At 44.5% G+C, this 144,179-nt stretch overlaps 3 protein-coding genes across 4 annotated transcripts; 2 read left to right on the plus strand and 1 right to left on the minus strand.

Moving 5' to 3' along the window:
- The first annotated feature begins 6,156 nt into the window (after window positions 1–6,156).
- Window positions 6,157–15,805, plus strand: FGF19 (fibroblast growth factor 19). The gene is made up of 3 exons (XM_084828017.1): window positions 6,157–6,529; window positions 7,501–7,604; window positions 13,542–15,805. The coding sequence occupies exons 1-3, from the start codon at window positions 6,295–6,297 to the stop codon at window positions 13,872–13,874; spliced, it is 672 nt and encodes a 223-aa protein (XP_084684143.1). The 5' UTR covers window positions 6,157–6,294; the 3' UTR covers window positions 13,875–15,805.
- A 6,010-nt stretch (window positions 15,806–21,815) lies between these two features.
- LTO1 (LTO1 maturation factor of ABCE1) lies at window positions 21,816–37,857 on the plus strand. Its single transcript, XM_084852087.1, has 5 exons — window positions 21,816–21,997; window positions 27,871–27,976; window positions 28,321–28,391; window positions 35,031–35,148; window positions 35,340–37,857. Exons 1-5 carry the CDS (start codon window positions 21,939–21,941, stop codon window positions 35,406–35,408), a joined length of 423 nt encoding a protein of 140 aa, XP_084708213.1. The 5' UTR covers window positions 21,816–21,938; the 3' UTR covers window positions 35,409–37,857.
- Window positions 37,858–53,894: 16,037 nt separating this feature from the next.
- On the minus strand, window positions 53,895–80,547 carry CCND1 (cyclin D1). 2 transcript variants are annotated; one of them, XM_084852062.1, is made up of 5 exons: window positions 80,194–80,547; window positions 78,415–78,630; window positions 77,311–77,470; window positions 70,607–70,755; window positions 53,895–54,927 (listed from the first exon to the last, which is right to left on the minus strand). In XM_084852062.1, the coding sequence occupies exons 1-5, from the start codon at window positions 80,389–80,391 to the stop codon at window positions 54,772–54,774; spliced, it is 879 nt and encodes a 292-aa protein (XP_084708188.1). In that variant the 5' UTR covers window positions 80,392–80,547; the 3' UTR covers window positions 53,895–54,771. The 2 variants fall into 2 exon arrangements, with proteins under 2 accessions (XP_084708188.1, XP_084708199.1); XM_084852073.1 differs by lacking the exon at window positions 53,895–54,927 and adding an exon at window positions 62,712–62,872.
- Window positions 80,548–144,179: the final 63,632 nt, after the last annotated feature.

Below are 144,179 nucleotides of genomic sequence, written 5' to 3' on the forward strand. Positions count from 1 at the left end.
TAGTAAAGAAGCCATTTAAAGAACCTTTAGTGAAATGACCTTCAGCCAAAAATCTAAGCACTATGAATGTTGACAGTGATTATAAGCAGGGTACAATGATTTTGTGCACCTGGAAAAAGACAGCATTCACCAAGGTTTTTCCCACCCGCTTCCAAAAGGGATGCTATATAAGCAACACAATTCCTGCCTCTAATAATATTTATTTTCAACCTATTGGTCACATCTTTAGCTTAATAAAGATTTGTAGTTCAATCTATGCATGGTTTACTGAGAAGTAAGTCCCACTGTGTTCAGTGGACTTTACTCCCCAGGTAAGGGTGCATTGAATGGCAGCCTAATGCCAAATCTGGGATGCTTGGAATGTAGTGTGTGAGGAAAGGTCTGGTGATGAGGAGAAGGAGAAGGAGAAGAAAGAATCGCAGTACAGGAAATAACATGACAGTAATCACTTATACTAATGTCAGTTGTCATTTAACCTTTATATTCAGTGGTACCTGGTTCACACCTTTTTAACCAAACATAGAGAAAACTGTAAAATGTAAAGTGTATAAAGCAATTTATTTGACCTACAAGGCAATAACCGCAATTAACCTTTTTTGGGAAAGCTAGAAAATCTCTCTCTCTCTCTCTCTCTTTATCTCCAGAAACAAGTTGGGTAAACTCCATCCAGGGTCATGAATCCCTAGTTTAACCTAAAAGAGCACATGTAAGCCAAAGTAAACTTACAAACAGAAATCAGTTTTCAAACACTGAAAGCAAACAATCTGGGAATGGATGGAACACAGAACAGGACAGAATGGCTGTTTTCTTCAGAACTAGAGGTCAAGTTCCATATGACACATAGATCATTCCCATGGTAGTTAATGGGATTGACCTGTTCGTAGTTGTGGGCAGGATTGCAGCAATAGATTATATCTATTTTAATTTAGTGGCAGTTCCTATGAGGACATATGTTCAAGCAGAACACTTGGCGGGTACATGGACTTCAAGTGTGGTATGAGTCTGTAGAGGGGTTCACAGCCAAACAAGAAGGATCTATGCTGGGGAGAGTCAGCGACAGCAGCCAGCATCTTAGGCAGCATCCAAGCAAGACCTGCCCATCCTGGCACCTGCCCTGGGGCCCCCTTTTACAGTGCTTGAATAAGTGTCAGCAGTGGAGGCTGGTGGCTCTGATTTCAGTGGGCCTCTAAATCCATTCTGGGTTTCAGTCAGAACTAGCCAGAACTCTAAAGGAGCTATCCAAGGTGCTGAACCTGTTTGGGGGATAGGATTCAGCACTCTACTGAGTGTCAGGCAGCTTGGAGCTGCTATTTTACATTTCCCACAATGTCCCAGTGATGATACGTCACAGACACTCTGAGTAATGACATGGCGGTCCTGAGCCACCCAGAGCTCACTGACAGTGGCCTAGTGGAGCCAGCGCTTGAAGGGTCAAAGCACCAGGCCTTTTAGATTAGCAGAGATGATGATGTTATCTAGCTCCCTCCCTCCCCCTCAACTACCCTGTTCCCCCTAAGCTTGGCTGCAATGGCTTTTCCCAGGAAAAAAATGTATTGTCCTGAGCTATCCCTGTTGTAATGCAAAGTATTTGGGGATGGCATGGTCTTGAATGGGCAATGATTCAAGCTAAACCCATTAGCTTTACAAAAGACCTGCTCCTGGTGGAGATGAAACTGCTGGAACTGGTTTGTTGACATGGATCAATAGAGCTGCCTGCATTTTTTGCTTCTCCTTGGGGCGTGGCTGTGAGGGCTGTCACGATGAGTACCTGCCCTTTACACCACTGCACCACTACTCACAGAAGTGCTGTTACTGCCTGTCACCACCAGGTAAGCCCACTGATATAGTAGGGCCCCCTCATAGCTGGAGCAAGCTATGGTGCTGGGAAAAGAATAGATTTTTGCACAAAATATTTAATTCACAAACAGGTAATTCAGCTATCTCAAACCTAGTAGCAGTAGGAACAAAAGCAGGCTGAGATTCAAAGTGCAGCTTAGATTCATGCCAGGGATTGCACTAACCCAGGGGACCTTTGTTTTAACTTTGAACAGCTGCTGCCCATAATATAGGACAAAGTTTTTAAAATCTCCTTAGTGTAAAGAGCAGTTTACCATGGGATATAGCAAAGGTGGAGTGGAGGCTACTTGAGAGAAATGTCTTTTTAATAATAACAACAACAACCCCTTTAGGTTCATGGAACTTGTTTGAAACTTGGCCAGTGTCTTTATATTGTTGGATAATGACTCTGCAAGATGGTCACAAGGTCATTTAAATAATAATGGTGATTATGATGGTGATGACATGACAGAGCAGGATAGCTATTCTGTAAGTTAAGTTTTCTATAAGTGAGAGAGATCCAAAACAAGAACTGGGTTCTTGAAGCCTTTCACAGTTAGAAGTGATTTTTATTGTTACGATTTCACAATCAGTTTATAAGAGATCAACCTACAATAAAGAAGGGTAAAACAAGTGGAGAATCTGCTGAGTTTTAGCTGATTTTTTAAAAATGGCATTTCTTCGTTTTATGCAAGCATTTTTTGCAAAGGACCTGGAAAATACATTTACATTTATGGTGTACATCCTTTCCCCCAGGATATGTTGCTTTGAAGAGCATTATATCTACTTTAGGAATGAACAATCTGTGCTCAAGAAAATCATGCATGGCTGTGTGAAATTTGGATCAATGAAGCCTCTCTTTATAAGCACCTGAAAGTAAAGGGAAATTGTCCCAGTGATTTCCAAAGCTGGTGACTAGGAGACTGTCACTATCCTTCTATTTAATCAGAGGAGCTTCTGATCAGTCCCAAGAATTGTAGGTCTCTTAGGGATTTATTCACTACCAGCAGTGTAGTGATTGTGTAAAAGATCTGTCAGTGCCTTTTCATCATTTGTGCTTTCAATTAGTTTTCGAATTTTATTGATTTTTTTTTTTAAAAGATCTTTCTAATAGTCAGGACGGACTATTACTTTAAGCATTCTTAGAATTTGGAATAAGTTTCTTCATTTAATAAATCCATGTTGGGATCTGTGCAGGTTGTATTAGGAATCAAGATTGGTCAGTGGCACAAGATCGCCAGTACAAAAGCAGACATTAAATACTCTCCCTCTTCTTCCAGACGTTGATAAGAAGGATACCAAAATGTGGTAAGGACATCACCACATGATGTTACCAAGTTCATAATTACCTGGTCTGGAATACGAATTTGTTCAGTTCATAATGCCTGGAAGTGTCATTTCCCTGAGAAGTTCTTCACCAGCTTGGAGTATAAAATTGTGCTCATTGACAGTCAGCATTAAGGACGACCAGGGCTTTTTGGTGCATGCAGTTCTTTAATGTTAGCCTCATAATCTTGATAAAACTCTTGTTGAAACTTTTGTTGATTGTTGTGAAACTATGTGAATGACAAAATCAGCTGCTTTGTTGGAACACATGCAGAAATTCTTTCTCTAATGTCCCTTACTCTCAATGAAACTCTCATTGAAACTCTTCATAAATCACTGTAAAAACCTATGAGCAGACCATTCAACCAAGCAAGCCTTTATTTGGCACTTGTCTTTTCTACTGGGTCAGTTCTTTTGATTGCTTCTTGCTTGCTCCTCACCCAACCCCAGGAAGATCTAAAATCCTTTTTTTTCCTGGTGTGTTGTTTTGGGAAATGCTGAATACTACAATTCCCAGGGGGCAATATGTTAAGGTGAATGTGTGCTGCACAGCACTATATAGCAATCATGCAGAAACAATGATAGCGCCCCCAGCTTCCAAGGGACCAGGTTCATCCTAAGCTTTTCTACTCAAAAGTAAAAGGTAACCATTATAAGCTAACATCACACTTTTGAACTAACATTGCTTTCTGTGCAATCTGTGACAGAGAGTGTGAGAGAGACTTAAGGTTTAAAGCTCTATCTAGTGGCCAAACAAAGAACTAGCTAGAACTGAGATAACTAAGGAATGTGTGCATGACTCTATTCACTGGATGGGTTCCTATAATTCCCTGTGTTGATACAAAATAAATTATCTCCTTTTCCATAGAAGGTTCTAATTTCAGACCTTTGCCAGGAAAAGCCAAAGGATGTCCATATTGTTTTAACAATTCTCTAAGGAAGCACTTTTTTCCATCTTGGGAACACTTACACATCATTTTGCCTACATAAAGGTTAATAATCTTCCTAGAGAAAGTATGTACACAACCATCTAGGAAGGGCAGCATTTTATCTTGCTACAAGTATTCTAATTTTACCAGGCAGTATTCGTAATGAAACCAACATACATACTATACTTTGCGTGTGATGTAAAGGTACATGTGTTTTTTCAGATGCAGAGATAGCTAGGAAAATGTTCCAATCAGCCCTCAGACAATATATGAACTGGATAGTTTTCATTTAAGGAGAAGCGGTATAGAATGCAATCCTATGCATGATTGGTCAGAAATAAGTCCGACTACATTCAATGGGATTTACTTCTAAGCAAGCATGGATAGGATTGCAGTTTTAAGAACTTATTGACAATTTTCAAACTTTTTTTTAACATGTCAGAAAGGACAATTGTTCAAAAGATTCTTTGAAGTGAGGATGTGAAGCCATGTATTGAAATGATTGGAGCAGACCTTTATGTAAGGAAATCATAAGAACGGGTGGGCAGGGAAACAGGCTGCCTTTGGCTCCAGTCTCGGTATGTATGTACCTGGAAGCAAGTTCCAGTGAAACCGAGAGAGCCCTAGTGAATTAGCAGACTGAACGCTGAGTGATAGGCAACTTGTGAAATCTCTCCTTGCAACACAACCCGAATATATAACTACGGGAGAAAGCTAGCCGGTGCTTCCTCCTCCTTTCTGACAGCCTGCCTTGGGGGTGAGGGGAAATGGGTTGAAGTGCTAATTTAACAGAAGATGGCTAAAGATGGCTATTTGCGTTGGAGTGCCACCCAGAGGTTCAATATGTAACTTTTACCGACCTGTTTTAAGACCGGCACATTGCACATCAGTGTGCATGCTTGTACCATAGAAGTGTGTGTGTGCACACACACAGAATTAATATAGATATATGGAGCTGGATAATATAAAGTTGGATGTGTATAAATTATTAGTGTTTGCTGTTTCCTTCATTTCCACTCAGCATCAGAGGAAACACAGGGTAGAATCCAACGAAAGTCCTACTTAGAGTAGACCCATTGAAAGAAATGGAACTTGAGTTCGTCATGACTAACTTATGTCCCATTCATTTAAATGGGTCTACTCCAAGTAGGACTTTCGTTGGCTTCTACCCATTAACCTTTTTGTCTGGTGGGGCTGTAGATGTTACCCCGGCTTTCTTCCTGTGTATTCCGGGAGGTGTCGTATCAGCAAATGTGCTTGGATACCTCGTGGAACAAAGGCAATGAGTTTGTGTGTGTTTGGTCGTGTTTTCCCGGGTCATAACTAGTAAATCTATTCAGATTTAGACTTTCTTCAGTTCGTCTCCCCCCCCCCAGCCCCCCAGTTGTGTGGAATATAATGAATAACCGGACTGGCTCCGGCAATTTCGAAAGACGTCAGCGCGAAAAGGAAGCTCCGTGCTGTGTGTAGCGCAAGTGGAGATGTCAAAATCTAACATAACCTTTCCCACAACAGTTTAATTTTGGGGTGCGTGCGTGCGTGTCTGTGTCGGTGCGTGTGTGTATTGGGGGGGTCATTTTTGGAAAGACAAAGAACGAGAGGGAGTTCGGTTCCACCCCCCACCCCCCCACCCCCAGAGAGGAAAAAAAAGAATTAGGAGTTCCACGAGTCCCTCTGCTCCCTTCGTCGGGTTGCCTCACTTCTCTTTATCGATCGATTTACACACAGCGCCTGGGCCTGCTCTTTATTTACACCTCCGGGCGCCAACGGGGTGGGGGAAGGGAGAGACGGCGCTCCTGCTTCACCGCCCGATGGCCCGAGGCAGTCCGAGAAACCCACCTCGCCCCCGCTGGAGCTCAGGGCCGACCTCGCCCCTTCCCCAACGCGAGCCCCCCTCGCGATCCAGCGTGGGGGAGCCTCGCGCCCGCAGGGGCGTCCCGCGGGCAATGATGTAATCCCAGCCTTGCTGCGGAGCGGTGTCTATATCGGAATTGGAATTAGCCTTATCGATCGGGCCGATCGCCGAGTCCTATAAAAGGCGGGCGATCGCCTTGGCGCTTCCTACAAGCCTTCCCGGAGCAGCCGGCTTCCCCAGCCCGTCGCCTCTCCCGCGCTCTCCCCCGTGGGGACGCCCGCGCCCCGGCCTTCGCGCGCCCCTTTGGAAGGAAGACCTCCGCGGGCGACCGCCTCCCTCCCGGCGAAGATGTGGCGGCAGCCGTGCCCAGCGCGCGGGCCCCTGGCTCTGGTGGGCCTTTGCTTCGCCGTGGCCGCCAGAGCCCTGCCTCTCGCCGATGCGGGACCCCACGTCAACTACGGCTGGGGGGAGCCGATCCGGCTCAGGCACCTCTACACCACCGGCCGGCACGGGCTGTTCAGCTGTTTCCTGAGGATCCACAGCGACGGCCGAGTGGACGGCACCAGCACCCAGGACCTGCACAGTAAGTACCGGAGCCTCCGAGGCGAAGAAGCCTCGTGCACCTGCGCTCGCCCGGGCCGGCTACGGATATCCCAGCCGAGTCTGCGCCCCCGTTTGGCTTCCGATCAGTGGAGGCTGGTGGCTCCGATTTCCGCGGGGCTGTGCATCCATTCTGGGTTTCAGACAGAACCAGCCAGAACTCCGGAGGAGCTATCCAAGGTGCTGAACCCATCGGATAGCTCCTTTAGAGTTCTGGCTGGTTCTGACTGAAACCCAGAATGGATGCACAGCCCCGCCGAAATCGGAGCCACCAGCCTCCACTGGTCTGCGTCCCCGCTTTGGTTCCCGATCCTGAAGCTTATACAGTGCTGCAGCGAAGGCCGGACCTCGGGGGCCAAAGCCCAGGGGCCCCCAACGAGGCGGGGATGGGAGGGCAAACGACACCAGAGAGCGGCAGGTGATGAGGGCAGCAGGGCAGAAGAGCAAACTCCATTTCATTCCCGTAGTCATGATGGTCCTACGAATTAAGCGAGTTTAAAATGCAAAGCTGCACATGCTCAGAGTATATAATTTTTAAATCAGGGTTTGAAAACAGTTTTGTTGTTCTTACATATCAGGAACGCAGAAGCAATTTGAAAGCATGGAATGGCAGCTGGGATGCGGGGGGGGGGGGAGAAATGCTCTGTGCTTCACACCTGAAGCGATACACATGGCTGTCCAAAGGAGGGGCCCATAATACCACTGAGTCCAGGGTCTAAAATTGCCTAGCTGCACCCCTGAGCTTATAGTTCGGGGTGCGCTTTTTGTTGTTGACACGTGTGTGCGACTCCGCATGTACACGGTATCACTGAGAGGGGCTCCCCCGTTGACCATCTGGGTAAGCAAGGTGCGGGTGCGCGGGTGGGGGACGATTTCCCAGAAGACCCCCTTTCCCCGTCGCCTCCCCGCCCCCGCGGACGGTCTGCTAACGCTGCGTGTTGTTTCGCTGCGCAGGTTTGCTGGAGATCAGAGCTGTGTCCCTTCGCACGGTGGCGATCAAGGGCGTGCGCAGCTCTCGGTACCTCTGCATGGAAGAGGAAGGGAGGCTGCACGGGCTTGTAAGTTACAGCCGGGGGGCCGCGCTGGGAAATCGACCTGGACAGGCTCAGAGCCGCCTCCCCGCAACCCTCCCCCCAGCTCTCCCGGGAAATGTTGTGCATGAGTTCCCCATAACCGCGTGCGGCGATTTTTTTGCTCCCGGGCCAGACAAAACAATAGCAGCCTGTCGACTTTGTTTTATTCGCACTCACCAGAGCAGTCTAAACACGTCGCACCACGATCCTAAACGTGTTTGAAAAGATGTCCTTAATTTTTTTTACATGCTTTAGGATCGGGGTTATTAGGGTATGCGTGCTGTGAGCTGGTTTATTATTGTTGCTGTTATTATTTCTTTTTAAACAGTTTTTAATACATAGTTCCATTCCCAATATTATTCTCAGCAGTAAATAATTGCTTATATTGCCTCATTTACATACCCTTTTCCTCTTTTACAATGTTAAGAACATAAGAAAACCCATGCCAGATTAGACCAAGTCCATCTAGTCCAGCATTCTGTTCACATAGTAGCCAACCAGCTGCCCACAGAAAACCCACAAGAAGGACATGAGTGAAACAGCACCCTCCCACCCATGTTCCCCAGCAACTGGTGTACATAGGAATACTACCTCTGATACTGGAGGTAGGATAGAGCCATCAGGACTAGTAGCCATTGATCGCCTTATCCTCCAGGAATTTGTTGAATCCCCTTTTAAAGCCATCCAAGTTATGTTCCTAATAGAGCATAGGGTTACACCTTGGCCTATACTTTATTATTCCAAAATGTAACAAAAATAGACCACTTTTCTCTAAATCTTTTATTTTCCTCTCTACTCTTTTCTAATGCTAATAAACATTTGTGGTGCTGTGAGCTGGTTTTATTCAGCAACAGATTTTTTTTCTTTAAAATAATAGTAATCCAACAATGATGTAATTTTGGGAATGCTAGACACACTGGTAGCAATGTTCAGGGAAAAGGGAATAGTCCACTCTCAGTCGCTAATTATTTACAAGAATAAGACAGTGATGTAATAAAATAACTTTAAGCTGAACAAAAGAGGGAATAATGGGAAAGTTTGATCTTTGTCACTACACACAGGAATGGTTTTTTGTTTTAATGAAGTGAATAGAGACAGAACCGGCAACATTCCAGAATTTTGACTACCAAGATTTACTACTAGTTTAGATTTCTTTTCCCACCTATTTCAAGGGGCTACAGGCTGGAGAGTTGTTCCTTATCTCATTCTGTCCTCACAGCTACCCTTGAGGTGAGGCTGAGAGATAATGACATACCCAAGGCCACCCAGTAAAGCTTGCTGGCTAAACAGGGATTTGAGGCGATCTCCTGCGTTCTCCATGTCCAAATGCAACGGTGTAGCCAGTGCATCATGCAATAACATTAAAGAAGGAGTCTGTACATTGGGAACTTTACTACATCATGTTTGTTCATGCTGGCCCTGTTTTCTTAGAATTTAAATCCTATTTTTAATTAGTATCATAAACGTGAATGCACAACCCCTCCCACTGAGGTATGATTGTCCCTTGTCTGACACTAGAAAAAGGAACTTTCTGTGTTCGAGTAGAATATATGTAAAATGAATGAGCATGATTCAGTCGAAGTAAAGCACTCTTTATTTCTGGTGATTTCAATGGGACAGTTTGAGCGTGGGCTTAAATTTCTCCTATTGACATCAACTGGCTGGAATATGTCCAGTGTATACTGCACGGAGCTATAACTAATATTAGCACATTATCTTCTTCCTCTTCAGGTCAGGTATTCTGCAGAAGATTGCTCCTCTGAAGAGGAAATACATCTGGGCAACTACCTTTATGTATAGAGCTAAGAGTGGGGCTGCTGTTTGTTTAAGTGGTGTTAAAGTGAGGCAAAAATCCAAAGGAAATTATGACCTTCCATTTGTTTCTTAACTAAGTGCACCTGTGGTGAACTTAGAGTTTGATGATGCCTGTAGTTCCCACACTGTCGATTCTATAGACACTGTGCTAAAAGGAGATTCTTCCAAGCTCTTCTGCACAGCCCATTTGCATTCACGCAGGGTTTTTATCAATGGTGGGGTCACCCTTTCAGTACTTAGACCAGAGCAGCTTTCCCCAACCTGGTGTCCCCCGGATATGCTGGACAGAAACTCCCATCGTTGCCAGCCAGCATGGCCAGTGGTCCATTGTAGTCCACACATCTGGAGGGTACCAGGTCATGGAAGGCCTGGACTAGAGCATAAGCTAAGAACAGAGTACACAGTCATGAAAATCAATGGCAGATTTGACATTAACATTACTGGGGTATCAATTGCACCCCCCAAAACCTAACAATGCAATCTTATACATGTCTACTCAGAAGAAAGTCCCACTTAGTTCAGTGGGTCTTAACACCCAGTAAATGGGTATGAGATTGCAGCCCTAATCAGTTCAATGTATCTAACCACTAAGCTCCACAGAACCCTCATCCCCTCTTCAGTTTTAAAAACCCAGAGGAGCTCTATGGAGGACAAAGTATGCTTCTTAATCCTTTACACTGGTGTAGAAGTAAGATGCTTAAATATGTGAGAATGTGTGTTCAGCATTGTAGCCTATACATTTCCCCTTAATTGCATTTTTCGGTCTGGTAAATCAGACTAGAATTTTTGAAAATGCCATTTCAAACCGAAGACTGCATGACATTTGAAGAGGTACCTTTAGTTACAAATGACCACCATTTCAATGCATAATTCTCAAAAGGCACAATCCTATGCATGTTTAGACAGGAAAAAGTCCTACAACTCCAAGCATTCCCCAGCCAGCTGCATAGGACTGTGCCCAAATACACATACCTTATTTCAGCCTTCCTCCATCTGGTGTCCTCCAGATGTTTTGGATTACAACTCCCACCATCCCTAATGGTTGGCCATGCTGGCTGGAGCTGATGGGAGTTATTGTCCAAAACATCTGGAGGGCACCAGATTGGGGATACCTTATACATGGATACCCCCTTCCTTTCTTAACTCTCTATGCACCAAAGCCCTTTCTCAACAGTAATGGCAGATTTAAGCAGTGGATTTTAAATCAGATCTAATTCAAGCTGCTGCCTGTAAATGGTGAAGGTGCAGCTGTAAACTGCCTCTTGCTTAAAAGTACAGTTAACATAATTTCCCAAACTATAACTAATCTTGCATATATGTCACTGCATTGTATCATTTAGACTTCAGTCCTATGCACTTGGGAGTAAGCCCTGTTGAATGTACTGGGACTTCCTTCTGTGTGAACATGCGTGGGGATTGCATTGTTAGTTGAGACAAAGAAATTGTTGTTGCCACTAAATATAGTCAATTAAGTTCTGAATTGTGAACCTGTAATATTTATTCTAATCAGTTAACTAATCACAGAAGACAGCTAAGAGCACAATCCTATCCATGTTTAGAAAGAAAAGAAATACTACAACTCCTGACAACATGGCTGGTTGGGGAATGCTAGAAGTTGTTGGGCTTTTTTCTGTCTCAACATGCTTAGGATTGCACATTAAAGGTGCAATCCTATGCAGGTTTAGACAGGAAAAAAAGCTCCTACAGTTCCCACCATGCCCCAGCCAGCATGCCTGACTGGGTCATGCTAGGAGTTGTCGGACTTTTTTTCTGTCTAAACCTGCATAGGATTGCACCCTTAGTAACTTACATGGGAGCACCTTCCCATTTCAAGACCTTTTGGTAATCTAGAACACAAGCAAAACATTTTCCTATATGCCTGACAGCTCAATCCACTTCTAAAATATTATGCTATTGGGAAACCTATTTGGTCTCACTGAGGGAATTCTGTTCTAGAACATTGTCATCAACATTTTACATGGGTAGGGGGAAAGTATGGCTTAGGTGCTTGATAGTTAAAGGGTTCACAAAAGAACACAATTTTTCTTATCACTGAAGCCCTATACGCAATCAGCAATACTTTGCTGACCAAGAGTTCAGTCACCTCTAATAACTGAACCAGAATAACCCCAGAGTTTTTAAGAAAAACAACAGTGACATAAAGGGCCTGGAACATCCTCAAATTCTTGGTATGTAAGTCTTTTCTGAATTAGCAAACATACCTTTGGTTTCTGTACTCAGAAATATATAAAATGTGTTATGCTATACAACATTATAGGTCAAATATTTTTTCATTATGGAAAAAATAATGAGTAAGACTTGTCCTTATTTTGTCAAAATCAATAAGAAATTCTCAATGGAGTGAGCATATTGAACTTATAGTTCATGTCTACTGAGAAATCAAAACAATGCTAACAAAATTACAGGAACTATGTTGACCTTATTTTAAACGATTCATCATTTAAAATTTTAAATACTGAGGGTTCCCCTCGATCAGCCTTCCCCAACACGGTGCTCTCCAGATGACTTGGACTACAGTGATCATCATCCCTAGTCAGCATGGGTGTGTTGGCTAGGGAAGATAGGGACTGTAGTCCAACACATATGGCAGGTGCCAAGTTGGCGAAGGCTGTTTTAGATCATCCTGGAGGGGGCACTGTGAGACAGGTCATGTACTACTTGGAAAAACTTTGCTGGATGCGACTGTGCAGATGCAAAGTCATGGTGAAGAAAGTTTGAAGCAGCATCCCATGGAGTAGGCCTTAAAATGGAGTTTAGCCCATGTCCAGCAGAACTGGTCTTGAATCTTTCTCCACTTGTGTTCTAGCTTTCTTCTCTGCTACTTCATTGCCCTAGAACATAGGGACCCCATGCAATCTATGGTGCCATGCTGCTGCTGAACCAAGAACCCGAGAAGACATAACTGGGTTAGGCTGTCTATCTTGTTCAATTGGGTCTTGGAAAAAGAAGCACTCCCATCCAGAAGCAAGTCCTGCATGACAGCTGTTTTACCATCCCACAATCCCTTTTACCAGGAATCTTTCTCTGTTGTTTGTCCTAAGCAGTTTTTGGTAGTCTTCAGTATCCTCATGAACTTGAGCAGCCTTTAGCTCAGGCCCACACTGAGCTGTGATGGTTCTGCTCTATTTTTATGTACATAGGGAAAACCAGGCTTCCCAGCCAGAGGGAAACTGCAATGGGCAATCAGGATTTAAAAAATGGATCTTGCTTTCCAAGCAGTTAGAATCAGAGAAATCACACTGAATCTTACTGCATAAATATGCCAAAGTAGAATCACATCCATTAATAACTTACTAGCAAACATGCCTATTGTCCATACTTGAGTTATGGATGCTTTTTGCTAGCATCTCCCTGTGCTGCTTTGTATTCACGTAACTCTATGGGGAAAAGGATTCCAATTTATCTCACCCCTGAATACAAGATTTATCTCACAACTGAATAGACGGTTCTATATAGGGCAGGAGTGCAGAACCTCTTTCTGCCCAGGGGGTGAATTCAATTTCAGAGAAGCTCTCATGGACTGCCTTCCAGTGGTGGGTGGGACCAAACCCCCCCCCATATTTTTAAGCTTAAAGCTCTTTGTGCCAAGAACTAAGCTAAAGAAGAGGCATTTCAAGGCATTTTGAGACCATTTCCTGGCATTTCATGCCAAGAACTAAGCTCATGCCAAGAACTAAGTTCTAAGTTCTAAGCTCGTGCCACGAACTCAGTTCTTTTGTGCCAAGAACTAAGTTCTAGGAGAGGCATTTCTTGGCATTTGAAGAGGTGCTTCTTGGCATTTCATGAGAAGAACTAAGCTCTAGGAGAGGCATTTCAACCTTTTAGAATGAAGAAAAATCTGCACAAAAGCTGGGAAATCATCAAATGATCTGTGGCTGGGGGAAAGGGGGTGGGCCAAGGGAAGGGGCATAGCCTTCCGGGGAACCCCAGTGGGCCAAATTGGGAGGGGTAGATTTGGCTTCCAGGTTTGAGGGTCTGCACCCCTGATGTAGGTCACTTGGATAAACGATGTTGCATCATATGCCAGCTTAAGAGACAAAATTATACAGAACACATACGTAATAACTCTTACTTCTTTCTGTTCAGGTCAGCTATTCTATGGAGGATTGTTCCTTTGAAGAAGAGATGCGTCCTGATGGCTACAACACCTACAAGTCAAAGAAATACGGAATCATGGTGTCATTAAGCAATGCCAGACAAAGGCAACAATACAAAGGGAAAGACTTCCTTCCATTGTCCCATTTCTTGCCTATGATCAACACTGTCGCAATGGAGCCTACAGGTTTTGAGGAACATGGTGACACCAGACACCCTGTTGCATCATCTGATATTTTCAGTTCACCTCCAGAAACTGACAGCATGGATCCCTTTGGCATCACTTCAGAAGTATCAGTGCAAAGTCCTAGCTTTGGGAAATAACTAGTGCTCCCTCCCAACACACACACACTGCCAGTAGGCTAGGATAGAATTTCTAGCAATAATATTCAAGACATGGAGACTTGTTTAGATGTGGTACTGCCTTTGTTAAGCAAACACCAATATGAGTTCCAAGAAAGATGGACACATTGCCTACACAGTATTTAGAAAAATTCCCTCTAAGAGATACTGTTTAATTCAGGAATTATAAAAATGCAAAATGTGCAAGTATTGCTTCTGCCTTGGAGAATGTTTGGAGGGATAAGATCACAAATGTTTGATTTTACTGCTTCATTACTTCTTTGTCACTTCTGAGTGCTGATGACAAATACACCAAATGCTGTTCATTCAAAGGAGTGCGATAACTTCTTCTCTTCAGGGTTAGAAATAAAACAGGAGCATCTAAACAAACAACCCACTAACACATTATGAAAACACTTACAGTGCAATCATATCCTATGAGTTCAATGGGACTTCATTTCAGGTAAGCACATACAGGATTGCAGCCTTTCCATATTACAGATTTGTCTCTTTTTTTCATAAACTTCAGCTGCTGGTCTTTGGAAGATTAAGCTGCAATCCTATACCCACTTACCTGGAACTTGCTTCTGAGCAGACATGTATAAAATTGCATTGTCAGCTATTGAAAAACAATTTCTAATCCTCGGTTGCCTGATACAGACAGAAGGTAATGTCAGTGAATGGGAGAAACTAGGATCATAGAACAGTAGGGTTGGAAGGGGCCTACAAGGCCACTGAGTCCAACCCCCTGCTCAATGCAACTCTATTTTTAGTAAGTCATTGGTTGAAGCCAATGTTAGTTGCAGTTAGAGTGGGCCCATTGAAATGAATGGGACAAGTTAAACTAACATTGGATACAACCCAATGCCTGTTGTCAAAGGAGTTTACTAACTTTCAAGTTACACAGAGTTCTTCAGGCAAAACAGCTACAAGTATTTGACATACTAAACTGTTGGAAAAACAGAAACAGTTAGGCTTCTCTCTATCTGGAGTCACTAAAAATAGATGAATAGGTAACTAATTCTGCTTTCTCTATAGAGGAACAATAACTAGATGTTTACCTTGCCTGATGAAGAATTCTGTGCAGCTACAAACTCACATGCTCCTTTAGCAAAACTAATTGGTCAAAGAAAACCTGTCATCTTACTTATTTTATATCATGTATATATAGGCCAGGTGATGCTGTTGATTTGGAAGACCATTGTTAAAGATGTATGCTGATAATTTGGCTGGAGCCAAGGCAAACTACTTTTGTCAGTGCAGTGAAAATTAGTAGTGCGCTAATATAGTCTAATCCTGCCTTTTAACTCTAAGAGATGCTTTGGAGAGAGCCCAGGTTGTTTTAAATTCTTAGTGTGCAATCCTATGCATGTTTAGACAGAAAAAATATAGTTTTCTCTGTCTAAACATGCATAGGATTGTGCCCTTACTTTAATGCAATGGGATTATACATTATTGTGAGTAATGTGTCATGGAAATTTTGTATATAACAGGTTTTTTTTCCAATGAGTGAATAACTGCTTTTCCATGAATTTGTGGAAAACTGAAAGAAAAGAAAAAAGACTTTGGGACATCATTCTTTTTCGAAGGTTCCTGTATATAGTGGTATGGGTCTGTACAGAAAACTAAAGGAAAACATTATTATTTTCTTGACCTAGCACTTCATTTTCAACACAGTATTTATAATTAATTTATTAAACACACACCTCTGTTTATTTTGTTACTGTATTTATACTTAAATTTCTATTTATGTACTCAAATGTTGTCTTTTTTCCTTTTTTAAAAACAGGCTGGACAAATGTAGTGAAGTTTTGTAATCTTGTTAATGGTGAGGAGGAAAATGAACCTTTGAAATGTGTGTGAAATCTGTAGATCTAGTGTGTAAACATTTTTAATAAAAATAAAATATCAGAACATGGTTGTCTCTTGTCTGGAACTGTCTCTATTCACCTTACTTTGAATGACAATATCATGCAGTACCCAAACGCTTCATATGTGGCACCAGGAAAAGCAGGTGTTTGCAACCTGTATACATGATGCAAATTAATCAAATGTACATACATTTCCTTATTTTGCTTCTGGTAATCATGAGGAGGAGCTAAAGAACTATGCTGCATGCTGAAACCATACCCCTGGGTTTCTGCAATCGTATTCCCCCTACCCAGTTTCTCAGATTTCTCTGCTGAATTTTGCCTGGAGAGTTTTGAGGCTATCGTCGGACCCTTTAGTGGCTGGGTATGTGTTTCTTTACAAACAAAAACTGAGAGTCTTAGAATGATAAACACATTCCAATTTGAGGAGGTAAAAAACAAATCTCTATTTTTCTGTAAAGTTACCTGACACAGTAGCTCAAGGTCAGGTTCCATTGACTTCACTGAGACTTCCTTCCCAGGCAGGGGAGTGCAGAGGAAATGCAGGTCCAGATTAATATGATACTAAATCAAGCTGGTAGGTGTAGCTCGCCATCACGTGAATGCACACGTCAAAGGAAGGCAGGAGCATCCACAATGGATCAGCCACTTGTGCAATTCAGTAGCAGGGGAAAGCTCTTCCTGGTCTTAAGAAATCCTGCCCCAGAAGGGAGGTTTCTTCCTGTCCTTGAAGCAGATGAAGTCCTTAACTTCCGTAAAGGCTACAAGATAATGCACAAGATGGGCTTGTCTGTTCCTGTGCCCCAACATATATAATTTAAGAAGGCCTTCCCCAACTTGGTGCCCTCTAGATGTTTGGACTACAACTTCCATAATTCCTGACCATTGGCCATACTGGCTCAGACTGATGGGATCTGTAGTACAAAACATCTGGAGGGCACTGGGTTGAGGAAGCCCGATCTAAGTCGTAGATTATTTCTTTTCTTTAATCAAAGGGTGTATTGCCTTGAACAAAACATCTGACTCTGTTTAACTGCCTCCTTTTTCTCAGAAAAGGAGATTCTTCTTCATATAACCACATTAAAATTTGATTTAAATACAAAGCAGTGGATGAGATTCAGTTACTGCTTTGCCCTGCAAGGATGGCACATATCTTGGTAGTGCAAATATCTGTGTATACTGCAGTTGCTAAAGCAAGGACGAGACTGGGCTATCCAGCTGCAAAAATAATGGCTGCATTTCCTTTGCCTAAGTTCCATGGAAATAAGAGAGACTTACTTCTTGAAATGTTTTTCACTATATGGTTTTAAAGTGTGACCTGCAACAAAATGATGCAATGTATACTCCCCTCCTACTGTATCTTGGTCACCCTATTCTTTTTTTGTTTTGTTTTTATTGTATTTCTGCAAATCCGGGGTTTTCGAGCATGTTGACAACTCCCTCTTTGTTTCTCAGTGGCCCTGTTTTGGCGACAGTCCTATTGGCACTCTTCACCTGAGTTCATTATTAGTGGGAGTGAAAAGTGTTTAAATATACAAACTGTAAAAATTATTCTTTTCTGCCACTATTGCAGCAGCACAGTCTCATCCAGCAGAGTTGTTTTGAAACACCTGCAACCTGCTGTGATGAGTTTGCAAAACACTCTGCTGATACAATTGCTTGCATCTGCTCCGACTTGGACTCTGCATTGAAAGCAGGTTCTAAAGTGGTGACTGGAGCAGCCGTGTGCCCAGTTTTGATGGATGGATATAATCTTTTTCAGCCTGAGGATGGATCTCAGCTGCTTGGAGGGGTAAGGCCAATCACTGTTTGTTGGAGCCTTGTCCATCCTGGTTACTAAAGGTTGTCAAAGGGGAACTGGCCAGTGGGGTGAGGTGAAGGTTGTAAATGCTTCTTTATGGGAGGAACGTGTGCCGATCCCTTTAAAAGAAGCTGTTGTAAGACCACTGTTGGAAAAGCCATCACTGGATCCCATTACCTTAGAACAGGAGTGGGCAGGAGGTAGGTCTACAGATGTGTCAGACTTCAACTCCCAGAAGCCCCTGCCAGCATGGCGAATGATCAGGAATGCTGGAAGCTGGAGTCTCAAACATCTGGAGATCTACTTTCTGGCTATTCCTGCCCTTGATCATATATGGACAGCTGATGGGCCACAGAACTCCAGGGTGCCCTGTCTACTTTTCTAACAACCACCCAGCTGATCAACCCCAACTGAACAGAGCCCCTATCAGTGGCAGAAAAACAGCCATCTCAGAGTTGGAGTTGCTGGGGTTGGGAGAGGTGAAATAATTGTCCATAGCTTGGCAGGCTGCACCAGAAGCGGCCAAGGAGCATGTGCAGCTCATAGGATGTGCACCTTTGCATTAAAAAAGCTTTAAATGGTTTGCCGCCAGGTTATCTGAAAGATTGCTTCCTCCCGTATTCCCATAGCTTAAGATCTGCTCTGAAGGACCTGCTATATGTCCCACCCCCAAAAGAGGCTAGATTGGTGGGAACATGGGACAGAACCTTTTCTGGGGCAGCACCTCAGCTGTGGAACTTCTTCCCTAGGGGGGTTAGATTGGCTTTTTGGTTGTTTAGTTTAAAGTGGGCCATTAAAACCTCCCCACCCCCACCCAGATTTTGAATGATTTCACCATTAAGATTTCAAAGAGACAATGCCAGGATCTTGCATTTCTTGCTGCAAGTGTTTGTATTCAAGTAGCGAAATGCAAGAGCATTCCCCTAACCCGCACGTTACTCTTTGCTTAGTGCCACCCATGAAAGTTGCAAATTAGTTCAGTTTCACCATAAACAATGCGGTTAAGAAGCTGTTTACAGAAGGAAAATCTGACAGATAACTTTGGACTGATTGCTCTGTTGTTTCAGCAGGTGAGATTAGATGTATGTCTGAACACTGCACTTGAATGGCCATGTCTGGGTCACACAGTCCTTCAAAAGCAGTTGAAATACTAACACAGAATCTTTGTAAAAAAATTAAGAAGCCAGAAAAAAAGCGTTCACCCATTTAGCCTCACAATACTGTTAACCCATCGCCCTCAAAGACAACCAAACTATTCTGTAGAATTGGAACACTTTACCAGCCTGATAAATTTTAAAATCAGCTTACTCCCCACAGCTAGTCTATGCTAGAATAGTATGGGAAAAAGTGAGATTCAAGCCTGCATTTCAAAATGCCTGTTTTTGCCTTCTCATTTTGTGCCACCATTTTCAAAAGTGCAGCTAAATGCATGAGTGCTGAGTATTGTTTGAGCCAAGAGTGCTGCAGAAATTTTACTGGCACAGATTCTGAACAGATTACACATGTTCTAAAAAGGGGTGGTGGTGGTGAATGACTGACTCTTTCCTGGATGTCATGCATGGTCTCTTCTGAACATGAAGTCTAAGAGCCCTTGTTTCTCTCTCAAGCGCATCTGAGAGCTCCAAAGGGACCCAGAGGTGGAATGTTGATTGGGAAGAATGACCTTTGGACAAGAGAGAAATGATCCAGGGAGCTGGAATTAGTCCAGGCCTCAGCCCACAAGCAGGAAACCTGGGGACAGCTTCAAGTGTTTCAGGTGTGGTGTGGTGGCTGGGAAAAGCGGCTTCCAGCCGATCTACACCTATAACTTTTCTATGCAGCATTCCCATGCACCGCAAGCAACGCTCATAGTAAACACCATACTCCTTGGACTGCAGTGGAGGGGAACCAAATGTTGTTAGATTCCGACTCTCATCAGTCCCAGCTAGCTTGACCAAATGGTCAGGGATGATGGGAACTGTAATCCAACAACATCTGGGGGGCACATATCCCCCACCCGTTTTAGAGGAAAATATAAAGAGCTACCACTCGATTAAGTCAGGACATTTGACAATGCTTGAATTGCTGTGGGGGAAAAGGTTGGTTGATCCTTAATGAAGCCCTCTAACTCTCCTCAGTTTTAGCTAAATCATGCCAGGCCTGTGCATCCTTCTAAAACTATCACAGTTAATGGAGCCGGGCTGCTTTGGCCCTCAGGTAATCTGAGCACAGCCACTGCCCATCTAGCCTATGACTAGTTTATTCAACTGGCTGTACCCTGCAATTTGCTTGCTAGTCCAGTTGATTGCCTCACACACTGCCCCACACACAGAGATTTCTTTTCTTTTTGGCAGTAACCACTTGCTATTTACCATGTTGGGAAAAAAGAAACAAACAAGTGTTCTGTCTTATAGAAGATTTTCTGATTCTTTCCCCAGTTGCTTTCCCTCAGAGCCATGCTTATGTGATTATTTGCATACTTTTTCACAGGATGGAAAAAAATATTCGCATCCGTCTGTGGGCAGATGACAGAACAAACGGCACTTGACAATCCGCGAAACACAGACCGAGTGAATTTTACACAGTCTGTACATCCCTAATTCTTTGTGGGATTAAGATTGGATCCTTTACTCATGTTCCCCCCCCCCGGGGGGGTTCTTTTTCTGCCTTTCTATATATTCCATTACACAAGCACTAGGTGGCACTGTGGTATAGCAGAATTGCGCAAATTCTCCAGGGTTTCATGCCGCCTTTCACAGAAATACTAGACTTTCCTCATTAGAAAAAACAAGCTGCTATACTGGTTGCAAAGCACGGGAGAGGCCCTGAAGGATGATGATGTCATGTAAAGCACCCTCAAACTGTTATGACTGAAGAATCACGAGTGCACAATAAATGCCTCATGTAGAAAGGCTCATTATTATTTATATTGCCTAATCATTGCACATTGGCAGTTCATCAAGTCCCATAAGAAAAATAAAATACAATTAAAAAAAGAGAGGCCTTTGTTTGGAGGAGCTTGCAACATTTTAAAATAAACTTGCCTGAATATTAAGACCATGCTCTGAGGCTCTTTGTCAAGTCCCCCAGTCATCCATCAGACATAAAGCAGGTAGTGACAGGAGAAAGGGCCTTTGTGGTACCCTGTCTTTGAAATCCACCCCACTCCCTAAGGAGGCTTCCCTGGTACTGTCCCATTTTTTTTCCTCTCCAGCACCAAGTGGACACTTTTTAAAATTTGCCCAGGCTTTTTAGATCTATCAATTTTTATGCTTTTCAGCACTAGAATTTTATCTGCCCTACTGCTTTATCATGTTGCTTTATACTGTAGTTGATCAACTTTTAATCCTCTGTACATAAATTTTAGGCTGCTTGATGTTTGTACTAATTTTGCTAGCTACTTTTATATTGCAGTTTTAAAAAAAATGTTTTTGTTTTAATTTGTTCTGTTGTAAATCTAACTTTTTGTAAGCTGTCCAGGGAACCTGTTGGAAGGGAGGGGAGAAAAAAGAAAGAGATGGATAGTATTTTAATCCAATGTAAGCTACTCAGGAACAAACAAGCAGGGGGGATTATGATAGGGAGAAGTGAGGAAAGAGCCGAGGGTTTAAAAGAAGAAAGGTGACTGATTGCAAATATATTCACAAGTTCTGACTTCTAAGCTTTAGTTTCAGGAGGGGTTGGGGAGAAAGGGGGCTAAGTCGATGCCACACATCATCATGCAGCTCCTGAAAAACGTGCCAGATGGTTCTCAGTGAAATCAAGCAGGAGAATTAAAATATTTTTATTTATTTAGGGCACAATCTTATGCAGGTTTAGACAGAAAAAACTCCTACAAAAAGTCCTGTAGGACTTTTTTTTCTGTCTAACCCTGCATAGGATCGCACCCTTTATGTATGTATTTATTTCTATACGCCCCAATAACAGATAAAAACACAGATCTATGTCTCAAGAGGAGTTTGGAAACTTCTAAAAGCAGAAAACTCGTCCTGATATAAGCGTCACGTGTGAAAACCCCCGAGGCTGATTGTGAAAAGCAGGCCCTCATCACGAGCCACGTCCACAGGTGTACCGCTCCGCCCCGCGCAAGAGCCGCCCGAGGCCCCCTTCAGCGCCGCCGAGGCGCTCGGCCGGGTTTTCTTCTGCAAAGCAAACTGGCCCCCTCTAGCGGCTTAACCGGGAATAAATGAAACGCAGCGGCAGCGCCGGGGAGGCGGCCCATACCGTGACGAGTCCGGCTCTGACGTCACGAAGAGACGCCGGCTCCCCTTTGGAGCATGCGCGACGAGGCCTCTCGAGGTGGGCCCTCCCGGTTGCCGTCCGCCGTCATGCAGAGCTCGGGATGACTGTGTGGTCAGGCGCAGTAGCCGCTCGGGACTTGGGGAGGCAGGAGTTATGGAGAGCGGTGCGTGCGCGTCGGACGCCTTCGATGCCATAGTCATGGCGGAGACGAGGTACGGCTTGATCGGGGTCTCGGGTCTGCCTTGGCCCTTCGCGTCCCCGGCGAACCCCTCTGCCCCACCCCCTTCCATTCTGTACCGGGAGGAGATGGGAAAGAAGAAGCGGGAAGGCGTGTCCCTGTCCCTGCGTAGGGCACTGTATGGTAGACCAGCCTTCCCCGATCCGGGGCTCCGTCCAGATGTTTGGACTACAGCTCTCAGCATCCCTGACCGTTGGCCGTGCTGGTTGAGGCTGATCGGGCTGGTCGTCCAAAACATCTGGAGGGCACCAGTTTGGGGAGGGCTGTGATAGGTGAAAATCCAGGTGTCCTGGGTGTCATTTAACTCGTTTTATTACAGATTGCCTCTGCTTTAGAGTATTAACTTTAGGAAGCGGGAGGAATTTGGGATACAGTTTATTGTTACCATCATCAACAACTTCATCACGCTACATGTGTTAATTAGCTCACCCACTATCAGGATGTTTGTGTTATCATCAGCAAGTGTTTTGAGAATGGCCGCTATTAATAACATGATTGTCTCTATCTCTCCTTTCTGTGTTTCATTCCCTCCACTCTCGTTGTTCATAAGCCTCCCCCCGCTACTGTGTGTGTATATAGTTGTAACTCAAGATGACAGTTCATGCATCTGGTGACTAGTCTGTGAAAGCTTGTGCCTGTAATAAACTTGTTAGCCTTCAAAGTGCCACAGCTACCCCTCTGTTGTGAAGGCAGTGCTCTACTTTAACGTTGGAGATCTGCGTTCAAACTATGATTTCTGCTCTTCCCTCTTGCCCCACCTCACCAAGGATCTCTGACTGAGTTTACTACCTGCATGTCAAAAATTTAACTTGCTTCCCCCACCTCAGCACAGAGATGCAATGATACGGGAATGTTTCATATGTTGAATTTCTGCCTTTCATTCAGTTGTTAAAGGGATGAGAGTGCAGAGAAAAGGATGCTTGGGTGAGGGAGAAAAAGAGTTGACAACCCAAGTTCAGACTCAGGCTAAGCCATTAACTTCTGGGTGGCCTTAGAAGTTTGTTTTCTATTCTCCGGTCTGTAAAATGGGAACAAGAGTGACCTGCCTCACAAGGATAGTAGAATATTGTGTAATTGATGACATCTTGTTTCTTTCCTGTTCAGTGTTCCTTTTACTTCCCACTGTCCCTGATAATACCAACTTTATAAAATGTATGTCCAGATGGACTTGTTATAACATTAAGAGAAAATTGGGTCTTTCATCTCCCAGCAAGATTTCCTAAACATTTTGTGCAGCTCTGACGGATAGAATCATCAGAGTTGGAACTCTGATGATTCTATCATCAACTCCGAAGCTCACCTGGACTAACCCCCTGGCTAATGCTGGAAATCCTCTATGACTGTCACAAGCTATGGTTAAAAAACAACTAGAGAAAGTTGACGAGAGAGGTAGTTAGGTGCATAGGTCAAGGAGAAAAGGAGAACAAAGTGTTAATAATCTGTGTGTGTTTTTTAGTACTGGTCCTTGTTACATCTGTATTTATTGGCTATCATGTTGCTTCCTCAAGCTGAATGTTCATATTTCATGTATGCCTTCACTTGTGCCACTGAGTTTAAAAAGTAAGCGTTCAGTTGCTGTTAGTCAAACCAGTGTAAGGGTTTTGTCATGTAATAAAGAATTATAAGGACTCTGACATGAAAAGAGGAAGATTTATAAACCAGTTGTCTATTCTGGTAAAGCTGTTATGTGACTATTTAAATGTTAATCTGTATTTTATAGCAAGCAGAAATGAACTCTGAGAGCAAAATTGTGTAATCACATTTCTCCTGAATGTGCTGCTTCTGTAGTACCAGCCAAATGTTATGGTTTGTAACATTGGACTGTCACTGCTCTTGATATAACTGGGCACTTAAGTATTGATGTAGTAAGCCCTAATGCTGGAAATATTGATGTCTGTTATTCCAGTGGCCCTTTCTAACTGTTCTTCTTTTTAATTTTGTTGTTGTTACAAACAGTTTTACCAAGTTGCCATGTTTCATAGAAGGCAGGCATTAAGTATTGACTTGTTGCAGTGTTTTGCCTGAAGAGGCAGGTGCAGAAGGGATAAGCTCTCTCAGTTGCTATAAGGATTGAAATGACCATTGGTCATGTCCAGCCCAAGAGGGCTTTTTCTCTAGGGCAGCCTTTGCCAACCTGGTGCTCTTCAGAGGTGTTGGACTGCAACTGCCATCATGCCATTATGCCATCAATGGCCATGCTGGCTGAGGATGATGGGAGCTGTAGTCCAACCCATCCAGAGGGCACTAGGTTGGGGGAAGGATGCTCTAGAAAAGTATTTTCACCCAACTTGGGGGGGACACCACTGGAGAGCAGTGCTCTCCACCCCCAGTTTGGACAGCCATTCCAGGAGGATGGCATGGCCCACGGAAGTGAAAGATGCCCAGAGTTCCAGGGGCATCACCAGGGTCTGATTCCCCCGTCTCTCTCCTTGCAGAGGTCATTCCACAGGGCAACCACAGCTGTTTTTGTGCCAAAGCCAGGCCTAAACCTGGACTGAGAGAGATCCAGAAGATCAGTTTCATTGGAGAGTGCCTCGGGTTGACAAGCAACTGCATGCATGAGCACCTTGCCCATGAAGGTGGTGTTAGCCACTGTCTTGTAGTTGTTAAAACCTTCTGGAGCCATATAAGAGGGTTTTTTTTTTCAGGAGTGATTGTTGTACTGTCTCCTTTAAGTAGGCTGGGACAACCCCCTCTCTTAAGGAGGAATTGGCTACTTCCTGATCCCAGCCAGTCATCCCCTCCCTGCTAGATGTAATAAGCTTTGAGGGGCAAGGGCTGAGCATGCATGTGGTTGGTTGGACTTGACTAACTACCAGAGTTATCACAGCAATTCACTGTGTTAACCAGTGGTTGGATACACTGATTGGAGTGTGTGTTCATTTATTGCTCTGCATTGTAAAATACGCCATCTACTGTAGCCTGTTGCTTTGTTTGGCCCCAGTTTGTAAACTTTCTCTCCTAGTATGTGTGTGTATGTTTATATGCATATACATATAGATATACACACCAACACATACACATATCAAAGACTTAAAGAGTGCTTATCAATGGGAACTTCTCAAACTGGGGGGAGGTAACAAGTGGAGACCGTAGGGCTCAGTCCTGGGCCCACGGCCCTTCAACATTTGTATTAATGCCTTGGATGAGGAGGTGCAGGGAATGCTTATCAGATCTGCAGATGACATAAAATTGGGTGGGATAGCTAATACCCTGGAAGACATAAACAAAATTCAAAGAGATTTTGATAGGTTGGAGCGCTGGGCAGAAAACAACAGAATGAAATTTAACAGGGATAAATGCCAAGTTCTGCACCTAGGAAAAAGAAACCAAATGCACAGATACAAGATGGGGGATACTTGACACAACAAGACTACAAGCGAGAAGGATCTTGGAATTGTTGTTGATCACGAGCTGAATATGAGCCAACAATGTGATGAGGCTGCAAAAAAGGCAAATACTATTTTGGGCTGCATTAATAGAAGCATAGCTTCCAAATCCTGGGACGTACTAGTTCCCCTCTACTCAGTACTGGTTAGGCCTCATCTGGAGTACTGTGTCCAGTTGTGGGCACCACACTTTAAGAAGGATGCGGACAAACTGGAGAGGGTTCAGAGGAGGGCAGCGAAGATGCTCAGGGGACTGGAAACAAAGCCCCATGAGGAGAGACTGAAAGAACTGGGCATGTTTAGCCTTGAGAAGACTGAGGGGAGGTAGGATAGCGCTGTTCAAGTACTTGAAAGGTTGTCACAGAGAGGAAGGCCAGGATCTCTTCTCGGTTATCCCAGAGTGCAGGACATAGAATAATGGGCTCAAGTTACAGGAAGCCAGATTCCATCTGAACATCAGGAAACTTCCTGACTGTTAGAGCAATGCGACAATGGAACGAATTACCTAGGGAGGTGGTAGGCTCCCCCACGCTGGTGCCATTCAAGACGAAGTTGGACAGCCACTTGTCAGGGATGCTTTGACTCGGATTCCTGCATTGACCAGGGGGTTGGATTTGATGGTCTTGTAGGCCCCTTCCAACCCTACTATTCTGTGATTCTATATACACACATGCAACATGTAGCTTAGCTAGTGGAATGTAATTTGCATTCGCACTAGTGCCAAATCGCACATTGCCTAATAGGTTGTATCCAATGTTAGTCCTACTTAGAGTAGCCAGATGGAATGGACTTAATGGAATAGACTTGAATTAAACTAACATTACATACAACTAGGGATGGACGAAAGTCACTTACCTTTCCTCGAAGCTTTTCGCGGTGGGGGGGAGGCGCTTCGCTGCTCCCCCCACGAAGTTCAGGCCGGGGGGGGAGGCTTCCCGCCTCGCCCGGCCAAAATTCAGGCCGGGGGGGAGGCTTCCCGCCTCACCCGGCCGAAATTCAGGCCTGGGAGGAGGCGCCTCGCCCGGCCGCGAACCAAAAAGTTTTTTTTAAAAAAAAACGCCCCCGTGATAGGCTACGTGACGATTAATGTAGCCTATCACGGCTAGATCTGCAAAGTCAGCCGTGATAGGCTACGTTAATCGTCACGTAGCCTATCACGGGTGACTTAAAAAAAAAAAGCGCGTACGCAAATGGCGGCCCCCATAGGGAGCCGCCATTCGCGTTCCTTATTTGGTCGCTGTAGTCTACGTAAATCTTTACGTAGACTACAGCGACCAAATAAGGAATGGGAATGGCGGCTCCCTATGGGGGCCGCCATTATCCATACGCACTTTTTTTTTTAAAGTCACCTGTGATAGGCGACGTGACGATTTACGTAGCCTATCACGGCTGACTTTGCAAATCTAGCCGTGATAGGCTACGTTAATCGTCACGTAGCCTATCACGGGGGCGTTTGTTTTTTTTCTTCTTTTCTTGGAATGGCGGCGGCGGCAGCCGGTCGAAAGACCGGCTGCCGCTCCCGCCCCGGACGAACACCCGCCGAACCGCCGGCTGGACCCACCGCCGGGAGGGACATTCACCAAAGGTAAGTCCCGTCCCGGGGGGGGATGCGGAGAATTTCTCCCCGAAACTTGTTCGGGGGGCCGAACACATTGGCGCTCGGCCTCCTGAAGTTTCGGGGAGAAATTCTCTGCTAACCCTACATACAACCCAATATGTGAACTTTTACAGAGTCAGTTTAGCTTCGCTAACATGAGTAGAATCCTAGTCAGTCAAGTTTATTATATGGCTGAAGCCATCACAATATTATATATTCATACAAATTAAACAAATACAAACCAAGTGCACATATCAGTAATGCAAGTATTCTGGTCTGTAGTGACCATACTAATTTGTCACCCTTGCAGCTCACCAAATTTAGATCTGTAAAACCTTTTCCAGCTGTGGCACCTTCTGCAGCTATTTTTGCAACCTGAAGTGTCATGTATCTATCATTACATTTTTTAAAATCAAGCTTTTATGAGATACAAATCACACGATGGGCATACTATCTCATCAAATCTTGATTTTTAAAAATGTATTTTTTAAAGAGAATCCTATTCCCAGGAAGAAGCTGTTGGAGAAGGACCTGACAGCTTCCTCCTGGGGTATTTATTCAACCACAGTCTTTATAACATAATTGTGGCAGAAGTTCGACCATCTCTGTGCCACATGGGCAAGCTCTTTCAGAGTATAGGTAATTGTTAAAAGTGTCCCCACTTCACCATGGGTTTGAAATTGAATGAAATCCTGCAAAGAGTGAAGCTGCTTAACCCACTTTGAAGCTGCTTGGAACTCAGTGGGCCTTCCTTTGAAGTTAACATCTGTAGGATTGAGGAGTTAGCCTCCCAAGGTGCAAGAGCACCCTTTTGTGCACTTGACTAACATAGTGCATCTTTCCAAATCTGTCTTTTTACAGATTTCATGGTGAAGGCTATCAAGAAGGTTATGCTGAAGGAATTGATGCTGGTGTCATTGAAGGAAGGCAATATGGATTGCAACAGGGTGCCAGGATTGGCTTAGAAGTACGTGTTAAAATTAAAATCGGCTTTCTCATCAAAAGGAGTGACATGACAATTTATATGTTGAGACCTAAGCGGATATTAATCCATAAATTGAATTTCACTGCTTCTGCAATTGTGTAACTGGACATAACATTCTGTGCAAATATTATATTGCCAAAACAATCTAATTATTTAAACAGGTTTAATTAGATTGAGTTAAGCTTCTGAGGCTGTGAGTTTAAGTAAGCTTATGTGTCTGGTTCCTTAGGTGTTCTTTAAATTCGTCATTTAAATTCTCCAAGGAGAAATAATCCTATTGGCATCAAAGGAACAAAGCATTAAATGATCTATTTTCAAATTTATAGATTGGATCATACCTTGGCTTTGCAGTGACATGGCAGAGGCTGCTTCATAAAGGGTCAGATGAAAAACACAGGTAGGTTTTAAAAAGAAAGCCAGTGTTTACCTAATGGGTTGGATCCAGACTTTGCCTCCCGTTGATGGAAGTCTCCTCATCCATTGAAGGAATCCCACTCGTGGAATGGGGGAGGAGTTGATTTTTGTTGTCCCCCCCCCTCCCCTTACAACCTCCTATGCTCCCTGATAACTTGCTCCAGGGTTGGGAGGCACTCCAGAACAGTGGGGAAAGTGGTGCTGGGAACTGCAGAGGGAAGGAGAAATTGGCAAAAATTGCTTCCTCTCTTCCCCTTTCCACCAATGGGAGCGTTCTGAGCAGAACACAACTCAGGATGCTCCTGTTGGAGGAAGGAAACACTGGATACAACCCATTGTCTGACTTTTCATGGGTTTGTTCCAGTTTGTTTCCTAGAACTGGGGTGTTTTTCTTTGGATCAAAAAGGTCAAAGTTCTACAGTGAGGCAGAGAAGATAAAGAGGGAGACAGTATCAGCATGAGATAGGCAGTAAAGTGGGCAGGGCAGTGGTGGAGAGGGTGACAGCATTGCTTGTCAACACATAATGCATTATCATTTAAAGCCCAAAGGTGATCAGCCCAGCAGATGTGCCAGCTCAATATCATAAATCATGCCATTTTGTTAGTGTTCCAGCAACATGACACATATAGTGGCATTCAGAAACATGATTTAGAATCCTTGAGCTTCCTGAGCATTTAGGAATGCTCAAGCATTGCATTCAGCCACTTACATGAGAAGCTTTCTGAAACGTCTATAGATGGCTTTACCTTCTTAAACAAGAGGGTCCAAGTTAAGCTGTGTCTCTCTCTCTTTTCCTCCCCCACCCTGCTTTGTATCCTATGCCTTCATGCTGTTTTTGCTGAACCACTACAGCACGTATTGAGTGCTTTGGAAAAGCCTGCCAGTGAATATCATATGAATGCCGTTTCCGTTTCTTCTTCGGATAGAGAGGTGATTATAAATTGGCAGAAATCCACTGCTAGGCACTGAAAGATGAGGTAATGTGTGGAAGAATATCGGTGCTTTTTCATAGACGAACATTTCTGGGCTCATTGCCTGGCAGATGGATACCTCTGTTCTCTCAAGTGCCAAATTTCTAAATAGGGGTATTTACTTGTAAGTTGCAATTGCATAGCCTCCTCTTGCTAGCTAGTGCTCTGGACCCCCCCCCCCCCAATAAAAATACATTGCAGTCCTCTGACTTCAGGTATAGTAATGGACATTTATGTTGTCCAATGTAAAGCATACATGATCTAAGCTACATAAAAACAAAGATGTGCTAGTCCATGAGAGAAGAATGAATCCAAAATCTCCAGTTGGACAATGCCGTTATTAGGATCAACCACAATGTCACAAACGATTGTGCAGGTTTTCGAGTTCTCCAGGCCTCTTTCTCAGGCTAGGTGGTTAAAAAATAGGGAATGGGAGAAGAACATAAATGTTTTTAAAAATAGGCCAGATGTCATAGCCATGAGGTCTGATTAAAGCTGTGTCTGTTAGGAGATGTAGGCTGCAATCCTGTATCCACTTACCCCAGAGTAAGCTCCATTCAATTCATTGGGGCCTACTTCTGAGTAGACATGCATTGTTGTTGTTGTTCAGTCGTGCCCGACTCTTCATGACCCCATGGACCATAGCACGCCAGGCCTTCCTGTCCTCCGCTCTCTCCTGGAGTGTGCTCAAGTTCATATTCATTGCATCGGTGATGGTATCTAGCCATCTCATCCTCTGCCGTCCCCTTCTCCTTTTGCCTTCAATCTTTCCCAGCATCAGGGTCTTTTCCAGAGTGTTTTCCCTTCGCATTACGTGGCCAAAATATTTGAGCTTCAGCTTCAGTATCTGTCCTTCCAATGAGCAGTCAGGGTTGATTTCCTTTAGGATGGACTGATTTGACGTCCTTGCAGTCCAGGGGACTCGTAAGAGTCTTCTCCAGCACCACAGTTCGAAAGCATCAATTCTTCGGCGCTCAGCCTTCCTTATAGTCCAGCTGTCACAGCCATACGTTGCTACTGGGAAAACCATAGCTTTGATTAGACGGACCTTTGTCGGCAAGGTGATGTCTCTGCTTCTTACTATGCTGTCTAGGTTTGCCATAGCTTTCCTCCCAAGGAGCAAGCGTCTTTTAATTTCATGGCTACAGTCACTGTCTGCGGTGATCTTGGAGCCCAAGAAAATAAAATCTGTCACTGCTTCCATTTCTTCCCCTTCTGTATGCCAGGAAGTGATGGGGCCAGATGCCATGATCTTAGTTTTTTTTATGTTGAGTTTCAAACCAACTTCTGCACTCTCCATTTTCCCCCTCAACAAGAGGCTCTTTAGATCCTCTTCGCTTTCTGCCATTAGGGTGGTATCGTCTGCGTATCTGAGGTTGTTGATAATTCTCCCAGCAATCTTAATTCTGACCTGTGATTCATCCAACCCGGAGTTTCTCATGATGTACTCTGCATAGAAGTTCAATAAGCAGGGCGACAATATGCAGCCTTATCGTACTCCTTTCCCAATGTTGAACCAATTGGTTGTTCCATGTCCGGTTCTTACTGTTGCTTCTTGACCCTCATACAGGTTTCTCAGGAGACAGGTAAGGTGGTCTGGTACTCCCATCTCTTTAAGAATTTGCCACAGTTTGTTGTGATCCACACAATCAAAGGCTTTAGCATAGTCAATGAAGCAGAAATAGATGTTTTTCTGGAATTCTCTTGCTTTCTCCATGATCCAGCAAATGTTGGCGATTTGATCTCTAGTTCCTCTGCCTCTTCGAAACCCAGCTTGTACTTCTGGTAGTTCTCGGTTCACATGCTGCTGAAGCCTAGCTTGTAGGATTTTGAGCATCACCTTGCTGGCATGTGAAATGAGCGCAATTGTATGGTAGTTTGAACACTCTTTGGCATTGCCCTTCTTTGGAATTGGAATGTAAACTGACCTTTTCCAGTCTTGTGGCCATTGCTGAGTGTTCCAAATTTGTTGGCATATTGAGTGCAGCACTTTAACAGCATCATCTTTTAGGATTTTAAATAGCTCAGCTGGAATACTGTCATCTCTGCTAGCTTTGTTGTTAATAATGCTTCCTAAGGCCCACTTGACTTCACTCTCTAGGATGTCCAGCTCAAGTTCAGTGACCGCACTATCATGGCTATCAGGGACATTAAGATCATTCCTGTATAGTTCTTCTGTGTATTCTTTCCATCTCTTCTTAATCTCATCTGCTTCTGTTAGGTCCCTGCCTTCTTTGTCCTTTATCATGCCCCTGTTTGTACAAAACGTTCCCTTGAGATCTCAGATTTTCTTGAAGAGATCTCTAGTCTTTCCCATTCTTTTGTTTTCTTTGATTTCTTTGCATTGTTCATTTAAGAAGGCCTTCTTGTGTCTCCTTGCTATTCTCTGGAACTCTGCATTCAGTTGGATATATCTTCCCCTTTCTCCCTTGCTTTTCGCTTCCCTTCTTTCGTGAGCTACTTGTAAAGCCTCATCAGACAGCCACTTTGCTTTCTTGCATTTCTTTTTCTTTGGGATGGATTTCGTTGCTGCCTCCTGAACAATGTTACGGACCTCCGTCCATAGTTCCTCAGGCACTCTGTCTATCAGGTCTAATCCCTTAAATCTATTCCTCACCTCCACTGTATATTCATAAGGGATATGATTTAGGTCATACCTGAATGGTGTAGTGGTTTTCCCTACGTTCCTCAATTGAAGCCGAAATTTTGCAAGAAGCAGCTCATGATCTGAGCCACAGTCAGCTCCAGGTCTTGTTTTTGCTGACTGTATAGAGCTTCTCCATCTTTGACTGCAAAGGACATAATCTGATTTCGATATTGACCACCTGGTGATGTCCATGTGTAGAGTCGCCTCTTGTGCTGTTGGAAAAGCGTGTTTGCTATGATCAGCGTGTTCTCTTGGCAAAACTCTATTAGCCTTTGTCCTGCTTCATTTTGTACCAAGGCCATGCTTGCCTGTTATCCCGGTGATTTCTTGACTTCCTACTTTAGCATTCCAATCCCCTATGATGAAGAAGACATCTATTTTTGGCGTTAGTTCTAGAAGGTGTTGTAGGTCTTGATAGAACCGATCAACCTCAGCTTCTTCGGCCTCAGTGGTTGGGGCATGGACTTGAATTATTGTGATGTTGAATGGTTTGGATTCGTACTGAGATCATTCTATTGTTTTTGAGATTGTACCCCAGTACTGCTTTTCCCACCCTTTTGTTGACTATGAATGCTGCTCCATTTCTTCTAAGGGATCCTTGCCCACAGTAGTAGATATAATGGTCACCTGAATTAAATTCGCCCATGCTTGTCCATTTTAGTTCGCTGATTCCCAAGATGTCGATGTTCAATCTTGCCATCTCATGTTTGACCACCTCCAGCTTACCTTGATTCATTGATCTTACATTCCAGGTTCCTAAACAGTATTGTTCTTTACAGCATCAGACTTTCTTTTCACCACCAGACACATCCACGGCTGAGTGTCCTTTCGGCTTTGGCCCAGCCGCTTCACTCTTTCTGGCACTACTTGGAAATTCCCTCTGCTCTTCCCCAGTAGTATATTGGACACCTTCCGACCTGAGGGGCTCATCTTCCGGCATCATAGCTTTTAGCCTTGTGATACGTTCCATGGGGTTTTCTTGGCAAGAATACTGGAGTGGGTTGCCATTTCCTTCTCCAGTGGACCACATTTTGTCAGAACTCTCCGCCATGACCTGTCCGTCTTGGGTGGCCCTGCACGTGCTATTAATAAAGATATGATGTTGAAAATTTCTGGTTTCAGGAGTATTTTTAATTTTCTATGAAACTGGTGTTTTGGAGCTAGTGTAGCTCCATATTCAGGTAGAGCAGGAATGGGCAACTTGTGGCTTCCTAGACAGTTTGCCTACAATTTCCATCATCCTTCACCATTGGCTCTGCTGGCTTGGGCTGATGGGAGTTGTAGGCCAAAACATCTGGAGGGCCATAAGTTGCCCACCCTGAGGTAGAGAATGTGAATCTGGAGCATCTTCATTCAAATTCCATTTGTTCACGGAGTTACTCAAGCATCTTTATTAGTTACAGTCTGTTATTCTCTGTTCCCTTATATTTAAAGTGGGAAATTTCTAGGGCTGCCAATCGATTTAAGCAATCTTAGTTGATTATAACCAGAGGTTTAATTAATCAGTTGATTAAATATGCAAACTTTTGCTTGGGTTGGATCCAGAGGTGCCCTTCCACGAGTGGAAGACCTACTCCGTGTGCAGAAGGGCTTTTTCTGGCTTAGCACAAGATCTGTATGTGCAAAAATCCAGACGTCTGCTTCTCTTTGTGGAAGGCATTACACCATCTCTTGTACAATGTCACACAATGCCTTCGCTGACTCTTGCAGAACGGTTCATGGAACAGTGCCAGCGCCAACATTTCTTCAATTTATGGATACACCCCCTTGTGTTTAAACCAAGACTTATCCAAATCATCTACTATTAGTACTACTAAATAACCACCCAGCAGTGACCAGCCATATGCTTCTGAGAAACCCACATGTTTCTTTCCCCTGCCTATCACTGTGCAAGAGCCTGCTTGAGCAAAGTGGAGACATGAAAGATGCTGTCAGCCTCATGACAAGGAGACAGCAGCACTCAAAAGATAACTGTGTTCTCATGCACAAAACTACCCAAGGCTGCAAGCACCACATCTACCTCCTCTGCCCAGATACTGACATTTTCATCCCCCCTGCCCCCGCAAGAGCAAGCCCTACCCCCAATCTCTGCCAAATCATGACTCTGTCACTGTATCGGAAGAAGAAATGGAAACTGCACCCATGTAGTATTTCTTGGCAGTCATTTCTAAAAGACTCTGAACCGCATGTTTCGGTTCAAGTCATTGCAAGGGCTTCCCATTTCCTGGTGGGAGGGATGCTTGGAGGAAGGAGTGGATGGATGGATGGGGATGCTTGGGGGATGGAGTGGATGGAGGGGCTTCTCCTTGAGAAGCCTCTCTCTCTAGGACAGTGACAGACACCTGGCCTAGGCAAGGAGAGTCCACTAAAACAAGCCTGTGGAGAGCTGTGAGGGCTTCCTTGAAAGTTGGTCTGGAGAATGGTGTAGCAATCGTACCTGGTTATTTGGCCCAGATATTTTAATTACACCGTTTTTAAAGGATTAGTCAGGTGGATTAATCAACTAATGTGACAATCCCAGAAATCTATCTATTAGGGGTATTCAAAAATTCGTGGAAATCTGGCTATTCAGAGTAGCAGATTTTATGACAGATCATTCCAATATGTTCCTCATGTGGCAAGGCTGCATCTCATGCTGCTGTAAGAATGCCCTGCTTTCTTTGTTGTAATCTCTCAGGGAACGCAGTGGCAACCCGGGTGTCATTATCCTTTACATTTGTTATTAATGCTAAATGGTTAAGGGTTCCCATGTGGCAATAAGTTGGGCTAAAATTGTGGAGGTGGTGATGATAATGAGGATGATTTGTTAGTGCAAGTAGTCTTAGTTTTGTGAGCTGTCTCCCATGTTGGGATGATTCTGAAATTATATTACAAGGGGACTGGGCGGCCAAAGCCTGTATTTCAGAACTTCAAAAATGCATCCTGAATATTCAGTGGGTCATTCTGCTAATTACTGATTTAAATCAATGTGTTATTTTGTGTGTGTGTGTGTGTGTATTTCAGGAAAAAGATAAAAGTACTAGAGTCTTTAATAGAGATGATTCAGAAATTTCCTCGTGAGGATCCAATCTACGACAAACTTCAAGAAGACCTGGAGAACATCAGAGGACGATTTAAACAGGTCTGTAACCAATTTTAATGCTGGAACAAAAAGTGTATTCATTGTGTACTGTTCAAATGGAATAATGGTGTAATTGTAACGTCAGATAGCTAAGGAACAGATGAGGTTGATGTATATACATAGTGTAAACGTAATACAATAGTATAAACGTAATACAAATCAACATTTGTAATTTCTCTTTTTCTTTTTAGGTGTGTTCATTGCTGCATATTCCATCTGATTCTAGACTTGGTTCTGAGGGATCTGCACTTACATTCTGAAAGCAACATGAGCAAAGAAGAAAGCTTCAATAGGACCTGAACAGTCTTGGGAGGACAAACTGTGGCTGAAAGAGGTGTTCTTTTCCCCCCCACCCCCAGACATGAAAGCTAACATTTCTATAGAGATAAAGGCAATACATTAGTTTTATGTTACTTGAATGTTATGCTACTCTTAGTTCAGTTTGCACATTCTGGGTTGTATCCAATGTTAGTCCTACGTACCTAGAATAGACCCATTGAAATGAAGGAACTTAAGACTAACTTAAATCTTGTTAATTTCATTGGGTCTGTTCTGAATAGGACTAATATTGGATACAACCATCTGGTTTAAGAAGGCAGTGACTCCATGGAGATTCCTGTTAATTAAATTACTGTTCAATTAAATGTTCAATACCAATTAAATGTTGGAAATAATCTTAGATTATTTCCAAGATTATTTAGAAATAAATATAAGCCATTATAATTTATATTATATTAATTTATCAGTGTCATTTCTGTTAAGTAGGCAAAGTGATTTAAGAAGTTTTGGGGCAGTTTTTGTAAATGAAGATTTCATTCATCAAATTGACATTATTTTGGAAATAGATGACAAGTTGTATTTCACTATATTAGTGCAACAAACACAGTAAACTGTATAACACAGATGTTATCCATGTATATATTTGTGTTTTTCACACCTGTAGTGTAGTCTCTCAGATGACACATAACTAAACTGAGGTATGTTTTATCTGTGAACAGCATTTTCATGTAGCTGTCTGACCTCTAGGCTCTCATAAAATTCCTAGTTCCAAGTCAACAGCTTTCCTTTTAATAATATATCATCATCATTATCCTTAATGTTGTTGTTGTTGTTGTTATTGTTGTTAAACAACCTACATATCTTTGGTACTGAGATGGGGAAGTGACTTAGCTTGGCTGTAATACTTTTTCTGAAAATCTAATTTTTAGAAATAAAGTGACACAAGAGGGGATCTGTACAGAAATTTCCTAGGCAATGATGGTAATTAGCTTTGGGAGATGTGTTTCCCAGAGCCAGTCTGCACCCCCCACACGCACCAGTTTAAAGCAGCCCTGGGGAACTTGTGGGCCCTCAGAAGCTGTTGGACTCCAATTAGCCCCAGCTTGGCTGCCCAGTGCTGAGGGATGATGGGAGTAGTAGTAGGGAGTAGTAGTTCATCTCCATGTGGAGGGCCGCAGGTTCCACAGCCCTGGTTGAAAGGATCTTTGGGGGAGGGAAATGAATCTGGCTTGGAATCAACCTCCCTCTCTCCACCGCCGCCCTGCCCCTAGTTAAGGGGAAGCAAGTGGCAAGCTTAATTCACAGCTCTGGCTAGGCCAGGTGAGTTCTGTCTCTGCATGCTGCTCTTGGCTGCCAACAGTACAAGGCAACATGAAGGCAGCACACACGTGTAGTTCAAGGAGTGGATCTGAAGCTTTCTTGAAAGCCAGCATTTTCCAGCATCCCTTGAGGTTCCCACTCCCCGTCAAGTCCCACCCCTGCCTTTCTACCCATATTTGTTCCTGGTAGGTCTCCACTCATTGTACTCCCTTCACTCCCTCCATTAGTTAAATTCCAGGTGCTTGTTTCCTTTGGCTTTGCTGCTCTGTGCAGAACATTGTGTTATAACTGGTTCATTCTGCTTGGGTATGATCCTTGGTCCCGCACAACTCTGAAGCTCAAGTAACGTTCCCAAATGAAGGGGGAGGCTGGGTGGGGAACTGAGCGGGTCACAGCAAACTTCCCAGACTGTCCTGCTGTGCTGCCTTTGTGGGAAACAGGATCCCTACTGGATCTCCCTGTGCACAGCTCAGCTATTGCCACACCAGCAAGATTATTATACTCCTTGTGTTTAGACCAGTCTTCCCCAACCTGGTGCTTTTCAGATGTTCTGGATATGAACTCCCATCAGCCCAGTCAGCATGGCCAAGGGTCAAGAATTTTGGGAGTTGTCCAAAATATCTGGAGGGCATCAGGTTTGGGGAGGCTGGTTTAGACCGTTGGAGAGATCCAAGGGAGAAAGAGCTGGTGCAGGGCCCCCTGGTGGGAAAAGAAATTATATCAACTAGAAATGGATATAAAATTGTTTTTGTGTTCCTCTGGAAATTCGAAAAGGTTTTTTAACATCGTTTTTTAAAAGACAGAACCCACTCGCACACTGCTTGGTGAAAATGCTTGTGCGACCCAGAAAACTGAAATCACCTTTCCTTATAGTGCCCTATTTTATTTTGTATTAACTCATGTTTTTATAGCTCGATTGTATTGTGAAATTGGGGACGATACAGTGACATCCAGTTTGCCTTTAATTTCAGTGAGATGCAGTTTATTGCCGACATAGCATTATTCTCTTCCCCCGTATACTTGTTTTGGGTTGCTGAGTATTCTTCCTTCAGGTTTCCCAAGTTCCATTGTAGATGTTCAGTTGTAAGCATTACTAAAGCTTCATCCATGACTACACCTCTTAGTAATATCTGTTACGGTGATCATGAAACTTGAACGTAGTACTACGCAAGATGATCCCATCCACAGCCTGCTTTGTATTGTGTCTGACATTGTAGCTGTCATTTCTGGATATCTTGTCCATTGTGCTAAAAGCATTACTTTTATTCTAATTGACTGCTATGGCAATCCAGTCCATTATCTAAACTGATAACACACATGAGAATTATTTTAATCTATTTCTTTATTCATTTTTTACTGTTGGAAAAGGGGGGGAAAAGCTAAAAAATGTGGGAATACAATGAAAAAAAAAATCTGGAGTAAGGGCAGGAAGAAGCCTTAGCTATGCACCCAGTTTACTGAAACTTAGAAAAGCAGTTTAGAAATGGTATTGCCAATCCACAATTGAAAGCTTGAATCCAGACCTGCACAAGCAGAAGTGCAGCTCCCCCTGCCCCATCCATGCCATTCCAGAGGTCCTCCTGTCCTTCCAAAGAGGGTTTTTGGGTGGCACAGGGAGGATGAGACAGAAAAGCATTGTTGTGTGAGCAGCCTTCCACTCAGGTATGTCTGGATCCAAGCTTGTGTGTAATCAAAGGGAACAAGCCATTTATGCCCTGTGACTTGCTTTTGGGCCTTCTAAAACTGGGATGGGCAGAAAGTAGATCTCCAGATGTTTAGGACTTCAACTCCCATTAGCCCCTGCCGTGATGGCCAATGTCAGGAATGCTGGGAGTTGTGAAGTCTAAAACAGCTGGAGATCTACTTTCTGCCCGGCCTGTTCTAAAATATAACTGACAGTTGCCTTAGGACTGGTGAGCTGAAGGGCAGCACACTCCAGCTTGATCGGACAGGAGACCAAGAGGCTGTGCCTCCTGCCCCCAGGGAGACCATCATGGCAAGGGGGAGACCAGCCTGGCCCCAGCCATCAGCCAGAGAAGGAGCTGCTACTCCAGTGCATGCTGTTCTCTTCCCCCTCTCCGTTCCTTTTCCCTTTTGTATTGTGCCTATTAGATTGTGAGCCTGTGCGAAGGGACTGTCCTATCTTTCAATATAGGTATAGCCCTTAGACATGTTTTAGGCGCATTAGAAGGGTCAAAGAATAAAGAATAACGTGCTTCATTGAAATACCTTGAATTCTTAAAATTAGAATCACACACTCAAATAAACTGCTGTCTGGTATCATAAAGGAACCTTAACACTGAACTGTTCCTAAATAGTATTATAGGTCATGGGTGGGTTTTTTAAATAATTGGGTGATTTCAGTGACTTCTCTGCCTACTTGTCAAATATCTTCTGTATTGCCTTGAATAGGGGAAGAGAGACAGTAGGCTGGAACTCAAAAGTGGGAGAGCCTGGAAGGGATCATATGATGTCTCCTGGCAATCCACCCACTCCCTGTAGGCACACCTTACTCCGAGAGAAATATTATATGAGGAGGTGGAGGAGGAAGGAGATAAGTTTAAAATCAGTATTTTGGTTGATGTAGAATTAATAAATGCATTCTATTTATTGTATGGTATCCAACTATGTCTGACTGCCGGTAGAATGGCAGCCCCCCGTGCACCGCTCCAAATCTGCTCTGAAGGGTTGGATCTGCTCTGAAGGGTTGGGAGGACCCTCTGGAGTAGATTTTGAGGGGCTGCAGGGGGGAAGAGAGGAAGGGGAACTCCCATTGCAGGTAGAAGTGTGTTCACATAATGTTGGATGTAACCCAATCATTTGGGCTTTGCCTTTGAAGAATTTATATAGGTCAGTGGTAGAGCACCTACTTTGCATGCAGAGGGTTCCCGGTTCAATCTCAGGTAGGGCTGGACAAATTCCTGCCTGAAACCCTGGAGAGCCGCTACCAGTCAGTGTCGACAACACAGGGCTAGATGGAGCAATGGTCTGAATCAGTGTAAGGCAACTTTCTGTGTTCCTTAGTTACTAGTCAAGTTACATGAGATCACCAAACCTATGCTTCTAAAGTTAGCTTACATTGTTAAGAACCAATGCCTCTTTATGTAAAATCCCAAACAAGAAAACTTTGCTGCATTCATTTCAGTCCAGCTGTATAGTGCCTACTTTTGGAGGAATTGAGGTAAATTAGCACCCAGATCTTATAGACCAGCTTAGAAAAGGCATTGATTCCTTTATATGGGATTTGATTTACACAGAAGAGATTAGATTAATCTCAATTTGCAAAGTTTTTTGAAACCTAAGATCCATAAACTCTTTTATGTCTACACCTATTGTTCTCGGTGCTACCAAATTAAATATACACCATGCCAAGTGTGGAATGTCTTTTTCCAGGCGGCAGCTTTTAAGGTAAAGATTTCATTATATCAAAGACTCTACACTTAGAAGTAACACAACCCAGGCTATTAAAATGTATATGAAAATGTCTCCCTTGTATAAGAACTTACACTGATGTTTGACACAGACAAAAGTGACCCTTGTGCTTTGATCGTAGGTAGCGTATGCTGTCTTTTATGTTTTCCAGTCTACAATCCATTCTGCCAATTAGCTATTTTGATTACTAGAAAAAATGTTAGAGCAGAATTTCTTGAAGTTTAGAAGTGCCTTTTGTTTTTAAAGAAAGGTGGTAATTAATGGCACTAGGGTTTGTTGTTGGTTTGACTACCAGTATAACACCATGTGATCTTTACTTATATTGATGTTACTCAATTCAGTCAGTAAATAGTGAGACCAAATTTCACAAAAATATCTATCCATAGAAACATGGAAATATATGGAACAAAATGAAATGGAGTGTGGCATGAGTAACTTTTCAGTGTCGCAGGTTAAGTAACTTCAGTGTTTAGTGTGAAAATTTAATTGGAGAGGTTGATATTTGAGCTCAGTGCAATTTTCCTCAAATGCATCTTGTTTGTTCACTTGGTCTGAAAATGAAGTCCTAAAAAGTACAATGTATTTATTTGTTACCATTTCTATCAGAGGTGGGGAATCTTTTTCAGTCCGAGGGCTGCATTTACTCATAGATAACATTCAGGAAGCCACATATCAATGGTGGGCATGGTCAAAGCACCATTCTCCTATCTGCCCTGCCCTGCCCTGCCCCGCCCCGCCCCGCCCTGCCCCGCCCTTCTTTTGAACTCTCTCACCCTCTTTCTTGGGGATGCAGAGCTCGATAGAGGCCTCAGGATAGTTGACAACATACCCCCCCAATACAATTAAAGTCCAGTATATTTTTAAATATGCCCCTGCCCTACTAAAATCACAGAAAAAGGATGGGTCAGGGGGGTGGACAAGGCATGGATATCAACAGTGGTGTGGTAAATTTTGAAGTGCAGGTGCTCAGCAAGATAGTCCCCATAGCTACATCCTCAAGGAGAGGCCAAAACTGTAGGCAGCCATGTTGATCCATATCAACAACATATCATAGCAGTTTTCATCTTCATCAGGAGCAGGTCTTCTGTACAGCTAATGGGTCTTAATTCCCATTCAAGACCAAGCCACCCCTAAATACTGTGCATTGCCACAGGAAACAATATATTGTTGCTGGGGATATCCATCCTCCCCTCCTCCAGCTACTGTGAGGATTGCAGCTAAGCTTGGACAATGGGGAAATCGGAGGGGTGCTGGCAGAGGACGTCGGCATCCCTGCAAGTAAGGACGTGTGAGTGCTGCATCTCTGTGAGCCCTGGCTGCACTACACCACTGGATATCAACCAAATTAGTCACATTGTGCATTGATTTTTACAGGCCCCAAGAGCAAGGAAAAGGTCTGAACTCAACCCAGGATCCTGAAGTGTTCATTGGAACATAATAGCCGTTACCAGAGCTTCTGGGGAGGGGGCAGCCTCTGGGGGATAGACTAAGATGAAGCAGGTGAGGAAATATTCTACCTCCCAAATTGCTCACTAACTGTGCAGTCCTGTGCATGATTTCTCAGAAGTAAGTCCTACTGTGTTCAGTAGGGCTTACTCCCAGGTAACTGTTGCTTGGATTGTTAGTGAACAATTGGATGGGTCTTGTTAAGGCCTGCTCTCTGTGCTCTAACAAAATAACAAATACACCCTATAGTTGTCCAGGCAGGCAACAAGGAAGTCTTTATTTTATTTTATTAGCAAAAGGAAGTAAAAATAAGGACATGGACTTTTATGTGGGAGTAGACTATTGCTACGTGAGAAGGTAAGTCAACATTCCACAAAATTCTAGCACCTAGAACCTCTTGTTCAAGGTTCTTTCCCAGTAAGGTGGGAGGCTAACAGATTCCCTGATGTCATGGGGAAAGTGGGGTTGCACGCAAACATCCAAATATTTATTTGCAAGTACTCTGAAAAAACATGTGGCCATTTTCCTGTTTGAAAGGGAAGGAAAGGAGACTTTCTGGCTACTCCATATTATATGGCCTTTCAGCTGCTTGTTACTAGAAAATGGTTTCAAGTTATATCATACATATTCTGAATTGTTCTAACTCAGCCTTCCTCAACCCACCACCATCCAGCTGTGTTAGACTATAACTCCCATAATGCCCCAGCAAGGAGTTGTAGTCCAACCCAGCCAGAGGGTTCCAGTTTGGGGAAGGCTGATATAACTCAACAAAAGTAAATTTCTAATTTCAGTAGAAGTCCATCAAGGATCCATCACTAAAGGCAGGTTCAGACAATCCCCATTCAGGTATTCAAAGATCGTGGGGGAGGGGGCTGCCATGGATCTACCGATGTAAAGGAATGGAACTTCTCCAGGCAAGGGGAAATCTGGATTGACCCAGGAATCCTCTTCATACCTAGAAGCTCTATATTATCTGTAAGTGCAGAGGGGCCCTTCTCATGCATGCCAAATGTGCAGACAGCAAGAGCCTGGATGGGGGCAGGGGAATGCTGCCTGGTGCAGCCTCGCTCCCCCCTTGGATATGTGAAAGGTGTCCATGTGAACACCCCTTAACTTGACTCCATTCATCATACACTGAATACAACAATTGAATAAATGCCCCACATAATTTGCCAGTTTCAGATAATGCCCAGTGAGCAGGACTGTGAGAACAGAAACACCTGAAGATAATACAGATAATAATTTGGAGAAAATATGAGAGATGCAGAAATGGTTTAAAGCAGGCTTCCCCAACCTGGTGCCCTCCAGTATTTTGGATTTCAACTCTCATGAGCCTTAGCCAGCATGGTCAATAATGAAGAATGCTGGGAGTCGTAATCCAAAACATCCAGAGGGCACCGGATTGAAGAAGGCTGGCTTGACTAGAGATAATTATCTGACATGTTATATGATAGGCAGCATATGCTTCAGTTCTGAAAGCTATATAGGGTAAGGGTATAGCCCATTATGTCATGTGTGTCGAAAGGTTCTGCAACCAGGAAGAAAGATGTATTAAATCAGCAATAGTAAGTACCAGGTGGCCCAGAAGTAGGTATACAGTTGTTTAGAATGTTGATGGGATGGGGAGAGAATGTGTGAGTAGAAGATGTGTGGGTGGAGTCAGAATGACAGTTGGGAAGAGGGAGTGACAGGGAGTGACAGTTAAATCAGTTAAGTGTAGACAGTAATAAAATAATGATAATGTAATAAAATGCAAATAAACCATACTGTATACCTACTTTTGGGCCACTCTGTATAATACTATGTTCCTGTAGGCCATGTGAACCCAATACTGGAAGTAGAAAATTGAGAAGGAATTATTGCTTCAGTCCAAATGCAATGGCAATAGATAACATTTTGGATGGTTTGGGCACTTCGCTAGAAAGGGTGATGACCACATGAAAGAGAATAAAAAGGAAGGTAGAGGATTAATAAAATGAAACGGCTGGGCAAAGAGATCTGATTGTTAGCAAAATAACAAAGCTGGTTAAGAGAAGGAGTTTTGTTGAGACTAGGAAATCTCTGGTGCAAACTCATTAGATGGCCCTAGGTTAGCCCCTATTTTATCAACTCACTCACTCTCTCTCTGTCTCTGTCTCTCTCTCTCACGCATGCACGCACGCACGCATGCACGCACGCCCCTACCTTGCCTCAGTACACAATATTGCATGTCAGGGAAAGCAGTCTTATCCATTGTAAGCTCAACCACCTCTGTGAAGTGTTGCTAAGGAACTCTTCATAAATTACAACTTCCTGTTTAGAAAAGTCCTATGAACTACAAGCTATGAAGTTATGGTGAGTACACAAACCGTGCTACAGGTCATCAACTGACTACTTGGTGTATCTGAGGTGGTGGTGAGGAAGCCACTCTGCACTTGATTTATTTAATTGATTAGATGCCTCATAAATACATTTCTTAAAGCCCTCATAAATAAAAATTCTCTAGGCATCATACAAAACATAATAACATAAAAATACCTCCCAAATCCTAATAAAAATGACTAACAATATAAAACCAATAAATATGCTAACACAGCATAAAATATGATACAGATACTAAAATAATCAAGCAGGGGGGGAAAAACCCATATCACATTCTCTGGCTGCCGCCCTTCATCAGAATGAGGGGGAACCTGGAGAAGGCCTTCCATGTATGACCTTATGGTATGGGTAGGTACATTTGGGAGGAGGTTTCAAAGGAAATCGTAAAGTATGAAGTAGCCCACAATATTTCGTTGCCAGAAATCCCAGTTGTAGATACACTATAGCTCTATGCAAGTGTTTGGCTGCTCACGTGTAGGGCAAAAGTGGGGAGCGGGACATGTAGGTATAAGCTCCACCCTCAACATCCCCACATGCCTGGCTGCCAGTTAGACGTTCATGAGCTGAGCTCCCGAGATTGAAAACCCTGATAAAGCAGGGTGGTTGTTTTTACTTTGCTTTCCCTTTACAGCGTTTCTTGAACTTCCCCAAACCTGTTCTGTCATGCTTCAGGTGTCCTAAATGTAAAGCATGTTTGAATGCATTTTGGGAACAGCATCTGGATCTTTCGCCTTGAAAAGGCAGAAAACTTCATTTTCAGCCGAAAAGAATGAGGTATAGTAGTAGTGTTTCACATGGGACTCAATGATTTAATAGCAGAGAGTGAAAGAAGGGTGAAATCAGGGTTATGTGACACACGTGTTAATTCTTTGATATGGAATATGAAATACCAAAGGTGAGATAGCAGTTTCAAATGGGCCTGCCTATTTTTAGGAACATCACTGGGGAAAAGATTGGATGATGCCTAGACTACCTGCTCATCTAGGGTTTGAACAAAATGGGGAACGGTCACGTTTGTTGTTGCTTCGTTAGGTTTAGGAGCATAAACAACTGATTCTTTAAAGAAAGCATTTGTTTATGCTGCTAAGCATAATGAACAGCAACAACTAACATGGCCATTCCCCATTTTGTTCAAACCCTAGATGAGCAGGTTGTCTAGTCTTCAGAGTTTAAGGACTCTGAAGGTATAATTGAAGTTTCTAATCTTGGGGCCCCTCGGAATCCAGGGACTAATCAATATTGCTTGGAATCTTTCTTGAATGTAGGATCTGGGAGTCAGCAGCTCTTTAATTTTTTTGGTTGGTGCTATTGTTCCAACAGCAAAGCTTTACTGCTATTGTCCAGTGTTTGTCCAGCTCACGTTTACTGGACTGTGGGAACGGATTAGGGTTTCATGGCTCCCCCCACCCTTCTTGCACAAACTCTTGATCAAAGACATTCCTTGGATGACAAAACACTGTATACTGTGTCACACAGTCCTGACCAGACTGCTCGAACAGCAGTTTAAAAACACATGCCTACATTGTTCTCCAACTGGCTTTTTTTTTTTCTTTTCCCCCTTCAAATTTAGGTACAGACACATTTTTTAAAGCCCCAATTTACCATTTGTATAAGCAAATGCAGCCACATATACAATTTGATCATGGTAAACAGTTGCTAGAGAGTTTCCCCACTCTCTACTTAAAAGTAATGGAAGGGTGCCTTTTCCTATGGCTAATGCAGTGGAGGATAGACATTAATAGAAAAATAGCTACAACAGGATTTCCAATATGTATGCTCTATCTGCAAGATAAAAAATGCAAATTTATCTACCTGTCTCAATACGTAAGATTTTAAACGGGTCAGATTTATTGAAAAGTGTGGCTGAGCTTGTATGATCTATTTTCACAGGGACATTTTTAATACATGGTGACATTTCCTCTTCATTCTTGCATGGTCACTTTTTCCTATAAAGTAAACTCCATGTGGGAAAATAAAGCTATAATTGTATAAAACTCATTTATGTATTTCTTTATTATTTGCTTATGCATCATGAAGATTTATACTTTATACCCTGTCTTTGTTCTAAGGGGTTGTATCCAATGTTAGTCCTACTTAGAGTAGACCCATTGAAATGAATGGAGTTTAAGTCCAACTAACATTGGATACAACCCATTGGATATAAAAGTAGCAATAATACAACAGTAATAAACAAGCGAGTTTTTATTTCTGACTCCTGAATAAATGGATTCCTCTTACTTTTTGGAACTGAACGGGATACTCTGGACCAGCCTGAGAGAAGGGTGAAATCAGGATTATGCAGCACACCTGTGACTTCTTTGATACTGACTACTAAATACCAATGATGAGATACCAATTTAATTTCAAACCAGTTTTGTTTACCTAAATCAAGTATAAAATATCAGTTCTGAATATAAATGATCAAACTGCAGTTCCAAGAGCTGAATATCAACTAGATTCCATCACATTCCGAACAGCAACAGTGTAATAGCGAATTTTCAGAAATGGTCATTCAAGCAAAGTCTAAAAAGCTCTCCTGTTGGCCCAGGCCCAGGCAAGCAGCTGCCAATGGCCCAGCATGGCCCATCCTGCACTGTCACCACCTCCAATTCCTCCATCTGTGGCACTGCCTCCCCCCGCCACCCCTGCACACTTTTATAGGGTGGAGAAGCAGGAGGGTGAGAGGGAGGCTCTAGTACCACTAGTTAGCCATGGTCCACTATGATCAGGCTAGAAATGAGGGAAAGGATGATGTTGAGACTGCTTGTACTAAGTGTGTTGCTTACAGTGCTGTGACAGCAGCAGAGGAAGAAGAAAGAGCAGGGTAAAAATGTCATTAATAACCTATTTATTTATGTTTGTGAATGAATGAATGAATGAATGGATGGATGGATGGATGGATGGATGGATGAATGCTAAAATACATATCAAAAGTTAATAAAATAGACAGTCAAAACAGGAGCCAGCCAAAAAGGTGCAACACAGCAATAAAAGCCATACCTTAGTAGTGACAGTGGTGAATTGTGAAACACTCTGTAAAGTCATATAATCAGCAGTAGTGGCAGCAATACTGGGGGATTCCTGAGCAAGTAAAAGAGTGAGATGGAAAAATGGAGAGATCCCTGAGTGGACTTGATACTGTAACTGGGATATCCACCAAAGTGGAAGTGACTGGCTCCCTCAGAGAAACCAAGACAGTGGCCATCAGGGTCTCATTGGGAGGAGCTCAACAGAGGCTGATGGCTGGGATCTGCCCAGCCAAAATGGAAGAGGATCATGTCAACCATAGCAATGACAGTAATTGCTGTGGCATGGGTCATATGTGTGGCAAGGAGATCTGGCAAGCTTTCATGGTGCCATGGACTTTTGTGGAGCTCTCATGGCTGAGGCATATCCTAATGTCTACCTCGGTGCTCATTCCAGTAGGTATGACCATACCATCTCAAAGCGGAGAATTGAGGACCATTCTGTTGATTGAAACTGCCCTCTTAATCATGCCAATACCTAGAAGGCACTTAACCATTGTCCAAACCTGAATGGTGCCTGTGGCAAACATCACTGTTGTGCTGATATGGTCAGAATGGCCTGCCTGGAGAATCAGGAATATGAGACCAAGAAAAAGGGTTGGCACTTTCCATTTCTCCTTCCAAAAAGGCTGAAACTCTCCTCATACCTAAATCTCTTCAGTGAAGAAAATAAGTTTTCAGGATGGCCAATATGTGGTAAAGCCTGTCTAGAACAGGGTCTCCCTTCATTCCCAACACCAGTAGACACAATTGTGGAATAGCTGTCAGGCCTAAGGAGATAATTGAGGTGGAAGTGTCATAGACAAAGAAGGCAGTTTCTTACAATGGGAGGCCTGGAAACAGACACTGTACTGGTCAAAGGGGGTGGCAGATACACAATATCAGAGGAATGATACAAACTAGCATGGTAATTCTTTTTCTACGTCCATTTCAGTTCCTCTTTGGGTGCTTGTTCTTTAGACCTTTGCTCCTTGGAGGGAACCTTAGCGTGTTCAGCTCAAAAGCACTGGTCACAGTGAGATCTGTCAGTATTGATACGGATGTCAGTTCTGTGGCTGGTGGAGCAGACTCTGGTAGGGGAGAAGCGCAGTACCTCAATGCAGCTCCATCCATCTTGGGATTGGTGGTACCAAAACTGAACAGATGTTAGCACTCACAACAGAGGGTGTCAAGAGCTAAATGCTGCTGCCACCCCATTTAGATCCAACTGTGGCTTCAACCCTGCCACCAGCAAGGCTTTTTCTCACAATGTAACCTGGGAGAGGGATTCCTCAGGGTCACTGGTAAACATCGTGCAGTGGGAACAAGACCCAAGGCAATGTTGCTCAGCCAGATAGAGCAGGCATTAATTGTGGCCATCTAATAGTGGGTATCTTGCTCCTGCAACTGTGCCACTTCTTAAAGGAAAGCTGTTGTGCCACAGCTGTATGGCGAAGTCTAAAGAAACTAACTGCCCAAATGAAAAATGCCAGCAGAGAATGAGGGGAGAAAGGGGAGAATAGAATGAAAGAGAAAAGTGTTCCCTAAGCTAACCAAACAAACAAACAAACCCACTAAGTTATTGTGGAAAAGCTCACTGAGAAATATCTCCATGCTGCTCTCATGGTGGTCAGAAGAAGAGTGAATGAGAAAGTGCTTACTCCATCTCTTGAGGCACGTACAGGTACAAGTAGCTTGAAAGACCTCCCTCAAGGATGGGTTAGGAGCCCCAGTTCCCCGGCTAGTATGTTCTGAGGTTTGTTATCTCTAGGTGCAGAATCCTTGTATGGGGCTGCACAAAGATATAAGTATACTTCTTACTTCATGAATTATGGCGGTGTGAAGTAGGATGAACATATACCATAGATTTATGCTTACCAGAAGTAAGTTGGCAAAGAAATTCATAGTAATAAAAGCAACAACAAAGGCAATCTTGACCAAGTCTAGTCCTTTCGTTTTCCTGATATGATGGAGCATGCCACTAGCAGACAAAGTGTTGGCTAATTGATTGACTTCAGGCAGAAGAATTGAGAGTTAAGAATATGTTAACTGGTTTATTAGTCCAGTTGCAAAGTAAAGGAGGGTAGTTACGTGCTTGAGAAATCAGATTCCAGAAACCATCACAATTGCGCTCTCAACCTTTCAGACCTGCCCACTACTGGCTTAGATTATGGCTTCTGCTTTGGCTTGGGATATGGGGGCAACAGTTAGTCTTGGCTGGCATATTAGCCAGTAGTGAAGGAGATGACTAAGGTTGACGGGATGAGGAGAAGGTCTCAAAGAACCAGTCAGTGAAGCTTTATGGGCAGAGTATTGCCAAATATTAAATAGTAGCTTGCTGGAAGACTTAGGGTGCACTCCTATGGCCACTAGGCAGAGGCTAGACAGCCATAGGATTTTTTGGTTTTCGGGAAACAACCTTGGAGCCAGAACTCTTGAGGTCGGTTCCTAGAAAACTGCCTCCCCTCCCCCTCCCCTGCTGCCTCATAGGCAGAGCGGTTCATCCCTGGCTCAGCGCTCAGAAGAGCAACGGGGAGCGGGTGATTAGGTGTTCCTGGGGGCAGGGAGGGATGGGGATGGCAGAACCACCAGCACGATGCTTCCTATGCACCATCCGGCCTCCCCCCCAACTCTGAGCCACTCCCACTAGACAGCCCAAATCAGCTGTCTAGCTGCAAATGCAGGGTGGCCAGAGCACAGAGGAGAAGATCCCCTCTGCGCTCCTCCTACCCTGCATTGGATAGTCGCTCGCCTCCAAGTTTGGAAGCGGCCAACTATCCCCATAGGATTGTGCCCCAAGATGGACTAAGAATGACTGTGGAGAACATGTGGAACAAGGTTTCAGCACCAGCGTATAACATGAACAGAACCCTTTTCCACCTCAAATATTACTTCATTTAATAGATACAATTTTTCTCAGGCCTTGATCAGATGGTAGTGTTAGCTGCCTGGCTAACCTTTTAAGGTTTCTAGATCATAAGGACATCTACTTATTTCATATCTGTGAATTACTGCTTCTTACCTAAGTTTAAGATCACACTTGCCAGAATATATTCATATTTAGCTACATGAAAAGCCAGTGTCTGGATACCTTGACAAATGGAATCTATTAAAAATGTTTACTGTGGTGTTCCGTACAGTATTGAATGTATGACAGCTTTCTAACCTTCCCAGAGGGGGAAGGAAACGGATCCAATCACTACTGCTGTCTCAGCTTTCCCAGCCTACCCACCACTGCACCAACCACTGTTTTTCATTTGGGCATCGGTCAGGAGAGAGCTGAGCAGGAAAGTGCTTGCTTTGTACCTTGGACTATGCTCAAGAGACACCTAGCTCCTTGACTTCAGTTCTAGAAAGCTATGAACCTGTGCAGCTAGAAGCCAAATGAGGACCTGCAAAGAAACCACACAGAACTCACTTCTTGTATGTGTGGTTTCAAATGCCTTACCATTCAGTTCTGCTGGGTTTGGACAAGGGAGACTTAAGTTCAAATCCCTGCTCAGCCTTTATGTTCACTGGGTGGCCATGGTCCAAGTACAACCTGCCAAGGTTTTTTTTTTGTAGCTGGGGGTGGGGAAGCATCAGGAGTTGGTATTATTGGGCACCTGCTGAGGCCCACGCACACTGCTACATCTCCTGGACACTTGTCCTTGCTGTTACTGCTTGTTGTCCTGCCTTCTTTGTGCATTCACGAAGTAGCAAGTGTTGAGATGGAGTCACATATCCCACGTCCCTTCTGCTCTTCCTCTGAGTAGTTGGGTGGATTGGGCCCAGAAGAGCAACTGACTGGGCAGCAGTAACAGTGGGGAGAAGGATGTGGGCCTACTCAGAAAAGGTATCTCATGTAACACACCCCCCCCCCCCGGAGCCAACACTGGGCTAATGTGGTATTAGGATATATTGTAAGTCTCAAAACCAAGCACGAGAGAATATTTTAAAAATAGCAGATGAAAGCCATAACTTGAGAAATACCCCTAGCACACAGAAGTGATTTCTTCTTTGACTTACAATAGTGATTTGACTTACAGTGATTTGACCATCACTTTACAACCTTGGCTCTTGCTTATTGTTCCATCACCACTTGCTTGATCCTATAATTGGAAAAGAAACCTGAAGGCACATGCAGTTCAAGGGTGGCCATCTCTTTCTTAAGTGCTCTTATACGGTATTTTTCAAGCTGAGCTCCTTTGTATTCCCATTGAGTGATGTCTGCTGCATGCAATGGGGGGGGGGGATGTAACTCGGTGATAGGAGACCATGCTCTGCGCACAAGCCCTAGGTTCAATCCCTGGCAACTCCAGAGGGCAGAAAGACTCCTCTTTGAAACCCTGGAGTGCGGCTACCCATCAGGGTCTACAATTCTGACCTAGGTAGACCAGTAATCTGACTCTAAGGCACCTTCCTATGTTCCTAAATATGATGAAAGACAACTTGCATAAATATACTTATTCCGGAATCCTCCTAGAAATAAGGGACAATCACTTAAAGCATTGCAGGATGCCAAACTTGTGGCTCACTGACCTCTTAAGTTTGAACAAAAACAACGCAGAATACAAGCACTGGGTTTGACAAATTTATTTCTAGACTTTTAGGGGAGGTCATTTTTTTTCCTTTTCATTTGCTGGAAACTTATCTGTTACAGGTCTGTTGGTGACAATGTGCATTTCAGACCAGTGATGCCAATTGCTTTGCTTTCTATAGGTCGTTATAACAATGTGACAAATAAAGCATCTCTGTTGGCACGTGAACCCGCTTATCAGCATTTGGCCTTTTAAAATTTGCAGTACACACTGCCGCTGCTCAGTGAAACACATAATATAACCAACAACCACTAACTCAATAATCTTGTTTGGTTCAGAGACACAGAGATGCCACAAACAGAAATGTCTATGAGGTAAGCAGTAAGAAATGTTCCTGAAATTTGGACAGAATGTCTCCGGTCCTCCTGGGTCATGCGACTGCTAGTAGCATTACGAGGCGGTTGTCTTTTTCATTTCAATAAGCTTAGGTAGGATCTTAACTGCATTTGCCCTCAAAATGAAGTTTCTAATTCTGTTTTGGTTTAGCAGCATACAGGCAACTAGATTATTCTTCACCGTACAACTCTGTTAGCTGGCTTACTTACGAGATTTACAGGTTGTTGTGTTTTTTGTTTTTTTAAATTAGCATTATGCTATAATTAACATCATCAACAAAAACCCTAATATATCATAACAGATTAAACACACAAAATACTTAAAATTCCAGAAGATAACCTATCATACCACATGATGATTCCCCATTGATGGAAAACATCAAAGGGCATATAAGAGTTATATTATAATGCACCTTTCATATATCAAATGTGGCTAATAACACAGCTTAAAACTACTATGATAATAAACCCCAGATCAGAAAAAGAAATCCACTTTATAAAAACACATAACAAAAGAACCTGACATTACTCCATCTTCTGAAATGTCTGCTGTTTTAAAATGAGCACAAACTAGTTGCAAATCGCGAGACCCATTCAGAATAATGTCCAATGCATTTCAGCTTGCAGTAGAACTATGAGGCATTGTGAACAAACATTAAAACCTGATCTAAACACGGTTAACTGAAGTATGAGGTATTGTGAAACAGGAACCTTTTTTTGGAATAGAGCAGTAAATCACATTAAGTAAAATTGATCACATAAAAAAAATCTACCAAAAAATGTTGTCAATAATATAATTTTCTATGAGAAAATTTAAAACCTATAACATGGCAGTAAATGACATTGTATAAACAAAAAAATGACCACAAAATAGCAGCAAAACACAATGGCAAAGATACAGAAAAGCAATGTTAATTTTTTTCATTTCATGCTGGGAATTTATCCATAGCAGCTCAATAAAAAAATGGGAGCATCCACTCCTTTTTTTTTTTCCTTTTTAAAACTTTTTTTTTTTTTACAATCAACACCTTAGCGGCAGTGTCTCACATACATTTTGCCATCACATTCTCCTCAAGCATCAACTTCAACAGCTATGTCCACGTCCCTTCAGCTACTTTCTACAATAATAATAAAAAAGATACATAGCCAAGATGTGCAAATTTTCTATTTGTAGCTAAATTTTTAAAAAAGGTGGGGGGGAATACACTGGATTAAGAACTTTTTTTTTCAAGTACACCAATTCTACACGTTTTAACTATGGTGCTTTCTCATGGTTAATGTTACTTTGAAAATATCTGGGCCAAATATAGTACTATCTTGAAATGTCCTCGTTTCTTAGTAAGACTGCGACATCAAGGGCAGAAAGATCTTTTTTGTTTTCTCAAAATCAAAGGGGGTGATTTATTTTACAAATTATACTGGCCTTCTGAACATCCTCTGCAATAAATATTCTTTTTAGCCTTAACTATAAATTATATATTTTAGTGTTTAAAAGCCTTCAGTTGTACAATATCTAGAGACAATTCTCAAAATGTGTGTCTTATAGGTAAACCTTTCAGGCCCCTAAATTTATATTTTAAAAAAATGAATTGGCACCAAAAGATTTCTAAACATCTTTTCTACTGAAAAGGTTTGGAAGATATCCTGGCAATTTTGTGAATGCAATTTCTCTGACTGGAACACAACCTTCAGAAAAAACCCACACCTTTCCTCAACACCATAGTTAAATGCACTTGCCTTGCAATTCCAAGTTTGCATACAAGCACTTTATATATATATTTATATATTTATATATATAATTTCCAAACCATTCCATTTGAAGAAAAAAAAATTCCCACACACAAAAAAGGAAGTATTTCCTATACCTAATGAACTGAAAGTGCTTTGAAATGGAATGGTTTTAAAACAATAAAAACGATAAGTTGTGGAATCAACCTGGACATAATTAGGCTGTGTATCTTTTAGGTAAAAACTAGCATGTTTTTTTTGTATACACAGGTAACTACAAAAATAGGAAGGTTACAAAAATATATTATGTCACTATTGCAATTTCTCTTTATCGGTGGAACTGGTATGTTGGGCCTTTCCCTGGCCATGCTACGCTGGAACACTAGAAACCTTCGGCACAGGCAATCCACAGGCACAGAAGATTAACATATAATAATGCTGTATGCTAACATATACTAACGTAAAGGTTACATTAACCATTTATAAGGTGAAGAGGATAAAAACCTAAGGGGATAAAATAAACATTTACAGATGACTTATAAAGTGACTAAATGCATAAGCAAGCAAGATACAGAAAAGCCTAGAACTGCATTAAAGCTATGCTTTTTAAAGGAAAACAACAACACACACCCAAAATACGTATCATCTATCTAAAAAATAACACTCTCTTCTACTTTAGAAACGGTTGGCTTTTTTAATATGAAAGAATCAAATCTAATACCTCCCCTGGAGACATTTTGTGTGTGTGCGCGTGTATGTTTGTGTGTGTGTGAATGCCTATTCTTACAACATACAGACAAAAACACTTTAATATATAAAAAATCTAGTTGATTATTATTGTATAAAATCTTCTATTTTTCGTAGCGCGAACCCCTGGAGATCATGCAAATACTATTTTTTTTCTTTTTAAGACACTGGGCGAGATTGGAGGTGGGGGGGGGGGGTCTGTTAAAAAGTCACAAAGGGAAGGAAGGAATAGCGAAGAAAAGAATGAATGACATTTTCCCTTCTGGTATAAAAAAGTCCTGGAGAAAAGGTTTCTTGAGGGGAGACAATCCTGATTCCAATTCCTTCTCAGATGCCCTTTCGTTGTTTGCTGGTACTTGTACCAAGCAGAACCAGTTGCTGAAGTTCTCCTTAAATATTCACATCTCTAACATCAGTGGGTGTGCAGGAAAGATCAGCTTCATCTTCAACAGTCTTTGTTTCTGAAGATATGTTGTGTTGCTGTGCCTGGCGTAGACTAGATTCGAGGAGGGATTCAATCTGTTCTTGGCAGGCTCGTAAACAATCCTGAGGAAGTTTAAGAAAAGGGAAAAATCTCTTTAGAAAATAGAGAGAGAGAGAGAGAGAGAGGGAAGGAGGGAGAGAAGGAGGGAGGTGTGGCCAAATACCATATCCTTAGAAAGTAACAGGCAAACTACAAGTCACGTGACTAATGTTCACCACTGAATTGCCCAACCTAAATGCCCAATTCATGTTCTAGAGGTGTAGATATGAATTCATGGAGTGCAGGAAGCAGGATCACACCTTCTGGACTTGCCCCCAACCTCAATGTTTTCATGGCAAGCTGTAAACAGCACTTACATACACACAATTCAATGCGCAACTGGGCATCCTGCATCAACTTTCCCATGCCCCCATCGTCTGAAGTTTAATTGTCATTTATGGATCTTATTGGTTTCTATGATTTTTATGCTGATTTTATCTTGTACAGTGCCGGGGAATCTTTTTTGGCTGGAAGAGCAGGGAAACGACACTGTAAATGAATGAATGAATGAATGAATGAATGAATGACGGAATGCGGGGTATTTGATCATGCACAGAGGCCCTCCACACATATAACTTCTAGGTATTTGTTGAATTGGCACAAGACAGAAGGGGTAAGCATGCATTGCAAACAAATAACATCACAAACAACCGTAGGCGGCATGTGCTACCATTCTCAGCAGAAAAGCCAGCGAGTGAGCAAATGCCAGAAATGTCTTCTTCTAGTCATATAATCAGTGGAGGCTGGTGGCTCCAATGTCAGTGGGCCAGGGCATCCTCTCCAGATTTCAGTCAAAACCAGTGAGAAATCTAAAGGAGCTACCCACGGTGCTTTGCTTGGAGAACTCCTTTGGAATTCTCACTGGTTCTGACTGAAACCTGGTGCGAATTCAGCGCCCCACTGGCATCAGAACCATCAGCCTCCACTGTGTATAGCACTTAAACATCGGAAATATTAACCAGTGAAGTTACCATTGGTTCATAAATAATAATGTGCAAGCTGAGAGCAGTCAATTTGACCTCTTTCATGACCATTCATTTCTGTGTAACACTTTTGAGAAGCAAAAGAAAACGGGTTGGATCCAGACTCAATCATACTGGATCCAACTCATTATCTGTAAATGACTTATCTTGAGCACAGGTAGAGCAGAGGAGGGGAACATGTTGCAGGTCATTACATCCCCTCCATAATGGCTAGAGCAAGTTGCAGCTTCACCATCAAATGTTCTGAAGGTTCTATGTTTAGTCTTCCTTTTTTCCTGATTAAGATCCTCCTACACATGCAAGGGCTGCACCATTCACTTGAGTGGAAGGGGCAGTTCCTTTGCAAATTTGCAACTGTCCCATCTTTGAATGGACAAGGAAGCCCATTCATGTGTGTCTTCCATACGCAAGTCACAGCACTGTAGTGTATGTGTGGGCAGACTTCAGGCTTCCTTGATCTACTTCGTTGTTGTTGTTGTTTTCCTGGGATCCTAAAATCTACCAAACGGAGCCAGGTACAAAGTAGTGGCTGGGAGATGGGTGGAGCCAGATGCAAAATGGTGGCTCAGGAGGTGGAGTCAGTTACTTACTGCACCCCATGAGACATACTCTGGGATGACTTTCGTATACAGTTACAAATCTACACGCAAGTAAATACAGTTCACAGATATACTAACAGCAGGGGGTTGGACTCGATGGTCTTATATGCCCCTTCCAACCCTACTATTCTATGATCCTAATTTAGAAGGAGGGAAAAACTCCTTTGTTGCTATCGTTAAATAATTCAGTGTCAGAACCCTACCAATAGATCCTGATCTATCTTCTACCCACATCTGCTATAGAGCATAACTACCAGGCAATAAGGAAGTTATTCTAAGCAAGGGACCAAACACTGAGTCCCAGTCCATATCTGCTTCATAAGCCCTAAAGGCTTACTCCAGATGGAGGCTAAATCAGGTGAAAGTGTCCCAAATTAAAAACCTAACATGGCACCAAAGACTCCTGCCCAGAACTTTCTTTAGTTTCCAGTTCAGCAGCTATTACATAGACCATTTTCATATATACAATGAAGACTGGAAATGTATAGATTTTATAAAGTGTTCCTATTTAATCCCTATTATTCTACAAAGCAGCACAATCAATTGATTTCTCATTGCAGGAAAACTTTAAGAATCACGGAAATGTGGAAGTCCAAAGCTGACAGGGCCAAGCTATGCTTTTGAACATAGGCGGCATTAATACAGCCAGCCAAACTGTAGCCTCATTCTGAAAATGTAGCAGACTTTAGGACCTTTGAAAATCCTTGAAGATTAAACAATAAGCAAAAAGAAGAAAGAGCCCGGCATCTTAACATCTATTGTGGCATGAACGTTTGGTGCCACGGGTCTCCTTGTTTCAGCTGCAGACTACCATGGTGACTCTTCTGGAGCAGACATGCCAACTAGGAATTAAAAATGGAAAGAGACCTGAGAGATCATCAGCACATGTATCGGTGTGACACCTTTGTCTGTGCCAAGCGTGCAGCCATTGTGGCAATAGCTGCCTTAAATAGGCAAAACAAACAATCCCACCACAGTTTCATGAAATTCCTCAGGCTCACTGTTTACTCCTGCCTTTCTAACAAACATCGTAAAAGCTTTTCTCAACATGTTTAACTCTGTGCATTAGGAACTTCCTTTTGGGATTGCCTTCTCTGATTTAACCTATGACATGGGCTAGCCCTTGCGGTGAACCCAGTCTTCCATGATAAATTGCCGTCAAAAGTGTTAGGATGTGCATGACTGAGAATGAATGTTGTTTTCCTGAGATGGTGACCTGCCTGCTGTTTTCTTTATTTTCCTGTTTCAATTCTGCTTTCATTCAGAGGCTTCTTGTGTGATCTACCAGCTTTTCACTGATTCCACGGCCACAAGAACCTTCTCTACCACACGGCATTTGGGTGTGTGTGTGTGTGTGTGTGAGATGTAAAATAAGATGAAAAACCCAAGCAAACAATTCTCTGCAAGACTCTTCTGAGAGAGAGGGAGGTTAATCCTACCTCTAAGCAGATCAGACCATCAGTTACAGCTCACTGAAAACAAATAACCTTTGACCTTTACCGGTTTAAACTCTAGTGTAATATTTCCTCTTGACAGAGCCACAGTATTTGAAATGGCAAAAAGATGTCCTAGAGTCATTATGCCGTAGGCGCCCTACATACCACAGGCCGTTCCCAAGAAAGACACTAATATGGTGCCTCCATGGCATGAAATGCCTTCTCTGATCCCACACATTCTTCTTTAGAAGTTCCCAGAAAGGATTTGTCTCAAAAAGAAATGTAAAAACTCGGTTTTCGTAAAGGTTTTTTCAAAACTTTTCACTGTCGGAATGTTGGAAAAATTTTGAGATTGCCTCAACCATAACTATACAGTATAGTCAACAATTCTGTATCAAAAGAAATAGGTTCATATTTTCCCACATCGCTCAATTGCTTGCTATCCGTGTGTGAAATATTATCACCTGAAGTCATCTGCTGGGATTCTGTATGCTGAAGTGCAGACTTGGCTTCACACATAACATTTGAGAAGGAAATCTACACGTATAATTAACAACTGAGGTGGTGTTCTCAAGCCTAAAGACAGTGTCACCACCCTAAGTAATGTAACAGGGCTTCCAAAGTCCGCAACTTTTAGCTGTCCCCAAAGGCTGGGGTCTTTTACCTCAACTCATGGTGCGAAACTCAGCACCATGTCAGGGAGAACCCTCTGCCCCTTTCCGGCTTCAAGCCTGGTAGGAAGAATAGAACTCATTTCTGTTGCACTTCACAAGAACAATCCTGACTACCCCCTGAGCTTGGAAGAGGGTAGGGGGATCATCCTGGGAGGCACGCTGTGCTCCTGAGGTGCTTGGGGTGACTCACAAACAGAGTGTGATGCAGACAAGCTCCAATCCTCCTTTCAAGCTTGGAGCTGCAGGGAGGAGAGAAGATCGCACACGCGCACACACCCTGTACTTCCGAAGCATGACACAACTACTGGAATGATTACTACTTTTTCTTCTTCGGTTCCAAAGCTTGAGAGGAGGGTCGGGGACTGTCCTTGCCATGTTGCACCTCCAAGGTGCTAAGAGCACCTCTGAAGCACGCTGTGGGGTTGCTTCTCCCACCAACCCCTTCCCAGCTCCAAGGTGGGTGTTGGAAGGCTGGAGCTCGTTGTTTTTGCCAGGGGGGTAATGGTCACTCACCGTGATGAGTGGAACTGTAGCAAAGGAGCTGTAAAAACAAAGAAACCTGCGTACTTGCATGGCTTTAGGGATTGTGACAAATGTGTTCAGTGTCAAGATTTTAAATATAGGAAGCCATTTGCTCTAAGCAGGGGCCCACAAATGTTGGCTGCTCTTGGAGCCAGGCATTGATTTCAAGTACTACAACTGTGAAACCCACTGGAAGAAGCAGAGAGCCGCTCTGTTCTGGACTCTCGAACAAGCGCAATACTGGGCAACTCTTCCTTGCTGCTTCTGACTTTCTCCAATGCCCAGGGCCAGCCCAAAACATTTTGCTGCCTGAGCCAAAGGACAAGATGGTGCCTCCTTCCATTCCACATACAGATGCCGACTGGACTGGCACTTAAACCTTACTTCCAATACTGGCAACTGGATATGGTCAAACCATCGCACCAGGGTAGGGTCCTCCATTACAGAGCACACACAGCTTTGTCCTCCAAGAGTGGAATGGCTGCCACTGCTGCCCACTCCCCAGCATCTGCCCCCTGAGGCAGTTGCCTCACTCTGCCTAATGATAGGGCTGGCCCTGCCAATGCTTATCGCGATGTGATAGAAATTGTCACTTGAGCCCTATGCAGGTGTTCAAAGCTTCAAATGATTAGGATCATGTGAGGAGGAGGAGTGACAGGCTAGTTGTCCCCATCCCCTCTTGCATGTTCACCTTCCACACGGTGAAGGATAAAGGTCTGCAGTAGGGACCCAGTTGTACTCTTGTAGGCTCTCCGCACAATTTAGAACCTATTATCCCATTATTGATTGATTGACTGATTTATCATTCAAATTTATATACCTCTTTCCATAAAGCTATCAAAGTGGTGAACATAAATACAATGACATAAAAACAATACATGCCTGCCTGGACCCTAAGATCATCCTCAGGGGTCCTTCTCCAGGAGCCCCCACCAAAGGAAGCAAGGTGGGTGGCTACCAGGAGGACGGCCTTTTCTGCTATGGCCCTCCGGCAGTGGAATGAGCTCCCTAGAGATTTCCCTGGTGCCTACGTTGTTCTCCTTCCGGCACCATGTGAAGACCTTTTTATTCTCCCAGTATTTTAGCTTCTTAATCTTTTAGCTCTGGTGTTTTAAATCTGTATTTTAAATCTCAGCATTGCTGCTAGGTTTTATTCTGGTCATATTGTTGTTTTAAGCTTTTATGTTTTATATTGTTTTATGTTATACTCTGTGGTTTTAATTTTCGTGAACCGCTCAGAGAGCTTTGGCTATTGGGTGGTATAGAAATGAAATAAATCAATGTTTTTAAAAATAAAATAAATAAATATAACAATAAAAACAGCACTCTACAAATTAATCAGGAATAAAACCGCATACTCTACTGTGTGCTACAAACCATAACTGTTGGGTCACACATCAGAGAACATCAGAACTGTGGGGAGCTGTCTAATATCAATTGGTGAAAGGTTCCAGAGGGTGGGTGCCACAACACTAAATGCTCTACTGCAAATGTTCCTGAGGTGAACCTCAGGAGCATGTGGCACCCTCAGAAGTTGGGCTGAGGCAGTCCCTGAGGAAACCTGGTCCCAAGTTGTCAGGGCTTTATACGTTAACAAAACCATTAACTTGGCTGAGGAGCTGATTGACAGCCTGTGTGGTTCTTTCAGCAAGGGTGTAACTTGCTGCTGGAAGGAGGCCCCGGTTAGCAGCTTCGTTGCTGCATCTGGTGCCAGCCACAGCTCCTGGACCAAGCCCAAAGGTAGCCCCACATACAGAGCATTACAATAATCCAGTCTTGAGGTTGCTTGTACCACTGTGGCTAAGCTATCACAGTCCTGGAATGGCTACTGAAGCCACCTGAGCCTCAAGTAACGAGGATGAATCCAGGGGTGCCCCCAAACTAAGCACCTGTTGCTTCAGAGGCAGTGTAACCCCATCCCAAACAGGCACTTGACCTATTTCTCAGGCCTGTGACCCACCCGCCCACAGTGCTTCCATCTTGCCAGGATTCAAGGTCAGTGCATTGGCCCTTATCCACTTCAGGACAGGGAGGACTGAATAGGGTGCTGGTCACTTGACGACGAAGTGCACCAGACCCTGAGCAGAACCAAAATGCATGCCGTGTATCACTTTCTCCCAAGTCTGAAGGCTTTGCATGCCAGGGAACCTGGAGGGTGGTGGTAGCAGCATCACATGTCTAGCATATAAAGTGAGCGCCCCCCCCCCCCCCCGGTGCTCTGTGATGCACAGCAAAACCAAGGAATTGGGTGTGGAGGGGGATCTCTCACTTTGTGCTGAGTCTCAGTGGAGAAACAGGTGACTGTTGACAGAATGTATGACTGGCAGTGGTGATTTGATCATGTCATCTGTGGAATTCTGTCCCTGAGAAATTATGTATATATTTGATTGTTTTGAGCAAGGGGTGTATCGGGAGGGCCCTAGCTCAGTGGTACAGCACATACTTGGCATGCAGAAGGCCTCAGGTTCAATCCCCAGCATCTCCAGGTAGGGCTAGGAAAAACTGCTGCCTGAAACCCTGGAGAGCTGCTGTCGGTCAGTGCCGACAATACTAGGCTAGATGGTCCAATCGTCTGACTCCATATAAGGTGCCTTCCTAAGTTCCTATGTACTAGTATTGAAAGCATTAAGTGAAATCATTGGTATAGTCAATCAACGTTTACATTAAATGAAGCAAGTGGCATATATTCTGTGACAGGCAATTCCATTTTGAAAACAGAGTATTTTGCTATTAAAGGATATTGGGTGGGAGCATAACTTAGCCTTTCCTGAATGAAGGGCTCCTTCTGTCCATGGAAGGCTTTTGACCTAGCAGAGGATCCCACTGGTGGAAGGGGGGTGGGGAAGATGAGGAAATTCTCAATGATTCCCCACTCTCCCCCTGTTCCAGTGAGTCCCCTCCACAGCAGATTTTCAGGGGGCGCAAGGATCTACAGGAGAAATCGGCAAATATTGCTTCACTCTTGCTGGCAGAATGTGGTGAAGTCTGGATTCAAGTCATTATCTTTGTGAAATACCCCAGAAGAACCTAAGAGCCATGCTGGATCAGGCCAAGGGTCCATCTAGTCCAGCATTCTGTTCACAGAGTGGCCAACCAGCTGCCCACAGGAAACTCACAAGCATGACGTGAGTGCAACAGCACCCTCCTGCCCATGTTCCCCAGCAACTGCTGTAGATAGGCATCTGCCTCAGATCCTGGAGGGAGCATATAGCCATCAGGACTAGTAGCCATTGATAGCCTTCTCCTCCAGGAATTTGTCTAGCCCCCTTTTAAAGCCATCCAAATTGGTGGCCATCACGTCTTGTGATAGCGAACTCCATAGTTTAACTATGCACTGTGTGAAGACGTAGTTCCTTTTATATGTCCTGAAATCTCCCACCAATCAGCTTCATGGGATGACGCAGGTTTTTCTGTTATGAGAGAGGGAGAAAAATGTCTCCCTAACCACATTCTCCACACTGTACATCATTTTGTTCACCTCTTGCCTTTCCTCCAAGCTAAACAACCCCAGCTGTTGCAACCTTTCCTCACAGGAGCACCACTGACTAATTTCTGTATTTATAAGATGCCTATAAAACACATATACACGCAAACTCTCTAGAATATTACTTTAATCAATTCAAAGCTGCTAAAAAGTATTTCATTTGGCAAGTTTAGGTTTGTATAACTTTTGTAGGTCAGTAATGATGAGGATTTTGAATTCAGCATGCATTTTTGCTTCAACAAATTCGGTCAGGCATTAAAGTGAACAGACCTGGAATGACAAAGACAACCTGTTGTCAAAATTCAAATGAGCTAAGCCTGTGTGAGTGGGGGTGTTGCGAGGAGAGAAGTGGGATCATACCCTGCTCTCATCCTACTACTGGGCTCAGTGGATGTCCACATGTTGGATATAGCATCTGCATAAGGCACACAGTCTCATGCATAATGGCCCAAATTGTACAGTAGTTAACTGCATTTCATGTGGGTTAACAATGCATGGTTTATGATTAGGTCCCGGATTCTCAGTACCTATGCAAATATTGGTATTTGATTATGGTATGAGGTACGGACGTATGGTGAGTCCAATGGCAGACAGCACAATCTTGCGCCCCGTACTGCACAGAGGCTCAAAAGGCCTTGTTCAAACTAGCCCTGAGAGTTGGGAGCAAATCAGTGTGTTGGCGTTACTAATATGAACAAATACGTTTTGTTGTAACTAAAACAATGATCCGGCTGAAACTCGGTTGATTTTGGGCTTGGGTAGCAAAGGAAAATAACAGAGACACAACTTAGGAACCTTTTGGTATTTATTGCCTGATTCACTGTGGATTACAGACAAGATACCCTTCGCATGAGGAGGCACGAGGAACACTGTCCAAAGTATTAACAGATAACATGGAACCCCAATCAAACGTACTAATGTTCTGGCCTTGAAATGAATGTCAGGCAAAATTCAATCTGTTCAGATGATGGGGTCAGGAACAAAATGGATGGAAGACAGTCCAAGAGTGCTAACTGTGGTTCTCTGACTGCCAATTACCACTGATCAAAAACAAACTGGGAAATTGGATTCCAACATAAACATGAACCATAAAGGAATTTCAATCAGGTGATACTGATTTTAGCATTTACTTTCTCAGGGTAAAAGGTACAAGTTAAATCATAAAAACCTCAAATCCTCTTGGTCATCTATTTCAGCCAAGAATTGTAAACATGTTTTGAAATGTTCCAATGAAATGAAAAAAAAGAGCCCTGCAGTTTTTAAACTCTAAAGTTCTTATGCAGGCTTTCAAGACTGCAACTGTATGACACATCACTAAAAGCCATGTACTTGCAGAAGGTAGACAGGAAGTTCGATGTTAAAAGCAGGGCCTGTGGCAGTGGTCAGCACTCTAGGGCACTTACCAATGGCCCATGATTTCAGGAGGGCCCACTTCCAGCTCCTGCCCGGCCTATGCCTATCTGGAAACAACGGTGTAAGAGAAAGCCTTTGAAGAGGGGCTTAGGATCTTAGCGGGAGAAGTCCCCTCCTCCAGGAAGTGTAAGGTGATATGGTGCTCTTATGGCATCATCTGTGGGGCCTGGGAAACTACCAGCTGTCCCCAATGCCCGCAAGGACCCAGAAAGTGTTTGCTAGTAACGTGTGGCAAGCTGTCAGGTGGTTCACAGATGCCTGGCAAGCGATGTCTCACTCCTCCACCGAGCTGCTGTTTTGCAGAAAATGGCAGCTCGGACTTTTCCGTAAAGGCCAATTTTACATAAACAGCAGCCGTAGATAGGCCCATTTATGCAACATTACAGGCGTAAATGGTCTATTCACATTGCACTTGTAATGTTGCACAAATGGGCCTCTTTATGGCCATTTACTTAAAATCCGCCTTTACAGAAAAGGCCAAACCACCATTTTGCGCAGAACCGTGGCTTGGTGGAGTAGCAGGGACCGCTGCGCTTGCCCGACTCAGCACGCGCCAAGTCAGGCAAGTGCAGGGCTCTGCAGACTGGCGTCCGGGGGCCCGAGCTGACGAGAAATCATCGGATGCCTGTGACATCCCGAAGGAGGCGCAGCTCCAGCAGCTGAAAAACAGCACCAATCCAAGTGGGGAGAAAAATGGAGGAGGAGACAAAGACTAGGCAAAGGCAAGGAGTGCAGAGGGGCACAACTGTGTGCATGCTGGGGCACAGCTCTTTCTTCTCAGAGAGTGAAACCCCGGGGGAGGTTGGCAGGACAGAAGTGCATGCAAATGCAGCCATCAAGCATTCCAATCTAATCGAATCTATCAAATGCCACTGAGAAAGGGAAGGGGGACACACAAGGTATTAGAAGGACAGAGTGACCCATCTCTTCTGGAGAGATCATCTTCTGGTTCACATTGAGAAACTACTTTTAAGTACCAGAGGACAGAAGTGAGGTCTGCCCAAAGAAACCAATGGAGCAATCCAAGATTTTAATGTAGCTATGACTGGTTTCCTGTCCTGTCTGCCTCTGCCTCCAACCACCTTGAAAAGGTAGCAGAATAGAAAGGTGTTCCTACTCTTTCTTATTAAGTGTGAAATATCTTAAATTTTTTGAGGCTTACTACTCATTAGCCCTACCAAGGCAAATGCAGTTCATTATTCCCATATTGCAGGTTGTAAAGTGGGGAAAGAATATTGCAGGTTGGGGGGGAGAGTGGTTTACAACAACACTGCAGTGTTGTCCAGCAGTATTCTCCTATTGCAGGATGGGGGTTGGGTCGATGCCGAGAGAATCGCTTACGTCAGAGATGGGCAGAAGCTAGTTCTCCAGATTTTCTGGCCTTCAGCTCTCATAAGCCCCTGCCTGCATGGCCAATGATCAGGAATGCTGTTAGTTGAAGTCCAAAACATCTGGAGATCTATCTCCTGCTCACCCCTGGCTCACAGGACCCTGCAGTGTTAAGGACTATCTCTATGTTACAGGTTGACTAAGGGAGAAACAGATTTACAGTACTGAAATGTGGTTCATTGTTATAGGGTTGGAGTGGATGTGCTGGGACAATACAGACCACTGCTAATATTGGAGGTCGGAAGCAGGGCTGATGCTGGCTTTTATTCCCAGCCTCAAATCTGCCATACAAGACACCCCTTACGTGGCAGCACAGGTCAATCTACTTAACTTGCCCCCTCAGTCCTCCTGCCCGGCCAAATCCAGTGCTTAGCTGCATGTCAAAGGCTCATCCTTCATTAGCTTGCATGTAGACAGGTTGTGCTTTTCGAAACAAAGCAAAACGATTGTTTTCCAAGCCAAGACAGACCCAAGCGAGCACTGACTCTCATCTTTGCTGCTACTCTGTTCTTTTCTTTTTTCTAGTACTGGGGTGATGGTGGTGGTGGCGGCGGCAAGGATACCTGCTGCCCAGTCACAGATAACAGTAACATTTTGGATTTCTCTATTGATTTCTATTATTCTGGAGGACTTTTTAAAAGTCTATTGAAACTGAAATTTTAAGGTGTGTGTGTTTCTACCCTTTGTATATCTATGTGGGATAGAAGGAGATGACATAAAAAGAGAAGCAGAGTTGGGGTAGGGGGAGAAAAAAGCACACAAGATTGTCAACAGGGAGGGAAAACGAAAGCCAAGGCTAGAAAGCAGAAAGGAGGTGAGCACAGGGAAAAGGAAGCATTTATTTTATTTTTCATTTATTACATTTGTATACTGCCCAACAGCCGAAGCTCTCTGGGCAGTTTACAAAGATTAAAACCTTATAAATGCATTATAAAAACCATTTGCATACAAACATATAAACAGACTGCACATACAGAGACACACATATATCTAAAACAATTTAGAACCATCAACAGTAAGAAAAATCCTGATTAAAACCTCATCATATGCTGCCAAATGCTGAGAGAAGAGGAAGGTCTTAACCTGGCGCTGAAAAGATAACAATGTTGGCGTCAGGCGGAATTCACAATTGGGGGGCCACCACCAAGAAGCCCCTCTCCCTTGTTGCTGCCTTCCGAGCCTCCCTCGGAAAAGGCACCTAGAGGAGGGCCTTAGGTGATGGACATAGTATACCAGTAGGTTCATGCCAGGAGAGGCGCTCTATCAGGTATTACAGTCCTGGACCTTCTAAGGCTTTATAGGTCAAAACCAGCACCTTGAATCATGCTCAGAAACATACAGGCAGCCAGTGCAACTGGGTCCAAATCAGTGTTATATGTTTGGACCTTTTTGTCCCTGTTATCAATCTGGCCGCTGCATTTTGCATGAGCTGCAGCTTCAAAACCGTCTTCAAGGCAGCCCCATGTAGAGTGCATTGTAGTAATCTAACTTGGAGGCTACCAGAGCATATGTATCTGAAGCCAGGTTATCCCTGTCCAGATGGGGGAGTAGCTGGGCCACCAACCGAAGTTGGTAGAAGGCACTCCATGCTGCTGAGACCATCTGAACCTCAAATGACAAAGATGGCTCTGAGAGAACCCACAAGCGACAAACCTGCACCTTCAAGGGGAGTGCAACCCCATCCAGAACAGGTTGACCACTTCCATCCTGTCAGAAGAACAATCTACTAACAGCATCTTGGTCGTGACTGGATTGAGTTTCAGTTTATTAGCCCTCATCCAGTCCATTATCACAGCTAGGCACTGACCTAGCACCTCCACATAGCACTTCGTATCCAGTCCAATGTAGAGCAAACTTTTTAGTTCATATTTATGAAATTGCAAATACTATGGGTTGTATTCAATGTTGGTCATACTTAGAGAAGGCTTATTGAAATGAATGGGAATTAAGCTAGACTAACATTGGATACAACCCATTGTAAACATTAGCACAAATCGGTGACTTGGAAAAATACTTCAAATTCAACTTGTCACTTCTTATCTACCCAGATCCGTGCAGGGCAATCCCATGCAACTCTATGCAGACGTCCCACTATGCTTAATGTGGGGCTTGCTTCCTACACAATCCGTTGTGTTTGGGATTGCAGCCTCAGTGGTCACATCTCGTCACCCAAAAGATATAAACACTATTGATGTAAGTATGGGAGGTTCAGGGGACATCATCAAAGGAGGGGCCTCTAAAACCTGGAGCCGGCCCTGATGTCAAGAGATTCAGCACTCATGAGAACTCAAAATCTAACCCCAGGGCAGATGTTTTGGACTACAAGTCCCATTGCCTCCAGATAGCATGGCCAGTGGTAAGGGATTGTGGGAATTGCAGTCCAAAACTTCTGGAGGGCACCAGGTTGCCTACTCTTGATCTAGCCTAATAAAAATCACAAGAAAAGCAAAAAATAAACCAGCAAAAAATGCTTAAAGCAAAATAACAATGATTGTTAAATTATTTAGGGTGCAATCCTACACATGTTTAGACAGAAAAAAGTCCTACAACTCCCAGTATAACTGAGTTGCACAGCACTCTACAGCCGGGGTGTTGAACGGGCCACATCTGGCCCACTGGAAGGGGGGGCCAAATCCAGCTCTCTGGAGCTCCCCATATGGCTACACCCCATGATCGTTTGGTGGTTTCCCCAAATTTGAGCAGTTTTTCCTATTCTAAAAGGCTGAAATGCCTCTCTTAAGGTTCACTTACTGTCAGGAAGAGCTTGAAGCTAAAATATGTAACTATTTTTGTTATTCTGGCGCTGCCCCTTGCCTTGAGCCTCACCCACCACTGGAATGTGGCCCCCGAGAGCGTCTCCAAAATGGAAATTGGCTCTCGGGCTGAAAGAGGTTCCCCACCCTTGCTCTAGAGAAAGGTTAAAATAGGTCTTCTGTGAGCAGCAGAACCCTCTGCAGACAGAAGGGTGCCTTTGGATCCAACCCTTTGTTTTCACCCCCCTTCTCCTTGAAAAAGAGCTCTGTCCTTGACCAGCTCACCTACGAATGCAGTGTTCCAGCTGGATCAGAGGCCTGACATGCGACAGAATCCCATTCAGTCTTATGGCTCAGAAATGCTTAAATATAATTTCCTTTTAAAATCAGATATTCACTATCAGCGCAAGATAGCAGGTCATCTAGTTGCTACCAAGTCCCCGAGTCAAATGCCTTGCACTGGACAGAGGTCAAGAAACGGAATAGTTCAGAGAGACAGACTTACTGCTAGAATATCTGAATCACCTGCCTTCTCTGTGGCAGGACCCAGATTATGGAACTGTCTCCCTACGGAGGCTAGACTGGTCCCTCCTGTGTTTAATTTTAGGCAGGTTGTTAACACTTTTTTTGTTCTGCTTGGCTTTTGAGTTACTGTAAACATTTTATTTCTGCTATCTGTTTTTCTCCTGTTTTTAATTTTCCTTTGTGGGATGTTCTGAAGTGCGTACATAATTTTAAAGTTCAAACCTGCAGCCACCTTGGGGACCCTTCTCTGGGTGACTCAGGAGTCATTTTATAAGGGCGCCATCCTACTCAGATAGTTGGCAGCCTCAGAGGCTGGCAAGTATCCAATGCAAGGCAGGAGTAGAGCGTTGGCTCCACGCTCCAGCCACCCTGCATTTCTGCTAGACGGGCAATTTTGCCTGTCTAGCAGCAGCACCTTGGCTGCGGCGGCCATAGGAAAGGGCATAATGCAGCTGGGTTGCTTAGCCAAGCTAGAGGTGGTGGGCAAGAGTGGTAAAAAAAACCTCAGCTACTCTACATGTCAGTACTGCTCCTGCAAAGGCATTTGAGTTACAGGGAGGGAGAGGGCAAAAGAGAAGGGAAGCAAATAACCCATGGATTGAAAAAACAAACCACGGCTTGTTCAATCCTCTGCCAGACAAACCGTGGTTAGGGCAACAAACTATGGGTTAAATAAACCATGGGTTAGCATTATGTGTGAACCAGATCACTGCCTCAAGCTGGCTTGGCTAGAATCTCGCTTTTGCTATGCAGACCGGTGATGGACCTAAGCTCAGGCAGAGTTTCTGAGATATGCTGCTTGCTCTAACTGAGCACATCTGATCCTGAAAAAAAGACTGCCCTTAAGTGTTTCACACTATAATATTGTGAAGTATCAAAACACAACCGAATGAACCCATGCATAATGCAACAGTGAGGCAAGCATCAGCCATCAAAATACCACAATATTCCATTCATTATGAAGTCTCGGGAAGTTTAGACACCTAAATGTGCTTGCTTACAACGCCTGCTTCTGCACTCTTATATTTTGCATATTTATGGACGTATGAAACGAAGGCTTTAGCCCTGCCTCAAAGATTCAGTTGCAAGCCACAGGGCTGACTTTATTTGACTCATTGTTGGCACTGGGAGACCTCACAAGAACCTTTTTCAAGCATCTATTTATTGGGTTTTCACATTGTTCCAACACAAAGCTAAACTCTGCCCCAACTTCACACACCATTAGGACATGGATCATTGAATTTAGGTTTCCCTTGTAGGAGCTCTTCCTGCCCATTCATTCATGAAAGGTTTATTGCTCACTAGTTACTGAGGAGCATCTCCAGGAAGCTGCTGGCGAAAAAGAAAAAAGGAGAACCCTATGAGGACCTACTACCTTTTACAAAATCATAGGACAATCTGTTTTTTTTAAGGAGGGGCATGGGGAAGGAAGGAATTCCATATTATCTACTGTGCAGCTCTACCATGTAGTAAACTAACTGGATAATTAGAAGGCCCTTAAGAATGTCTTTTTCACACCGCTTAGCATCAAAAAGAGCCAAAAATAAAGATAAAGATACCATTAAGTCTGTTTATTGCAATCACTGCTTTGTTGACTTATTTTAAAGGGTTCTCTTCTCCAGTTTAAATTACCTATAAACCAAATCAATATATCCTTGACTTAAGAGCTTCCCCTTTCTTTTCTTGACACTTCTTCACCAGAAAGCTCAGAACATGTAGTCACTTTCAGCCCATGTAATATGGGAGTGTGACTTCCGGTTACTAATGTACAGGATCGCATTTGGAGAAGACAAGGTGCCGTACCCAAAACAACATGAGGAGCCCACAAACAGAAGAGATGCCACGTTGAGACACACAGGTATATTATGCTACTAAATTTAAGTCACAGCAAAAAAAGTTTAGTTGGGGATCAAGAGTCACTTACCGGGTCACATTTGATAACTTTTGATAGGAAATGTGTGAGGCATTGATAAGAGAGAAAAGTGTTAGTGTTTCCAAGGTGAAGGCCTTGCACAGCGGCGACCACACTACCAGCGGCAATCATTGAAGGTGGGTTTGAAATAAACTTAACATCTGTGGGAAAAGAAATAAAGACAGAGGCGTGAGCTTGCTCATACAAAGCATGCCATTCTTAACAGATACAAACAAAGGAGGCTCACCCAATGTAAAAAAGAAAGTAAGTATGGATTGGGTGGACACATGACAACTCAAAGGCGCAGCGCAAGACAGTGTAAACACTCCAGAGCAGTCTTCCCAAATTTGGTGCCTCCCAGGTGTGTTGGACTGAAACACCCATCGTGCCTCACCACTGGTTATGCTGCGTAGGGCTGATGGGCGTTGCAGTCCAACACGTCTGAAGAGTACCAGCTTGGGGACGCCTGTTCGAGAGCATCTCCCGGAACATTTTGTTCTGGAAAATAGCCCTATTCCTGTGAACAGTCTTATATAAGCCAACCTACTCATGTAGATAAGATTCCCTCGCATGAAGTGTTTTCATCAATGAGGTATGCAGGTAGGTAGATCGGGGCCTTTATGGCACAGGCCATGCCCTTATTGCACCAAACACTGGAGCAGTCCCTCTGAAAGCTGACCATGACCTCGCATTCTACTGAGCTCATGATGGTTCAATCTCTGGCGGCTGAAAGGAAGTGTCATTTATCATCTGCTGATGAAGGGTTTGCTGGTGCAACCAAGCATAGAATCCTCGTGTCAACCCAGTCCAGACTGGGCATTTTAGAGTTTTCTGATTTTCCTCTCTGTTCAAGCATGACAACCTTGCATTAAGCTCTACGCAAAACAGCTTCTAACACACCAATTGTACATTTACACAGAAGTAAATACTACCAAGTTCAATGGGATTTATTCTGAACTAAGTGGGCATGGGATTGCAGCCCAAGACATCAGGCCTCAGCCTGCTCTTCGGGACGTATTCCCCATTTGAGGATACTTCTGCCAATACATTCTTGGGCAAACCATCTTACCACTCTTCCTAAAGTTGGAATATCAATCTCACAGACCAGGGGTGGGCAACCTGTGGCCCTCCAGATGTTCTGGCCTACTACTCCCACCATGCCTCACCATTGGCCATGCTAGCTAGGGCGGATGGGACTTGCAGGCCAAAACATCTGGAGGGCCACCAGCCCTCCACCCACGTACACAACAATAGCCGATATCCTCAAGCTGGCGGAGAGACTAGATTTCAGTGAACATTTCCTCTCGTAAACGCTTCGCTTTGACCTTTTCTCTTATCAGTAGCTGCCTTCCATCCGGGCAACAGGGATTTCATGTCAATGTAGCAGGACTGAGCAAAGCAGGTCCCAAGGATTGGCAGACAATCAGTGGCATTCTGATGTGATACCACACTGACAAGGGCCTGGGCCCACATCCAGGTTGCATTGCTGTAGGTCTTGCTACAAAGCCATGACTGCTTGGCCTCTAACTGCCATCAAGAATGTTACTCCTTTTTACAACAACAACAAAAGTAATCATTTACATGTTTAGGCTAAGACGCCTTCTTCTGAGCAGGCATGTTTGATTCATGCCTACATTTGACCATGACCAGGGATTAAGAAAGTGGAAGCACAGCTCAATATCTAATTGTTAGGATGAAAGCCAAAAATGCCAGCCTATGTATATCAACTCAGGAAACGCTCCCACCAGCCTGTAACCAATCAATCTTCCCACCTATGATCCCCAGACCATCCACAGAATCTTGATTATTATGCCAACAGGCCACCATCGAACACACTGTTTGTAAATTAAATGTTTTAATTGAGACCGAAAGCTGCTCTGAGCACCGTAATTAGGCTGAAGAGATGGCTAGAAATAACACTAATAACTAATAGTCACAAAACCCATAACGCAAAAGCATTTTATCAACAAAATCGCATCAAGACTATGTAAAACTCCTGCCCTTGTTCAGCATAGTGAATGAAATTTAACGTCACATGAATGGACTTCTGGTCATGCAAGAGGACGTGCCCCTCCTTCCCTCCCCAGTCTGCTGGGGGGGGGGAGGGGAGAGACCACTGGAGCAGATTTTGAGGGCATGGGAGGGGGAATCACTTTCTCCCCATTCTGCTGATGGAAGCTATTCCATCAGTTGGAGGGGTTAACTGGACACCACCCAGTATTCCAAGTTCACATTTTACAATAAGGCAATATGCCTTATGAAAATGGGGCAACTCTTTGGGAAGAGGAGGCAATTCACAAATCAGTAGTATTTGCAGACTACTGCAGTGGAGAACTACACATAGCAAAGCGCCCAATCGAATTTTAAACCATCTCCTAAGACAGCCTTCCCCACTCTATTGACCCTCCAGATGTTTTGGACTACAGCTCCCAGAATTCTGGGCCATTGGCCATGCTGGGTGGCGCTGATGGGAGTTGAAGCCCAAAATATCTGGAGGGCACCAAACTGTGTAAGGCTGTGGAGGGCACCAAACTGTGCCCTAAGATATGGTCTCTGTATATTGATATTTAACTACTATACCATGCCTGAGGTGACCTTTCTACCAATTCTAGTTTTATAAAAGCCTGTCATATTTTCTGGAAGTATGAGTGTGTGTGTGTGTGTGTGTGTACGCATCTGTGTGTGTGTATGTGTGTGTATATCTATATTAAGTATATATTAAGTTCCAGTCATTTCCAATACCACCATTTTTCCCCCCAAACTGATCAAACAAGTTATTGCTGTGCAGCTTCCAAACCATTTTGAAAAACTTTCTGCATCAAAACATTTCACTTTTAGTCCACTCAGATTTTACTCTCCCAGTCATGGAGACTTAGCTTTTGTGTTTTTCAACTTAGAATGAAATGTCGTAGGTTTATTATTTTTTTAAGGAGGGGGGGGGGAGAGAGGTCCAAAATGGACAGGATTCATGAGATCGCTCAAAGAGCAGCAAGTTTGGGAATCTAGAAAGCACTTCCTTTTAAAGGGGCAATAAACAAGAACATGAATTCCTAGTCACACCCCTCTTTCTTTCCAAGGTGGAAAAGTGATAATGAAGTTTAAATGACCAGTTTGTGTCTGTCCCCAGAACCACTCTAGACAGGCCGCATGGACAGACTTTTTTGTTGCAACACAACAAGGAATTATTTGTGGCAGAGAAGAGACCACTAATTTCAGCATATTAATCAGGGGGCCCCTCTCGGCTGTAATTGGATGCCCCCAAGTGAAGAGTGTGGCATCATTGTCAGCCTCCATCGCCTCATCTTGTGCTATTGAGCGCTCAGGAACAAGGGGGGTTCGGTGAGATGAATTAGACCTGACACAGCTACAATGGGGAAGGGGCCCCCTCAATTGAAGCACACATCCCCAGAAGCCTATCTGAGACTTCATCCAAAAAGAATAAACAACTTCAGTGTTGTTAAAAAGAGAGGGAGGGAAGGGGGGGGGAAGAGGAGAGAGAAGAATGCCAACCACCCTGAAGGGAGGACAAAGCAGGCATCTAGGCGCTGTAGCACTTTAAAAAAAATTCCTGACAAGGCAAGTCACCCCTTTTCCTTTTTAAATGGAGCAGCCAGCAATCCCATCCGTCTGGAGAGCTGGGGGCTATGAATGAAAATCTTTTCATTGAGGCAAATCAAAACTCTGAACATAAATCACCGGCTTGCAAGATGCAACAGGTTCCAACCGGTCACATACCTTGAGACTTCCAATTTTAGAAAGGCTCCGAGAATGGGAGAATTGTGGCAAACTCAGTTTCAAAGGAAGGGCTTTTTTTCTCCCGGGGGGGGGGGGGGGGAGATCAGGCAAGAAAGAGAAGCAATCCTCCCAAAGGGGACCCGATTATGTTTGACAACCAGGGGGACGCAACAAAATTCTACAGAATCTCCACAGACTGGTCCCTATTTATTGTTTTGCTTCTGGAGAGCAGGGGCCTTTCCTTAGCAGTAGCCTCAATTTGGATCAATGGAGCTCACTTCATTTGTGTGATTCCCTCTCTTCCTTCGTCTCAAGCCTCCCACAATACAAAAGGAGTCCTTGGTGAAAACATATTCAAAACAAACAAACAAAAAAATTACAAAGCAAATCTAGTTGGGTTAGGGCAGACAGCTGAAGGATGAGCACAAAATAATTTCTTTTATCATCACCTTTGCTTGTAATCTTCTATCTAGAAAAAAACCTACACTGACAGAAATCTTCAAACTCCTCACCCCCCCACCCCCCCCGCCTTCACCTGGTCTTTTCTCCCTTCCATTATTTGAACTTTAGGGCACAATCCTATGCATCTGTCTAAACATGCATAAGGTTGTGCCCTTAGAGTGCATTGCATTGTCTTCCAAGAGGTCTTTCCCTTATTTCACACGTAACCTAGCTACTGCTCCAAACAGTTGCCAATAGCCGAACACACCTTTATGTCACTGGGCTTTGGAGGAAACCTCATCAGCTACAGATAAGAGTTTGTCATTCAGACAGGCAGAACTTGGCAAATTAGAATGGCGCCAGACAGAAATAGGAAAGCCAAACCAAGCTATGGCAGAACCATGCACACCCTGTACTTTTTCCATGATCTCTCTCTAAGCATCGTCAATCAACTCCTTTTTTTAAAAAAATGGCTTTTAAGGATACATTCACCAACCTAAACCTTTATTACGCACTGCTGACTTAGGCAAACTGCCCACTGACTTCGCCAGGGTTCGGGGCTCCCTTGTTGACCTCCACACTTCCTTTAAGCCCGCGTTAAAACATTTCTGGACAAGGTTTGTATTCACCCATTCATTTTCCAGTTCTACGTATGGGCATTTAGAACAAATGGTTTAAGATAGGCCTCTAAATGTGCCCTTCTAAAAAGAAACATAACAACACAGAGCAGATCAAAGTACTTGACTCTTTGCAAGCCTCCAACCTTTGAACTATTCTTGTTTTCATAATTGTGGAACTGTTTATGCCAGCCCGACAACCCAGGTTAAACATCCCACTATCCCAAAGAGGAGGCTGGATGGGCGTAAGTAAAAAAGTACAACAACAACAACAACAAGAAAGGCTATTCAACTAACACTATCGCTAGAAACTAGACTTGTCCCACCATTGGGGCTTGTAGCCTGTTGTAAGCCCTTTCAAGTTTCTAAAATGGTTGGTTCTGTTAGTTAAAAACTATTTCAAAAATGTCCTAACGATTTTAAAGGGCTTGGCAAGAAACGTGCTTTCCAGAAAACCCTAACCCATCTACCATCCTACAGTTAGGCTTGGGATGAAAGGCAAGCTCGAAAGGTGCCAATATTTACGTATTTTTCTGTGGCTACCTCTCTAAAGCAGACCTTGCAGTAGGAGGGCCTCTTTAAAATGAATATGGGGAAAAAATCAAATAAAAATCTGCTTGTTACTTTCCTTGGAGCCTTCCAACAAATTCATTCTCAGGTGTGTGACATCACCAACTCTGCCGAGCGCAACCTTAGGCATCAACTTAATCCTGGGATTTTAAACACAATTCAGATTTCCAAGCTTAGAGACATTGATTTAAACGGAGTTCTCCCATGCTCATCTAGGCTCATTCCCTCAGATGGGTCATATTCCATAAAAATCAATACACACAGATCTTGGTATGCCAGGTTTTTTTAAAAGCACCACCTAAAATCCCTGAGAGTCAGCACTGCAGGCTTCTGTTCAAAGGAACATGTGCCGGGCTTCCTCGTTCTTCGGCCATTCCAGAGTTTTTCTGGCCACACTGGAGAAAGCTACATTTGCTCTACCTCTGGATTGTTTCTATTTGGCCTGCCACTCTCCTCAAAAAAGAAAAGAAAAAAAGCAACAGCCGGGTCTACCTGAATGTCAGGGTTGCAATGCTGCATTTCTGACCCCACACTCCTTGCCTGTTGTTTAAGGATTTGGGGAGTGGGGGAGGAAGCACAGGCAATCAAGGAAATGAAACGGCAAGGGAAGTATGGGGGGGGGGGCTTGGGAGTGCAGGCATGCGTGCGCACACATACAGAGATTGCCCTTGAAACCCAAAACCAGGCCTCTCTGCAAAATCCTGGCGCTTAGTCAGTGTCTGAAGCTCCTCCCGAGGCTTGAAGTGCACATGGCTTCAGCAGAGCACGTGGTCAAGTTGGGTGCGGACAGCCGAAACGCAGCTCTTTGCCAGAGAACTTTAGCTGTGCACACGTCCGTATTCCTCCTCCATGTTTCTTTCTCCACAATTCTGCCAGCAACTCTTTTAAGGATGGGGAAGGAGCAGGAAGGGGGGCAAAGTTCAAATCCTCCAGGGAAAGCAGACAGAAATACTTCACCCTAAAGACTTTAACAACCACAACCAGGCTTTAAAAGGCCTTCTGGCTCAGGGGCTCCTTGGCAGACTCCTGAGCATTTGACGCTTTACAAAAGACGACCATTTTAAATCGAGCTATGAACAAGGCGTTAGGTTGCCGCATTCTATGAAGCATTTATTTCAACCTTGAAGCCAACGGGAAAAGCTTCTTTCTGGCAAAACTCACCTTTGGCAAATAATCCAGGTTCTGGAAACACGTCAGCGCTTAGCGCGAGCATGAGTGCCACTGAAATTTTAGCACCTGATTTACAGGGTGCCCGCTATGGGATTCTGGGCAAGCGGGTAAGGGAAGAGGGTGTGTTTGCAGGGGCACACAGACACACAACACGCCTTTGTGAGGGTGCAAGGCTCATCATACCTGTAGCACATAAAGCCACAAAAGTCTGGGCGTGTTTACGGATGATCTGCTTGCTGTCCTCAGCCACAGGCATTTTACTTAGAAAATGTTCAATAAAATCATGAGGGGTCATGGCCGCCAGGTTCCATTTCAGCTTATTCACCAGAAGCAGTTCCATTTGCTATATCAGGGGGGGAAAGAGGAGGAAAAAAATGTGGTTATGAAGTTCCCTTTCATATACAGCTGAAAATACAGCATGTGTTTGTGGACTAGCTACCCTAGCGTGGTATCCTATGGGAAAGCTTGGTTTTCGGCGCTATGCTTTGTGCGACAGAAACGGTACTCTTGCCAACACAGCAGCAGCCATAATGCCACCAGAGAAGAACAGAAGCAGGCGGGAAAGGCGCCTTTCCACATGAAAATTACATAATTCGGTTCCCTCCAACCCCCCTTTTCCTCAGCGCCATCATCACCCAGCTGCTCTAAACCGAAGTGTTCCATTAACCAGTCACACAGCTTGCGTTTCTAACTCCACAAGAGGGCGCCAGCCACCCATTTTCCTCCCCCCATCTTGTTACTGTATTTCTCCTCCTTGTGAGTTAATACGGATTTAACATATTAGGGAATTTTCATTCAATTAATCTACTGCACAATGTGGGCTGCAGCTTCCTGGGGGTGGACTAATACCCCAATGTTAAATGCATTTACTTACTCCCCAGCACCACCAAAGAAAGTGTGCCTACGACTGCAGCTGAACAGTCTGATCCTGGGGCAAGATTTACTTGAAAATGGATCCTATCCAGGTCAATGGGACTTACTCCCAAGTAGTGTGCAGACTGCACCCTAGCTTTCTCATTCAGAAACAGCAAGAACTGGGGTGATCTTTAAACCACTGCCTACATATCCAATTAAATATCCTCTTCTTAACGTTCAGACAGCCTAGACTGAAGCTTGCATAGATAATGTAAGGAATAATTCAAATGGTAAAACCATACAGAGGTATCAACCTAAAATGCGAACAGTGGGGGGTAGATAGATGTTGAAGAGATCGTAAGAACGGAATCTATTTTTTTTCTTTATGCGATTCGTTGTTTTGTTTCCCCATATGATAAAAGATGAAATTACCAGTAATTCATTGGGTCTAATGGAGTTATCAGTGTAAATACACAGTTTTTCTGCAGTTAGGGGAATTGTTTCCTTCATTTTTGAAGCCACGAACATACAGGTAGCTCCCAGCAGTTGCAAGCGGCTTTTCTTGAGGGGTTCAAAAGAGAGATATCGGTCCAAATAATTCATAGCCAAAGGGAAAACTTCTTCTTCACATTTCTGCTCCTCACAAACCTGCAAAGGAAAAAGAAAGGAAGGAGATAGGGAGAGGGAGAAATGAGCACTTAACTCTTGGAATCAAGGTGTTCTCTTTGGCTTCTAGCAACAAACTAGTTTTCAGAGAAATCAATCAAATTAAATGAATTTCCTTTTCTAAAAGAACAACAGCGGTATGTGTGGAAGAAATGAAAGAGAAAGTCGCAAGTGAGGAAAATGTGGCGTTCAAAAACGTGGTCGGCGTTTGGAAGAAAAAGGAGGAAAACGGGGGTTTTTAGCCCCCCCCAGATTTATCGACAGGCACCCAAAGGAACAAATGGGGTTTCAAAATGTGGGGGGGGGAGATGGCCCCGGTGCCCCCTATTGGTTTCAACTAGCTTGGGTGCTGCCGATCCCCCCACCCCCCTTTGCTCGAGACACAAAGGTGGCGTCGAGAGGCAGCTGCAAGCTTTTTCCCCAGACGTCATCTTTTCAAAAAATATTTAAAAATATTTAAAAAATCACCAGCCGCACCAAAAGGGCCTGAAAACACCCCCCTGGCGGTCCTTTACTGATCCTCCTCGGAATGGGGCACGGGGGCTGTTCCAGCGGGACACCCCGAAGTCAAACTCCTGCGCCCCCCATTCCTCTTCTCTCTCCCCCTAGAGAAGCTATGTGCGACATTCGCCAGCGCCGGGGCTTTCAAAAATTAATTAAAAATAGACCGCAGCCACGCAGGGCTTTGGAAAGGGGATGAAAATGTAGCCCAGACTCCTCTGCTTTTGCCGAGACCCCCCTGAAGCGGCTCTCGCAGGCGGAACCCGAAAGCCACACTGGTTTTTGCCGGGCGACCTTGCCGACAAGTTCCTGCAGCAGAAGCATGTCTTCCAGGGGCGGGGGGGGGGGGACCAGAGGCTCCCTCTCCCTCTCTGCTCGGAACAAAGAAAAGTTTCAAGCTGCAACTCCCCAAGGTTTGCAAGCCAAGTGCCCGATCCTTCTGCCCGGTGGCTCCCCGGAGACCCCCACTTTCCCCCGCTCCCTCCGGCGGGCTTCTCCCACTCTAATTATTAATAAACACTCGGCCTTTGCAATAAAAGAACAAAGATGGCGCATAATACTGGCACGGGGCGCACTTGCATACGTGTCCATGGATATTAATTTAAAATAAAATCCCAATCACACTCATGGCAAGCTGGAGGGGCTGCCTAAGAACCCGGAGGGGGCATTCTGGGGCTCGTGGGATCGAGTGATCCCCGCCTTAGGATCCCGCAGAGGCAAAAGGAAGGGGGGACGCCTCTGGAAACTTCCTAAACTTACTTTGGGACCCCCCACTCTCTGCCCGGATTCATGCTAGGTGCTCCGAAGCCCCCCGATTCTTTTATGACAGCGGGCGCTCTGCGTTCTCGCCTACCTAGCCAAAGCCTCTAAAGGAAAAAGAGGGGGAAAGGCATGGAGGGGATCTCTCCTTCGCAATATGTTTTAGGGTGCAGGAAACGAGGGGGGGAGAAAGAGAGCGAGACACACACGGCGGGCACAGGAATGGCTTTATTTCTGGGAAGCCCAAGCTTTTGCACAACCCCCCCGCAGAGCGCGGTCACCAACCTCCAACATCCAAGTGGCCACTATTTTCCTCATATATGGTAAGATCTCCTTCTGCACGCACTTGAAGTAGGACACCGAGGGCGAGCAGGTCTCCTCCGCCTTCAGCATAGTCTGCAGGACCCTGTCATTGAGGAGGTTGGCGTCTTGATAGGCTCTCCGGATGGTCTCCACTTCACAGCAGAGCAGCTGATGTTCCATGTCTGCCGCCGCCGCCGCCGCCGCCGCTCCTTCTCCTGCAGGCAGCTTCGCTCAAAGGACTGAGTCAGTCCTCCGGCTTCTCTTCCCCCTCCAAGGAGTCCCTTAGATGCTAGGCTCGCCGCTGCTGCCGCCGCCGCCGCCGCCGCCGCTGCTACTGCCGCTACAGCCCTCTGGAGGCTGCAAAACTTTCTAACTTCCAACAAAACTCTCCTGTATTGAGTCCCCGTGACGTGACTGTTGTTAAGCAGAGATCAAACGCGGAGAGAGAGAATGCGAAAGAGAGAGAGAGGGAGAGAAGCCAAAAGCAGGGGGCAGAGCCCTAAAGCCATCCCATAGGCTCCAAGTCCTTCCCCTTTGCTTAGCTGAGACAGAAGCAGAGCTTTTAATGCAAATGCAAATGAGGAACGAGAGCTCGCTCGCTTTCTTTCTCTCTCTCCCCCCCTCCCACCTTTCCACCCCCTTTTCGGGGGAAGGCGAGAGAGAGGTGGTGGGGGAAGCCCAAATTGTCTTTCCACTGGATCAGGCAGAATTTTTTTTTTTTTTTTTTTTAATGGAGGGCTCCGGGAGCCGAATGATGAATGAGACTAGGCCACACACAGACACGTTGCGGGCAGAACGGGCTGGGAGACGGGTTGCGAGTTCGGGTTTTTCGAAGGAAAAGGGCACCATCGCCACGGTTTTCACCGATCATCGTCCACATTGGCCATTAATTTTCTAGGAAACCACCATCATCGTCATTATTACTAGCTTTTTTCGTTTCTTTTTTAGCTTAGAGGGCAGCCTCCCCAATTTCAGGAGACGTTCGACACTTGCCTGGGAGTAGGCCCCATTGAATTGAATGGGACTTACTCCTGAGTAGGCAGGTACAGCGTCGCACTTTACTGCCACCGAGTCTCTCAGCTTCCTGTCGATTAAGACTGGGTGATACAATAAATAGATACTCGCCTCATGTGTCTCTTCCCCCTTTTCTTTTTAAATTTAAAAGTCGTGCAGCCTGTCCCTAAGCGCATTATATGGCAAGCCCACTCCGCCCCCCCCCGCCACCTTTCGCGATTTCAAGGGGGCGTTTTAGTGTCATGGAAACGCTCCGGGGTGTTATTCTGCAATCCGCAGGAATATACAGATCACTCCTGCTAAGTGTGCAGTGTTACGTATGTCCGTCTTAATTGTTTTTGCTCGGTTGGAAGTAGGCTTCTCGAAACTGATGGGTCCATGAGTTTGGGATGGGGGGGGGGAGCCACTGACCCGACAGATCTAGCAGTAGATCACATGCCAACCACGCGGTGAAAGGCCAAGCATGGCTTAAGCAAGATGGTGGCCACCGTGTCCTCCGGAAACCCAAAGGAGGAACGTGACGCGGACTCCTATTTCCCCCTGAACATTCTTTGGAAAGGATTCAGGTACCATTCCTAAATCGAGGGAAACGATCCCATGCATTTCAGGACGAGGATCTGTTTTTACTTCTACCATGAATTACACGCATGCATTTAAAAAACACACACGTGGGAAGTAGGGGTGGATCTGCAAGCTGTTTGTGGAACAGGGTTAGCTCCTCGCCTTTGAATTGAGCACACCCGTCACCCCATTTTTTAAAGAAACAAACTCGTAAACCTGTTTTCTTTAACCCCCAGGCATGTCTACTACTAGTCCATGGGCATTAAAGGTTTGGACCTTTTAAATTATATCCTTTTTTGACTGATTGCTTTATCTATTGGAGGCACAACTGTGCCTCCAATTATATGTGTGTGTGTGTGTATTCACTGGCAAAACCTATCACCTTTTCCTCACAAGGGAGAGAAATTTAGGGGCTCAGTGACCATTTTTGGTACCGACAACTTGCAGTCCTATACCCTCTTACCTGGGAGAATTACCAATGAACTCAATGGGACTTACTTCTGAGTAGACGGAAAGGAGTGCACTGTAAAGACCACAAACGCTTCTCAGTATGGGTGAACACTTCTCTTAACCAAACTTGTCTAAAACAAAACTGGCCGCCTAGTTTTCATTTAAATTCATGAATAGTCAACTCCAATCTGGTTTGTATTTAGGGGGCCGTGCTGCTGCTTTCTTTACACTGTCTCTCCCCACCCTGGGTACGGAAGCCGATCCTATACAAGCTTTGTTGGAGGAAAATGTCAACGGGGCTCACCCCTAAAGTAAGAGGACGTTAAGATACAAGCTGAAGGAAATAATGGGGGGATACAGTTGAGGATTTTGACAGCTCAATCCTATGTTTACTTGAAAGTAAGCCCCATTGTATTTAGAGCTTACTCCCACGTAAAGGCGTAGGATGGTAGCCAGAGCCTCCTGCGCATGCTCATAGTTCTCTCGTGTCTACACACACGTTCAGACATATATATCTGTCTGTATATATCAAGAAGTTGCAATTACTTCCTGTGCAGTTTCTCTGTCTCCAGGGCGCCTTCTAATTGAAGTGCGGCCTCGCATTATGGAACGTTAAGTAAACTCCCCGCAAATTCCAGGCACTCCTTGATATGCAAACTTAAAGGATATGCTTTTGCATAATAATTCCTGACCCTCCAAGCCTTTTTGGAATGACCTCCCCCCACCCTTCCCTCTTCATGTACTAAAGCATTAACATTAGAGGAAAAAAGCGTCTCTCTGCCCTCGTTTCAGGAGGAGTTCTTGGTCCGATTGTCTGTGGCTCAGAATTTATTTCTTAATTTGCTTTTAGTAAATAAAACTCGATCAATGGCCAGCTGCAGGCACTTTCCCTCTCGCAAACAATATTTGCTTTGTAAAGTCGGTTCCCCTTTCCAATGCTTCTGTTTATAAAAGAAAAAAAGAACACGATGAGAGCAATGTTGTTTTTTCATTCATAAAAATCCGCGTCGGTGTGGCAGGAGCCCTTGATTTATGAGACGGAGCGCTATCAGCTACAGCTTTTCCGGAGCCCCCCTTGTACCACCACCCTCCAGCTGAGACGGCTGCACAGAAAGACCGGCTTCTGCTGCGTGTGGCAATATTGCATGAGCGAGATCGCCCACTTAAAACAAAATTGGCTCTAATTCCTGGAGGGAACTCCCCCCCCTTCCCCAACTGGGCTCCAATACAAGAGGAAACTGGAATTAGCATAAACCAATAGGGGAATAGATCTGTTACCAGGCGGATCAGGCAGATCTGAACTAGGAACTTGTTTGATTTCTCTCTGACAAGACAAAAGGGGTTTGGTCAAAAGTGCGTGAGCTCAAGAAAAACGTGAAGGCGGAGACTTGCACGAGGGATGGAGAACTTAGATGAAGCTTTGTTCTCACGTTCACCGATGCACTTGTCTCTCTCGTCCGCTTTGTCAACCATCAAAAGAAAAGGCAGGGGAGACGATCTTTATTTTACAGTGAAGACTAATTGGGCGATAGTGGCCATTTTACAGATGTTGAGGCCAAGAGGCTTTTGCCGTGGACGTAATGCAGTTTAGAGAAAGGTCATTGTGGAGAATAGATCTGTTTAAGCCGTAGTTTGAGGTGTACGTGTATATATTTCCGAAATGAAATCCACATTCGTATTTGGCTTTTAACGCTTTATCTATTTGGGATTGCTCGGAATGTGGGGCGGATATCTTGCTTTCTCTTCCCCCGCCCCTCCTTTGTGGGGTGAGTTTTCCATTTCTGCTGGAAAAGCAGCCATCAGATAATATACCCGTTTCCCATGTGCGTTTTCAGGCATCTCTGCAGCTTGAAGGCGCGCAGTTTTCCCTCGATCCCCAGCCTCGGGAACCAGCCTTCTTTTGTTTGTAAGAATGCCATAAATTAAACAAACCACTTCCCACATGTGTAGGTGGAATCTCACCTTGAGCTAGATACCTGATCGGCAACTTTAAAGGCCCTCCCACCCCCACCCTTCTCCGCTCGGTCAATGTATTCCATTGTTAAATCTTTCTTTCATTAAAAATATCTCGCTCCCCTGGGTCTCACGTTCTAGTATTCACACATGGGGGTTCCGAAAGCCCAGACCTGCCCACCCACTTCATTTTTCACCACGAGTTTAGTTTTGGGAAGCCGGACCCGGCCAAGGAGGGTGCGTGGTTTTGAGGTTTGTTCTGACAGGTTTGCAGAACGAGCACCCCTCGTGGTCCCAGCCGGGGAGGAGGGAGCGAGCTTTTTCGCTCCGGCAACCCCCCGCCCTCCTCGATATTAATTATGAGTTGCTGGATCATCGGCTTAAAACTGGCACAGAGGCGTGGAGAGGGGCTGCGGAGGGGAGGCGCGGGGAGGAATCCCGACTCGAGGACCAAGGAAAGATAATTTGAGTGGGGAGTTCATTCAGAGCCCCACGTGGTGCGTTTTGCCCCGGAGCTGCGGGCGATCGCGCACCCAACTCGTCCTCCCTCTAGCAGACGGTTAAGTTTGGGGGAGAGGGGGCCCCCGCCGTCGTCTTCCTCGGGTTCAGGATGGGTTCCGCTTCCCGCGAAGAGGAAGAGGCGCGTTTGAGGAAGAGGCGCGCTTAGGCGCACGCAGCGCGACTCTCGCCTCTCCCTGTTTACTCGGAAGTAAGTCCCACTGTAGCTAATGGGGCTTACTCCCAGGTAAGCGTGCGTTGGATTTCTGGCTCTGCAAGTCTCCTCAGCAATCCAGGAGAGTTGCAGGAGGCGTTGTCATCTTTGCCCGAGACTGGCTTTTGCCCTCATCGTGGGTACTGGCGTGCCCTAAGCCTCCCTCCCCCCGCCCCAAGACCTTTGCTAGGAGAAAGCGGACATATGTTTGGAAAGACAAGTGGTTGCATCTGTGTCTATCGACATACAAACCAGTATAGGTTGTACCTCGAATGGGCTGCGATGTGTGTATTCGTGAGGTTACCTACTACACCGCGGCGCGCATGTCTTCCCCCCCCCCCCCCCGTCTTGCTTGTCCTTCCTGGCGGAACCTAAAGCATCGTGTTAGCCTAGTCAGCCGCTTTCCTCTCGATCACCGTTCCAACGACGTACTGAATGCACGAAACCCCCATCGACCGCTACCGCAACTTCGTGCATTTTGTTGGTGCGCCGCTCTCTCTCCCCACTCTCTCCCTGTGAGAAATTCTATATGATCTTGCCTCCTTATCCTTGCATGGCAACATCAGGAAGTTGGAACTGGTGCGCGAAGAGGAATCTTGCAAGCAGTTTCTCATGATGTAATCGGCATTTTTCCCCTCCCCCGTCTCCCTCCCCCCCACCTTCCGCCTTGCTTTCCAAAAAGCATATATGCAACCAAACGGGGGAAGGTCAGAAAACCGAGTTATTCGTTGTTATGCTGGAAAGAGAGGTGTGGTTCGGCGAGTCCCCCAGCCCCTCTTCTCATTCTCTTTTTTTCTGTTTCCTCGTCTGGACAACCAAGCAATAATCATCATGGGATTATGCATTCTCTTACTTAAAAAGCAAAATCGCCAAGTCTCCCCTTTACGCAAGGGCCATTGACTACATTGTACTTGAATAAAAGAGAGGGATCCAAATGCAACTGGATAATGCAAATGATGATTTCTCTGGGATCCGAGCTGCTTCGATCATTACCCAAACTCTGGAGGGTTAGGAACAGCCGGGGGGGAGGGGGATTTTACCAGTTTCGAAGTGCATTTTGAGATGTTTAATAGACGACACATTTGCTCCTTTTGTATGTCTGTGTTTTTAAAGAGGGGGGGTCTGAATGGCATCTGTATTTTAATAAGAAAAGACTCTGCTCATTTAATGCGCCGGTTCTCCTTATTTTCCCACGACAAACTGGGGAGGGGGACACAAAAAACCCTAAAGCACGATAAAGTAAATGCCCAGACGCCTCGGGGGGCAAGGTTTGTGAGTTTTGTATCGAACCCGAGGCTGGGGGAAATATAGGTCGATATCGCTTTAATTGAGGCTTCTGTCTTCTGATCATTAAATAGAAGCGCGCCGAATTCCTATCATTCCTGCCTGTGCCTAAGTTAACAAGCCCACATGGTTTCTCTTATCATCACCGCTCACCGTAATGTCTCTAAGAGGCTGGCCCGTCTGAACTGTGAAAAGATATACCTCAGCATCTTGCTTGTTCTCACCGCAGGGTCTACTGTTTGCGAGTCTTGGAAAACTTGCTGTTTCCAGCACAAGCCCCCCCCCCCCCAGGTGGGTGAGGGCAACTTCTTTTTTGCTGTTATTGTAATGGAGCCAGTGCTTTGCTCATGACCAGTAAGGTTGAATTTTTTTTTTTTTTTTATTGGAATTGGACTGAAAAAAATCAGATTTCCCAGCATAGGTGCAGACACGTGGAGGATAAGAATATAATACCATTTCCACTTCTTATAAAATGGGTGGCTACAACCTTGATCTATGAGGCCTCCCCTGCCCCCCTGGGCAAATTAGACTGCAATCCTGTACATGCTTAACTTGGGAGTGAGATCCATTGACCTCCATGGGAGTTCCTGCTGAGTAGACATGCATGCGATTGTACTGTTCATCTCCTTAACCATTTTGTTAACTATGTAGACTGAAAGTGGCTGAATTATACTTATTGTGAGTAGGAATTAGAGTAAATTTCCACATCTTGTGTTTTATGTGTAAGTTGCTGGGCTGTCTTCTGCTCTAAAGCGGACTTTCTGAGGATAGGGTCCCCAGGTGTTGGATTACAATCCCACCATCCCCAACCAGCATGGCCAATGGTGGGGGTTATGGGAGTTGTAGTCCAATAACATCTAGGCATCCTATGCTGGGAAAGGCTGCTTCTAACCTAGAATGTAAAGTAGAGGTGCAGAACCACAGGCTCCTGGGCCAAATCTGGCCCACCAGGGTTTTCCAGAAGGCCATACCCCCCAGCCCTACCCCATCTCTCCAACCACTGATTGGTGGCTTCCTGGCTTTCTTGCAGTCCCCCCCCCCCATTCTAAAGGCTTAACATGCTTCTCCTAAGGCTTAGTTACTGGCTGTAAGGGCTTTAGGGTGCAATCCTATCAGGATGGCCATAAGCTAGCGATCTCAGAGGCTTACGGCCATGGAAGGAGTGGCGGCAGCAGTCTTCTCCTCTGCGCTCCTCCCACTCTGCATTTTGGCTAGGTGGGCTTTTTCGCCCATCTAGCTGGGGCTTTGAGGAGGGGGGCTGGAGGATTCTTTGTAAGCTGGCCTCCCCTGCCCCCTCCCCTCTCTGTCCACCACATGCCTCCTTTTCCTCCATGCTGGCTGCAAGGGTGGGGGGAGTTTGGATTCCTTGGTCTGTGGCTGGAGCGCTGACCCTGACCTCGGATCCAGGAATCCGAACTATCCTAGGGCCTCCCAGACTCTGTCAAGGGGCCATAGGATTGCTCCCTCCAGCTAAGATATGCTGGTGTTTTGGGAGTTTTGGCCCTGTCCCTTTTTCCTTCACCCATGCTGGAATGAGGCCACCAAGGGCTTCTCTGAAATGGAATTCTGCCCTCAGGCTGAAAGATGTTCTGCACCCCTGATCTAAAGTAACCGAAAGAAGCCAGGTTAGAAGCAGCTGCAGTTCTCAGTGGCTCCCATTCAGTTCTATGGCACAAAGTAAATTGACTGCTGTTGAGAAGACTACTAGGGAGAGGGGAAAGCTAATCTCCTTCCCCAGTTAGAAGGACAGGGGCAAGTTTAGTCACTCTAGCGGGAGGGATCATAGCTAGGTGGTAGAGCATATGTTCTCCATGGGGAAAGTCCAAGGTTCAATCCCCAGCATCAGATAGCTGCTTCGGTCAGAACAGACCTGGGGGGTCTTTCAGCCCAAAATCCAAATTTGATTTTGGAGAAGTTCTCAGGGGCCACATTCCGGTAGCCAGTGGGGTGAAGATGGAAGTGGGTGGAGCCAAAGGAAAAAAGAGCAGGGCCAAGACACCAGCCCATTCTAGCTTCCAGGTCTTTCTGCCAGTTAGTGAGCCTTAGGAGAGGCATTTCGACAGTTCAGAATAGTGGAGGGGAAACTGTGCCAAAGCTGGGAAGCCATCAAACTACTGGCAGCTGGGAGAAACTGGACTGGGATAAGTGGGCTGGATTGGAATAGACAATACTGGGAGAGGCGGACATATCGTCTGAACTGGTCTAAGGTGACTAACTGATGCTCCTATGGATCCCATCAACTGTGATACTCTTAATGTTCTGCCCGTGGTGGGGACACATCAGCCTCCTTTCCTGGCACTGGGTGGTCCAGCCTCTGCTGTGAATGGTTACATGGGGGCCACAATATATCTCAGCTCTGTATCTTCTTTACTTTACCCCTTTTCTTTAAGTTCTGATGGTGCCTTAAATGGCCAGCTCATATCCCTCCATGCTATATAAGGCTATCTTTACTTCTAAATATGAAAAGCCGGTTTAAAAATTGTTCCCTTCTCAGATAACCCAGGACACATGATGGTGTAAGTACATTAGTTTTTCTGGACCTCGTCCCTGCAATCCTAGTCACATTTACTCAGAAGTAAATCCCTTTGAATTCCTAGAAACTGTGCTTAGGATTTCGGCTACATTGCATTCAGAACTCTTGGGGCACACAGGCCATGGAAGTTCCATACTTATCCCCCTCTCCTCTGTCTTTCTCCCCAAATTAAATATAATATATTCAGAAAGTGCCTTTATAATATTGGTGTGCAACCTCCAGATCATGGCCAGGTGGGAGATGCGGACTCATTTATATTCTGCAGCTGACAAAGATGAGAAGGCCATGAAACAGGCAGCAAGACGTTAGAGTGGAGAACAGAGTCATCGGAGGAACCCATCAAGTAATTGGCATGAAGAGGAAAGAGCAGAACCAGCTTGATGACGCATGGTAAATACTTCAGATAGCTAAGAAGAGTCAATCAGTCAAATGCCACGTTGTGACTCAGCTGTTCCAGGAGTTGATAACATCAGTATTTTCGAAAGGTTGGTGATTTCTTTCTTTCAAGTTTGCAGTTTTCCCTAACTGTCCAGAAGTGTTGGACTACCATTAGCCCCAGGATGATGGGAGTTGTAGCCCAACAAATCTGGAGGGCCCTAGGCTGGGGAGGGCTGTTCTAGGTAAAAAAGGCTGGATGTGTACATGTACATGTACAAGCCTGCTAATGTATCAACATGAGTTGCCAGTTCAAACAGCAGCTAGAGATTTATTGAACAATAACTGTGTGTTAGGTACATTCATGTGCCTGCCCAATGGGTTCATCCTTCACTCTTTGCTTGGAATGGGAGGGAAGGAGGGTAAATCCCCAGTGCTATCACCAAGCACAAATAACCATATAAACATACAGCAACATGCGTGACAAAATCTTGCAACACTACTTCCACCTAAGCAACCGCACAGGGTTGTTGTGAGGAGAAAGTGGGCTAGCTGTAAGATGTACCATTCTGAGCTCCTTGAGGGAAGTATGGGAGAGATGAAAGTTCTGTCAAGCATTCTTACCTTGTTGATCCTGACCTGGAACGATAAGCATGCATGTGGGTATTTATACTTTCAGCACAAGATGGAGAAATGGTAAATGCTTCCCTGTCCTCAAATCCCAGTGCAACCAGGGAATGGGCCACTTTGGATGACCTGGGCTGTATGAACAGTGCTTACAACCACAGAGGTGCAAGCTGTCTCATAACCTGTGTGAGTGCAACCCGAGTGAAGGGTCATCATCAACCTCACAGAGTGCAATCCATTGGGAAGTTCTGTGCACATCCCAAGGCCATGATAAATGGGAAGTGTGTAAGAGCTCCACCCTCTTTTGTGCTTCTCCCATTCATGCCAATAGGACTTGTTCAGGGAGTGGATTCAGGCCATGCTGTTTTAGCTCAAGTTACTGGATACCTCTGAGCCTTCTGAGTTCCTAACATGGGCTAAAACAAATATTTCACTTCAGGTGAGGATTTTCCAAGAGAATTTAAGATAGACTAATGGTTCATAGCACCATTTTATAAAGTGTTACCATGCTACAAAGTGGTAAAAGTATTCTGGGTGGGGCTTTTTTTAAAAGAGCTCTCTTACCGCATGTTTAATAGAGAGTTATTCTCTCAATCACTAATGCAGATTAGGACCATGTTCTTCCATTGGTGGTGGCAGCGCTGGGGATAATACTGTAGTTTTTAAGACCTTTAAAAGCATCCTAACAATTCTAGGTGAACAAAAGAGCAATAAGGGGTAATTAATTGGTTTTAAGTGAACTTGTGAATGTTCCCTAAGTGAGATGCAGTTCAAAGTGGAGATGGTCATTTTGGATAAGACAGATGGATAGCAGCAAATCCCTGGTGTGAAGAACAGTCACCAACAAATCAAGCCTGCAGCAGGAAAACAGAGAAGAAACACTTCTCTTTCTACCCCAAGGATCACACTGCAATAGTATGTGCAAGATAGATGAAAACGTTAAAAAAAAAACCCACCCCAAAACATATGGTGAATGAAAAATATTATTGAATGAACTATTTATTCATATCCGACCCTTTTCCAAGGAGCTCAAGGTGACATGCATAGTACTTACCCCCCGCCCCATTTTATCCTCATGACATATCCTGTGAGGTAGGTTAAACTAAGCGGTAGTGACTAGTCCAAGGTCACAAAGGGAGCTTCATGGCTGAGTGGGGGATTTGAACCTGGGTCTCCCCCCGAACTAATCTGACACTCTAACCCAGCCCTCCCCAACTTGGCTACCTTAAGATATTTTGGACTACAACTCCCATCATATCCAGCCAGCATGGTCGATGCTCAGTTATGATGGGAGTTGTAGTCTAGCCAGTTTGGAGGGCCCCAGATTGGGGAAGCCTTCTGAAATCCAGACTTCTTGAACCTGGCAACATCCAGGTGTGTTGGACTACAGTTCCCATCATTGCTGACAATTGGCCACGCTGGCTGAGGAGGATGGGATGTGCAGTTCAGCACAACTGGAGAGCATCTGGTTGTGCAAGGCTGTTCTAACAACTACACCACACTGGCCTTCAACTACTTAGGGTAAATTTGAAAATGGATAGCTGGATAATGGCACCTCTTTAACCGAAGGAAAAAAAATAGCAAATTTTCATTTTCATGTGCTTGATTTGGACCCCATTTTTGTTTGTGGTAATAGATGTTTTGCTACTGACATGAATGCAAACAGAACTGCAACTTCCCAATATGCAGAACTTACGGTATCATGCTATAATAATTTTCCAAACTGAAGTGAGGCTGGCCAAAATGTATGTACTTATAGCATTTTTATCCTGCCCTTCAGCCAAAGAAGGCTCTCGGAGTGGCTTACATAGTTAAGAAATAAGACCTTCCGTACCAACAGGTGTACAATCTAAAATACATGACACAAAAGGAAAGGGGATTGGGAGGGAGGAGGAAAAAAAGGAGGAAGCAAATTCAGGCACCAAATTCTAAGTTGCCGAGTTCATCGGCCATGGAACTGGATCCGAGTACAAAGGCAAGTCTGCTGCTTCCTCTCCCTTGGATACCTCAGCAGCAACAGTTGATAGCGAGAGGGAGGGGCTCCCAGCTGGAGCTGTATCCAGGCAGGATGGAGGCGGCCTGCCTGCCGCTTCCTCTCCCTCTGCTGGCCTCAGCAGGGACAGTTGGTAGCCGGGGGGGGGGGGGGTAGATGTATCATTTTTGAGCAAATTTCCTGAGTGTCTCTGGTAGGTTTCTTGTTTCTGTGTTTCTACTTCTTGTTAATTCAGTGCCTGTCCCTCTTTGTGTATCCATGCATCATAGATATGCCAGACATCTACCAAACCAGCTTACGGGTGGAGGATGGGATGGGGCCAACCTGAGCTGGAAGCCGAGACCATTGGGGAAGATTGGGTCACCCCTGAAGCTCCTAGGAAAGGGGTGCAGAACCTCCCACCTGGGGGCCAACCCCAGCCTTCCTAGGGTCCCAGTCTGTCCCTCCAGAGATCTCCAGGTCACCGCACCTTGTCCCTTGACCCCCCCACTCCCTTTCTCCCAACTGTTTAGTGTTTTCCTGGTTTTTGTGCAGTTTCCCCCCATTTCAAAAGTTGAAATGGCTCTCCTCAGGCTTACTACCACTAAGAGTAAGGTTAGTGGTTTTAGTACTGGTGTACAAAGCCCTAAAGAACTTGGACCCAGGATACCTGAGAGAGCGCCTTCTCCCTTACCAGCCTGCCTGGTCACTAAGGTCATCGGAGGGCTTCCTGGTGGTTCCACATGGACCTATGGCCGGACTGGAGTCCATCTGGAGAAGAGCCTGGTGGCCCCTTTTCTTTGGAACTCCCTGCCGCTGGAGGTCATGCAGGCGCCAACATTGTGCTGTTTCCGGCGCCTCCTGAAAACAGCACTGTTCCAGGAGGCATTCCTTAATTGACTGGTCATGGTTTTTATTGGCATTCTGTTTTTAAAAATAGCATAATTTTAATCTGGTGTTTTAATCTTTTTATCCTTTTACTGTTTCATCTCTTGTGTTCACCGCTCGGAAATCTGTTCTAGATATGGAGCGGTATGCAAACATTGTAAATAAAATAAAATAAATAAGAGCTTCAAGCTACAATATGCTGGTTTGGGGGTATTTGGGGCCCTTTGCCTTTAGCCCTGCCCACAACTGGAATGTGACCCCCCCCCCAAACTTCTCCAAAATGGGCTTTGGTTCAACACCCCTTTCTTAGGGGAACACATCTCACCTTATCTGTTTGTGTAAGATCCACTTATTTCTCTGGCACTGAGGTTTCCCCCCACATTTTCTCCAGATTACATTTAAGACTTTAACTGATGAATTTGTTTCCTAGAATCTCACCACCCCCACCCCCATCCTGTAATCTCATCTTTTGTCACCAGAGTGGCATTTTTATCCTACTGTTCTTTGTGATGGAGTGATGCAAAAATACACTTTCCACAAAGAGATCATGAACATTTACAAGTCTAGTAACAATATCTTTGTTTCTTTTCTTTTCTTTCACCTCCATCATTTTTGTAGTCCACTGAATATTGGTTTTCAAATTTTCTCTCCTAATTTTCATTTGGCTTTCATCCAGCTACAATTTACTTTGCTTTTTTTATTGCTTTTACTAGACTTGGATTCCCCCCCCACACACACACACTTTTTTTTTTAAAGGCACTTGGGTGGCTTGGTTAACCTTTTGAATGTTGTCATTTAAATAGACTAGCCTGAGTAGAGATGAAGGAAGGCAACAGAGGGACAATAGTCACTTTCTGTTAAGGACTTTAGCATATGAATGCTTCAAAAGACAGACACGCAGTTATAGAAGAAGGGCACTTGGACATCGCTGCTGAGCCATTGTGACTCCAGGATGTAAATAACAACAAATGCAAGCCAGGATGTTAATAGTTAAAGGGACTCAATACTCATATTCAAGGACACTGCACTGGAGAGTACCTTGGGTTTTGTTATCTTCTGAAGAACACTTCAAACTCACTTTTATTTGAATGAAGAAAGGAAAAGTTTTGGCTTCATCTGGGTGGATAAGGTCTTGTTTAGACTATGAGATGCTTTGACAAGTGTGAAGAATGTTTTGTGTGCGTGTGTCCTAAATCGTTAAACAAAAGTCAACTTGTGAATATGATTGATGGCTGTATAGCATACGGGCAACATCCATTTTTAATTTGAGTGATCAGCCCTACAATGTGGCTATTTAATTTGACTTCTACACCAGATGCCTGCTTTTTTGTGCTTCTGAATAATCATCGACTGACAGCACAATCCTATATGTGTCTATTTAGAAGTAAGCTCTGTTAAAATCACAGGTAAGTGTGTATAGGATTACAGTTTTTAAGATGTTCAGCAATGGGCAATAATCACCATTCCACATTGTCATAAATGAGAATGTTCTGCTCCTAGATCAACCTAGTTTTCAGGATGTTCTGGGAGATGTGCCTTCTGCCGCTGATAGCTGTCCATCTGATTGGATTGAGTCTTGGAGCATCTAAGTGCTCTTTTTCACTGCGTAAGCAAAGAGAATTGTGCTGCTATGCTGGGCAGTACTGTGGTGAGTCTCTATTGTACGGTGGGCAATTTGTGGCCCTCTGCATGTTTTGTCCTACAATTCCCATCGTCCCTCACCATTTCAAATCAGAAAATACAAAATGTCCTCAATTAACATTTTATGGGCTAGGCATGATGGGAGTTGTAGGCCAAAACGTCTGGAGGACCACAAGTTGCCCACCCTGATCTATTGGGATAACGATTGGAGATCAGGAGGCCAAAAACATGGACCAGATCCAGCCAAATGTTGTATAGAGCCCACTAGGACCTTGGCCTAATTTCAAAAGCCCTCTGCATGTGAAGAGCTCAGACCGCTGGCAAGAGCAATTTGTCCTTCCTAGGGTAGCCAGGAAATGGGGGAGAGGGGTAGACAGCAAGGGAGTGAGGAAGAGAGAGAGAGAGAAGAGGGATGTCAAGAAAGAAAATGAGAAAAAGGATAGCCCCATCCACTTTTGACTCTGGCACCAGCTGCTGCTGGCTTCAGCCCTTCCCATTACTGGCATGTGCTCCCCAACACACACCACCCTTGAGGAAATGTGGCTCTTGATGGAGAAACTGTTCCCCATTCCGGCCAGTGCCCTGGCTGTGATGGCAATGAAAATCTCCCCTCCACGCCCCTGTCCCTGCCATTACTCAAGTTTGTACAATTCCAGCCAGTACAGCTATTTTGACTGGGTAAGTCAATATACGATGAAGTTTGTTAATTTCGAGTTTTCTGGTTTTGAATGTTTTAATTGGGGATGTTTTGTATTTTCTGATTTTAAATGTTTTACCTGAGATGTTTTGCGTGTATGTATGAAAAGGATCTTGGAGCTGGTTGATCACAAGTTGAATATGAGTTGTCAGCGTGATGTGTTTGCAAAAAAGGCACATGCAGTTTTCAGTAGCATCAATAGAAGTGTAGTTCCTAAATCACGAGGAGTAATTGTTTCAATCTACTCTGTGCTGGTCAGACCTCACCTTGAATATGGTGTCCAGTTCTGGACATCACACTTTAAGAAGGATTCAGATAAATTGGAACAAGTTCAGAGAAGGGCAACAAAGATGATCAGGGGATTAGAAACTAAGTCCTGTGAGGAAAGGCTGAAGGTACCGGGTATGTTTAGCTTTGAGAAGAAAAGACTAAGGGGGGATATGATAGCATTTTTCAAGTACCTAAAGGGTTGTCACACAGAAGAGGGCCACAACCTGTTCTCTATTATCTAAGACTATAGGAAATGAAATTAATGGGCTTATGTTACAGGAAGGTAGATTTTGGTTGAACATCAGAAAAAGCATCCTAACAGTAAGAGCACTCAGACAATGGAACCAACTGCCTAGGGAGGTGGTGGGTTCTCTGTCACTGGAGGCATTCACGCAGAGACGGGACAGCCATCTGTCAGGGATGCTTTAAACTGGATTCCTCCACTGAGCAGGGGGATGGACTTGATGGCCTAAATGGCCCCTTCTGTCTCTATGATTCCATGATTTTCTGATTTTAAGTGTTTTAACTAAGGATGTTTGTATTTTGATCTTGTGTTGTAAGCGGCTTTCAGTTATCTTTTAGATATGGTAAGTGGCCAATCCATTGGAAAAATACATGAATAAAATTACCCATTTTGCCCAGGCAACAGAATTTTATATTCAGTGGGAAAACCAGTGTGGCACAGTGGTGAACTTATTGGACTAGGACCAGGGAGACCCAAGTTCAAAGCGTCATTCAGCAATGAAGCTCATTGGGTGACCATGGGCCAATCACTACCTCTCAGCTTAATCTACCTCACAGGGTCGTTGTGAAGATAAAACATGGGTAGGGTAGGGTAGGGTGAATCATATATGTTGTCCTAAGCTCCTTGGAGGAAGGGTGGGATAAAAATGTAATGTACTAATCATGAAAATGGCCTGGACAAAAAGAGGGATCAGGAAGCTGTTAAAGCAACCCGGGGCTGGACAGAACTTTGTTAAATTCGTACAAATAAATTCCATAATCATAAATGCATGGTGGATGTCAGGTCTGTAAAGTTCATTTCTGTTGAGAAAAGTTACATTCCAAATATGTTAGGAATGAAGGGTGTAGTGTAAGTCTCTCTCTAAACAACAAGCTTGTTTTTCCCTGGATATTTTTGCATGCTAGTTCTGCTGCTGGCTATAGCACATCAGTAGCTGGAAGCACAAAGTTGCTTGTGGTGATCATACAACTTGGACTCGATCATTTGTTGCAAAGTCCGGCCCAGAGGTTTCTCTTAGCTCCTTTTATTGTAATTGCTTGGGTCAGTTTGAGGTTTTATTGCTTGAGAGGATGTGGACAGGATCCTTGAAGTGTGTCTTGACGACTTTCTCAGTTCCAGGTTACCAAGGAATACAGACCTTGTTTATTCCATGATTTGTCAACACTTTACTTTCTGATGGTGTTTTTCCTTCATCTTTGAAAGAGGCCATGATAGTGATAGTGAAGAAGTTCTCTTTTGGTCCTTGCTGAGTGGATCTCCACTCTTATTTATGGATTGATCTATTGATTTATCTATCGAAGAAAGGCAGAATATAAATACATATTTTATAATATTTATATTCTACTTTTCTTCAACAGAATTCAAAGCAGACTTATGTAGGGTTTTGGGGAGGTCTCCAGTCAAGGCACTGACTAGACCCAAAACTACTTAACTTCAGGCCATAGCCCTTGGGCAAGAGAACTGAGCATGTGGTTGGCTTTGCAACTTTAGTTATTCTTGGAGAAGTCTGATTGTCTGGACCCATTCTAGTCTGGGTTCAGACTGGCTTTGGAAAGTCTTGGTTGGATTTCTTCATCTGGAAATGAGTAGGAGGATTGTGAATGACGCGTTGGTTTTCCTAGATTTCTCAGTCACTTTTGTCATTGCTTACCATCCAATTCTTCTGGATAGCCTGCAGGACTTGGTGTGAATTTGGGTCACAGCAGTCCATTGGTTTGAGTCTGACCAGGATGAGAGAAGGACTTCCCAGAGGCATCTATTTGGCAGCTGTGTGAAACAGGAAGCTGAACCAGATGGACCCTTTGGGCTGATGCGAGACTAGAGGGATCCTTCGTCTTAAATTTTTAAGTGACAATTCTTCTTCCTCATGAGATGCGACCAGCAGGGCTCCTTGGGGCTCTGTTTTGTCTCCTATCCTGTTGGACATATGTATGATTCTACTTGGAAGATTGTTGGAGGTTTTTGAATACCCTGTCATTTATATGTTGAACAGAGTTTCCATTACTCTGGTCCAGGAGTAATGGTGATGGTTCTCAACTAGTGCCTTGTGATCATGAGTTGGATGATGGTTTAATGAGCAGGATTTATATTCTGTTAAGAAGGAACTTTTGCTGGTTCATTGCTCTTAATACCTAGGTAAATAAGATATCCTTTCCTGCCTTTGAAGGAATGTGCTCTCTCTGTAAGCTCAGATGTCTAACCTGGGTGTGCTTCTGGGCAGGGCTCTGTGCCTGGATGACAGGTGGCAACCACAGCGGGAGCTAGGTCTTGTCAGTGACCTAGAGAGCTACGTTTTATCAGCTAGAGCTATGTTGTCTTCACTGTATCTTTCTGGAGACCTTTCCATTATCTAACCTTCCCCAACCTGGTTTCCCCCAGATATGTTGGACTACAACCCACATGACCCCCATCCAGCATAACCCTGCTGGATGATTATGGGAATTATAATTTGAGACGTCTGGAGGGCACCAGCTTGGGGAAAGATGTGCTTACCATTCACAATGCCTCTTTCAGTATGAACCTACCCATATACTACACTTATCATCGGAGGCTGTCCTCCAAGTGCCTCCTCCAAGGGATGCTCAGAGGATGGCCACAAGAGGAAGGCCTCCTCGGTGGTGTCCCCCCAGTTATGGACCACTCTTCCCAGTGAGGCCCACCTGGGGGCAACATTGCCATCTTTTCTACTTCCAGGCATTTGACAGCATATAATAAGGTTTTTAATGGGTCTGGGGATTTACTTTTGCTTTTGTGTGTTGGTTTTATATTATGTAGTTAGAGTTTTAATCTTTGTAAATCAACAGAGAACTTTGGCTTTTGGGTGGTATAAGAATGCAATAAATCAAATGAAATCTCTTGGATTGACTATTGCGGTGGCCTCTGTAGGGCCATCATTGAAGCTAATTTGCAATGCTGCTGATTTGAGTTACCAAGGGTTTGGCATAGAGAACATGACCCTTGATCAGCCAGGCGCCCTTTAATATGATCCCATCCACCAACCTCCAGTATGTTAAGATATTTGAATGAAGAGCTGCTCTTGGCCTTTTCTGTACTGGTTTTGCAATTGTGAAACTCTCCTCCCAGGTTGACCTGCCAGTGCATGCATGTCCCTTTTGACTTTTAGAAATGCAGGTTAAAGATTATTTTGATCAGCATTTTAGGAGCTGTTCTGGTTCATTTTAATATATCAGTTGTATGGAGAGTTATTGCTGATGTAGTTATACATGTTAAGATTTTAGTAATTTTTTCATTGGAATTGTAGACCACTTCAAACTTCATTTCTTATTATAAAAAAAAAGATGAATCAGTGGCCATAGATCTGCCGATGAAAGTCTGAATCTTGGGATCTACTGGTAGATCTCTGGGGGATTTGCAGTAGATCAGCAAGGATCTCTGACTCCCAATTGTCTACCAATAGGAACTGAAAAGCCTCCTCCACACCCTGGGTTAGGTTACTGTGATAGAATGCTTGGTGATCTGTGTGTGAAAGAGCTTGTGACCACAAATTTGTGATCACAAATTCCTGGGTTGAACATGTTCTCAGAGGCACCTTGTTCCTTACTGTTTTTGCCCTGGGTTGGGGTCTCCAATGTGGTACCCATGGGCACCAATGTGTCTGCAGACACTTCTGTTAGCACCTGCCAAGTTCCCTTCATCTCTTGCTTTTTTAGTGTATTTATTAAGCATTTTTAAAAAATTAACTGGGAGGCTAGCTTGCTGGAAAGCAAAGTTTTGGTCTCCAGCACCACCTCTACTGGGGTTCAAAAGAGTGGTCTTGTGTTTGGAATTCAGACCTCACCCCTGCCTTGTACTTAGGTTCTTGGGCAAGTTAATTTCCTTTTAGTCTCACCAATTTGCCTTATGGGGGAAATGGGTGCCTTGTCACTGGCCATGTCTACCATAGTGGCCATTTTATGAATGAGCAAGCCCCCGCCCCCATGGCAGCCACCTTGTGAGATCACCCATGACACTCAAAATTCTAAATGTGTCCACTGACCCAAAATGGTCGAGGAGCCCTGTTATAGCCTACATCTGCCCACTTGTGCCACCATTTTGCACCTGGCTCCGCTTGGTGGATCTCAATTCTTAGGATTCTAGTAAAAAACCAAGTAGATCCCACAAGCCTGAAATCCACCCACCACCGGCCAGAGCATGAACTGAAGGTGCATGATGCATCGGGTCTGGATCTGGTGAGTGCCTGAATGAGAGACCTTCTGGGGACAATACGTATATGCCTGTTCAAGAGAGGTGTGGGTGATATACATAACTCATAACATTGTGGCATAAAAGCAAGACAGGGAGAGCTAAAATACACTCTTTGTGAAGGCCAGAAACATTTACATCAAAATGTCCCCTTGGTTTAATGCCTTTTCCGCGGTCAATACATTTTTACTGAAAGTTTTGGCAGCTGTGTATCAGCCACGCAGAGTGCCTTCCATGCTGCTCGTTGTTTTGTCTGTTTCTTGTTGTGCAAGCTTTTTGATGCAGTCCTTGAGGATGTGCCCATGTTTCCCAGTCTGGAGAGTTTTACCTGCTCATTTGGCCATGGAACTATAGTTTGTGACAGCAGGGAATGTAAGGTATGATAATGACCTCCTATTTAGCCTAATTGAATTTCTTTTGTTGGGTAATTTTCATTTGGGATTATCTTGTTTACTAAATCGGTCAGATTTACAGACTTAAATGGTGGATATTTCTGGCCAGGGGGAAACAAAACGGGGAAACTCTTTTTTGCTTGCTTGGCACTTTTCATTGGACTCAATGAATGAAAGATTAGGGAGACAAAGCGAGGAAAAAGAGGGAATATTTATGGAAATCAGAAGAAAATGGAGCTCTGTCAGTTTTGATTACTGTCTACATTAAATAATATTTTAGTTAATGTTGTATGAAAGATGTATATGGGAAGCTCACATACACGGAACAATCCATATGTTACCTTTTATTTATTGGATCAACCGGCTGTCTGAAATAATGTCAAAACAGGATTTTGAGTTATATACTTTTCTTCAGACATACCGGGCAGCTTCCAAGCCTGCTCGCAAGCCAGCAGGGCCCATTTCTACTGCAGTGGAGAGCTGGCAGTTCTAAAACCAACCCCCAACAAGAGGAAACACTTGTTTCTGCAGTGGGGCAGGTCAGTGGAGCTTGCAGAAGAAAGCTTGGCTGGCTGGTCCTGATCCAGAACAAGTGGAAGGGGTTGCTGTTTGAACCGCTAGTTTTCTGTTGTGCGAGCAGTGCGTCCCACTTGTGCAACGGGTCGAGGGGTAAGAGGCACAAGTATTCGATACTGCCTGAAGTTTGAAACAGAGAAACTAAAAACAGATCTTGTAATATGTCCAGATGGATGGCTATATAGTGGAGGGCAAAGTCAAAGGAAACATATGGGTGTGTTGAGAATGTTCCCTGGTGCCACCCTCTTTTCCCCAGAGGGTGAAGATATGGTGGTTTGGCTTTTGCGTATTTTCTTTTCCCTCTAAAAGGTTGAAATGCCTCTCTGTGGGCTTAGATACTGGCAGGAAGAGCTTCAGGGCACAATCCTATGCATTTTTAGACAGAAAAAAAGTCCTACAACTCCCAGCATGCCCCAGCCAACATATTCTACAATTGTGCCCTGCATATGCTGGTATTTTTGATATTCTGATACTTTGGTCCCACCCTCTTTGCCTTTGGCCCCACCCACCACTGGAATGCAGCCCCCAAATGCTTCTCTGAGATTGAATTTGGCCCTTGCACTGAAAGAGGTTCCACATCCCTGATCTCCATGTTGGCCATCAAAGCCAGAGCTGGCATTGTTGGGGCACCTGTCAAGGCTCACATCCATGCTGGAGGCCCGCTGTTCACCCCCAAAGCCTCCTGGCCCTGCTGCCATTCTCAGTTGCTGTCCCCGCCTGCTCCCCTGCCCCGTCCCAGCATGCAAGTGGTGACAAAAACATGTGGGGACGGAGCAGCATCTTCCACCTGCCTTGCACTATTCCACTGGGCAATAGTGTGGATTGGGGGTAGAGGGAGTAGAGTGGCCAGTTACACGTTGCCAAAAAAGGGGACATAGGGCTGCGCAACAATTGCATGTGCTAATTGATAAGTATAGATGCAACTTCAGAAAGAATATTATTTAAATAGAAATACAATACGTCTCACCATAGTAGGGAAGACTGTGGCCAGGTGATCTGTGTGCCTGCTCAGTTTGCTATGCAGATGCTAACTTTTGATGGGCAACTTCAAGGCCTCCCTTCTCTCCCTTTTTACAGTTCTTATGGTTCTTTATCTTTAGATCAGCCTTTCAAGCAGAGGACACCTGCAAACAGAGGACTATCCTCTGACAGCCCTTCAAAACAGAGGGCACCTGCGAACAGAGGACTCTCCTCTCACAGACCTTCAGATAGAGGACTGTCTGTACAAGAGGACACCTGGCCACCATAAGAGGGAGAGAACAAGAGAATGGGTAATGGGGATGGTAGTGAAGAGGTGGGCCCACTTGGGAGGCCTCCCATTGAAGGCATTTAAAACCTGAACCAGCACTGTAGGCCACCATAACTTGGGACTCTTCCCTTCTTTTCATTTGAATTTTGAGTGACACATTTAAGGGACACAAAACGCTGGCTCCAGGCATAGAGCTTCTCTGCACCAGCAGTTTATTGCATGCTTGTGACTGGCCACTCACGGAAGTTTGTGGGTCCATTACATGATGTTGTCGTCATCCAGGGCCACTCCTGTGCTTTTTCAGGTTTATCCTGCTGTAAAGAACACCAGACGAAATCAGGTCTTTAAAAAAAATAATCGCAGAATCGGTAGTGTCCTAAACATGCATAGGATTATGCCCTTAAGCTGCAATCCTATATACACCTGCTTGAAAGTAAGCCCCATTGAACTCAATGGGACTACTTCTGAGTAGACATCTATAGGATTGTGCTGTTAGAAAGGCAAGTATGACAATGGTCCTTTTTGGGTGAGAGATCTATCGAAGAAGAACATTGAATAGGGTGGTTTTTGATCCCAGAGAAATTAAGATAATGTCATTGCCACTGGTGGTCTTCCATGCTCCATCATTGCAGGATTTTAAGAAGGCCTTAAAAACGTATTATTTTACCATGGCCTTCTCTTGATATGACTGCTATTGTTGCTGGTAGTGCTGTTATCATTGTTGCTGGTTTTATTGTTGGCTTTTATCGTTATTTTTATTGTTTTTATTGCTTTTAACATATTAACAATTTTTACGTATTTTACTGCTGTAAGCTGCCTTGGGAGCGCTTCTGCCCTGAAAGGCAGGCAAGAAATGTTTTAAATAAATAAAAAATAAATAAAATTTCCCCCTCAAAACATTTTTAAAAAGTGGGGGCACATATACTAAGTGTCCTATTGCTTTTCAAAGTAAGTTATATTTGCAAGAGGTAATTTCTCCAGATCTTTTCAGAACCCAATGAGTTTGCTTTCCCTGAGATTTCGCATAGGTTGGGCTCCCTGTGAATGAACATATGAAGGTTTTAAATAGTTTCAAGTAGGTGCTGGACCTGTCTTAACCTTATAATGGAATTTCAGTCATCTAGAGTTCAGGCAACTTGTTTAAATATGTTTGTAATGCAACTTTTTTTCTTTTTTTTTAATGAGGGCAGGAAATACAGATAACAGAGTAAGAAAGGATCCCAAGACAAGAGTGACCTGAATTTCCCAATTATGAGTCAATCATTGTGCTCGGATGATAGATACAAATGGAATTAAATAAAAGGTTCTGATGAGAGACACACATGAAACTTAACAGAGGTTCTGATAGGGAACTGATCTGGAAGTTAGTCATGACTAACTTAAGTCCCATGCATTTCAATGGGCCTGATCTAAGTCGGACCTATGTTGGATTTTACCCAGAGTACCATAAATGTACATGGCACGTTACTGCTGGAAGAGAACTGAGGGAGGGGAGAAACAGAGACAAAGGCAACGCTCACAAGGAATACATCTGAGCAACTGCAGTTACACATACTTAGACTCTGTTGTGCCGACTAGAGGATTAAGCAAGGGCTTAAAACGGGGTTTAAGGAGATAATTTGAAAGGAGAAAAAGATGTGGCACCATGTAGGTGGCCAATGAGATCAAGGCATGAGGCAGCAAGGATGAATGGGCAGAGGAGTTTAAGAAAGCAGGATGCGGAGGGTAGTAGAGTTGGAGGAGTCCTGGCCCTGGGCAAGGATATATTGGGACTGTCTGCCCCGGATGGGATCAAATGCTTCCTAAAAGTACAGGCCCAGCCACTATGCTGCTAGATGCTAAGGAGGTGGCAATGGTGGCCGAGAGTGCTTTCTGCCCAACTTCAACTTATTAATTTGCTGTAGCCCGATAATAGTTCTGATACGACCATGAGCATCCTTGTGTTGGTAACTTCCTTTCAGGGCAGCCTTACCCAACCTGGTGCCTTCCAGATATGTTGGACTGCAATTCCCATCATTCTTAGCCAGCATGGCCATTGGCTGGCTAGGGATGATGGGGGTTACAATTTGGCACATCTGGAGGGCACCAGGTGGAGGAAGGCTGGAGTATCATAATGTGTTTTACATGGGGGCTAATGAACTGGTCTGAGCTCCTGGGAACAGAGGGTTTGTGCATCTGAAAACTACCCGGTGGCGATGCTTCCACAGTGCCCCAACAGCTCAACCAGTGTATGTCCCTAAGAGCTGTGACAGGCCCAATATCACAACAGCATTGAAGGCACCACCTTTTGCATATATACTTAATCCATTAAGACCTCATAAGGTATAGATAGCAGGGTGGGAAGAAAACCCAGGTGACCATAGAAATTATCACTATTATGTGTGTATCTGAAATTTCCTCCAAGGCGCTCAAGCGGGCATACATTGTTCTTTCCCTTTTTATCCTCACAGTGTTCTTCTGAGTGAGGCTGGGCTAAGAGGCAGTGGCTGGCCCAAAGTTAGTTTCATGGCTGGACTAGTTTGTTTCATGGCTGAGTGGGGATTTGAACTGAGGTCTCCCCAGCCCTAGTCTAACATTCTGTAACAGGGGTGGGGAAAGTGCTGTCCTCCAGATGTTGTTGGATGGCAACTCCTGTCAGCTCCAGCCAACATAGCTAATGGTGAAGCATATAGGGTTGCAGACTAACAAACACGTCATTGCCATCATTGCTCTATAACCACTACACCACACTGGCTCACAACATCTAGCATGTGGCCAGTGCTATTGTCTGAAAATAAACAGAATGTATAGAATTATAATTTATGCCAAGTCTTGTTACTGCTGTTTTCCTCTGTAGCTATAACTATTGGTGTTAGCATCTTTCATGTGGAAAAGTTCTCCTTCCATGCACAAGGGGTAACCTTGAATGTGTTAACAGCTACTAATACAAGGTCTGGAAAGACCAGGTCCTGGGCTTCATGAGCAATTTAGTGTGAAGTTAAAGCAGTCTAAATTCCTTCACAACAGATGACATCATCAGAAATCTGCTGCCAACCAGCCACTTCCCTCTTGAAATTCCTTTTCCTCCAACTTTTTTACTGAAAGCGGCTCCCTGGCAGTTTTACCACAGTGTGCCATGCCCCCCCCCCCACATTAAATGCTGGCTGTGCTGCTGTGACCTGGCAGTGACGTGGTTAAGAGGGTGGGATGCCCCACTCCCTCTTGTTTCCCCAGTGGAAGTAGTTTTTCCATTGAGAAAATACCCAGGAATGCAGCAGTGACCCCTCACTTGAATGGGAACACTCATTCACCTTAGGTAGTCTGCTTTTAATCTTTAACATATCCCCCTTCTGTGCATGTTTACGCGGACGTAAGAAATAAATCTCACTCCCCTGCAGTGAAAGCGTTAAAGGCTAACTTTAGTAATTGGCCCTACGGTGCTCTTTCACTTGTCCGATGCTCTCTTAAATCGCTTGTCCGATGCTCTCTTAAATCGCTGCTGCAATGTTTTGCTTCTTTGATGTTCGGTAGTTTCTCTTATGTGCTTCTGTGTTGTTAAATGAAGTCCCTTCTCCGCTTTATCACGGTAATGATCTTTTGGGTTTATGGGAGCCTCTCAATGGGAGCAGGGAGAAGAAGAAAGGGAGAAAGGGGTTTTTGGAAGCAATAACTCTGGGGCAGAGTGCTGGAATGGGACAAAACTGAGGGGCTGAGCTGCTTTCACCGGGGTGGTGGTGGTGGTTCAGATGCTGCACTCGAGAATTGCGGTTTTTGGCTTGTTTTGTCAAGGCAAAAGTGTGCACATGGAGAAAAGTAGTTGCTCTCCATTCATAATAATGTAGTAACAAAGGGGAGCCTGGACAGGGGTGGGAAATAAGCCTCTCTCATTGGTTGAGCAGCTCCTGCCAGTTTGATGACGTTCAGTTCTACTCCCCCCACCCCACCCAGAAGTATATTATTTTCAAGCGCTGTGTGACCCCTGAAAACCATGTTTTAAAGGTACGGTGTGCTTGGCTTCTCTTGCTTCATGTGTCCCTGACGGACAAAAGCCGATTAATACTCCAACACGCTTCTCATTCTGATGTTGTGAAGATCTGCCCAGGACATTTACTGAGTACATTGTTCAATGAGTAGAAGGAATGTAGTTAAACCTTCCATTTGCCTGCATAGTAGGACATATAAGTCATTCCCCATGGGCCATCTAGGACGTGACAACATTCTGTAATTTCTCAAATATATGGTGGATTGGCTAATTTGGTGTGGTCACTGTGCCATTTTGTCAATAAATGAACATTTTTGTTACATATGAGGTACATATAATGGCTTATTGCAGCTGGATGAATGAAGTGTGACATTTTTGAGGTTCCTCCTAGTTATATAATTCCACATAACTCTTGATCTTGGCTTTTGGGAGGTGGGAAACTAACAGTAATAACTTGTTTTTTCAAGCTGAACAGCAGACTGTAAGTATTCAAATTAGGGCCGGCATCAAGGGTAGGCATGGTCAGGCAGCTGCCAAGGGCCCACACCTTAGTAGGGGCCCACTGAACAAGAGCCCCCTGGCTTGCTCCTCTTCTCCATGGCAACCTGCTTGTTCACGTGCCTCTCACTCTGGCCCAGATACTGGTGGCGGTGAGAAGGAGGAGCAGTAGATGCCCCTGCCTGCTTGCTCACTGGCTCTCTGCCTGACAGGCAAGCAGGTGGTAGCAATGATGAGAAAGGGGAGGAGGAGCAATGGCTGCTAGTGACAATGGTGTTGAGAAGGTAGACTCACTGAGGGAGGGGCCCATTCAGGGTGTCTTGCCCAAGGGCCTTCAGAAACCTGAAGCCGGCACTGATTCAAATAATAAATACATAAAATAAAATTAAGTTGAGTCATCTAGCTCATGCTCCTACAAGCCACATTAATTTGTTGTAATAATAATGCACCTGGCTGATAGTTTTATCAGTGACCTGAAATACTGATCTGGCAAAATTAGTAATACTGTAATGGTCAAGCTGTATCTGTCCTGCAAAATGTGCATTAATTGCCTATTTCCAGGAGTAGGGTCAATGATTATTGTGTAATGGTTATGATGCCAGTTGACAGAGAATGCTTCCAGATGGGAAGCTCCTAAGACCGTCCATTCATTGCGATGTCCTGTCTCTGCTACCTCCAGACTTCATGGTGCTCCCCTCTCCTCTTGGCTAGTTAGCCCAGATAGGGCCACTCACAGGCAAGATTTTGAGCTGATCACTGTGAGTTGTTCAAGGCTACTGCTGTGAGGGAACAGGAAACAACCTTCCTTCCCTACTCTCTGCAGAGGAACCCATTTTGCTCCCTGAGGGATTGGAAAGTGGCAACAAAACAGGGCGGGGGAAAGCATGTAGGAATGCCAAAACAAGCATAGATTTAAAGCGGCCACAGCTGCTACTCTCCTCACCTGCTCAAAATACACAACTAGGTGGGGAAGGCAATCCAAATGTCTTATAACTATTATTAAGAAACAGCTTGTGTGTGTGTGTGTGTAATCATTATTATAATAAAAATATAGAAATTGCACATTCAGGATCTATTGACCTTAGCTGCCAGCTAAGTAAAAGATATACTACACCAAACTGTAAAGAAAAATCAATTCCGATTAATACAGGGAAGTTTTCTTGAATTATAGGCAGAGTAATGTGATCCACTGCAGAAACCAGTGCAGTTCAGCAAAGAGACATGCTGGACATAACCCTTTTATTTTATTTTATTTTATTTATTTATTAATTTATTTTTCTATGTAACTATCAAATTATCGAGTTTCTTCTTAATGATTTTACTTATACACACAAAACACCTAGGAAAAAAAAAACCAAATGCACAGTTACAAGATGGGGGATACTTGGTTCAACAATACTACAGGTGAGAAGGATCTTGGAATTATTGTAGATCACAAGCTGAATATGAGCCAACAATGTGATGTGGCTGCAAAAAGGCCAAATGTTATTTGGGGCTGCATTAATAGAAGTACACCTTCCAAATTATGTGAAGTACTAGTTCTCCTCTACTCAGCACTGATTAGGCCTCATCTTGAGTACGGTGTCCAGTTTTGGACGCCACACTTTAAGAAGGATGCAGACAAACTGGAGAGGGTTCAGAGGAGGACAACGATGATGATCAGGGGACTGGAAACAAAGCTGTATGAGGAGAGACTGAAAGAACTGGACATATTTAGCCTTGAGAAGAGAAGACTGAGGGGGAGGTATGATAGCGCTCTTCAAGTACTTGAAAAGTTGTCACAGAGAGGAAGGCCAGGATCTCTTCTCAATCATCCCAGAGTGCAGGACACGGAATAATGGCCTCAAGTTATAGGAAGCCAGATTCCAGCTGAACATCAGGAAAAACTTCCTGACTGTTAGAGCAATACGACAATGGAACCAATGACCTAGGGAGGTGGTAGACTCTCCCACCACGGAGACATTCAAGACGAGGCTGGACAGCCATCGGTCAGGGATGCTCTGACTTGGATTCCTGCACTGAGCAGGGGGTTGTACTTGATCGCCTTATAGGCCCCTTCCAACCCTACTATTCTGTGATTCTATTATTCTTTAAATACAGAACAATTTGCATAAGGGAGGGGAAAACCTAAAGGGGAGTGAATGGGGGCAGGAGTGGTTGAAAGGTTTATGGCTTGTATTATCTTGGAAAATGAACAACATCTAATAAACTGTTAATAACAATAAACAAACACTCACAGACTGAGCAGCTGCTGCCTTGGGAGCTAGGATTTCTGCCAGGTGGCAGGTTGGGTTAACCAGCAGGGCAAGAAGGTAAAGAAGAGTCTGGAGGCATCAAAGATGGAAGGAAGCAGAAGACCCATATATCTCCACTAATTATTTCCTGACTCTAAAGCACGATGAAATTCTTCCAATTTGGGGTGTGTGTGTGTGTATGTGTGTATGTCCTCCAAGTAGGTTCTCATGGGAGAGGGCAGACAAAGATAGAAGATGGATTCTTCTGTTCTGCCCAGCCTCTGACTAAAGGGCAAGCAAGCTGACAGGGAGTGTAGGAGCAAAGGATAGGGAAAGAGGTGTGCGAAATGGTGATAGGTTCACCATCTCCATACGTCAGTGCACACATCTAAACCTCGCCTCTTTTAGAAGTAAGAAGAGTATACTGCTAAGGCTGTCTAAAACTGGAGGCTGCACTGTTTTTCTGTGTTTTCTTTCAAAAGTCTATTTTTCTGAGGACTAAAAAAGGCACAGAAGCACATGGCAAGCCAGTGATTTGATAATGGTGTCATGTGGATTAAAAAGTGAGTTAACAAAGAGTAGTCATCCCAGAGTAAACAGCTCCTCTGGAAGCATCCTGAGCCAGCCATTTGCTGTACCAGGGAACCTTCTGAGCCCATTAGGTTAGGGGAACCTAATTAGCCCACGGAGGTTCCCCATCCAGCCTGCAGAGCCTTCTTGGATTCTTCCAGGGGGTGGGCTCAGCCTCTAAGCCCCACCCCTGAAGGAATCCCTCTGCAGAAATCCCACTGTTATGCAGAGGCTGGACAGCAGGTGCTGGCGGGGCGCTAGGGGCAGGCCATGCCAGGTAAGGGGAACAAGGGAGAGATGTGTAATATCTGTCCCCTGTTACGGGCCTGCCCAGAGCTAAAGCATGGCTGGGGGAGGCATGACTCCATCTTTCTGGCCTTAGTTTGCTGCTCTGCAATGCCAGGCCTGTTACCCAGAAAACATCTGTCATCTATGACATGATTCGGGATGAGGGTGCAGACCTGGCAGGTATTGCAGAGACCTGGCTGGCTGAGGCCAACTTTCCAACTCTTGCGACCATGTGTCCAGCCAGATTTTCGTACGCACAGCAGCTGGGGATCGGGGAGAGGGGGTGGCTGTTATCTACTGGGAGTCCTTGGTCTTCACCAGACCCCTCTCTGGGAGACCAAGGTTGCTGAGTGCATAGGGGTGTACGAAGCCACTTACCTGTTTTGTAAGTGGCATTCGCGGTGGGGGGGGAGGCGCTTCATCCCTCCCCCCAGAATCCTCCCCAGCCGGCACCACTCCATGGCGACTCTGTGGAGCTGCAGCAGGTCTGCGGATGCAAATGGCGGCCGGTGTAGCGGCCGCCATTTGCATCCCTTCGCTGAGCCGTGATAGGCTACATAAATATTTACGTAGCCTATCACGGCAAAGAGCAAGGACGCAAATGACTTCCGCTGAGCCATTTGCGTCCCCGCTTTTGCTGTGATAGGCTACATAAACATTTACGTAGCCTATCACGGCTCAGTGAAGGGACGCAAATGGCGGCTGGTGTAGTGGCTGCCATTTGCGGCCGCAGCCCGACAGTGGCCAGAGCCGCCGCCGGAGCTGCCACCGCCGCTAGAGCCGCAGCCAGGTAGGCTCCGTTCCGAGGGCTTCCGCGGGGTGGTGGGGCAGGTTGCTCCGATCCGCCATGGATTCCGGGGGGCCAAATTCATTGGAATTTGGCCTCCCTGGGATCTGTGACGGAATTCTCTGACATCCCTATGAGTGCATGTACTGGAGGTTGGGCCCGAAGGGCAGTCTGGGGATTCTGCTTGTGTACCACCCACCCCACTGCATGACTGACTCCCTGGCCGAGGTGCTTGAGCTGGTCTCTGATGTGCATGTACAGTTCCCTAACTTACTGGTGTTGGGGGACATCAATATACATTCAGAGGCCATCCTCATGGGGGCAGCTCGGGACTTCATGGAGACCATAGCTTCGTGGGAGCTGCACCCTATTCCAACTGGGTCCACCCATGTAGCCAGTCATGTGCTAGACCTTATGTTTGTTTCTGGAGAAGCGGGGAGTGATCTGGAAGTTGGGGGTATATCCACCACCTCCTTGTCCTGGTCAGATCACTATCTGGTGATGTTGGACTTCTCAGTTCCACAACCCCTCCGCAGGGGTGGAGGACCCATAAAAATGTTCCGCCCCAGGCGTCTTATGGATCCGAACGGATTCCTGAACGCGCTTGGGGATTCTCTGGAGCACGCCAACGGCCACTTGGTCAAGACTCTGGTGGGTGGGTGGAATGCCGTAATCACTGGGGCATTAGATCGGGTGGCTCCAAAACGCCCTCTCCCCCTGAACAGGGCTCGGACTGCACCATGGTTGAATCTGCAGTTACGAGCTCTGAAACAGGAGGTGAGACAGCTAGAGCGCCGGTGGCAAAAGTCTCGCTCCGAAGAACAGGCTAGAGCTGTATTTTCAGCCTATCACGTGGCGGTGAAGGCAGCAAAAAAGGAATATTATGCTGCCTCTATCGTGTCTGCAGAGTGCTGCCCCAGGAGGCTGTTCCATGTGGTCCAGAGCCTGGTCGGTCCAGTGGCTCCGGAACCACTGGAGCATTCTAAGGCCTCCTGTGAGGCCTTGGCAAGGCACTTTGTGGATCAAATTGATCGGATTAGGAGTGTTATTCTGTGCGCTTTGGATACAGTTAGCAAGCGAGAGGCGGCCTGTGGCAAACTGGTTTTGTGGGATCGGTTCCAGTTTCTTCTTTCTGATGAAGTGGACAAGGTGCTTTCATCTGTAAGGCTGACCACCTGCTTACTTGATCCTTGCCCATCTTGGCTCATTATGGGCTGCAGAGAGAGGCTGGGTGAGGGGATCAGGGCAGTGGTGAATGCCTCCCTTGAGGAGGAAGTGATGCCATCAACTCTCAAGGAGGCAGTGATTTTTAAAAGACCACTTTTAAAAAAGCCCTCCTTGGATCCCCAAGTTTTGAACAACTTTTGCCCAATTTTGAACCTGCCATTTTTGGGCAAGGTGATTTAGTGGGTGGTGGCGATGCAGTTGAAGGCACACTTGGAAGAAGCCAATTATTTAGATCCATTTCAATCAGGCTTCAGGCCTGGGCATGGGACAGAAATGGCCTTGGTCACCTTGGTGGATGATATGAGGAGGGCTTTGGATAGGGGCGAATGCTCCTTCCTTGTTCTCCTCGACCTCTCAGCGGCTCTTGATGCCATTGACCATGGTATCCTCCTGGACTACCTGGAGAGGTTGGGCATTGGAGACATCGCATTACAGTACCAGAGGGTAGCACTGGGAGAGGAGGTTTCGGCCCTGTGACCACTCACTTGTGGGGTGCCACAGGGTTCCATCCTCGCCCCGATGCTATTTAACATCTATGTGAAGCTGCTGGTGGCTATCATCAGGAGGTTTGGGGTGCAGTGTCATCAATATACGGATGACACGCAGCTCTACCTCTCATTCAAATCTTCACCAAGGTTGGCCATAGAATCCCTATCTGGAGATGGTGAGTGGCTGGATGGGGAGGAATAAGCTGAAGCTGAACCCTGACAAGACTGAGGTACTTTTGGTGGGAGACAGGAGGTTGGAGGATGTTGACCTGGTGTTGAATGGGGTACGGCTACCCTTGAAAGACCAGGTCCGCAGCCTGGGGGTCATTTTAGACTCCCAGCTGTCCATGGAGGCTCAGGTGTCAGCTGTGAGCCGGACAGTGCTGTACCAACTCCATCTGCTACGGTGGCTGTGCCCCTACCTTTCTGACCATCTGCTCCCATCGGTAGTACATAGAATCATAGAATCATAGAATAGTAGGGTTGGAAGGGGCCTACAAGGCCATCGAGTCCAACTCCCTGCTCAATGCAGGAACCCAAATCAGAGCATTCTTGACAGATGGCTGTCCAGCCTCATCTTGAATGCCTCCAGTGTGGGAGAGCCCACCACCTCCCTAGGTCATTGGTTCCATTGTCGTATTGCTCTAACCGTCAGGAAGTTTTTCCTGATGTTCAGCCGGAATCTGGCTTCCTGTAACTTGAGCCCATTATTTTGTGTCCTGCACCCTGGGATGATTGAGAAGAGATCCTGGCCTTCCTCTCTGTGACAACCTTCCAAGTACTTGAAGAGCGCTATCGTATCTCCCCTCAGTCTTCTCTTCTCAAGGCTAAACATGCCCAGTTCTTTCAGTCTCTCTTCATAGGGCTTTGTTTCCAGTCCCCTGATCATCTTTGTTGCCCTCCTCTGAACCCTCTCCAGTTTGTCTGCATCCTTCTTAAAGTGCGGTGCCCAGAACTGGACACAGTACTCCAGATGAGGCCTAACCAGTGCTGAGTAGAGGGGATCTAGTACTTCCCGGGATTTGGAAGCTATCCTTCTATTAATGCAGCCCAAAATAGCATTTGCCTTTTTTGCAGCCACATCACATTGTTAAATTTCATTCTGTTGTTTTCTGCCCAGCGCTCCAGCCTGTCAAGGTCACTTTTAATTTTGTTTCTGTCTTCCAAAGTATTAGCTATCCCACCCAATTTTGTGTCATCTGCAAATCTGATCAGCATTCCCTGCACATCCTCCTCCAAGTCATTAATAAAATTGTTGAAGAGCACTGGGTCCAGGACTGAGCCCTGCGGTACCCCACTCGTTACCTCTCCCCAGTTTGAGAAGGTCCCATTGATAAGCACTCTTTGAGTTCGATTCTGTAGCCAACTGTGGATCCACCGGATCATTGTTTCATCTAGCCCACTTTGAGCTAGTTTGCTCATCAGGATATCATGGGGCACTTTGTCGAAAGCTGTCAGGGTGGAAACTGAGCCCAGAGAGCTCCAGAGCAGTTCTGATTCTGAGGAGGAACAGCAATCCGTGGGAGAGGAGCCAGCTCATCCCTCACAGGCCCACCACCTGGCAGAGATTCCTCCTGCCGGCATTCCAGAGATAGATAGTGACCCTGGTAGAGAGGGAGTGCGGGAGGGGGGCTTCTTAGATGCTCGACGCAGAGAGCGACGAGCGATGGAGGGCGCGGAAAGGAGGCGTAGCACCCACTTGGCGTGCAAACAACGGCCGCCTCCCATGGACCCAAGGGAAAGAGGGAGGATCTCTCCCTAGCCCATAAGTTCTGGATCTCCAAGTGACTCTCTTTCAAACGGGGATCAACTGCCTACTTGTAGCTTAGGCCACCCTGCTGTTCCTTGCTTTAGTCGCTGGTGATTTGCTTCTGAAAGAGTTATTAAGTTGTAAAAGGATTAAAGCTTTGAAAAGAATTCCTTTCATCTGTGTCTTGAGTTGACTATTGGAATCTACTGAGAGAGGCCGCCAAGGCGCCCCTGACAAAAGCTTTGCTGAAGTTGAGGTATATTATGTTTACAGCATTCCCACGGTCCACAAGGGAGGTTACTTGATCAAAAATTGAGATCAGATTCGTCTGGCAGGATTTGTTCTTGACAAATCCATGTTGGCTTCGAGTAATCACTGCATTGTTTTCAAGGTGCTTACAGATGGATTGCTTTATCATCTGCTCCAGAATTTTCCCAGGGACTGAAGTCAGACTGACTGGTCTGTAGTTCCCATGTTCCTCCTTTTTACCCTTTTTGAAGACAGGGACAACATTAGCCCTCCTCCAGTCACCTGGCACATCGCCCGTCCATGATTTCTCAAAGAGAATAGGCAGTGGTTCTGAGAGTTCTTTTGCCAGTTCCTTTATTACTCTAGGATGCAGTTCATCTGGCCCTGGAGATTTGAACTCATTCAAAGTAATTAGGTGTTCCTTGACCATATGCCTGTCGATCTCCAGCTGCAATCCTGCCCCTTCAGCCTGTACATTGCCTTTGCCAGGAGGGTCATAGACCCTCTTTTGGGATAAGACATGCCCTGGTCTCCTCTTGTCTACACTACTGTAATGCACTCTATGTGGGGTTACCCTTAAAGATGGTTTGGAAGTTGCAGCTGGTACAGAACGCGGCGGCTCGCCTGATTAAAGGCAGCCGCTGGCGTGATCACATCACTCTGGTGCTGAAGGAGTTGCACTGGTTACCAGTTGTTTTCCAGGCCAAATCCAAGGTGTTGGTTTTGACCTTTAAAACCATGGTTCTGGCCCTGCCTATCTCAAGGAGCGCCTCTAGCAGCACCAGACAGGCCGCTTAACAAGATCAGCCTCGGATGGCCTTCTCTCTGTTTCATCAGCCAGGACAGCTAGGCTGGTGAGGACGAGGGAGAGGGCCTTCTCTGTGGTGGCCCCCACTCTGTGGAACTCCCTCCCTAGGGAACTCCGCCGTGCCCCCTCTTTAATAAGCTTCTGCCACGCATTAAAAACCTGGTTGTTCAGGCAGGCTTTGGGGGTGGGTTAGGGTATTTTTAGAAATATGATGTTGTAATGTAAAATTTTTATTGTTTTAAAACTGTTTGTATTGATGTACATCACCCAAAGTGGCTGGGTGATGGGCCAGATGGGTGATTAAGAAATTTAATCAATCAATCAATCTCCGATCTGAGCGTGGTGATAACAGCTAGCATGTGGGCGGCAGGGGATTTGGCCGGCCCTTGGAGGAGTGGATGTTCTTCTTATATCTAGCCAAGTGGGTTCTGCTGAGTCTCTTTCTCCATGCACAGAGAAAGACAAAATGGGCTAGGGTGGGGCAATGATATCAGCTGGCATGGTCACACACACTGACATCATCTGGCCCACAGAAGAACCAGTGAAGTGCAGTTCAGTTCCCCACCTAAAATACGTCCTCCACCTATGGTCTAGCCTAAGGAAAGGCAAATGTTTCTCTAGGTAAATTATACCCCATCCCAGGCTGGGTTGGAATAATTTGGTTCTTGCTATGCCAGCTGCTGGAAGAAAGTCTTGAAGACACCCGGCTAGCCTTGCGTGCTCAGACTGTTGAATTCTGGGTTGCTAGTCTTGAGAACTCCACTGCTTTCTCTTGCTGAAGGACCTCTATATATCTTTTTCAATGTAGATACTTGTGAATAAAACCTGATGTCATCATAAGTCTACTGTACTCTCTCCCCTGGAAGAATCTTGTTTAAGGTGGCCTTGAACTTCCCATCCCTCAGAGAAGTAGGAGGTAAACGATATTACTAAATTGCAGGCTTCCTTTACTTCCGCATTTTGTATATCTCATTTCTGTTACATGTAACCCCCTCCCCTTTTCATCAAATCTGTTTTTTTGATGTGCTCACTTTTTAGCCCGCCCCTTATCCTCATTGGCTTTGGTTTTGCTTGTATAGTCTAGCGAGCTTTGTGTGGGTGAGCAGATTCTGGGAGAAGCAACAGGGCCAAGGAACATCAGGCAGTAAAATAAAGTCTTGATGACATATTTCAGATTTTGTGGACTATAGGTTATCTGATTGTCAAGGGCACTGCTATAGTCTGGGAAAGACTGAAAGAATTTGCTCCTGTTTTTGACTTGAAACGCAGATCAAGAAACATTTCAGGCCTCAAATTAAGTTCCTTTCCAAGTGCAAGTGTGCACTGTTTACATTTTTTAAAACCAATAAATGCTTATCCCTTTCCTTCTCATTTTCCCTTCTCTTGTAATGATTTCCCATGGATTGAAACCAAATGATTTTTTAAAATATATGAATGAGACCCAGTAGTATACTTTATCATTTATTCAGCATTTTCAGTTTGCCCAGTACTTTACAATCTTCATTATGTTTCCTCTCACAACAGGCCCCTGAGGTAGGTCACTATTATTCCCATTTTGTAACACGGGCAGAGTGTTCCCACATGTTGCCAGCATGTGGCAAGAAGAAAAATGAATGCTGTCTGATTGGATATTTTCTTATAAAAAGGTTTACACCAAGTCACCAAATGGGCTTGTTGGTCAGTATGATGTGCTATGAGAGCTTCGGCCATGGGGCAGAATAGAAAAGCTAATAATAATAATAATGATGATGATGATGTGCAGGGCTGATCTTTCCATTAGGCAGAGTGAGGTGGTCACCTTGGGCAACAGATGCTGGGAAACAGCAACAAGATATTGTAGGAGAGATCTGTGTGCTAAGCAGCCTGCCCTGTGCCCCCTAAGTGAGCTTGTTGCCTTCAGGTGTGGTGGAGATGCTGTCCCATCACCAATGTTGAAGAAAGATTCAACTGCCAGTCCAAGAGGGCACCGTCTTGTTCTTCACCTCAGACAGAAAATGTCTTGGGCCAGCCCTGGTGATGTGGGTGGGTCCATGTGCTTCTGATATAATGGGATGTTATCCATACTAAACAATCCTACACATTAGCTTTCTTTTTTCTGGAGATAATGACCCACTTCCTATCATCTTGAATAAAAAATGGTATTTAAAATAACAAGAGGTTAGTCTATCACTCCCCTCTATCTCCCAGTTGATATGAACCATCAAGGACCAGCATGTATTAGGGTGTCAGTCAAGGCATTTGGAAGAAGGGGGCTAAGTGAAGGGCAAGCTGGTTAAGTGTGGCATCAAAAGTCGAGTGTTACATGAGGATGTGATGAACCCAGGTAAAAATTTGTTTTCCAGCCATGAAGATCATTATGGGTTAGATCCAGATTTAGGCTCGTGCATCTGGGCTGGCGGAAACAGAATTCCCTACCCCCTCCTCCCTAGGGCAGCCCCTCTGATCCCCTGAGAATTGCATAGGTGGAGGACCCAGCTGAATGGGGTGAGCTGTAGTGTGTGTGTGTGTGTCCGGGGGGGGGGGGCGCCTTCCATGAGCGGAGGCCTTCCGCCCACAGAAGGCAGATCCTGGATCCAACACTGTGTCTCATTCTAACTGACCTCACATAATTGTTCTGGAAGTAAATTATACTGACCCTGGTTTTTAAAAGTTATTTTATCTGCTATCACCATCTCTCATTTGTGGTTTTTGGAAATGTTAACGATATGCTCTTGGTTGTTTCTGATGTGTCATGAGCTACCCCGAGGGCTGTTTTTACAGTGGGCTATCTAATATTCTGAATTAATTAATTAAAATCTATTTATTTAAGATATTCTAAACCTTCCTTTCATAGCACAACCTTTAAGTCTAAAAATAACTATAGGAAATATTAATAGTCAAATTATGCTTGTTTATATCATTCCTATTCCAAGTGTACATTCCAGATTCCACCCCCACCCACCCCAATAATTCATGCCTAGTTGTTAATCTTTTGTCTTCTTCTAACACATTCTGTGAAGAATGCATTTCTGTTGCAGGAATATTTGCATTTTCCTAGCACTCAAATTAGAATAATATCTTATTTGGAGAATGGGATTTTCTGCTAATAAGTTGACACAACTAGGCTAATTTGGTTGCCACCGGAAATATGGGCTGTTGTGTGTCACAGGCAATTTTTTTAAAAAAAATATATTTATATGCCTCTTTTTAATGGTAAACTGTACTCAAAGTGGCTCACAACAGACATTTGGAAGTATCCAGCACTGCCCGCTCACCAGCAGGACCTATCGCTAGCAAGAAATAAGCCAAAATGCTAGTTTCCAGAATATGGCAGGTCACTGGAGCTCACAGAAGGGGAACTCCACTGACCCATCCCATTCTGGAAATGAGTGTTTCGTTTCCTGGGTTGCTTTAGGAAGCACTAGCAGTGGGTCCTGCTGACACAACAGACTGAACAGAGGCACAGTGGAAGTATTGGATACTGCCCACTAACTTATCAAAAGTGCTCCTTATCATTAAAAAAACACCTAATTTGTTACAAACATCAATTAAAAAAATCAAATGCAAAAACAATATAATAAATATAAAATTCAGTATTACAATGAAGCAAGTACTAAGCAAAATTAAAATTAACAAGAGGACCCGCCCTAAAGATAATTCATATTATTAATGCTGGTCTCAAGTAATTACAAGTAGCTCACATTACTAGCAGTCCTTGGGTGATATGAACAACTACGGAAAAAGCCTTCCCTCCTACTTATCTGTACAACATCCTTCTTGTTCTTTTCTGGAAAATGGTTTGGGAGTGGTGCACTCCTGCAGCAGTAGAAAGCAAACCACCGAAAAAACAGACAACAGGCTTATCTGGGTTTTGACTTTAGATTTATGCCAGTTCAAATGTTGTTATTGCCCAGCTCCCAGCTCGAATGCAGTAGTCACATTTCCAGGCAGTAGCAGCATTTGAAAACTGCCCACCCCATGACAGCACTGATCATGGGGGTGTGCCCATGCAGTGTTCACTGCTCTCAAGAGTGTGCTATCGCAAAGACTCTCTGTGCATTAAGGGCTAGCTGTGTGGTGAGTGGCTTTCAAACAGTACAGGCCCCAGGCTAGAGACACTGCTGTACCAATGCTGTAATGGTGGCCTCCATGTGACATTTGTACTGGCCCTATGCCCCTTAGGAAAGCAGGCCGATGAAAGTGACATTGACAGGATCCCCCCCCCCTTCACCTTTTTGCCAGTTTTTCTTCCCCCAAGGCAGTCTCACTAAATCACTTCTCAAGACTTTGCTTTGAGATATTAGCCAGAGTGGGGCAGAGGCAAGGCAAATGAAAACTTTGTCAGCTTCATTTTGTTGCTTGTAGGAGAAGTGAAATTGACCAAGTGCCATTAGATGAAAAAGAAATGTCTTCCTCCTCTCCAGCCTTTGAGAGTACAGTGGCACTCCCCATTTAAAAGGTACACACAGTCTGGCCTTCTCCCTCAATCAAGGTTAACCCTACACTACTCCTCCCTGGCAGTTACCAGCTGTTATTCACTCATCTTTTACAGAGAATCTGGAAAATGTTGTTAAATGTTTGCAGTTCAGTGTCTTCTGTGTTGCCCTCCTGTGTTTTCTAGGACCTGATCTGTAGCAATGCTTTTTGTGATAAAATGTTGTTGCAGTATCAGCAAAGTGTGGACGGGCAAAGTGCTATTAAAGTATTTCAGGGCTGCTGTGCCTTTCTTTAATAGTTTCTTGTTTGCAGATCCTGCCTATTTTTATTGCTCCATATGTATATTACAACCGAGGGAATAGTGATCAATGGCATCTTAATTAATTGTCCCACTGTCAGTGTCTGCTCCAGTAGAGAATGGGAGAGGCTTTAATGACTGGTTTCCTTACATATTTTTTCTTTTCACTTATAATAGTGAAATAGTGTTATTTCACTATTAAAAATAGAAAAGAAAAAAATGAGGCAAGGAATCAGTAATTAAAGCCAGTTCCCCATGGTGGCAGAAACTGACATTGGGGATATTAACAGTGCAATCTTATTTATGTCCACTCAAGAGTACAGTCCACTGAGTACAATAGATCTTACTCCCAAGTGAATGTGTATAGGATCACAGCCTTAGAGGACATTCTTCAAGGGACAGTCACATTTCCCACCCTGCCCCGCCGTATCAATAGGAAGCAAGCTGGCCAGATGCAAAAGAGGACACAAGCGACACCACCTTAGAGTCCCTCTTCTGCTATTAGCAGTAGAGGAGCCATTTTGCATCTGGCCACTCTAACTGGAAACAATAAAGTACAATATTCATTGTGTACATTTATGAAAAGTGAATGTGTGCTTTGGTTGAAATGTTAAAAAGCGACTGTATTTTCAAAGACCTGATATTAATAACTGGATTTCCCCCTTATGTACATAAAGAAGAATACATCCATACTTTTTTGTGTCTAGGAAAAGAACACCCCCAAGAAGCAGCATCCCAAAAAAGTAAAAATTGCTCATTCTAGGCGATGTAGCTTTTTAATTCCAGTTTAAGACAAGGAGATGTAAATGCTCATGCAAATCCACATGTATAAGGTCATCAAGTATCAACACACAAGTTGCACAGTCAATTCCCATGTGGAAGGGCTTTCCATACAGAATTTTTTCACTTTTGACTGAGCCCTAATGCACTTCATAAAGTTGAGTCTCAACGGAACGTCATGCTAAAAACATCCAATAATAACTTTCACAGATCATAAAGGTTTAAAGCTGCAGCGTGAGAGTTTATTACAAAGGAGCACCAAGGTGTTGTACTTTTCTAATAGCATATGCTTTAAGCTGGAACGTTAGTTTTCCCTAGAGAGTTATTTGTCCTGAAGTATGAGGTTTTGTATGAGATTTTGTTTTGGCTCTATATTTATAGTCTGCCTTTGCCTTGTGCCTTTCTGTGGCAACAAAGCCAGGAATCCAACAGGAAGGAGCAGAAGATGGGCATTTGTTGCTGTTGTTTCATGTACACCTTGCAATGCAAACACTTGCATGGTGTTATTGCTTGTAATCTTAGCTCTAGAAATGTGGCACTGTAAGCAAGAAAGTTAAGCAAAGATTTTATTTTATTTTATTTTTTTGGCAAGCGGGGGGGGGGACGGACTTCCTGATGGGCATACAAAAGGGTATACATGGTTTGAAGCATAACTTAGGGAAACTGTTGTGTAGCATTCAGCCACTGTGGGACAGTAATATAGATACAAATTTATATGCTTAACATATTGTAGCCATGCTTTTGTGTTTAATTAATTAGGAATTAATTAATTAATTAATACCATGTCTATGAAAATGCAATCTTTCCAGAGCTGCTTACAATATAAGCAAAAATGGAACAAAAGAAACAATGGCGTAAATAACACACGCACACACACACACATTAGTCCAATGTGTTCCAGACCCTACTGGTCCTTTATCTGGGAATTCTAAAATAAATGTAAAAAAAAAAAACTTGTTTGGAGAGTAAGGTGTATAACATAAGAAATAAATTGTACATTTATTTTAGAATTCCCTGCTGACAGCCCAGTAAGGTCTGGAATGCATATGACTGCAGTAACTGCAATAAAAATATATAGTATTTCCTCTTATTTGCCCCATTGTTTCATTTCCCCCCATTTTAGCTTGTCTTTTTGGGGATTCCCTATTTGTTTTTGTTTACAAGATAAGCAGTGTTCATCAAGAATTAAAAAGAATTAAGAGTAACATCATAATGTATATTAGCACAAAAAGTTTTTTAAAAATAACCTAACAGCCAGCATCGAGATAAAACGGCAAAGCCTGCAACTCAAAGCAGACTTACTATGGTCTAATCCATATTGAAGATAGTGGGGCTTACTTCTGAGTAAATGCACATAGGACTGTGCTGTTAATCATAACAACCCTTGCAGAACAGAGTGGTCTTTATAACACATCTAAAGACAGCAAGAGAGGGGGCTTCATGGATTTCCCTGGGGAGGGAGTTGCACAATCATTGTGCCCTGTTCCCAGTACCATAAATAAACAAAAATAAATAAACACCAGCTAATCTGATCTTAGCTAAAGATGATGGACAGAGAGCAGGGACTCCAAAGCTGATCTAAGTGGAATTGTAATTGACAGGTAGCATTGCATAGTGGAGAAGGGGACGGCAGAGGATGAGATGGCTAGATAGCATCACGGATGCAATGAATATGAACTTGAGCACACTCCGGGAGAGAGCGCAGGACAGGAAGGCCTGGCGTGCTATGGTCCATGGGGTCACGAAGAGTCGGACACGACTGAACGACTGAACAACAACAACATTGCATAGTGGCTTGGTATCACTTGTCCTACACAGGACAATTCTGGGTGTGTGTATGCAGTGTCAAAGCTATATACAGAATAAAGGCATGGAAATTCAGCATTCCCCAACCCAGTGCCCTCCAGATATGTTGGACTACAACTCCCATCATCCGCAGCCAGCTGAACATCAGGTTGGGGAAGGCTGCATGGATACACCAAGTAAGAGAAATGCTATTTATTGTGAAAGGGCCAGTATGTATCTGTTTTGACCTTGCATGCTGATCTTCAGTGAAGCTTCTTTGAGCTGCCTATTAAAAAGAAAATATGAAATTTTCACTGCTTTAGTGGAGAATTCTTCAATTTCCAATGAAGAAGAGTGTGAGAGCTTGAAACACTTATATGATGATGATGACAGTCATCATCATTATCATTATTTATTGGGAGGACATATACCCCACCATTTCACCTCCAAAAATTGTGGGCTCAAAGTGCCTTAAAATTAACCAAAGAAAACAATAAGATAATATGAGTCAAAACCAAAAACTACAAACAATACCATAAAAATTACAAATGCAGCAATAAAACACTAAAACGAGCAAGGCTAAAACAAAGAACAGTATGTAGCAGATAAATTAAAAGCTTGCTCGTAAAGAAATTTCTTCAGGCTATGGTGGAACAATCTAAGTTCCTGAGCTGGGCAGTTCCATATTGTGGGTGCCACAGCAGAGAAGGCCTTCTTCCATGAACTGACACTCGGAAGGCAAAGGGGCCTCAGTAGATGATCTCAGTGCATGGACAGATTCATAGGGATCAAAGGGAGCCCTTCAGGCCCTAAGCTTTTAGGGCCTTTAAAGGGAATGACTGCATGGTGGTAGCCACTCCTGCTGGGAGAATAAAGGACTAACATGCCCTCTAATCCTGGCATCAGTCACAACTCTTGGAGCAGCCTTTTGCATATGCGCTTTAGACTTTACTACCTTCCTAATGATACATAGAGTTTAGCTTTGATTGAACCATTAACGTCAGTTCTGTGCACAAAGGAAATGATGTTGCATCGATTTCCTCAGAATATAATTTTTATAGCAAAGTGTGAAGTCATATTCTTGCAAACGTGAGCTTCAGAGACTGAACCATTTCCTTCTATACATACTAAGGGGATTCTAGGGGCACGCACCTGGATGTTATTTTGTTTTCAAAATACATTGATTAGTTTTTAATTAATTTAAATGGGTCCATGTGGTTGAAGCCTGAGGTAACATCTTCCACTGCCAGGGGCAGATTTCCATAACCAGTATATAGCTTTGCTGTCTTGGACCGTCTATGTGTGAAAGTGAATAATTGGTTAGAGATTATTTATTTATTTTTGCTGTCGCCTCATTGATAGTCCAAGTGGATGTGACATCAAATGTGTCTTTACAGTTGATGTTTAGGTTTTAAAAAATGTAGATCACATCAGCTGGGCTGTGTTTCCACCAGTGATTTACTCCAACCTGGCTGCGTGCTGAGGTCTTTGTGTTTCCATGATGTCGTGGCCATTCAGCACCAGCCTCGCATTTTAACGTGGAAAACCCGCTTCTTCTGAAACTGGTTATAGTCCGAGTTTTCCAGCTTACTTTGGCTCCATTACTGACTTGTTTCCTCAACCACACCTGGTTTGGTATCATAGTCCTACCCATGGGACATGTAGCCTGGCCTTTGTGGGTGTGTCGCTCTGGCCTCAATGACCCAACCCTTTCCCTCCCTGTTTTCTGGAAGTTTCATTGCTGTTTTGGAGCAGGATGCTGAGGGACCAACTTTTAAAACATTGAAAATAAGCACCAGAACACAGCCCATGACCCCAGTCAAGGGGCGTTTTCTCCCATTGTGCTGAATGAGACTTGCCCTCTCAATGACCACAGAAATAATAGAGAAGCCCCTCAGTTGACATGGCACGTATCAAAGCCCAATTCCTTACATGCAATTAAATGCGAGTTCAAGGCTCCGGTCCATTGTCTTAGGACGAAACTCATTCACAGGTTCCGCATAGAGATCCCGTGCATTGAAATGGGGGCTGGTTTCTGTCTCTTTCCCACAAGAAACCCATTAGTGTCTCCTCAGAAGTAACTCCTATTGCAGTCAATGAGGCTTATCTTTGAATGCTAGGGATGTATGAAACACCTGGTTTCGTGCAGGGACATCTGCAGTGGGGGGGAGGCGCTCCGTCCCTCCCCTGAAATTCTCCCCGGCCGGCTCCACTCCGCGGTAACTCTGCAGAGCTGCTGGCCGGGGCTGCCCAGAGCCGGACATCCGGCCACTGGGCTGCACAGGTACGCAAATGGTGGCCGCCGTAGCCACCGCCATTTACACCCCTGTCTTTCGCCCCCCAAAAGGGAACGCAAATGGCGGCAGCTACGGCGGCCGCCATTTGCGTTCCTGTTTTTTTGCCGTGATAGGCTACGTAAATATTAAGGAACGCAAATGGCGGCTACAGAAGTTGTGGCTGCCATTCACAAAGCAGCACGACCGGCACCAGGTAGGTGCTCCGTTTTGTGCACCTTTCGCGGGGTGGTGGGGAGGGTGCTTTGTTCCACCACGGATTTCAGGGGGCCGAATGCACTGGCATTCAGCCTCACTGAGATCCGTGGTGGAATTCTCCAATATCCCTATTGAATGCCCACATCAGAACTTACAGAGATTCCCCCTCAATTGAAATGGAACATGTTAAAGCCCAATTCCTTAAGTGTGATTATGTGACTGAGTGGGATTATGAGGCTCTGATGAATTGCTTTAGGAAGAAAGTACTTCACAGCTTCCGTATAGATATCCTGTGGGTTACAACCGGGGCTGGTTTCTGTTCTCTTTTGCCCAACAAACCCATTTCTGTCTTGTCAGAAGTAACTCCCATTGTGCTCAATGAAGCTTGCTCCTGAAATGCAGGTGCATCTGGACTTTCAGGGGAAAGGAGAAAGCGGGGGCAAGGGGGAAAGCCTCTCTTCACAGCAAAGCTGATTCCTTTTTAAGAATCCTGTACTCCTCCATTAGCTTCTCCTTTGTTGTCCTGGAAACACGGCTGAGGAGGCGGGAACACTGATGAGGTAATCAGACCCAACCCAGACTCCACTCTGACTCCACCCAGCCATCAAGAAAATAATTCAATTAGAGCTCAGTGGAAACAGCACAGAGCCCCAGGCTACAGCGATGATAAGCCAGGTCTTTAAGGGCTGTGGAAACAGGAAAAGGAGATGTGATTAGGGAAACATCGCAACAAAGTTGCAAACGAAGTGAAGCCAACAGCATGGAAACACACACTAGGAAGCCGAGAGACAGAGTTACAGGCTTACCTCCTCCCCACTGCTGTGGGGCAGCCCCCGTCAGGGGAACAGAATAGCCAGACCCCTCCCTCAGGGAATTATCAGGGTGCATCACAGTAGGGGCTGTGCCTAGGGATGCCAGCAGGCATGGCTTCACTCATGGGGCAGGCACAATGTGTTGAACTCCGACAGCTGTGTGTATTTGATGAGTTTGCTGCATCAAATCAAGGGGTGCTCCATCCCCTGTGAAGCCAGGTCCGTTCACTAGTTTTAAAGAAAAACAGGAGCAGAAAGCATGGATTTCTGAAATTTATTTCATTAGACACCCCTCACCTGGGTTGGTTTCCTTTTTTAAAGCATCCATTAGTGCCTACAGAAACCCTATAATGCACCCAGCAATTAGGTGTTCCTCTGTTGATCAACAGCATGTGCAGATCCACACTGCTGTTCCCAGTGCTTCATACAGTTTCTGAGCAGGAACGCGAATGATATTGCAAAAACAAATTTACAAGCAGGACCTGCAACAAAAAAATTCAGCATGGCATGCGCCTGCTCAGTGTTCCAGCGAGTTAGCCAAGCCCTTTTCTTCTATATTCCGCTCGGTCCCTACCCCACCCCAGTTCAGTTGGCATTTAGTCTTCATTGGACTCCTCTTGGGTGCTCGTAGTGTTCTTTAGGGTCCCTCCTAAATATTATTTGTACTTCTGCAAGCAGAAGGTTCCCCCAAACCTGCTGATACCTTCCTCTGATTTACCCCCCACCTTTGAAGGGTTTTTCCCCTAAATATTTTTGTACTTTTGCAAATTTCAGGGTTCCCCCAAATCTGCTGATGATACATCCCTCTTGTGTGTGTGCACGGGGTGTTGTTGTTTTCACTACACCAGCAATTGCCCTCACAGCCTGGGCCTCAGAAATAGAGGGAAATAGAGAGAGAGACAGTAATGTGGATAGAAACTACAATATGTTACAGATATGGGGAAAGGAAATTTTGGCCAAGCCATTAAGTAACGTTTGGCTTATAGAAAAAGACTTGGCAAGGAAAAAAAAGATCTATGTTAACACTGAAACAAAGTTTCACCTAAACTCAAATCAATGCCTACTCATTCAGGAGTCACTGTTTAAAATAAACTGAGATGTTGTCAACAACATTTTAAGCTTAGGCACATGCATCCAGACTCATCCCAAAAAATGAAATTCAACCCCCACCTCAAACTAAACATTTACCTAGGACTTAAACTTTCAGATTCACATTTCTGCTTGAAAATTTGACTCTGTTCCATTACTTCCCAAATTCAGTGTAACTGTTACTGAAGCACTTTATTTAAGTGCCCACATTATGTGGCAGATGTGCATTAATGTGCACAGCATGAGTTATGCTTCACATTTTATGCAGCACCTGTGCTTTCACTGCATTGTGGGGAACAGCATTCTGTCTGAAAGGGAAGTCTTCCTTTTGAAATCTCATGGGGACATGCTGCAGACATATACTGGGGACCTGTGGTCCCTTGGCGTACGTCCACTGCATGTTTACAGAGGTATATATTTATTAACATAATTTATGTATGTATGTATGTATTTATTTAAAGTGGTTTTATGTTGTCCTCAGCCCCCCAAAACCGTCCTGGAGCGGCTTACAATCAATCAGTAAAATGAGACAGTCCCAGCCCAGAGGTTACAATCTAAAAAGGCATGACACACAAGGAAAAGGGGATGTTGAGGGAAAAGGAAAGAAATAGATTTTCAGCAGGGCTGGTGGAATAGCCCTGCTTTGCCTCTTATCTCCTGGGGGGTGGGGGGCAGCCCAGCTGGAGCAGGCCCTGATGTTCCCTCAGCCTGCTCCTGTCCTGTCTCCCTCCCTCCCTCTTCTTCCTGACAGGACACTGATGTCAGTCCTGTGTGTGTATGTGGGGACTCCAAATGGAACAAAGCCCTGGTGTTCCCTCAGCCTGCTCCTGCTCCCTTATAATCCACCTTTCCCCAAAATTTTGCCAAACACCGTGAAGAAAACCTTTAACGTCATTATGTATTTGTTGTATTTACATACCACCTTTTGCTCCAAGGATCCCAAGGTTGTGTACATGATCTCCTCCTCTCTGTTTTACCCTCCCAACAACCCTTTGAGGTAGGTTAGGCTCCCAAAGTCACCCAGTGAGCTTCATGGCCGAGTGGGGACTAGGACTAAACTCAGGTCTCCCCAGTCCCAGCCCAACCCCCTAACCGTTATACCACACTGGCTCTCTGTCCAACACATCTCCCTTCAGCTGTTACAGTGGGCAGGCTGACACCATGTCTGCCATGTCAAGGGTGAAAGGGGCTTATCACTTTCATACACCGTGTGAACCACTTTTCATTATTTTTCTGCAATGACAGGTGATGTGCTAGGGATAAAAGGATGGATGGATAGGTAGGTAGGTAGGTAGGTAGATGGTGAAGGGAAGGGTAGCACCAAAGGATTTGTCATGCCAAATCAGGCCCAACAAGTTAATCATGTTGCCTCTCTGACAGTGGCCAGTTGTGAGGTCAAACCTGGGTCTGTGTAGGATCTGGAGGGAGGACAACCTCCACTGCACATGTGATGGACATCTCGTGCTGTGTGCCCCAGGTGGAAGTATCACTTCAGTGGTGACCAATAAGAAGATCCTCTTTTCATGTTCTACATTATACCTGAGCTAAGGTGTGTGCCATCTCCTGACAAACCTCCTCCTGACAACAGAGAAGCCTCCCATAACTCAGTAATCCTTTACGTTCTTCCAAAAATACATACCTGAGTACAGCTGCTCCTTTCACCCCCCATGAGAGTCAACCCCACTCCCCAGCTGGCATGGCTGTGGGGTATATCCTTGGTTTTGATTTTTGTGAACCACCCAGAGAGCTTCAGCTATTGGGTGGTATAGAAATGAAATGAATAAAATATCATCCATTGACCCTATGGCCTTCAAGCCAGTGACTTGAGTGGTTCAGCAGTCCAATTAAAGCAGGGGTGGGCAATTTGTGGCCCTCCAGTTGTTTTTGCCTACAACTCCCATCAGCCCTAGCCAGTGTAGCCAATGGGGAGGGATAATGGGAGTTGTAGGAGAATGCATCTGGATTAAAGCCTGATGCTGCTTGAAAGGAGAAATGGCTTCCAGAGTTCCAAAATGCATGTGGCTAGATTTGAGATGATGGTTGTTCATGTGTGTAGCAGACCCACTACACAAGGAAAAGAGAAATTGTTTCTTTTTCTGTTTCAGACTCCCTCCCCCCTGCTTTGTCTCCTCCTCCTGAAGCACGGGACACAAGCAAGAATTAGATGGGGAGAAAGGAAAAGAGAATTCTCCCAACCTTCATTGCACAAAATAAGATAAATAGGAGACAAAGCGGGGTGGGTTTGAGAGGCCATGCAGACACATTCCTAACTGGAGAACTATTGGGTAAAGGAAGATTAGACACTCTTGCAACCAAGTTTATCAGGGACAGTTAAACACCTTTGCATATTTCTCCACTTCCTCACAACAACAGCATTTTTGGAACGCAGCCAAGAGGCTAAGCAAAATTCCCAGCTACCAGTGAGACAACAGACATGTTGAAATGGGAGCCAGATGTGAACCAAGTTCCTTATCTGCCTTTGGAATAATTCTGTGTCAATGTACCTAGGCATTCTAACTCAACCAAACAATACAGGGAGACTGTTGGGAAGATTAGGGTCAAGACCCTGCCCTGGGTGTCCTTGTGCCCTTTCTTTTCCTATCTTGGCTTCCTCTCTCTTTCCAAAGGTGACGTGTTTGTCCCAGAATGCTATTCTTCACAGGATTTTGCACGTATTCTTCCGTTGGGCAACTTGAAGCCAGGATGCTGGCAGAGTCTTCTAGCGGTTGTCCCAGTTCATAAGATGGGTCAATGTTAAAATAAAGCTCAAAGCCCCGCCCACACATTTTAAGAGATAGCTCAGTTAGGGCATGCCCAGACTAGATCTCATCATATGTACCAATGTTATGTTTGCTCTGCGCTGGCCCAGGGTTAATCTTAATGCATTTCCCATATGTTCAGGGATGTTCACTTGACTGCCTCTATGTGTGTATCCTGCATGTGCAGGGTGCAGATGGACCGGGTCCTCCTCCCAAGGTTGCATGCTCAGAACCCTTCAAGGGTGCATTTGTAGCTTTCCCTTTCAAACATCACAGTCAATGCACAGGTGGTGGGGGCAAGGCCAGCAGGTCAAGCAGCATTTGAAGCCGGGCTGGAAGGTGCATGCAACATCATGGGATTGACACACTTCACAAAGTGCAGAAAGTCAATTGCAATTCCACCTGTATCTTAGGGAGGAAGAGCAACAACTGGGTAGTGCCAAAAACCAGCAGCCTGGAAGCATCTAAAGATATTATTTCTGGGACAATAGCTAGGAAAGATGGAACGTGTTTAGTCTTTTGCTCAGACCATTTGCTAGAAGGTTTGTTCCTCTTTTAGTAAGATGCATATTTTCATGGGAAAATACCCCCCACGCGCACACACATACACACAGTGGCATACTTAAAACTGCATGCTTATTCTGGCCAATGTTGTTTTCTTCATTTCAGACCAAAAATGAATGCAAACATCATGCGCAAAAAACGGCCAAAGCAACAGAATGTCCTTAGTATTCTAGAGATATTTCAACAATATGTGTTGAAAATCAGAAGAGCAATTAGAGACTTCAAAAGACAGGGAGGCAGGATCAACCAGTCAACAGGGATCCCCTAGGAATAGCCAGAATAGATAGATTCCTAAATTCTGTTAAGTCATATGGTGCTATTGGCTCATCAGAACTTCAAAATCAGCAACAAAATATGACAGAAGTACAGAAAATCAGTGCTTGTTACATGTCAGATTGACAATGAGTGGCAGGTAAATATTACTGTACTTGTATAACAAAGCTTGTTATATTGTCATGTTACATAAGAAGATCCCTGCTGGATCAGACCAACGATCAATCTAGTCCAGCATTTTTAGGGACATATCACATATTTTTGTTAGAAGATCAGCAATTTTACACTTGAGTTGTTTAAAAACTCTCGGACAGGCGCCATATTGGCCTGGTGATGTGTTTGTTTTCAATTTCTCAATAAGGTTTAGAACATCATCTTTTAATACTATTGTGATATTGGATGCTCTGTAATCATGTGATTGCCCTAGGTGAACTGAGAAGGCAAACAGAAACAGATTAGCCTCAACTAAATTGCATTTATCTTGTTTGGAAAAGCTGGTGGGTCAGTTTCTGAATATCACTATCATCTCCAGAATCCCATGGAATTGTTACTGCTTTGAGAAGAAAGTCTGAACAAGCTGAAGTGACAAGAGACTCTTACAATGGCAAGTCCAATCCTGGAAGACACAGTTGACTTAGCTGCATTTTACGTTGGTGAGATTTGAAACAAAACCCTTGTTCGTGTCTGACTTTTTCAACGAAGAATCTTTCCTCTGGTCAGGTCAGATCACCGATAATGCTGTATTGAGTTTAGAATACTTTATTCCTAAGGTCAGAACTAGATGTGGCTTCCACTGAAATTGGTGGCCCTGCAGCTCCTCCTCTCTGCCCCCATAATGTTTAGTAATGCAAAGTATGTGGCATGATGTCACTGTTTTGTGAGCTTTCCCATCTTTGCAAGTGGCAAACAATGAAGTGAAGATAGGTAGGGAGTGGGGTTCCTGATCATTTGGAAGCCTACATGCATACAACCATATGCCTATAGGCTTCCCTTTGCAGATGTGTTTAATGTGTGAACATCAGGGGTGGTGCTGGCAGAGCATGAAGTTGGGGCAAGGCTAGGAGGTACAGCTCCATTCCCTCTTCCACATGTGAATGTATTGTGGAGGAGACTGTCCTAAGAAGGACATGAAAGCTTCCACATGATGAGGAACCCCAATAGTGTCATGTGGAAGTCTTCATGTATACAACTGTATGTGCTCTTTGCAGAAGTTATGCTAAAAGTGTGGACATTGGAGGAGGTAGAGCCAGTTGGGTGCACAAGGTGAGGGACATGTCTGGATGGCATAGTGCTACACTCTCCTCCAGATGATAGTTTACTTGTAGAGGAGGCCATCTGAAGAGGGAGTGATGATGAACAAACCTTCTGCTCACCCATATCTTTCTAGAAATACCTTTGAACAAAGAACATGGCAGCCTTTAGATACCTTAATTTACATCTCTATGCATTCTAGGCTGAATCTCCAGCTTCACCTTTCCCTCCCCCAGAACTCAGCTGATGTAAAAGATGTACTGTAGAAATCACCTGGAGGATCCATGACCAGTTCCTTGCAGGCTACTGATTGGTCAGTTTGAATTTTCCTCACTGGGAACTGACCAGCCCTATAGAAATACTTGGGGCATCTCTACACCAGCCTAAAATCCTGCATTTAAAACAGGGCGTTCTGCTTCCATTTTAAATGCAGGATCACAACGACTCCCTTCTTCACCCACTTCCTTTCCCCCCTCCCCTTTCCCCCTCCTTCTCCCCATATCTTAGTCTCCCATTATCTTTCACTGATATCGCTCTTCATCTTGCCACTTTTCCTCTTTCCACAGAGGGAACTCAAGTGCAACACAGTGGGGTAATTTGATAGCTCATTATCTGCAATCTATTTAAAAATGGAACAAGGGCATTTAGTGCAGGAGACGCCTTGGAGGATCACAGCATCATGTAAAGAGCCAGCAAACTTCCATGAAGGAGCAATCTGAATCACAGGGTAAAAGCTCCATGTGAAGAAAGCTTTGGGCTTGTTGAGATTTTCCTTTGTCCCAAGTGAAAAGCAAAGAGGCAACACCAGCCTAGCTATCCCGGGACATCATAGCTGTTGGCCTCATCCTCCCACCACCCGTAAGCTGCTTTGGTGGGTTATGCTTAGGATTGTGAAGGCTAGTGAGCTAGTTTCATGTTTCATCCTATTTTTAAAGGCAACTTAACTTTTTCTCAATTTCTCTCCACTTGATTCTTTAATAAATATGCTGGGATGGAAACTGGCTGTGACATGTAGCAGTAAAATACACAGGAGTGCCTTCATCACATATGACAATCTGCATGTAGGATACTTGCCGTTTCCAGCATGGACAGTCTTTCCAATTCTCAGTGTCTTCCAGAAGTGATCCAAGACCTATTATTTGGGGGCAGGGGACATGGGATGAGAAGGGGGAACTTACTTTATCAACATTTTTGTCATATTTTGTTAACTTGTGAATTTATACATAAGAATAAATTTAAATGAATAAAATAGAATCAGAGACAACAGATGTGTTGAAACAAGTTTATCATGCCATAAACATATTGGCACCCACTGACAGTGAAGAATTAACCATGGGCTGAGCCACCTATTATTAAGGTGGAACGTCTGTTAATTAAAACGACCCATTATCATGCACTCTGCAGAATTTATTTTACCATCAAAACTGATTGTGTGGTGGTTGTTCTACTTTGAATTGTATCTGCTTTGCCAAAAACAAACTGTGCTGATGACAACAGTAGAACTAGTCAATAAGTAGGAATGAAGATACAAAACTTCTGGAGTTTCCCATGGCCTGACAGTGACTCCCTCCCTGGCTTTGAATAGCCACAGGTATGCTGTTAATTTTCAGTCCCCTCGCCAGAAGGCTATAAAATGTCTTTTCATCTTCGGTTATGTAAGTATCTACCATATAAGAAGGCTGTTATTACAAAGGCAACCACACTGAAAAAGGTTTTCATTTACTCAGAATATCTGCATTAGAGGGCTGTGTGATGTCTCCTTGTGCTTTCGAGGTTGCCGAGTTGCTTGTGGAGAGGAAAAAATGGCACATCTTTGAATAACATGTAACTTTGAGCGACACCAAAGTGGGATGTTCTTGGGAGTATAAATGTTATGAATGATGGTGTCTGTATCGCACTCAGGTAGGTTTTTACATATCTTTCCTAAAATAAACAAGGATTGCATGGAACAGGGCTAGAGTCGGGGATCAGCTTTGAGAAGGCTACTGTGTGATGGAGGGCTTAGATCAGCATTCCCCAAGTTGGTGGCCTTGAGATGTGTTGGACTGCAACTCCCATCATTCCAATGTATGATGGGAGTTGCAGTCCATCATACCTGAGAGGCACCAGGTTGGGAAAGGCTGGGTTAGACTGAGAATAGGAATAGGACCAAGGAGACCTTGGGATCAGATCTCCCCTCAGCCATGATGTTCACCAGGTGACCTTCAGCCAGTCACTATCTGTCAGTCTAACGTACCGCACAGGGTAGTACAGAGGTTACAGTGAAGGTGGGAAAGGACCATGGAACCTAATTTCCTCATCAGGTATCTACTGAAAGGCTGTTCTCAAATATGACCCCCCAAAGGAGAAAAACCTCTCAGGATGCAAAGGTTTTATTTATGGAAGGCCCAAATGTTTTGACCTCTTTTCTTACTTTAAGGCCTTCTTCAAGGGATTATAAAAAATCTGCAGAGATTCTTGTAACAAATGTCTCCTGCTATAATTCACTGGTGACTCAGTGAATTACAGCCGGAGACATTTGTTATAAGAACATCAGCATGGCAAGCTTACATGCACACAGCTACTGAACAAGTGGACATCAGGGGGCATTTGGACAACTCAGGTGGGGCCAGCAGGCATGATTCTGCTCCCGGTGCATGCGTCTAGTATACATGTGGAAGGGTTACCAGTGAATAGCCCTTATGAAAGATTCTCATTGACTAATGAGAACAAGACAACTTGCCATGAACATGCCATTCTCTTCTTACCATCCTTTTTGGCACATCCAACCCTTAATTTATTTGACTGTGTGATTTACAAGTAAATGAAGAAAATGTATGACTCATTTCAGCAACTGTATGATGTTTCCATGATAAAAAGGAATGAATCCCCAAAGATGTTTGTGAAAAGTGCCTTTCCTTCAAGTAAGCACAGGGGTCAAGCAATGGGTGGTGAGTGAAGGGAAGCTACTCGATCTGTGTGGGGAGGGCTGTCCATCTCACCCCCCGTACCTCCTATATCAATCAGGGTTGCTGATATCTAGGCTAGATAGGCCACTTTGGACACAAAAATTCCTTATATCGACTTTGGGTGACCCTATCTGGGCAGAGATAGCCTTGTGACGGTTATCCATACTTTGGTAACTTTCCAGTTGGATTAGCACAATGCGTTGTACATGAGACTTCCTTTGAAAATGGTTCAGAAACCTCAATTAGTTCAAAATAGAGATGCTAGGTGACTGACTGAACATGTGACATCAGTGTTTCATCAGCTGCACAGGATTCCAGTCCATTTCCAGTCCCAATTCAAAATGTTGGTGTTGACTTTTAAAGCCCTAAATGGCTTGGGGCCAGAGTAGCTAAAGGAGCACTTCCTCAAATATGTAACTGTTTGGGTTCTTAAGTCATCTTTGGAGAGCCTCCTATGGGTGGCCCCAGATATGAAGTTAGGTGGGTGGTTAACTTTGTCTTTGAAGAGGGCCTCAGTTATGGTGCTCCATTTTTGGATGCCCCCACCCCTGGAGCCTTGCCAAGCACTTACAATGTTATCTTTTTGACAACAGGAAATTCTCTTCTTCCAGGCATTTTAGATTTTAGATCTTAATGATGATGATTTTATTTTCAGAAGCCTTTTATTGTATTTGTTGTTGTTTTTAACCTGTTGCTGCACTGAGAACATTGTTTTTAATATGGTGGCTGAGAAGGATCAGAACGTTTCCTCCATATTTGGCATATAGTTTGGTGGTAGGATATTATGGGGAAAATATCTCTCCCTCTCGCTCTCTGTGCCTATATGTGTGTGCTAGTCAGTTTCAGGGAAGAGGTTAATAGTTTAGAGGTCAAAAGTTTAATTAGAATATAGAGGTCTGGAAAGTTCAATAGAAGGTCAGGGGGAGAGAGAGAGAGAGAGAGAGAGAGAGAGAGAGAAAGTTTTAACTGAGGAAACAATAAAGTTAGCAGAAATGAGCAAGGAACTTCTCTCTTGATTGGTTGCAACTGGGGAGTGAAAAAAATAATTTTAGAAGGTAAAAGCAAAAGGCAGCAAGAAGTAGAAAAACAGTGAGAAGGAAGGAAAGAAGACAGAAGCTTAAAGGAAAGAGTCAGAGCTGCTTGAACTGGATAAACCAATTGAGAGAGGTAGACCAGTGGCAGTAAGATATTGCTCGGATAAAGGTTCAGGATAAAATAGGGACACAATCTACTTAGGTTAGCTGGATGTGTTTATGCCTGGTTGTTTTTATTACCTTATCTCTCATAGGTTTTGTGTGTGTGTATGGTATGTGTGGATGTATTCAGATTTTAAAACTTTTTTCTATTGATATTTTCTTCAGTAAAATCTGTTTTTTTTCTTTGAAACTTTGTAGGGGTGTGTGTGTGTATTATCCAAGCCATGTCTAACAGCCAACCCCCACACTTCCTAAAGTAGATATCTGAAACCTAGAGTTTTGAGGATGATTTGGTGGAGGTAGCCAAAGTAATAAAGATTTCCTCCTGGTGGTAGCAGAAAAGGTCACAGGAAGAAAAGAGCAAAAAGGAGTGTGGGCACACTATTTTGCTTGTTTTCCCTTCCACTCATGAGACAGGGTGTTACCAGCCCATGATAGTGATGTATAAATAGCATAATAAATAAATAATAAACTTCCAAAAGGCCATCACTCAATAGTAAGGGAACACACACTTTTGCCCTACAAAGTGCCAAATTTAATCTCGGGCATCTCTACTTAAGGGATTTCAGTAGCAGCAAAGCTAGAAGAGATCTGCTGACAGACTCTGCTGCCAGTCAAGACTAGGTAGTACTAGGTAGACCAAAGATCTAGCTCAGAATAAGGCAGGCCCTTATATTCCTAAGAAAACCCTTAACTGTGTTATTTTAACACTTGGAGATTAATACCCCTTGAGTCCTTATAGACAGAATGTAAGTGGCTTATGTTTGCCAGGTTCATGGGTTCTGTAACAGCTGCCACAGGTGGTGTGACAATCTGAAAAGCAGGCTTGTCTTCACTTCCTGCCCGGACTACTCCAAATATCCCCATCTGCCCTAAAAGCACTTCCTGTGTGAGTATCCTGGCCAAAAAGTGGGGGATCAAACTGTCAAGATCATGTGGCCATTTGATTTCTGAATGGCAATTCTGTATATAGTGCAGAATGACGTAGCCATAACTTGATTGAAGCCTGTGCATAATTTGAGAGAGAGAGAGAGAGACTCATTGTAGCGAACAAGCAAATAATCCCATTGGCAGAGAACGCTGTCTACCTCTAAAGAACACAAATCTCACCTGAATGTTGTCATAAGACAAGTTTTATGAACCACAGCTTTATGAAATGCTTGTCGTAAACATTCTGACTTCCCTGTTATTTGGGGGAAAAACAACTGTGGCCTTAAGGTTCCTAATGTGAAGTGTCGTAGCTGTCACAAGAGCTTGTATATCTAAAATCTAAAATTATATTCCAGTCAAAACAGCTATTCAGAGTGACATCAAAGAGGAGGAAAAATGTGTGCAGGTCAAGGAGTTTAATTTCCATAGCACTTGTACTTCGATTTCTCATGCAATGTATAGTAACGACTCAAATGGCCATGGGCAGTATTGTAATCGGAGCTTCTTGTGGGTAAAGTGAAAATGCAGTAGAGGTCTCTCTTCAGTAATGATCCTAGCCCAAGATTGTTAAAAATGACTGGTGACCTGGGATGTCTTCATTGTTTCTATGTCTGCTTAAAGCACTTTAAGGTTCTTGTTGTTTTTAAAGAAAAGAACAGAGCACAATATATAGAATTTAGAATATATTGTTCCACACTTTCTGAACATCAAGGCCTTTAGAATTTGGTATCTTGAAGGAATGCAGGCAACATCTCTGGAGAAGACAAGAATCTCAGGAAATCATTTCTGAACTTAGCATCATTTTCCAGGCACAAATGATATATTAAAACAATGTTTATTTCATTTGTATCCTACCCTTCCTTTAAACAGCTCTGGAAGGGGGCCTCTGATGTAAATTAGGCCAAGGGATTATGACCCGGTTCACACATAACAGCAAATCGTGGTTAATTAACCCACAATTTGCCATTATGTGCAAACCGAGGCAATGAATGGTCAGGGCCATCCACTGAACCTCCTAGCCAAGAAGCATTTGATCACAGCAGGCCCAACCTCAACATTCTAGCGATGCCTAGGGATGTTGGAGAAATCTGCAATGGAAGCAAATGAGTTCAGATTCTACAGCAGACTGGCTTTTCCCTTGTCAGGTGGATTCCACAGACTTGCAGACCAGTTTTCTAACTTCCCCAAAATTTGCTCAGTACGTGGCTTGCTCCTTGCCTTGAGGAGTGACTGTGACTGCCTGTGGTTAGCATGAGAACATTCCTATATGCAAGCTGACCATTTGCCTAATTCTTACGCTATCGCGCCACAATCTATATGTCGAGCTCAATCCATGGGAAAGTTCTCCTGGGCAAGCCACACCGAAATGCATGGAACCTACACAAGAGCATGGTCAGGAGGGGATTTTGCCAGAGGCTTTCCCAGTTGATTGTGGTCTGAGCATAGGTAGTCTGGGGAAGAGGGAATAACGGGATCTACACATTCAGAGAAATCCACAATAGAATCAATTGAGTTTGGATTTCTATGAATCTGACCTGTGGGTTCTGCAGCAAAAGGGCTTTCTCCTTTTCTCATGGATTCTACATACTTGTGAACCGGATTTCTTATTTTCTGGAATTTTACACAAATCTCATCCTAGAAATGTTAAAAACCTGGCCCAAAATGCTAATTTCCCTCATAGGCTAAAGCATGAAAGTGCACGTTTTGGGGGAATTTGCATGTTTTTCCATGTGCAAAGTTGCGCAAATTTGGAAACAAAAACATCCGAACCTATCTGTGAGTGGACGATGGAAGGAAAGGTGCATGGCAATCCACGAAACATAGACGCAACAGATTCTACACAATCTGTACATCCCGAGGCATGATGCCACACTGTAGCTTCCCCCAACCTGGCATGCTCCAGATGTTTTGAACTGCAACTCCCAGTGTTCCTCACCATTGGCCATACTGGCTGCAGCTACTGAGAGTCTAAATATAAATGTTTTGGAGGGCACCAGGTTGAGAATGGCTGCACCTCTCCTTTAAAAAAAATCATGAATTGTATTTTATTTTGAATAAAATAAAGCCAACAAAAAGAACAACCACATAATAATAAATCAGGATCACTAAAGAAACAATGAACCTGGATTCCTGCATAAAGACCTTCTTAAGCAATTGTATACAGCTGCAAACTCATGTATACCATGTAACTGGAAGTCTCCAAAGCATCCAACTAAAGAGTAGTGGGTTAATAAAATTTGGGAGACCATCACTATGTATAAACTTATACAGCAAGTGCAGCGAGCAAAGGAATCCTAACTTTGAGAGAGATATGATGGGACCATGGTTTCCATTTATTTCCTTTGTTGAAGCTCTTACAATTCCAACCAAGTACTGTTGCCTCTATTTTTTTCTGACTCACACACACACACACTAACATGAACTTGCACATGCTCCTTTCATATACTGTATAAATTGTACTCTTTTTACTCTTTCATTAGGTACTGAACTCCTACTTATTACTGCAGATGTTCTATAAGCGTATCAGTTATAGACTAAGGATTGTAATTAGTGAATCCCTTTGTTTCTTTTGTGATCTTGATTTATTATGTATATTCTTTTAAAAGCTCTCTCTGTCACACACACATGCTATGTTGTTACTGGAATTCATTTGGTGTCTTGAGTGGCAGCTCCACAGCTGACATTGGACAAGCTCTCTTTGTGATGGAAAGCCTCTCTACTTACCATTGCACTGTGCTCAAAGAACACATCATAGACATCTCAGAGTCACAGATTTGTTACATACCCAGACGTCCAACTCATATTGGGAGATTGCAACCACACATTTCTCTATTTATGAATTTCTCAGGAATGGAAGCAGTAGCCCCCAAATGTTACCTTTGCATATCCTGATAATGTGTGAATATAGGAGAATGAATGAACTTACCAGCAGAACCTGACAATGTCCCATAAATACAAGAGTTTTTACTCAAAAACTAGAGTAAAAACCAGCAGAAGTGCAAAGATCTAAAAAGCACTAACACCATTTTTAAAAACAGACTTAAAACTTGGTAGAATAAAAAGGGTTTCTGCTGGTGCCAGAAAGACCACAGCATAGGTGCCAGGTGAGCCTCTCTGGATCCAGGCCCTACTGACAAGCCAGGAAGGGGTGGGGCAGCAATATTGCTTATAAAAGCAGAGTCACTCAGTTGGAGCCCAGCCATTGCTGAATCAACATCTCTCTTGCTGTGCTCCATGCTGGACAGCTCCTCTGCTCTCCAGCATGGAGGGGACGTTCCCTATGGGGCGGGCATTCCATAATGTTAGCAGGCTGCTGGACATAAGAGCTGGAGAGACACTTTACCCCAGTATTATGTGTGATATTGTGTGATGTCACTTTAAGGAACTCAGCCTGCCTCCAGGTGGAAACATAAGTATGAAGGGCTAACATGGTCTAACTGGAATGGGCAAGGAGGCCCAGCAAGTGACTGCCTCATATGTCATGAATTTCTGGCTACATACACAGGACAAGATTCAGCAATATAACTTAATTAGCCACACTACAACTGAATGCCTCATGACAAGATTAGGGTGCATTAACCAGCAGTTAGGCATGGATAAAAAGGTAAAGGTAAAGGTGTCCCCAACCAGTCGTGTCCGACTCTAGGGTGCGGTGCTCATCCCTGTTTCTAAGCCGAAGAGCCAGCGCTGTCCGAAGATGCTTCCGTGGTCATGTGGCTGGCATGACTGAACACCGAGGTGCACGGAACGCTGTTACCTTTCCTGCTGAAGCGGTACCTATTTATCTGCTTGCAATTTCTTGCTTTCGAACTGTTAGGTTGGCAGGAGCCGGGACTGAAGACGGGAGCTCACTCCGTCACGCGGCACTCAGGTCTCGAACTGCTGTCCTGCCGACCTTCCAGTCTGCAGTTCAGCATCTTAACCACAGTCAAGCAAAAAATAAGATGCCCCCAGTGATTCACACAAGCCCATCTGTTAGCACAACAACTATCTCTGAGCCTTACTCATGGGGAGGAAGCATGCTCTGGATCCAGGCCCTTCTGACAAGCCAGTAAGGGGTGGGGCAGCAGCATGGCTTAAAAAAGCAGCAGCATCCAATTGCAGCCTAGCCGTTGCTGAATCAACATCTCTTTTGCTGGGCTCCGTGCTGGACAGCTCCTTTCCTAACCTGAACTTCCTTGTCCTTGACCTGAACGACTGTTCCTGATAAGGCAATGGTTAGATTTGACTCACATGGCAGGCCTAGCAGAAATGGGACACTTTTCCTAACCCAGATTGAAGCAAGTCATGAACTGCTCTGAAAACTGGATGACCCTGAGAAGATGCAATGGCAGTGGAGAAACTCCCTCTCTGCCACCATCACAGCCACAGAATAGGCTCGATAATGAGCTCTAAACTAAACTGTGTTTAGCTAGATTGAGCACAAATCTTCTTCCACCTGTGTTCCAGCTTGTCCCATCTTGTGTCACTGCTCTCAGCTCAGGTGTATACCAAGGAGCTGCCTAGGCTCTGCTTAGAGAGAGAGTGTGTCCTTGGGCACAATCCTATCAAGTGCCTGAGTAATCTCTGCATTCCACAGAGTGACCAGGGCTTTGACAGGAATGCCAGCCATACCAACCAGAAAATCCCCAAGAGTTCTGCAGAATGCATTAGCCTCCATGGGCAGATCATTTTAATAGGTCCCCAACCCTTGCAGAGACGAAAGGCTGCTAAGAGTGTAAACCTCAGTAGGAAGTGATTTGACCATGACAAGGGCATAGATGTTAATTCCTCCACTTTCAGATTGCTATGTTCCTGCCCAGTTGAGAAAACCAATGTGTCCTGCTTCATGCTTTGGACCAAGGACATGTTGGACAGCCCCATGGCTGTGAGGTTGGCCATGAAGGCCTGAGCCACCTCAGATCTGGTGGCCTTGGTATGGAAGCTGAGATCCTCCAGAACCATCACCTCAAGGGTTCTCAACACCTAATCTGAGACCACCTTTACCACCTTAAGCAGGGGGACTGCTGGGCAGTGGGGTGGGAGGTGCACCATCACCATACCTAATCTGTCCAGGGACCCAACACAAAATAGACTCAAGATTGGCACTTGAATTGGCAGGAAGCCTAAAGAGGGAGACAGAAGCGATGCAGATCACAGCAACGCCTCCCACCCTCACTCTCAACTCTGTTGACTGTACCAACTACCCAGGAGGCACTGCTGGGAGGAACTTACCCTCCCAGTTCCCCCATGTAGGTCTCAGTAATACATACCAGATGGGCCTTTGCTCTCATCCACAATTAAATCATGGGTGTGGGAGATTTTATTTTGGACCAATAAGGCCTAGCAAGGAGGTTGGTGCCTCCTCCTTACAAGGAAAGACTAAAGCCTTGATGATTGTATGCTGCTAGAAAGAGGATGCTGGGCTGGAGGGGCCCTTGGTCTCCTCCAGCAGAACTCTCCTGCTATTCTTATGTCTATCGGTGTTCTCAGTGAACAGAAGCAGACTGTTATGAATAGGGAAAGATGTGGATATAAAAGAGCTGGTGTTTCCCCAGTAGTCAGACTGTGAGCCAGGAAGTCCCTGGTTCAAAATGTCACCTGTTATTGGATGGACTATCCTCTCTACTTCAAGCCTCCCCTCCATTGGAGTACTTGATAGGGCTGTTGTATGAGATATCATGGGTGAAGCACTTGAAATGTGCTATATAAAATGCTATATAAAATATAAAAGTCCTGCTCTCAGGAGTCCCATCCAGCCCTCTGGAGTTCCCCAGATGGTCATGCCCCTTTCTCTAACCACTGATTGTTTGGTGGTTTCCCAGCATTTGTGCAGTTCCCCCTGCATTGTAAAAGGCTGAAATGTAGGGATGGCGGAGAAATCAATTCTTTAGAATCTGCCCCACCCCCAAGTCCATGGCAGAACGGACTACTCCCCCCCCCCAAATCCTCCCTGGACAGACCCTACCTGCTGCCGGCCGGTCAGGGTCCGTCCGCTGCTGCCGTCTGTCCACTGCCCCGGACTGTGGCCGCAAATGGTGTCAGGCATAGGGGACGCCATTTGCGTCCCTTTTCTTTGCCTTGATAGGCTATGTAAATATTTACATAGCCTATCACCGAAAAGAGCAGGGCCGCAAATGGTGTCCCCTATGCCGGACGCCATTTGCAGCTGCAGCGTGGCAGTGGATGGAAGTCCGGTTGCGGACGGGCTTGGCCGATGGCTCCGTGGACTCGCCATGGAGTGGAGCTGGCTGGGCAGGATTCCAGGGGGAGGGACGGATCGCTTCCCCCCCACCCTGTGGACGCCTGGACCAGAATGGTAAGTGGGCTTCGTGCACCCCTTCTGAAATGCCTCTCAGCCCTAGGGACTGAAAGAAGTTCTCCACACCCCTGCTCTACTTGAAAGGTTGCCAGAGAGCTATCTTTTATTTTGAAGGCATCCTCTGCTTGAATGACTGCCCATTCCAAGTCCAGTATAGAGATAAAGAAGGATTAGAACCATCAGATGGATCTTGAAGTTGCCCATCAACAGCACCTGGACAGCAGACTGAGCAAGGCATGCAGCTCACCTGGTCACAGTCTTCCACGCTATGGTGAGATGTACTGCATTTCTCTTTAAATTATAATATTATAATATTTATAAATTTGTATCTATATGCAAATTTAGATGGAAATTTAGAAATAATTACAAATTTTATGCAAATGGGTATCTCTTTTGCCCTCTTTTTTGCAGGGGGGGTTTGATGCATTTCCTCTTTTTTTGGTGATACATAAGCATCGTTATTGTTATTTTTTCCTAGGGCTGGGCTGAAGGGAAGGGCCCTTAGCAAGAGGGCTCAGAAAATCCCCAAACAGCTGGGCAGACTAGGATGTGTCGGGAGGTAAATCCTGACTGGTGGCAGCCTATCAGAAATTCTTGGGGGGGTCTTTTGTAAAGAAGGGTCCACCAGAAGGGAATGTTAGGGATAACAGTCCTGTAACACCTACTTACTGCTAAAAAGTGCCAGCAAGATAAACACAGCTACAGTCATAAATTACAGCTGGTAGACCTGGTGCCCTCCAGATGGTTTGGATTTCAACTCCCAATGGTCAGGAATGCTGGGAACTGTCAGGGCCGGCATGAAGGGTAGGCATGGTTGGGCACCTCCCAAGGGCCCACACCCCAGCAGGGGCCCACTGACAGGAGCCCCCTGGACTTGCTCCTCCTCTTCAGCATGGCAGCTTGCTTGCTCACTCTGGCCCAGACAACTGAGGTGGTGCGAACAAGAAGCAGGAGATGCCACGGCTTCCCTCCTCACTGGCTCGCTGCCTGTCAAGCAAGCAAGTGGTAGCAATGATGAGAGAGAGGAGGGGGAGCAATAGCAGCTGGTGACGATGGCGGTGAGAAGGCCCACCTGCTGAGAGAGGGGGCCCACTGAGAGTGTCTTGCCCAAGGGCCCTCCAAAACCTGGACCCACCATTCATTGTCATCCAAAACATTTGGAGGGCACCAGGTTGAGGAAGGCTAGGGTAGGCTAAGGAACACCCTTGCAGATGAGTGTATCCTGGCATGGCGGCAGCCATTAGCCTGCACGCTGACATTCCTGCTGCAGATGAGTTTGTGTCTTGAAGTGTTTTGAGTGCTGTTGAGAAAACAGCCTTCATCTTCATCGGAGTGTTCTGTGGTTGCTTATGTATGTGAAGATGTGTACAAAACAGCTGGCTAGCCCCTTAGCTAGTGTAAATCATTGTGGATTTGTGAAAAGGCAGTTAAAATGCCAAAGATCTCCACCAACAAGACACAGCAAATAATGGCGATGACGTCAAGCAACCAAAAAATGCAGGAATTCCAGTCTGGGGGCCAAACTAGACATGACGGGACAACTATCTTCTCCGTTCCCATAGAAAGCAGGGAT

The sequence above is a fragment of the Heloderma suspectum genome, chromosome 1, assembly GCF_057233095.1.
Source record: "Heloderma suspectum isolate Gila_16-S chromosome 1, 16-S_ref, whole genome shotgun sequence".
Classification (NCBI taxonomy): Eukaryota; Metazoa; Chordata; class Lepidosauria; order Squamata; family Helodermatidae; genus Heloderma; species Heloderma suspectum.

Bases quoted from the DNA above. Each gene is read 5' to 3' on its own strand.
- CCND1 (XM_084852062.1), bottom strand. From the start codon at position 80,391: ATGGAACATCAGCTGCTCTGCTGTGAAGTGGAGACCATCCGGAGAGCC. The intron at 78,631-80,193 runs GTTGGTGACCGC...TTTCCTTTGCAG, and splicing joins TGGCCACTTGGATGTTGGAG to GTTTGTGAGGAGCAGAAATG. The intron at 54,928-70,606 runs GTAAGTGACTCT...AAACTTCCTCAG, and splicing joins AAGTTATCAAATGTGACCCG to GATTGTTTACGAGCCTGCCA.
- LTO1 (XM_084852087.1), top strand. From the start codon at position 21,939: ATGGAGAGCGGTGCGTGCGCGTCGGACGCCTTCGATGCCATAGTCATG. The intron at 28,392-35,030 runs GTAGGTTTTAAA...TGTGTATTTCAG, and splicing joins GGGTCAGATGAAAAACACAG to GAAAAAGATAAAAGTACTAG. The intron at 35,149-35,339 runs GTCTGTAACCAA...TTTTCTTTTTAG, and splicing joins TCAGAGGACGATTTAAACAG to GTGTGTTCATTGCTGCATAT.
- FGF19 (XM_084828017.1), top strand. From the start codon at position 6,295: ATGTGGCGGCAGCCGTGCCCAGCGCGCGGGCCCCTGGCTCTGGTGGGC. The intron at 6,530-7,500 runs GTAAGTACCGGA...TTCGCTGCGCAG, and splicing joins CAGCACCCAGGACCTGCACA to GTTTGCTGGAGATCAGAGCT. The intron at 7,605-13,541 runs GTAAGTTACAGC...CTTTCTGTTCAG, and splicing joins AAGGGAGGCTGCACGGGCTT to GTCAGCTATTCTATGGAGGA.